Source organism: Phodopus roborovskii, unplaced genomic scaffold, assembly GCF_943737965.1.
Source record: "Phodopus roborovskii unplaced genomic scaffold, PHOROB, whole genome shotgun sequence".
Taxonomy (NCBI): Eukaryota; Metazoa; Chordata; class Mammalia; order Rodentia; family Cricetidae; genus Phodopus; species Phodopus roborovskii.
This window is the reverse complement of record NW_026126211.1, coordinates 1-121,702: the sequence shown is the minus strand read 5'-3', so window position 1 is coordinate 121,702 and position 121,702 is coordinate 1. Positions and strand designations below refer to the sequence as shown.

Sequence of the window (121,702 nt, the reverse complement as noted above, 5' to 3'; positions counted from 1 at the left end):
TGCCCTAACAGCAGAAGACAAGATTATCCTAATTTTGTCGGCCCTAGCTGTAGTATTAAATTTTACCAGCAGGTGGAGACACAGACCTTCCATCTCTAGGGAAAAGCCCATTTAGCAGCATATCCATGCTAAGCGACTTTGCGTGTGGTGTGTGAGCTGCAGACACCAGATAGACGTGAATTGTTGCTTTGTTGTAGTTTTCATTCTTGAGGGTATTCTTAACTTTAAAAAAGGGTTGGAATTGTGTGTTTTGTATTTGTATAAAATAGGTATATGTTGAAAAGTATACTCCTTCCTAAAAAGTGACAAAAGGCAACTAACTCTTAATTCAGTCTCATTACTTGGTGCAAAAATTAATTAATAGCCAAGTTCAGCACTTGCACTCTGATTTCTTGAGTTCTCCTGAGTTTACTGGAGACTAGTCCTCATCCTACCACACATACACTGTAATTCTTTTTGGTTTTTTACTGAAATAAGGAGTTATTATTTTGATTAAGGACCATCTTAAGCAGAATTCTGTACATAATTTCCATCCCCCCAAAAGACTTTACCTTGTGACTAATTTTATATTATATTGATTTCTAGTAATTCATTTCATTCGGGTATTTTTAACTATGCTAAATACTATATGATATTTCTATTTTAAAATATTAATTTTTATTTTTTATAATATATTGTTTATGTGCCTGTGTTTCTGTGGGTATAAGCATGTGAGTGTAGCTGCCTTTAGGGGTCAGAGGTGTCAGATCTCCTGGAGCTAGAGTTACAGGTACATACAAGACTCCTCAACTGGCTCCTGGGAGCTGAGCTCCAGTCCTTTGGAATAGCAGCCAGTGATCTTCATTGCTGAGCCATCTCTGTAGCCCTGGTACATTTTATTGTAAATATTTTTTAAAAAACCATAATGAAGTTACTCCAATTCCCCCCATCTCTTCTCTCTAATCACTCTCATGTAACACCCCCCCTCTTTCTCTCTTTTTCTTTTCATTCTCAGATACATACATACACACAGATTCACATACTTGCGCATGCATATATAGAAACATAAATACAGTCTTCTCAGTATGTATAATATTACTTATATTTATGTTTTTAGGCCTGACCAGTTGGTGCTCTTCCCTATGGAAGACTATTTCTTCCGCTTTCAATATTCCTTAGTTGCCTGTAGTTCTTTGTGTAGGGTTATTCTCCATGAAATCTCTCCCTTCCACATCATCATGTCTATTAATGGCATCCTCATTCAGGCATTATTTTGGCAGCCATATTGTTGAAGTATCATGGGTATGGCTTCCAAAGCACTTCTAGTAGACACTGGGTCACAATAGATTTTTCGTTCCTCTGTTAAAAATTTTTTTAGTGATGTTTCCTGAGTCTTAGGTTCAGGAATTGTATTGTAGATGCATCAACTAGGCTGGTTTCAATTTTAACATGAATTTCCTTTTGACGGATCTATAAAAGCATAAAAATGATCATTTACAGTCTTACCATTTGATGTTTAGCTGTATGTATACATTGTCTTTTTTATAATCAGGTTAAGCACACATATTCTCTTAATATGTATCATGTGTTTGTGGAGAAAACATTCAGCTCCTTTCCTCTAGCATTTTAAAGTGTACAGTGCAGAATCATTGTTATAGTCACAGTATAGTCACCTTATACTGTGAAATTGCATGGCAGAATTTCTTATTCCTGTCCAATTGTTACTTAGTATCAATTGATGAACTGCTTTTAAAGATTATTGATTATTAAACATCCAGAATATGTAGGGATCTTTTTTTTTTTGTGCTGTGGAAGCAATCATTTGCAGACTCTAGTAGTCTGTTCTGGCTACTTCATGGGATCTGAGAAGAATAATGCCAGAAAGGACTTGGAATACCCAAGACAGCTAAAGCTCCAGTTTGTCCTGTTTTCCTCCTCTTTCTATTGCATGTAATGTGGGCACATGGTGGCTTAAAGGAAGGGTCTACACATTGTGGGACAAATGTTGCTGCCTGCTGCTCTGTTTGTATTTTCTTGATAAACAGCCATGGAATTTGTGCTTCAGGAGCAGTGAAGAGTATTGCTAGGGAGGCCTCATAGTCTGTGCTGTCTAAAATGTCATATACTTAGCCCTTTATGGAGGAAGTTTCCAGGCCTCTGTTTTATGTAGGGAGTTGATGGTGAGGGTTTGTACTATGAAAGCAATGCAGAGTCAGTGAGTTGGACTTTTGTGGAGCGTGTTTATTGTATTCCCCTATCTCTAGAATGAAGTCTCATGTAGGTTAATTGAGGAAACATGAGGCTCTAGGGTCTTATAACCAAATAGAGACTTGACAGGATCTTCATGGGTTTTGTCTGGAACTTTGACTAGGAGTAGTGAAAAAAATGATGAAAAGAAAGAACAGGATACCTCTGCGTGGAAAATCTGGGGTCAGGTAGGCTATGCATACTCTGATAGAATTGAGCAAATTGCTGCAAGCAACTTAGAACCTCACTGTGTTTATTTATGTAGAGCATAGGGAAAAAGAATTTAGGTCATCTTGGTAGGAGGAATCTATAGGGGAACAGTCTCAGATTGTGAACATCTGGGAGGAGGAATTTGTTGCTAGTTTTGTACACATTGATCAATCACTAGCACTAAAACCCCCAAGGACAGTATTGCCATCTCTTTGAGTCTCACCTGGGGAAGGCTTTTCCATTTCCATGGGGCCGAGGCATGCCCATGTCAACAGTACGTATTCACCAAGGACTACATTCATGCATGGCTTCCTCTGCTCAAGTACAGAGACTGAAAACAAGCTAGGCATGGGTGCCATTTGCCTGCAAAATCCCAACTACCTGCAAGGATGAGGCAAAGGGATTTAAATATGGATCATCTGTGAAGCAGTCAGTTTGGAGTAGCTGGAAGGTGCCATTAGAAATTATGATACTTTTGGCCTTGTTTGCTATAGGGAAACTGGGTAACTAATAGAAGTGTTCCATGAGAATACAGCATGTGCAAATAGTAATGACTCGAACTTGGATAACTTGCTTTTGTGAACTGTTTCTTTTTAAACCTCCAGATCTTAAGTCCAAAGCTGTGTTCTTTGCCAAGAATTATATAAAAGATATCACTATGCACATGATCTGCAAGTGGAGAAACAATGTTTATTCCATTTTGTGATACCCTGGGGGTGGTCGTTTTTGTGTTTAGGGGCATAAGCCTTGCAGGAAGCTGTAGTCACCACCATCCATCCATTCATCCATTACTTATTCATTCGTTTATTAATTTTTGTGGCGAATTCTTGCATGCTAGATAGTTCTACCATTGTCTTATACCCTTAGACTCTGCTTATGCTTTTTGTTGTTGTTGTTGTTGTTGTTTTTTCTACCTAATGATATGTTCAGATGGTAACACTTGATTCTTGCCATTTATTCCTCTTCTGCCTTTGGTTGGAGTCTGTAGTAGAAAAAAAATGGAGAAGGTTAATGGTGGGATGAGGATGTTATACAAGGATTTTCAAAAACTGATTGTTCCCATCAACACATTGCTGTGTCACAGTGACAAACTTGTAATGTCAGTGGCTTCACTCTGGGTGCTTCAAGACAGCCTTGTTATCTTGCCACAGAACTTGGGAATGTGTATTTTTGAGAGACAAGTAAGGTTCTTGGACTTGAACATTTATCTTCTGTGTAACCCCTTAGTTAAAACAATAATAGACTGGTACATACAAAAATGGGTATGTAAGCTACAGTGAAACTAACTGTTCCATAATCTCGTACTCTTTAGACATTGATAATCCTTGATAAAACTTTACCATTTTCTGGGAGTAATCCATCATTAGCATCATTTGAAATGTTCATTTACTTTTACTTTGTTTCTAATTATGTGTGTGTAAGTGCGGGTTCTTTCTGGGTCCAGAAGACGGTGTTAGAATCCCTGCAGCTGGAGTTAGAAGTGTGTGTGAGTCCCCTGACATGAGTCCAGAAAACTGAACTCTCGAGTGTCTGTATTCCCAGGGTGTGTTTTTCACTGCCCATTTACTGTCAGCTTATCTTTTGAAGATGTCAGCTGGGCATAGCGGCACAGGCCTTTAATCCCAGCACTTGGGGGGCAGAAGCAGGTGAAGTTCTATGTGTCAGAGGCCAATCTGGTCTATGTAGAAAGTTCTAGAACAGCCAGGGCTACACAAAGAGACCTTGTCTCATGAACCAAAAGCCAGAAAAATTAGTGTGTGTGTGTGTGTGTAATTGTGCCTGTGAGTGCAAGTACCCTCCAAGGACACTGAGGTCAGATCCCCTGGAGCTGATTTGTTTGTGGTTATGAGCTGCCCAATTAGGGTGCCTGAATCTGAACCCAGGTACTCTGCGTGGGCAATAAGTTCTTAACCACTGAGCCATCTTTCCTGCCCTTTAGTATCTATTCTCAAAAGCTTTTGCATTTTGTAGTTTACAAAAGTGTTAATTTGTTATTGTTTCATTTTGCTTGCTTTTAAAGATTTTAATTATGTGCATATGTGTGTGTGGTTAATGTGTGGGTATGTGCACATGAATGCAGATGACCTGAGAGACTAGAGGTATTATGTCACACTGTCAGGCCGTTGTGAGCTGTCCAATGTGGGTACTGAGTAATGAACTTGGGTCCTTTAGAAGAAAAGAACAGTTAAGTGTTGTTAACTATCTTTGTCTTCTCCCCCTCCCCCTCCCAAATTTTTGAGGCAGAGTCTCACTATGCAGCCTTGGTTGTCCTGGAATTGGTTGTATGGAGCAGGCTAGCTGGTGTTTAACACAGAGATCCACCTGCCTCTGCTTCCTGATTGCTTGCATTTAAGGTGTATGCCAACCACACCCAGCTAGATTTGCTTACTTTTGAACCATAATAAGAAAGCTGCAGATAACGGTTTATATTACAAAAATAATAACAAAAGCCTATAAACAGCAAGTGTTGCTTAAATTTATGTGAGAAATGGAGAATTTTCTTGAACCACAGCTGCTGAGAAATGATGGGTGATTATTTTTTTTTTTTTTTTTTTTTTGCTTTTGAGTTTTGTTTTGGAACTCTGATGTATGTTTTTTAAAAAAAGAAAATAAAAAAAAACATGTTCTATTTGTGTAGACAAGAAAGTCAAATTTATCATGTTCCTTTTTGGGCAGGTATCTATTTGTGGAGTTTCTTCTTTCCCTCTTTCTTTTGAAAAACTGCTTCTTGACAGTGTTGGGAAAGAACAAATTGAAACCTTTCAATTTTTGTACCACATTCTCAGTAAGGAGGTCTGGCCCTCCCATATGTCCTCTTTAAACACACAGCAGGGTGTCAGTTTTAAGATGGCAGACAACCATTCAGCTGTACACCTTGATGGCATTTCTGTTCTATATAGATTCCCTAGTGGTGATGTGTTCTAAAAACAACTGCACAGTGTTTTCTATTTATGAATTGTAAATTACATGTGTGGTGTTTGTATGCTCTCATGGTGAACTTGATGTTGGAACCAAATTATATGCTGGTGAAGGGCACTTTGGCTAAATCCCACTGCAGGTCCCTAGATGATGGGGTTATTAAACAGGCTGGTACGAAACAGGATGACGTTGTGCTAAGTGAATGTGCTAAGTTAAAACCACTAAGGCCATCTTTTGGAATAGCTCTAACCCCTTTCCATGGCTGGCTTGCTGGGATGCTTGCTTTAAAAAGGCTGCTCTCAGAAATTCTGGCATCATAGGCTACTTTTGTGAAGTTTTCATCTCACATTGTTCTTTGCTCTTTGGAATCTAATAAATGGTATCAGTATGTTATTCCTTAAAAATTAGTCACAGAGGGCTAATGTGGCTCAGTGGATAATAGCCTTACGACCTGAGTTTGATTACCAGAATCCATGTAAAAAGGTGGAGAGAACTGATCCCACAAAGTATCTTCAGACTGTCATTCACGTAGTAGCACATGCATACATCATGCTTACACAGAATAATACACTTTAAAATCATTAAATTTTGAGAAAAGGATGAGGTATGAATACAGTTCTGTGTCAGAACTTTTAAAGAAGGGGTGTAGTTTAAATCGTGGAAAGCAAGAATATTTTGATTATTTCAGTTTCAACACAGTTGTGACTGTTACTGACAAAAATTTTACTTTGAGTGGGTAATGTGGATGAATATGCTAAACTGCATGGTGTGGATACAATGAACTATGTCACTAATGAGAAATTGGCCTCATTGCTTTCTATTGCTTCATACTCTGATAATTTGAAATAACTCTGTAAATGAAGTAGAAAGAGAATGAACTAATGAATACATAAATAGAATTCAGTGCAATTTTGTGGAAGTATAGAGGCCTTATCTCATTTTTAAAGATGAACTTTTATCTCAAGCTCCAGTTCTCCCTTTATTAGAGATCTTCAAATGAGTATGACTTAGAAATCCCATTGTTTGCTTTTCTCTCTGATTTAGGGGAATTGTGTCAATTTGACCGAAGCCCTGTCGCTCTATGAAGAACAGCTGGGGCGCCTGTATTGTCCTGTGGAATTCTCAAAAGAGATTGTCTGTGTCCCTTCATACTTGGAATTGTATCCTTTGATCATGACATTATGTGCTGCCTTTTCAGAACATCTAAGTATACCACATGCTGCCATTATTAATCACAACAACAAACAGAATTCGCTCTGTAGTATATAAACCCTGAGTTTCAAACTTAACTGGGACTTTTCCTGGGACCCTTAATCATTAAGTCCCACTGATCTACAACAATGATTGCCAAAGATGGGCCCTAACCAGGGAAGTCACCTGGGAACTACTTAGATATACAAATTCGTCCATAATGCCCCAATCAGAACGTAGAGGTGGGGCCTAATGGCTTGTTTCCTCAGTCCTCCAGGGGACTTTGAGAAGTGGGTTGAGTTCCCAGAAATCCACATAAAAGCTTAATGGCCCACCTGTCATTTTAGCATATGAAAGGGAAAATGGTAGCTCCCCAGAGTAAGCCAGCTAGCAAGACTAGCCACATTTGTGATAAACTATAGTCTGTAATCATCTGCTTCCTCTGCTGCAAGCTGAGTCCAGATTTCTTCCATGCTATCAGGGAGACCTAGCAACACTGCTGGCCCTGGGGCAGGCTATTAGCTGGGGCATGTAGGCTGTTGAAGCGGGATGCCTAGTAAGAGACAAGAACTGCCTAAATCCTCTGCCCAAAGAGCAGGACTCTCTGCTTTCTGGGCAGCTGAGCCCTTCAGTGACTTGTGGAGATTTAATATCTCTTCCATCTCCACTGCTCCCTTTAAGAATGTTCTTTTCATGCTTAGAGCTTTGAGAAATAGGGATAAGTGGAGAAGACTTCTGGGTCCTAGATCTCTTTACCTTCTCTTCTACTCTTTCAGTTTTCCCTGCTTTTTTGCCCCTTTCCTTTACTCCTATCCATTTGTCCCTTATTCATTCTTCTCATACTGATTCGCTAAACATTTGGAGACCTCCCGAGCAGAGAGAGCATAAGCAACAGTGTTAGCTGACAGAACTGAGTGTACTTCAGTTTTTATCCCAAGTGTCAGATGTCCCAGATTGTGGATATCCCATGCTACAGAGTGGCCTTGTTTGAAAGCCCTTTGTCCCCTCCGCACAGTGTTCAACTTACGCTCATAGATCTCTGTCCCATCTTCCAGTTTGTAAGTGGTACCTGCTCCTCCTTGAATGACTTTACTTATTCCTTGACTCCCTGTCCAGGTGGGTATTTTACACTGTTTGGAAGAAAGCTAAGCCTTAAAGATGAGAATCCCCTGAATGTTGTTTCCTGCAAGCCACCTTCCTGACTTCCATAAACCCTATATGCCATCAATTGAGTCAGGCAACTGGTCATGAATTCCTTCAAGTGTTTTTATTTTGTTTGTAATTGTTACTTTTAATTTAAAAAAGCCAATGGGAAAAATGTATATTTTGATGAGCTAGGGTGTTAATTTTTGAAAGTCAGCTGAAGGACAATTAGACAGCCCAGCAAAGACTGCGGAATGCACTGACCCCCTAGAATGTGATTTTAGTATCTTTGTTTTCTCTGTGTGGGGTTTGGGTTTTTAGTCTTGGTTTCAGTAGACTTTAATTTGGACATGTGGAGGAATGAACATCATTGTTTTGGAGAGAAGTTCCTGATAGTGTTTCTCCTCCCCACCCCCAAATTGATAAATTGATTTAGATATTAAAATTTGGTGCTTTTAAAAAAGACTTAAGTGATTAGCAGTGCTTCAATTAAAATTACAAAGAGACCTTTCATGTGTTTTGTCACTTTATTTCAGCCCATTTTCCTTTCTTACCCTGATGGTATGTTCTGGACTGAACTAATGTCTTTGTAAAACCCCTTGGGGCCTTTGTGAATTGTAGTAGTGTCTTCATTACATTATCACAGTGGTGAATGATCCATGGCCTTTTTGGCCACCTCTGCACTATAAAGTAGTTCTGAGAACAGCAGAAGGTTTTTGCTTGACTGAAAAATTGAGAGTCAAAAGATTATTCCTATTACCAGTCTTGCTGATGAATTACATGTAAATATAAAAAAAGGCTTTGAGTTAGCTTCTATGAGACTTTGAGAAGACTGCAGGATGTGCAGATGCATAATAAAGTTCATGTACTCCTGTGATAAAACAAACAACTTAGGAACTCTTAAGAAAGTGCATATGGTCAGATGGTGGTGGTGCACATCTTTAATCCTGGCACTGGGCAGGCAGAGGCTCTCTGTGAGTTTGAGGTCAGCCTGTTCTACAGAGTGGGTTCCAGTGCAGCCAAAGCTACATAAAGAAAGCCTGTATCAAAAAAAAAAAAATAAAAAAAATAAAAAATAAAAAAAAAAAAAATAAAAAATAAAGTGCATATGAACATCAACTTGGTATTGTATTATGGGTAATGATCTTTTCAATTTGAGTTGTCTTCTGTATTGTTTGTATAAAAGATTTATACTATATCAGTGGAATTGCTCATTTATGGTATCTTTTTTTACAGTAAGCAAGGCATTGAAAATGTAATATTTAGTGAGATGGAGTCAGGGTCAACACTGAACATTCTTTCATTGTTCCTCCTAAGATAGGAACAAATGATAAAGGGTGTACAAAATGATCTTAAAAATGAGGGTAGGCTTTTGCCTGTTTGATTAGATTGACATGGAAGAAGAAATAATACGTAACATAAAAAAAGGAGTTCAGACTCATGTTAAAATTAGTAGTTCAACAGTATTTTTTTGGTACATGGATAGGTTAAAAATAGACTAGTAGACACTTCTCCATCCAGATCCTTCTGTAATTCTTGAAAGGCTTTGTATATTGTCATTGTGGAGGATAGAAAATGGATGTACTGATGCAACTTAAACTATTAGTTGGGGCCAATTGCTCCCCCTGCTATTTTTTACATTTGAGACAAAGTAGCTCAGTCTAACCTGGAGCTTGTTATGTTGGAGACCAGGCTTGCCTGGAACCTTCCTGAGACCTGAGCTTGCACCACAACCAGTTCAATTTTTGCTTCATTTTAGCAAAGAAAACAAGTATGTCAGCTCTTGGGATATATTATTAATGGGAGGCATGACCTGGTTGGTTGGTTCCTGAAGAGTAACTTGAGGCCACAACCACAGATCTACTCATATTTCTGGTGACTCAGTTCCTGCTAAGCCAAATGGTAGAAATGAAGAGGGTAAGGTTATGCAAGGCTACTTGGAAGATACATTTGGGAGGAAATAAAGGAAGCGGTGTTGAGTTTATCATAAGTGAAAAAAAATTCAGACTAGTTTCTTTGTATTTGCTGAAGGAGGATTTCATATTTTAATATGGAAACATGCAAACTGATCCACCCCTCCACCCCCCCCCCCCACTAGCTAAAATCCACCCTTCCTTTGGCTGCCCTTTGAAGAAATGCTAATGATCCAGCATGCTATTTTTCTTAGTGAGTAGTGTTGTGCAGTGTGAAAGTTTACTTTAACAGTGGAATATATTATGGTGTCCTAGCTTTTTACTGAAAGACAAAACAAATACACATAGTGTTTAAATTCTATTCAACACAGCAGATACTAAGAATTGATTTATTGAGATATGAAGTGCTGCTTTCCCTTGGAAATGTGATTGAATGTTTATAAAACTGATCCAACTGGGCCAAGGGAAAGCTGGGTTGGTGGTGTTTTTACTGTGCTAGAGCACTGCTGATATTAAAAAAAAAAAAAAAAAAAAAAAAAGAGCTGTCCTTCATGTGTAATTTGAATAGTGTCATGTCCTTGCTTTCTCTAACTATTGCTGCTGCAGGAGTGTATTTTTTGTCTGTCAATAAATCGATCAGTTTTTATCCTGTACTCCTGAGAGAGGGAAGAGAAAGATGTATGCTATGATCTGTGTTGCCGACTCTCTGAAGCTCTTAAGAGGAGCTGCTCACATAGTATGGTTATTTCCTAACCATTTTATTCCGACTGAAATGTTTCTCTCTGGCAAGACTTGCTCAGACAAGGCAACAGTAGTTGCTGATTTTCATTGTGACAATAGCTACTTAGTATCCCTCTTGGGACAATATCTTTTGGTGCAACAGAAGCCTGTTGGTTGGCAGTGTCTGATACTCATTATTATGTAGGAGTTGCTATGTGACCTTGAAGAAACACCTGGTCTTTGATCACCCTGTTGTCTAGTGTCTTTTCTTAAAGCCTTACTTTTTTATGTGTATGTGTGAGTGCCTGTGTACATGAATGTACACAAGGTATGTACCTAAGCCAGAAGAGAGAGGTAGATCTTCTGGAACTGAAGTTACAGGTAGCTGTGTACAGGTAGAGAACCAAATCCAGGTTCTCTACAAGAGCATCAAGTGCCCTTAACTGACAGCCATTACTCTAGCTCCTGTCCAGTGTCTTTGTACCAAATAATAACTAATATTAATATGCTTTTAAATAAGCCATACACATTTCTGTTATCTTGCTGAGTATCAAAAACGGTAGTGAATAAGATGTTGATATCACTGAATGGGTCAGCCAGCAGTCCAAGGTTAAAATGTGCCTGAAGATTCCATAGCCAGGCAATTTTTTTTTTTTTTGAAATCAGAACTTAAGTATCCCAGGTTGTCCTTAAATTCACTATGTACCCCATGAATGACCTTGAACTTCAGATTCTTTGGTCTCTACCTCCTGAGGCTAGGATTATGGACATGCACCTCTAGACTTGGTTTTAGGTGTGCTATTTAAATTTAGGTTTCACTTTGTGGAAGATTTTCCCCAGGATATCTGCCCACCACCCTACAAATCCAGTACTGGTAGTGAATGTATGTATGTGTGTGTATGTATGTATGTATCCATCCTTTCTTTAGTTTGAATCATAATGGTTTCTAAGTTTGTGCAGGCTAAATGTTGAACTCTGTAGCCCAGGGAGGCCCTGAACTTGTGATCCTCCTGCTCTAATTTCCTGAGTTCCTGTCTCAATACTGACTTCCCCAAGGATTCCTTTTCTTTTTTAATGCTTACTGGTTTAAATTTTAATGTGTATGGGCATATTTGTCTGCTTATATGTCTATACCACTTGTGTGCCTGATGTCCTTGGAGGTTAGAAAGACAGTGTTGGAGCCTCTGGAACTAGAGTTAATTAATAGATGGTTGTGAGCTACTGTGGGTATGGAATTGAGTTCTAGTCCTTGGGAAGAGCACCCAGACTCTTAATCACTGAGCCATCTCTCCAACCCCCCCCCCAAGGATTTCTTAACATTCTTTGTACCTTGGATTCCTTTGAATCTCAGTGAAAACTGAAACTCTTTTAGAAACATTTTAAAAATAAATTTCAATAGGTAAGATTAACTGAAAATCGATTATATTTTCAAAAATCTAATTTAATTGTGTTGCTTTATTGCTTCATAGCTGGATAGAGTGGTGCATTGGGTAATATATTTTGATGTAATAAGGGTAAACATAAAATCTGTACTGTGATGTAATAAGGTGTTGATTTCTCTTGTTGAAAAAGTCTTAGAAATTGCCAGTAATAACATGATTTTTCACCTACATTCATGCTTAAGGGAAATGCTGTATTTCACTGAGAAACCAGGGAAGAGGGAGATACAGGTGTTTTCCCATGAAGGTTTGTGACTAAACAGAATTCATTTCAGAACCAGGGTAAAGACCATTGTCCTTCATGCTTCCTTCATCTTTCTCCCTGAACTGCAAATCAGCTCTGGCAGGCCAGTTTTCCTCAGCCAAAACCATTTAAAATCTCAATTACCTGATGTAGTCATTCCACTGATTTCTGCTCTACTCATTTCAAAAATGAGAAATAGGACACCAGCAAGAAATAGCTCAGTGCTTTTGGAAAGCTTTTTGAATACTCTAGGTTGTGATTTCCCTGGGAAATGAGATGATTAATGTGACTGGGCAGGTATACTTATTCGTGTATCTGGAGGTCGCAGGGATGTTTAGGCTGGCTCACTAATGCAGGCAGTTTTCCTGCGAAATGACCCAACTATGTGATCATTTCAGTGAGCAATTCTTTCATGATGAAGCACTGGGGAATAGGCTCCCACTGCAATTTGGCTCTAGAAATGCAAGAGATTAAGTGAATTGAGAGCTGTCCTGGGTAAGGAGGCAGGCCAATCCAGCCTGTTGATTGAAGGTCTCCAATCTCTAAGAAAGAGCATAGGAAACTTGCTCTACCCCTTTCCCCAGAGATGGAAAGCCCCACATAGTAAAGACTTGACTTTGATCCTAGAGTTAATTTTATTAGAGATTATTTTCTTTGTTCTATATTACTTTTAATGGTTATGATGGTAGCTTAGGTTCACACTGATTCTGACTACATGTATAGCCTTAGGATATTTCATGTCCTCTGTTTTAAAAATATGTGTAGGCAGGTAGGTATGTATCTGCATGGATGTGCATATGAGTGCATGTACCCATGGAGGCCATAGACATTAGATACCCTGGGACTTGAGTTATAGGCAATTATGAGCTCATTGATGTGGGTGCTGGGAACCAAGCTTTTAAATGCTGAGGTATTCCTGTAGCAGCTATTTTCTTCCTTCCTCCTTCCCTCCCCCTCTCCATTTCTTCCAAAAAGATTTACTTAAGTGTGGGTGGGTGGGTGGGTGTGAGTGTGTATGCCTGTAGAGTCCAGCAGAGGGCATCAGCCAGACCCTCTGGAATTGGAGTTTTAGGCAGTTATAAGCTACCTAACCTGTTAAAGACTAATCACTTTCAACTACTGATTCATTTCTCCAGCTCTGTTATCCTCTTATTTTCTACATATCACCTCATTCTATGTGTGTCTGAGTTTAATTAGCTACTCTAACTCTCCCATCTGTATCTTCCCAGTGTTAAGGGAAACTATCAATATATCCCATGCATTGCCTGGTCCCATCACATTCAGTATTTATTTCAAGTTGTCTCCAAAACCATGTTATATAATCTACATATATCTCACCTGTTGTCTGTAGCTACTGGAGTGTTTCATGTTTACAGAGATAGTGCTTGGTGGAAAGGAATAGACACCATGATCTGGATTCTGATTTGCCACTCATCACTGGGCATTTTCCTCAGAAGTGTGATAGAAGCAGATGAAGAAAGTTCAGTGCACATAATAAATAGTTTTAACTTCAGCGTTTACTCTAAAGGGGAAGTTCTTTAGAATAGTTTTTCTCACCCTAAGCAGGCCATGGAAGAAGGAGGCTGGCTTGGTGAACTGACTCAAGTTTAGACTTGTTCATGAAAACAAGCAATCTATGGTTTGAAGTGGGTAGTGTCTCCTTCTCTGAGCAAGGGTGCAGTCCCAGTGTAGTGAAAGGAAACTTCAAAGCCCAATCCTCTCTTGCTGGTTTCCTTATTTCATTCATGGAACTAAGGGTGCTAGAAAGAAAATTGGGAAGGTGTGAAAAAATAGACTAGAAAACTGGAATGGTATGTTGGATCTGCAGGTGGGCATGTCTGTAACCAATTTTTTTTTTTGCTCATCTGTGGCCTCATTCTCATGTATCTCCATTCTGCACCAACACTGGCTGGATTTTTTGAACCTGGAGTCCCCTTGTTCCCTGACCAGCATGTGGAGGACTGATGTGGCTCAGGTTTCAATGCCTGCCAAGCCATAGTATGGGGTCATATAGCTCATCCTGGTTTGTTGTCTGTAGTTTAAAACTGGCTCTGGACTCCTGATTATTGGTCTTGTAGGGGACCATCGTTCAGTTTCTAGCAACCACAATCACCTTTAACTTTACCTCCAAGGGATCTGATGTCCTCATCTGGCATCCACAGGAACCTCATACATGCATACCCAAACACATATACACATAAAATTTTTAAAATCTTGAAATCTTGAGTGTGTATGGACAACTGAAGGACATAAATACACAGATAATGCTGAATGTGTATTAAGTGGGTAAAGTCTGAAGGAAAAATGTAAACTTTGATAATCAGTGACTACTAAGGCAGGATCTCTAATTCATTAGTGTTAAAATTGATAGGATCTTATTTATGGAGCTCTAGAATGTCAATTTCCTGTTGTTACTTTAACAAATTACTATAAATGTAGTTTCTTAACAGTTTTGAGATTCAAAGATCTTAACTGAGTTTTTTTATAGCTAAAAATCTCAAGTTATTGGCAAAGCTGGGTCCTACTGGAAGTTACATTTGCTATCTCTTCAGTTCTTTGAGGGGATGCTATGCGTTTTTTGGGTCTTAGTTTCTCTTTCCAGTTTCAAAGCCTTCAGTGTAGCAATTGTCTTGTTGCTCCTTCCTTGTGTAAATCCAGAAGTTCACAATGCTAGGCTAGCCAGCCTAGCCTAATATTGGCCACTGTAAATCTTCTTTTCTTTTGGGTTTTTGAGACAGGGTCTCTCTGTAGCTTTGGAGGCTGTCCTTGAAGTAGCTCTTGTGAATCAGGCTGGTCTCAAACTCACAGACATCTGCCTGCTTCTCGAGTGCTAGGATTAAAGGTATATGCTACTATTGCCCAGCTAGGCAGTAGTTTCAATGTAGTTGTTTGTGTTTATTGCTGAGTTTATAAAAGTACTTAATGCTGCTTCTGAACTTTGAAATTGTTTTCCACATAAGTTATTAAATAAAGCCAGGAGGGCTGGAGATGGTGTCTTAGGGTTTCGATTGCTGTGATGAAGAGGCACCATGAGCATGGTAACTCAAAGAAAACATTTAATTGGGGGTAGTTACAGTTTCAGAGGTTCAGGTACTGCTGGAGTAGCTGAACATCCTATATCTTGTAGGCAACAGGAAGTTGACTGAGACAATGGGTGGTATCTTGAGCATAGGAACCTCAAAGCTTGCCCCCACGGTGACACACTTCCTCCAACAAGGCCATAACCACTGCAAAAAAGCTACACTGCTATATAGTGACACTCCCTATGAGATTATGGGGGCCAATTAATTACATGCAGATTACCACAGACAGGCTCTGTGGTGAAGAACTTGTATGGCTTTTGCAGAAGATCTGAGTTGTATTTCCAGCACCTATGTCAGGTTACTCATAACCATATGTAAGACTAGCTCTATGGGATCCAGCGGGCCGTGTGTGTGTGTGTGTGTGTGTGTGTGTGTGTGTGTGTGTGTGTGTGTGTGTGTGAGACTGAAAATCCTGTTCTGTGTTCAGACAATTTCAAAGTAAAAATACATCTTAAAAAAATTTACCAGAGAGGCATACTAGCAAGATGAGGGGATCCAAAACTACAAGCCTTACAGTAATAACAAGAATAATTCTGTGGCTCTCAAAAAAAGGAGCTTTAGATTGTAGCCTACAAGGTAGAACTATGGCATGTTGTTGGGGCCACAGAGGTGTGAGTGGCTAAATTAGATCTTTGAGATTTCTTGTCTACTCACACAGAGAAGCAGCTGTAGCTACAAGTATCCCACTGGAGATCACAATGGCTGGAAGAGTAGGCCTGTGCTTGTGCCTGTGAAGTCTGTGGGAGAGATAGATCAGGGAAACCAAGAGACTGAGAGACCCTGCCTCAATAAATAGTTTAGAGTGATCAAAGGGGATTCTAGACAGGCACACATGTCATCTCTCTCTCTCTCTCTCCCACCCCCCTCTCCTGTGAGATATCAGCTCAAGACATTGGTGAGTCCTGCTGAAAAAGAAATTGTCCTTTTGTGTAGAAATAGAAAGAGAAAAGCTGGGGTAGCGCCTCTGACTTGAAAGTCCATGAGCATCACTTGGTAGTCTTAATAGAAGCATCTGATTAGGTAAGAACTTAACCTAAGCCCAATAGCCTATTATCCCTCACCATCTAATTGGCAGATGCTTATGAGGTCAGTCTGAACTACACTTTGACTACTGAATAATGGAAAATCTGACAGATCATATTGTAGAAAAAAGTTGAAAGTGCTGGCCTGAACTGCTGAATGTAAATGTTTTTAGTATCAATGGTGCATTATTACAAGCAGCTTTGAAAAGTAATAGGTGTTGCTATAGTGATTTCTAAACAGGATAAGGGATTGTATTCTTTTTTTTAAAAATTTTTTAAAAATTTATTTTATATAACAAAGTCCAATGAAATGAAAACAAATATTTATACACAATATTTGGGAATTTGGGTGTTGTTCTTTCCAAACTACTTCCTGCTGGTAAGGGGCGCTGTCATGGGGGATTTGAAGAAGATTCAGAAATCCTGGCTGTAGTCTGTAAGGCTGCTTTGTCCAGCTGTTTTGAATGTAGGCTCACCTGGTACTCTGTTTCAGGAGGTCTGGCGTGATCAAACCACATTAGTCTGGAAGAAATCCACATATTTTCATTTTCTGTGGAAACAAAAATAGAAATCCTTTTCCCCAGTAACTTGTCCTTGAACTTAAACTTTGGAGTCAAAGCATTTTTTTAAATTTAATTTATTATTTTACATGTGGATCCCAGTTCCCTCTCCCTCCATCCCTCCTCCCCTCCCTTCCTCCTTCCCTCCCTTTTACCCTCTCTACCCTCTCACATGCACTCTAACCACCCTCCCCTCCCATCCCCCCACCCCAATTCCATATGTAGGGGAATACCATCCAGTTGGGGTCATGTAGATCTGACAGGTCCTGTGAAGTAGGGACTAGGGCTTCTCTCCTGTCTCTAGATTAAGGCAGTTATGCCTCCATGGGGGATGTGTTCGTATTCTTGACCCAACTAAACATGCAGTTTACTGAAGCCTGGGTACTGCTTTGATTTTATGGCTTTAGTGAGTATGCTTATTTTTATAAAGAGTAAAAACTGGACCAAATTTCAATTTGTGCTTAGGTCTTTTGCAGGTTGATTGAAAATACAAATAGTAATAAAGGAAAAGGTTGGAGGTCACAAAATTCCATTCTGACACACTAGAACTGCTCTCCTTGGCACTTATTAAAGCATGTTTTGCTGCAGTAGCTGGGTAGGGGGTCAGAAGACACAAGTGTTGAGTATAGTCAGGGGAACATGAAGAGGAAAGAGCATGGAGGTAGCCTCTTCAGCAGCAAAGAAAAGTAAGTGTGAACCACCAGCTCACAGTAACAGGGCATTCAGAGACTGCTGGAAATAGAAACATGAAGGGAAGTGGAGGCGTAATATGGTGAAAGCTGAAAAAGAAAGCACATACCATGCAGTTCAAGGGATGTGCAAGAGCAAAGACATGTGCATGATAAAATGTTCAGTGTTGGGGCTGGGGGGATGGCTCAGCAGGTGAAGCTGCTTTCTGTCAAGCCTGATCTTAATTTGAAGCCCAGGACTCACATGGTGGAAGGAGAGAGCTGACCCCCACAATGTGTCCTCTGACCTCCACTTGTGTGTTGTGATATGTTTTCCCTACTGTCACACGTACACACCTGCATACATGCATATTAAATGAAAATGTCATAGATTTTGAAGTGCTTAATATTTAGAAGTTATAGCAAACCTAACATGTTTATTAGCTCACCCTGTAACTATATAGAAAGATGAGTTCTTCTATTTCCTACTGCCAAAAAGCGATCGAGCCCTTCCAGTGTTATTTTCACTCCCACTCTCTGAAAGTTCAGGGATAGTGTTCTGGGTTAAATTGTGTTCTTTACAGATGTTGAAGTCTGTACACAGTGCCTACAAATACAACATTATTTAGAACTGGTGTCATTGTAGATGATAAGATGGAGATATTTGGGTGGATGTTTTACTGATATGCCTGAGCATGGTGAGGGTAAAAGGAGAATGCTGTTTTGCAAGGTGAGAAATGCCTGGAGAAACACATCAAACTGATTTTTCCTCACAGTTTCTAGAAGAAGCAAGCATTGCCATCACTTTGAGTTTAGACTTCTAAACTCCCAAACTATGAGAAAATAATATTTCTGTTGCTGAAGTGACCCAGTTTATTGTCTATTCTTAGGCCATCTCTAAGAAATCAATAGTAATGCCCTTTAAAATTCTTGCTGTGGTTTTGATGTGTGTCCTATGGTTTTATGTGTTAGAGGTGTGGTCTTAAGGGTGGCACTGCTGGGAAGTGCTGTGAACCTATGAGGTAGGACCTACTGGGAGGTCCTTGTGTGATGGGGCAGTGCCCTTAAAAGGGGTTGTGGGATCATACTAATTATCCTGCTTTCTGCTTTTTGGCTCAGGATATCAGTGATTTGCCTTGTTTCATGCTCCTACTGTGATGGGTCATTCTCTCTAGAAACTCCCAAATTTGCTACCTGAACATGTAGTAGAACCTTCAGACTTAGGTGCCCAAATAAACCTTTCTTGGAAGTTAATGGTCTTGGGTATTTTTTTATAATAATATGAAGGTAAATGATACATAGCTGATAGAAGAAGTTTTATTTATCAAGGGTTTGGTATTTCATAACAAACAAATGTTAAATTTCAGCTGCTTATAGCAACAAGTATGGATTTCCCTCTCAACGAGCTTTGGCATAGTTAGGATGATCCTGGCTGAGTTCTGCTCTAAGCTGTGTATTCGAGGTAGGTCTGTTCCATGTGAAAGTGGCTACCCGAGACATCTTCTGACAGGCAGATGTGCAAGAAGAGGGCAAGCACATGATGGAAACCACGTTCCATCCTTGATTTGTGCCATGTGTACTAATGTCTCAGTGGCCTATTGTCTGGAGAAACCCAAGGTCAGGAGACAGAATCTCTGCCAATCATGAAGTCAGAGCAAGGAGATGCACATGGTGGGGGAGGGGAGTTGGGCAACTGAATTAAACTCAACCACATTTTACATGAGAATTTTATTTAAAATCCAAGGAATACTTCATGTCCTCAATTCAAAATTTATGATGTTGAAGAATACAAAGAAAAATTAACTTGCAGGGATACTAGTTACCTAGTTTGACTCTGACAAATGGAGTATTTTGTATTCCTTCATCTGTTTGAGGGCACCTTGGCTAGTTTCACAGCCTGAGTGTTGTGAATATTGCCTCAGTAAACATGAACATGAAGGTGCTTGTGTTATGTTGACTTAGAATCCTTTGGGGATATTTTCAGAAGTGTTATAACTGGATTTATATACATTATTTAAATATTTTTTTGAGGAACTTTCATACCAATTTTTATATTGGCTTCTTCAGGATACATTCATATTCCTTAAGAGAGGGTAATGGGGGTAAACATGAAATTACATTACATGAATAAAAATGTCACAATGAACCCCAAACAAAAACCAAAACCCAAAAGCACTTTATGCCATGCAACCCCTACTCCTTCAGAGACCATCTCTGGGATTTAGGGTGTCAAAGTAGTTTTCAGCAGAGCTTCTTGACTCAGACAATGAATCCTGGCTCTGCTGAATCTGGACATTAGTCCTCTGTGTGTGCATCCACAGGGGAGGAAAGACAGCAGCACTGCTGTCAGGAGTTTTTCAGTCCAGTGAGATAATCCATGCTTCATTTGCTGCTTGACACGGAGTAAGTGCTCAGAGATTATCTTCTGTTGTCGTTAGTATCAGATTTTAAAATTTGGTGGGGCTGGAGAGATGGCTGAGAGGTTAAGAGCATTGGCTGCTCTTCCAGAGGTCCTGAGTTCCATTTCCAGCAACCACATGGTGGCTCACGGCCATCTGTAATGAGGTTCTGTGCTTTCTAATGGCGTGCAGGCATACATGCAGGCAGGACACTGTATACATGATAAATAAATAAATCTTTAAAAACATTGCTTACACAGAATCAGAACTTGTACTAGGGCACAGCTATGCTGACTGCCAACTCTACATTGTCATTTACCAGAGACTGAGCAGTAGAGTCTGAAGAATACTATTCACAGTGTCCTAAGATGCCACAGTCACTGCTACTTTCGTTCCCCCAAATGCTCTGTCTTTTCACTTAAGTTTCTCCCATCCCCAAATTAATATTAAAAAATAATTAAATGAGAACAGTAAAGATGCTAGATACTCTAGACTGCTCTGGGAGGGTTCCTTTAAGAGTTTGTCAGTCTTCCATTTGTATGTTAAAATTGGTTAAGGTTAATTATTTCTTTAAAAACCAGTGTGAGCTCTCACATAGTCAAGACCATGGTTGAGCTTCACAAGCTCAGGAAATGAAAAACTTAATGATCAAAGAGATAATATGAAACATAAACCATTGAAAAGGTGACAGGTCTGTACTTTTGCCTATGGAAGACACAGTAACATACAAAGGGCTTATCAGGCAGTTGAAGCTAACAGTAAGAATGATGAACAATTTAAATTTTGTTGGTTACTGGCAACGAGAAGGAAAAGAACAACCAAATGGATGGATCACTTCCTCTTTGCCGAAACAAGTATTTAATCAAGCCTAGATGCAAAGGCTTTTGCACTTACATTATTAATGCAAACATCATGGGAGAATCAGTTTGTCACAATAATGTTACTGTTAAAGCAGCACCAGAGAAGTGCTATACAGAACTATCCTCTGAGGCAAGCAATTGCCATCTTTGCACACTGTGCCTACTTGAAAAAGATCATTCCAGTTGGTTTGTTGACTGTTACACTCTGTCATAGAGAAGAAGGGAGGATGCTCTCTTGAGGATCCAGTGGCTCCCTACCCCTTGCTGTATGCAATGCAGTACTGCCCTAACTACACATGGTGTCAGAGAGGGGCTGAGTATATAGGCTGGGGAATATTAGGGGAGGAAGCCTCAACTATGTGGTTCTGGGCAAGCCATCATCCCTGCTGGGTAGAGAATTCCCATTGTGGCCTTTTGCGTGGGGGAGCACCAATGTGATATAAGGAAGCCCATAACCCATACATAGACACACATGCACACCACACATATAAAAAAAAAATCAAAACAAATCCTTAAAGAAAATCCTACCCGTTATCTTATAAGAAGGGCCAATAAACATAAAAAAAAAATCACAACAGTTGACAAAATCTGCAGAGGTGATCTACAATAATGTCCTTTTACCTCCCTCTTTCCTCCCTGGCCTAGAACTATAGATCCCTCTGCCTCAGCTAAATCACAGGTCATCAATCATGCCTTGGGTTTATTTGCCATTGTTAAGTTTTTATTTAAATCTTTGGGATTATGTTTAGTGTGTTTGATTATGTATGAGTGTGTATGGATGTCCATTTATGTGTGTGTGCAGAGTCACATTCTTACTGAAGCTGGAACTCACTGATTAGGTTTGACTGACTGGGTAGTAAGTCCCAGGGACCCTCCTTTCTTTATCTCCCCAGTAGTGGGATTCTAGGTAAGTTCTTCCATGACAGCTTTTTATGTGGGTTCGAGGGATCCAAACTTAGGTCTTCACAATTGCTCAGTATAAAGGGCCTCAGAGTTGGCAAAGAATGCATCCAGACACCAAAATTCTCAGCAAGGAGGAGATTTAATTACTCCAGAGGGACAAACTGGGAGGGGAACTGCCTCTGGATCAGCAGGTGTCTCTGCAGGAGCGTTTTTTTTTTTCCCTTAGGAGAAAAGTGGGTAAGTCTGTGCTAGGGTGAGTTGGTTAAGTCTGATTGGTCATGTTAGTCAGTGTAGTCAGATAATGAGTTTTGATTGCTGGATGTTGGGATTTTAGTTAAGCATAAGGGAGAGGCCAGATAAGGGAATGGACCTTGGTGGCTAGTTTTAAGAATGTAATCTAATGGTTTAGCCAGGGAGATGAAAGGGGATAGGCAGGTCTGCTGGCACCATGTTTGCGATGCCTGGGCCTGTTAGAGAGCCTTTCACTGTGTAAGAAGTTTGCTGATTGAGCCATCTGCCCAGACCCAAAGATTCCTTTTTTGTTTACAGTTTGGCATGCCTCCTTTCAGTCTGTAGTTGTCTTTTCAAAATTTTTAATTTTGATGTAGTCAAACTTGTCACTCTGTTTCTTATGGTTTGTGTCTATTGTGTCTTTTTTTAGAAACCATTCCCTAGATTGATTTTGCCATATGTATTTTTTCCAGTGTCTTAGGCTTTTGCATTTTATAGTAGGAGGTTTCACTTATCCACTTATTCTCTCTCTTTTTATGTTATAAGTTGTGAGCAAAGATACTGTTGCTTTGATGTGTAAAAACATTCTTTTTCAGATGGGAGGGAGAGGGAACAGGGGTTGATATGTAAAATAATATTGTGTTTAATCTAAATTAAAAAAAAATTCTTTTTCTATCGTGCATACCACCCATCCCAAAACATTTGATTAAATGATTTATTCCACAATGGAGATGCATTTGTTTTCATTTCTGGCTGGGGATATAGGCGCATGCTTTCCCAACCTGCCCAGCCCTGCAAACAAAAGAAAATAACCCTCCAAAACTACTCTGTAGGGAGTTTGGTTTTTCCGACCGCCGCCTGGTCTTGTCCCGTCGCCGCGCCAGCCCCAATTAGCACACAGAGACTCTGTATTAGATATAATTCTGTTGGCCTGATACTAGTTTCTTATCGGCTAGCTCTGTCTTAAGTATTAACCCATTTCTGCTGATCTATGTATTTCCCTTACCGGGGAGCTGCCGGCAATCTGCTTTTTCTCAACTCTCCATCTTGGCTCCCCCTTCCTACTTCCTCTTTCCTCCTCATCTCCTAGTCCCGCCTATCTTGCTTTCCTATTGGCCAACAGTGCTTTATTCATTAAACCAGTATGAGAAACATATTTACAGAATGACATCTCCCATCACTACTCCTTTCTTATGGACATGTGTTTGGGTCCAGAAGTTGCTTTGGACTTTGAGAAAGTGACAGTTGATGAGTCTGCATTAAAAATACTTTTTTTATTGTTGTTTGTTTTTCAAGGCAGAGTTTCCCTATATTGCTTTGGAACATGTCCTGTAGACGAGGCTGGTCTCGAACTCACAGAGATCCCCCTGCCTCTGCCTCTCAAGTGCTGGGATTTAAGAATACTTTTAAAAGATGTAGAAGTGGGGTTTCTATATTACCAAAATGGTTTTGGTTTTTTTTTTTTTTTAGTATTTTTTGAGACAGGTTTTCACTGTGTAGTGTAGCCCTGGCTTTCCTGGAACTCACTCCGTAGATCAGGCTGTCCTCAAACAGAGATCTGCCTGCCTCTGGTTCCCAAGTGATGGAATTAAAGATGCAGGCCACCAATGCCCAGCTAATATTTTACCTTAAAATGTCTTCAAAAAGAAAAAAGATGGTGACCATGGCATAGCTGGAATATTTCCCTCCCTCCCTCCCTCCATCCCTCCCTCCCTCCATCCCTCCCTTCCTTTCTTCGTCCCTCCCTTCCAGCCCCTCTCTTCTTTCCTCCTTCCCTCTTTACATTTCTCCTTTGAGACAAGATGCCATGTAGTAGTAGACTGGCTTTGTAGTTATTATGTACCCAAGACTGTCCTTGAATTCCTGATCCTTTTCTATCTTGTGAGTGCTGGGATTACAAGTGGGTGCCACTGTCCCACTTGGAAACATTTCTCAAACTGAGCTACAATCATTAATTTAAATATTGTCAGTACTATGTTATATGGACTCAGGCTAAATGGCCACATTGAATTAGAGAAGATACTGTGAATAACACATTCTATCAAATGTTACAGATATATCTGAGGTTGTTATATTTGTGGACTGAGTACTTCATCATATGAAACGCCCCTCAAAAGTGTACCCTAGAAAAAGTTAAATATAGGTAAATGTGTGCTGTGGTTTGGATGGTATTTTCCCCCCCAAGGGCTTGTGCTGGGAAGTATAGAGTTGGGGGATCCTTTAAGAGGTTGGCTTCCTGGGATGCTATTAGGTGATTAATTGTGTTGCCATTAGAAGACTAATGTGTTTGTCTTTTGGAATGAATTGGTTCTTGAGAGAATGAGTTGTTATAAAAGAGTGAGCCTTCCTGCCTTGCTTTCCTGTCTTGCCACCTTTCCTCTCCTGTTGCATACACTTCTGTCATGGTGTCATTTGCCATTTGTTGTCACATAGCATGAAGGCACTTAACAATGCTGAGCAAAAGTCAGCACCATGTTCTTGAACCTGTTTTCTTGGTAAAGTGTCAAGTCTAAAGCTAGTTTGTCATAGCAGTTAAAAACAGATTAATACAGTATGTTAATCCATGTCCCATAAGCCAATTTAAAGAGGTTATGCTTCAGACATATGTTATACACATAGCTGGAAGGTAGCTTTGTACAAGATTTTTAGCCCATTTACATTTGACTGTGCCCTGTCAACGCTGGAATTTCCCCTCTGGCTTTATGTTGCTCAAACTTTTAAGTTTTGTAGCATTCTGGATTTCAGACTTATGGATTTACAATGTTTAATTTATATTATGTAGTTTTCAGAGACAATGAGGGGTTTATTCATTTATTCAATAACATTCTGGATCTTTCTGTATGTCTACTAAGGGAACCAAGAAGACTGAAAGCCTTCAACTACATCCCATTATTTGCCCATCTACCAGGGAGAGTGTTTTCACTGAGATGAAAAGAAGGGCTGTTGTTTCGTGGTTCTGCAAGGTGTACACATGAACATCTAAAACAGTATGAGTATAGAAGAAAAAAAATGCTCAAAGTGGGACAGAGGCTATAGAGAACAGTAAATATTTTACGTGTTCAACTGGAAATGCTGATGGTTAGGTGGAAGATATGGTCAAAGTACATAGCTGTATATTTTCCAGGTTTCTATTTTTTCTTTTTCTATCATTTCAGATAGAAATGTCTAAGGGAAACAGCAGGGAAGGGCTGCCCGGAACATAGCAATTTGGCTTACCAAGATCATTATATTTAGTACTTTAATGTCTAGTTTTTGAGGTGGGGGTGAGGGGTATTGTATTTAAGAAAAAGTAAACAGTTGTTCTTAATTATAGTATACCATGAGACTTGGTGTGTTGGCATCAAACAAAAATACTACAGCTTCCTCACCATTATAGGAACGTCAGTGATTAGTTATAATTGATCATCTGAGTGGTTATGATTGGGAGTTATTGCCGTTAAATAATGCTAAGCTTTGGAGACTTAACAGTAAACTTCAAATAAAATTCGTGGCTTTGAATTTGAGCAAACAGCTTATTGTGTAATGTAGTATTTATCACCTCCTTAGGAAGACAAATGATTTTTTCTGTTTGCATAATGTATTACATTTTTGAAATTCATACATCACCTGGTGTACTTTATATAATAGTAACATAATAAAGTATTCCTAGGATTTGACATGTTGAAAAACATTGTCTGCTTAAGGAAATGAGCTTGCATAAATTTCTTGAAGAATCCATAACCAAAGTCCTTTTCTTTCTCCTTCAGCCGTCAGGGCCCTTAATAGTTCATTTCTGGCACCTGGTATCTTTATTTCTCTGCTTGAAAATAATCTTCCAGTTTTAATCTGCTTTGCCATGTTGGATGGGAGCTATAGTCTAGCTTTGAGCCCTAGGCTTGGAGTCCTTGCCTCTGGGTCCCATGCTGGCTGTTCTTGAGCTATGTTCTTTACCATGGAGCAAAAGGCCTTCATTTCTAATGGGAAACACATTCGTCCCCATCTAAAACACAAGACAGCATTTACAAGTGTATGTACAGTACTCAAAATGTCATATCAACCAACCTGTACTTTTAGTGGCCAAAAAGTTCTCTTTCCCAGTTTATCATTCCAGTGCCCAGTGTCTAGGCTGCTGGGTAAGTATGGATAGATCAAGGGTAAGATGATGGCCAATGCCATCTCACCAGTACATTTCTGCTTGGATGTCCATGGAATCTGAGAATTCTGAATTGGAGTTTGGCAGGTGGGCATGAAATATATGTGTAATGGAAGAGGATGGAATATTTTTAGTTCATAGCCGGCAACATGATTTACAGACTTAAATGATGTGGGACTTTGACTACTCTTTGGTTTTTGTTTGTTTTATATCAGACCTAGAATATAGGGGTTGGATTAAGGAGCTATATATGGTGGCCCTTTTTTTCAAAAAAATATTAACAGTATTGTATTTGATTTCCTATATTGGCAAAATATATGGCTTTATTTAGCTATATTTAGAAGAATAATGGCAACTATTACATGGTGTTAAGCCAGCTCTTTTAGATTTGAATACTTAATTATGTATTATGAAATGGAAAATTAATTAAAATTTAGAAATATTAGTTTCCTTTACCTGGTTTAGATAATGTCTTACTTTTCAAATATCTATCCTTTCTTTCTTTCTTTCTTTTTTTTTACTGAGTGTTTTATTAGAAGAAACTTGTAGAGAAGAGGGGTATGTCTTGATTTAAAGAAAACCAGACTTGGTACATCAGAGAGCATTTGTTATTACACACGAAGGTAAGTTATTATGGTAACACATGAAACATATGAATAACAACAATCAGTGACTACTACCTTGAAAGAAAAATTTTCTTTCTTGTCTTTGAGTATAGCAGCTGCTCTAGGTTAAAAAATGTCTGTTATCATTTCTTTCTTTTTCAAAGTTTGTTATCATTTCTTTCTTTTTGTTAAAAAATTCACATTGTGAACTTTGCCTTTTCAGGCTGACTTCTCTAATTTCCTTGGGATTTCAAGTATATTCATGCTACAAAGTTACATACTTTTCCTATCAGATCTCAGGACTGTCAAGATGCCCAAATGATTGTCCCAAGTCTCAAGTGGCTTATAAAGCAGGAAGCAGACAGGTGTGTGTTCACATCTAGTTGTCCTGATTACCAGATGGGAGGGGATGGTGACCAGTGCCTGTAATGAAGAGCCAGAGAAGGGGTAAGAGTTGAGGTGATATTAAGAAATAATTGTGACCAGATGTAGTGCTGCATATATAATCACAACACTCAGGTTACAGAGATAAGAGAGTCCCAGCAAATCTGAGGCAACCTTGGTCAATGAGACCAATGTGAGCTATGGAATGAGGTTCATTCTAAAAAAACAAACAAACAGGCAGACAAACAAAATAGAAACCAACCAAATATTCTGCACCAAATTTGTGGTCACAAAACATCCCTTTCCCTCCATTCCTCTCCGTTTCATCTTTTCCTCTCCATTCCTTCTTCCTTTTCTCATTCCCTTATCAAGGTCTGCATGAATATTTATTAGGTTTTTTAAAAAAAGTTTTGTTTATTTTTCTGTTGTTTGTACAACACATAAATGCATATCTCTGTATGTGTTGGTTCAAAGACAATTTTCTGTAGTTGGTTTGTTCCTTCTACCCTGTGGGTCCAAGGGATTGAACTCAGGTCATTAGGCTTGGTTACTTTACCTTCTGCCTTGCTATTCCTGTACTGAATACTTCTCAAATGCATAGATAGTTCTGAATAAAAATAAATAACAACGGAAAACATTTACAAGTGTATCTGTGGGTGATAAGATATAAAACATTAAGCACAGCAATTATAATATCAATCACTTTCTCAACCACTATGTTTAGTCCTTTATCTTAAAATAACCCTACAGAGTAGAAACTATTACTGTCTACCTTTGTCAGATTGGGACTGTGAGTGACTGAGTGATTTCACTAAGGTCACACAGCAGTAACAGTGTTAAAAACCAACCAGTTTACACTCAGATAACATGTCCTTCACTTTATCATCATTGTGCTGTTCTGTTGGGCAGCATAGCAACATACGTCACCATGAATGGAACAGGAAGGAATTTCAAGAAAAGAAAAGGGGATGATAGTCATTGGTGTTTGGTCTGAATAAAGAAATCACTTTAGGTATTTCAAACAGTATGGAAATGTGGGGAACTGGTTATGGCATCTAATGGGATAGCCAATGAGAGGATGCTGTTACCTAGAATGTAAAGGCTGTTGCCCCTGTTAAGGCTGAGGTAGCAAGATGAGGGAGAGAATGTGACCAAAACTCTACAGCATTTATCTCTAATGCCACTGCTGCAGAGTTTGGTTCCAGATACCACTGTCTCATTGTGGCCAATAAAGTCATACACCTTGGATGTGTCACAGTTGCTGTTGCTGCTAGTGTAGGTATTCCTAGATACTTTCTAGATCCCTGGATAGAACCAGGAACAGGAAACAAAAGTGAAACCTGGCTTCTATATCCTTCCTGGTTTCTAGTCTCCAGTCAAAGACTCCTATTGATAGATTTTACTAGAAATTTAGCTGGCAGAGTATCTGGGAATTGTAGTTTTTATAGGCTTTGATCTGTAAACCATCCACTCAGTATATTTAGAGTGGCTCACAGTTTCAGGACTTTTAGTCCATGATCACTTGGCTCTGTGACTTTAAGCCTTTGGTGAGGTAGTAGTGGATGATGAAACTACCTCATGGCTCGGATGCCAAAAAGAGGGTGAGAAAATGGTTGGACTCCTCTTCAAGAGACACCTAAATCCATTCCAAGGGTTGGGGGAAAAATCTCACTAAGCTGTAACTCTTAAAGATTCTGCATCCTACCCTAAGTGTCATGGACTGGGAACCAAGTCTTTAACACATAGTACTTTGGTGGACACTTAACCAAAATAGCACTCTGGCCATTAAACCTTTTGAGTGTCAACAATGGTTTTTCAACACCAGATTTGTGTTTAGTTTTCTTGGTTCTTCAGCTCATTTTACTGCTCTGTAAAGAGATTAAAGGTTGTTGTAAGCCAGCTCTTCCCAAAATGTGGTCTCCGGACCAGCAGCAACATTATCATCTGGAAAGTGGTTAAAAATGCAAATTTCAGCCCATCCCCTGCTTAATCAGAAACCTCAAGTTTAGAGCCCATTGGTGTGTGTTTTAACCAGTCCTCTCCAACTTGCCATCCATTCCTCAGAACTTATTGCTATCATGAACATCTAACTAGGTGCTCCTTGAACAATTAGCTCTTACTAGTCAAAGGCAAGTGAGGGCCCAGAGTAGACTGCCTCAGTCTGAGGATGCAGCATGTAAGTGCAGATTAAATGAAAATTTACTATTTTTTTTGTTTTTGGTTTTTTTTTTTTTTTTTGTTTGTTTGTTTTTTTGAGACAAGATTTCTCTGTGTAACTTTGGAGCCTGGCCTGGAATTCACTCTGTAGACCATGCTGGATTCAAACACACAAAGATTCACCTGCTTCTGCTGGGATTAAAGGTGTGCACCACTACCACCCATCAAAAAGTTACTACATTAAAAAAAAATCTATGCAGTGGGTTGTATTTCATGATACTTGACATCTTGGGATGGTCCAGAGCCCTAGAAGAGCTATCTCTTCCACAGTAAGCTAATCTGCAGAGACGATAAAAGACCTGTCTGTGTCTTTGATACACAAACCAATGAGTCCTAAACTTATATCCCCATCTTCTCCTTTTATGAAGATACCACAGTTGGGTACACTGCTTTGCTGTCCCCAGTCACCCAAGGGCTGGATCTCAGTGCACTATAGACTCTTCCTATTGACTGAAGCCTCCTGAAATTATTCAAACCACCCACTCTGAAGCCTGTTCAGCTGCAAACCTTACCTCCCTGATGCTCATGGATTCTCCTCCCCTCTTCAGTGTATCTACTAGCTATCTCTGTAGCATGATGTGCACCCCTCCCCCTACATGGAAACTAATAAATGTCTTTCAAACATTGTCTCTGTGTTTGTCTAAGCATACTCTATTAGGAGAATCCTCAAGTACATATTAAACAGAGTTGAGTCTCCATTAGGCTCTGTCATTTACTTATCAAATGAACTTACTTTTCCTCAGCCAACTTTAGTACCTAGAGAATACAGCAGAACAGAAAATATAATATACATAAAGTGAATGGAAAATGAAAGACATAGTTTCTGGTCAGTGTGGTAAGAAAACCAAGGAATCAAGTGGAACACATATGATATGAATGAGAAAGGGGTAACACTGGGGATGGGAAGATTTAAGTAGGATCAGTGTTAGGGAGATGGGGGAGAAGAGGGAGTAGGAGGGACCACATCAACCAAAATGAAATATGTAGGAAGATTCATAAGGATTCCTGGTACTTTACAAGCTGGTTAAAATGTAAAAAGAAAAATCAAGGAATAACATTCCCCCCTTGGCTCAAACATGACCAAGTACATCACATGGATAAATAGTTGTTCAGATTTATCTATCCATTCCTAATGTTCAGTTATCAACAGGGACACAGCAGGAGCCATTTTCTGTATTACTCTTTGTTCTCCAACTGAAAACTTTCCCCCCTGTGCATTAAATGATGGCTGCTGTCCCTGGGAAGGGACTAAAGTATGATAATTAGTCTTGTAAACAAGAGAATTAAAGGGAGCATAGTTTATCCCTTCCCCTCAGCTTGAGTGTCATTTTGACACACTGTGCCTACCTTTGCTAACTGCCTGATAAGAGAGAGTAGGAATTTGGAATTTGAAACCATGTTGGCCTTCCAAAGAAATGTGTTCTTGTGACCTTCAGCAAATTACTTAATAGTTCCAAACTTCAATTTCTTTATCTGTAAGAAGGAGATAAGAATATCTACCTAGGAAATATGTTCCAAGAGAGCAAAATAAAGTAATGTATCTCATTAGTGGGAGGCCTGGAATTTGAACGTGGCTAGTCTGAAGCTCCTGGCCAGCAAACAACCAGGTCTCACCATATAGCCCCTCGATGTCACTTTAACTAGTTACCTCTCCTGTCCAGCATCTTTCTTCCTCCACTATACTCTCCTCTTCCTAGTGGATGGATGAAAATATTGTTCAAGATATGAATAATTTCCTCTTTCTTCCTGAAATTAGTGGTCCGCATGAGATTTTATAGCTTGAAACCAAAGACCCCTGAGCATACAAACAAACCATCATCAGATTGATAGATGCACTCCTGTTTAGCACAAAGAGGCATTAGCCAGCAGCCGAGTCAGTTTGGTCACTGGGTTCAGCTCTTTGGATTCAGTCATCTTAGGAGAAATGTTTGTTGTTTGTTTATTTATTGCAATCTCATATAATCCAGTCTGGCCTCAAACTCATTATATAGCCAAGAATGACCTTGAACCCCTGATTTTCTTGCTTTGACTTCCTGAGTACTGGGATTACAGGCTGCTGCCATCAATTTGGCTAAGACAGTGTGCACCCCTCAGGGCAAGGGGGAAATGTTCAAGTACCCACTTCAGGAGAACCTTGGCTCATCTAGTAGCCTTCCTTAATGCCAGTGGATCTGAACCTGTGGGTCACAGCCCTTTTTTCCAACCTCTGTCTTCAAAAATGCTTACAATTCATAACAGTAGCAAATAGTTATGAAATGAAAATAATGTCATGGTTGGAAGTCAGCACAACATGAGGAACTGTATTAAAGGGGTGCAACATTAGGAAGATTGAGAACCACTGCTCTGTGCTGTTAAGCTCTATGCTCTTGTAGGCCCTGCTTTTGAGAAATCTCACCCAGATTTCTGCTCCTTCGGATACTGTTATTCTCACCAGGCCCGTGTGCTCTAGGGAGGGTTTTTGTGGTGAAGTTGCCAAAGGTTTCAAGTCTTTCCATGCCTGAGTCCACTTGACCCATTCTTGAATTTCTAGTTTGACTTCTTGGTTTTCTTTCAGGAGTCTTTACACATGGCCAGGCACCTGAGAAAGTCTCAGGAAATCTACCTTTGAGACACTAATTGATTGCATTTAAAGCCCAACCTGGTTTGAAATGTTTTCATATGAAACAATTAAGTGGGTGTATATCACACTATCAACAAATTTACCCAGCAGAGTGACTTGATTCATTTTCCCAGCTCTGGAGGAGTACCTTTTTCAGACAGTTCCTTTCCCTGGAGATAATGAGTTTTAATTACCAAACACACAGGATAATATTCTATAGTTTCAGCTAAAGACCCATTTAAAATTTCTTTGACATAGCAGTTTCTGTTCCAATAGCATAGATTGGAACAATTTCCAGATGCAGGTCAGGGTGTGTCTTGTATGCCATTTGAAGTGGTAACAAATTTGTCTGCAATGGGTCAGAGAGTAAACCATTCTAAGCTTCACAACACCCCCCCCCAAATGGCTGTCACAGACTATAGAATTTTGACAGTGTATCATGAATGCAGTCATAAATAAATTTTCCAGCAAAACTTTATCTACAAAAAATGGGATAGCTGGGCAGTGATGGCTCACATCTCAAATCCCAGCACTTGGGAGGCAGAGGCAGGTAGATAGATCTCATCTACAGAGCTAGGTTGAAGACAGCCAGAGCTGTTACACAGAGAAGCCCTGTCTCAAAGAACCAAAAGCAAACAAAGAAACAAAAATCAACAACAATAAAAAATGGGATAGACCACATTAGGCTCATATGTATTTTCTTTTACAGCCCTCTTGTTTGGCTTTTGTGACTATTATTCATTTGTGCCTTGAACTTACTTATTTTTGCCTAGGATGTGTGTGTGTGTGTGTGTGTGTGTGTGTGTGTGTGTGTTTTGTCCTAATTTGTTTTTAAGTGCCTTTTATTTTCAGAGCAAGATAGTCACTATTTCCCCAAAGGCTGAATATTTAATGACACATGATGAAGAATACACCTTATAAGGAATGATTCCTCAACACCCTATCTTTCATCAGTCCCACTCACTCTCAAATGTTACTTCAACTTCTTTGGTGAGTAAAAGGAACCTTCATCACATTACATTATATTCAGCAAGCTATTTTTAACATCTTGAGAGTTGTGATTTTACTTCCATAGACTTATTTTCATGAGTTAATGCATTCTTTTCTACACATGTCTGAGTTTGGAATGGAAAACATCACATTTTCTGTTACTATCTCTGAAAGTGTGTTTAGTATTTTTAATTTACTTTTTTTTTTTTACTCAGATGTTGAGTGTTCAAGGATGAAGTCCAGTCTGCAAATGATATATGGGTGTAACTTCTCAGGAACTCCCAACTTTTTCTCACCTCTGGGGATTCACCAGTCTAAGGTAGGTGAGGACTACTACAACTGGCAATTCACAGTCAACATTCCAAATCAGTCAGGACCCTTAAGGTTCAAGGAGATTGTGGGGAGAAAGAAAGAGGTAGGTAGATCTCTCTTGTCATCCTTGGGTGGCTGTTCTCTGTGCACAGGGAGCATTGTCAGTCGCTGATACATAGTGTCTCACAGTGATCCCATGGCTCCACCTTTCCATGTATAGTCCTGTGCTACCTGAGGTTGAGTTTTGATCTTGGAGTTACAAATCCATTTGCTGTCACATGAATTTGTTTGCTGTGGGATTAAAACAAGGGCTCTGCTCACCTGAAGTACCATTATCAATGGAGCATTTAGAAGCCTTGCCCCCTTATGAGTAAGTGATGAGACTGGTTCCTGAAGCTCTGTTTTTGGTATTTTTTTATTTATTGAGAAATAATTTACAACATAGACAGATGAACACCAGCAGGTTTCTGGTCTCAAAGATGCCTTCTGATACTCTTCTGTCCCTATGCTGCAAGCCACAGAGCTCCCCAGGGCCCCTTCTTCAGACCTAGTTCCCCCCAATGGGTGTGGTCAGTGCCACAGGTGTGAACAAAGTGATTATCTCACTACAATTTCCCTTTTAGTCTGAAGAAAAGATTTAGGCTTGATACAAAAGTATATACAAAACAGTGAATAAAAATTGTGCTTTAACAGCCTTACAGACTACAGCCAGGATTTCTGCAACTTCTTAGAATTCCCCATGACAGTGCCCCTTACCAGCAGGAAGTAGTTTGGAAAGAACGACGCCCAAATTCCCAAATATTGTCTATAAATGTTTGTTTTCAGTTAAATGGACTTGGTTATATAAATAAATAAATAAATGTGCTTTAAGAAAAGGAAAATTGAGAACATACAAACTTAAGACATACATATCCAGTCCTAGGGTGAAGGCATGATGGAGTTTACAATAGAGTTGTCCTAAGCTAGAACACTTAAGTCTAGTACCTAATATATCTAACTAGGAAGAGAGAATAATAGTTGTGATAGTTTAATCTTCAACCTCATCAAAGACCTGAGAAGGAAGATAACAATACTAGGGTAGGCAGGAAGTATGGATGGGCAACTTCCAAATGGTGCATCACCAAAGGTCTCATGGCAATGTTGGTACAGCCAGTTTTGGCTAAGGCCTAAAGAACCTGACAGACCACACACACACACACACACACACACACACACACACACACACACACACACACACACACAAAGCAGGGAGGTAGAAAGGCTATCTTACCCTGACTTGGCAAGTTTAAGCAGTCTTCTATGTTTGTTTCCTGCAAGCACATAGAACCGCATGGCCAAGTCAGTGGTCGAGGTGGGGGCAGTTCTTTGCCCAAGAGGCCATTAGCAGAAGTGAAGATGGACTCCAGAAGGAGCGACAACAATTACATTTTTTTAGTGAAATTTGAAACAAGGTTGTTTTACACATCAATCCCGCACCCTCCCTTTCTCCCCTGTTCCCCCGACCAAGCCCCATCCCATCCCCTTTCTGCTTCCTAGGCAGGGTGAGGCCTTCCATGGGGAGTCTTCAAAGTCTGTCACATCATTTGGAGCAGGGCCCAGGCTCTCCCCCATGTGTCTAGACTAGAGAGAGTAATCATCTATGTGGAATGGGCTCCCGAAGTCCATTCATATACTAGGGATAAATACTGATCTACTACCAGAGGTCCCATAGACTGCCCAGTCCTCCCAATTAACACCACATCCAGGGAATCTGGGTCAGTCCTATGCTGGTTTTCTCACCTATCAGACTGAAGTCCATGAGGTCCCCTTGTTCAGGTCAGCAGTTTCTATGGGTTTCTCCAGCCTGGTCTTGACACCTTTGCTCATCACTTCTTCCTCTCTGCAACTGGATTCCAGGAATTTGGCTCAGTGTTTAGCTGTGGGCATCTGCTTTTAGCTACTGGATGAAGGCTCTAGGATGGCATATAAGGTAGTCTTCAATCTCTATATCAGGGAAGGACATTTAAGGTAACCTCTTCACTATTGTTTAGATTGTTAGTTTGGTTCATTCTTGTAGATCTCTGGATATTTCCCTAGTGTCAGATTTCTCTTAAAATCTAAAATGGCTCCTTCTACTATGGTATCTCTTTTCTTGGTCTCCTCTATTCTTTCCCTGACAAAGTCTTCCTGCTCAGTCATGCCCACCTTTCTCCTCCTCTTCCTCCTAACTCCCTCTTTCTTCTCCCATGCTCCCAATTTGCTTAGGAGATTTTGTCCCTATCCCCTTCTTTTTAACTAGGAATAATGAGTCATTATCCTTGCTTTTCTTTTCTCTTTCACCATGTTAGGCCAGGAACTGTTTTTGCTAGGGCTATAACACTGAAAATCCCAGACACCGTCCTTTATCTCATGAAACTCATACTCCTAAGATTTATTATGGATCCAAGAACATTCTTGGGGGAAATACATTAGCAATGAGATACTGTCAACAGCCATTGAGTACAGAATGACTCCAACATGCAATGATGTTGTTAGTTAGCCTGCTCCAATCCTGCCTGAGTTTGGGGTGCTATGAAACAAGCAGAAAGTAAGGTTAAAGTGTGTTATGGAGCTGGGTGGTAGTAGCACATGCCTTTGACCTCAGCATTTGGGAAGCAGAGGCAGACACCTAGATCTGAGTTCAAGGCCAGCCTGGTCTGCAAAGTGAGTTCCAGGATATCCAGGGCTGTTACACAGAGAAATTCTGCCTGGAAAAGCCCAAAAAGAAATATATGCTATGGAATTCATTTTTAAAATTGGGAGGATCCCAGGCTGTGGAATTAAGGCCAGACTAAACCTAGCCAGAGAGGAACATGAGCATATAGTCAAGTTGTGTGTCCTTAATTAGTATCTGCTGAATTCTGGTGTCACTGTCAAAGCTACATGCACAAATTGTGTTTTCCTGGTTTACATATATTCCTGAATCATCCTTCTACACTTCCACCATCTTATTTCCTCTGGCTGGACAGGAAAAGGTGGTGGTAATTCATTGTGCCGAGAATTAGTGATATCTCTATCATTAATTAATAAAACCCAAACCATTTCAATAGTATTGAAATATCAGTTACCTTTCCCCCTGAAGAAAGTAGCTTTTCATAGTTCAAATTTGAACATGATCAAAGACTGTGATTAATCAGTCTTTCTAGTGGAACCAAATAAGTTCGAATTCATTCTGGGAAGCTGCTAAGTAAACACTTAGGAAAACAATAAAACATACTGAACAGTGTTGCCTGGGAGGTGCTAGAGAAAAAAAAATACATGGGTGCCGTCAAAACACACAGGAAAAAAAAATCTTTTACTATATCTTTTGTGGTTGCTAATAAGCTTAATTCATATACTTAACTGTCTTTTGAACAATTCTTAGCACCACAAAGAATACTCTTCCTCTTCCTAAAAAAAGGAGAAATAAATAAAAAGCTCTAGTCCAAACCAAGAGCCTCTGTAGGTTGTCTTAATTGCTATGTTGCATTGCAGTGGACTGACTGATTTTTGGCACAAGCTATCATACACAAAGTTCCTAAAATAAAATGCTCCAGGATATCCTAGGAACTCTTAGAAGGCTTTAAAAGGGGACTTGCACACTGAAAGAGTAACTTTTGAGGACGACAGTTCAGACAAGGAGAATGACTATCATAGCAGAATTACGTGACTAATTGAGACTTTGCAGTGGATGCAGACTGTTCTCGCCACCTAACTTATCATAGTTAGGGGGAGCTTGAGAATCCAGTTTTGATAAAGACAATTGTTTTTTCCCCTCCCAAAGTGACTATACATTTAAATAGCTAAAACATCTGTGCAGCAACCTAGTAAAACATATATACTCGGACTGTGTGAGCAAAAAGCCTGCCAAACAGTCGCTTGAGAGGGACTTTGCTGAGAGAGAGCACCAAGATAAAGCAACTGCTGTTTGTTTTGTCTAGTCAAAGGAGAGCCAAGGCAACCAATTTTTTGAGTTTCTTTTATTTCATTTGTGAAAGATTATTGTGAGAAAGGGTGTTGAGGGGAAGTTTCCCGACAGGAATTTTTAAAGCCGTCTATTAGCAGACTAGCAGGAGAGTCTTGGATGTCAACGCCTGACAAACTCTTGAGACCAGCTACCAAACCACGAAAAGTGACTTTCTTTCTGAGTCTTCTCTTCAGCCCTTCTGATGGAAGCAGAAACAGGGAGCACCATGGAGCCTGGCAAGGGGACCAACCGAGGTATTCGAATTGCACTGGCCCTGTTCATTGGTGGCACTCTGGTGCTGGGCACACTGCTCTTTCTAGGTAAGTGGAACTCCAGAGGCCAGAAGAACTGGACATCTATGGAAAAAACTTTTTTTTTTATTCTAGAAACCCTTGTCATAATGCAGGCTGTTTGCTTATGTTTAAAAAAAAAATAAGAATGCACACTTCGTTTCGGTGAGCTATGTCTATGAATAAGGAGGCTTTTCTTCAGTGCCAAATATATAGTCCAGGAGGCAAAGTGGTTCGGAATGACTGGTGGATTCGATTGCACTGAATCAAAAAAAAAATCATGTGTTACATTTCACAAAATGAGTGTTTATGAATTCATAGTTAGATATTTGCATTTGTTTTGTGAGGGAACAACCAAACTGGAACTCCTTTTTGATCGACTTTTGTTCAAGTTTGCTTGAGCAAGTTACAAAGTTCAATTCACAAAAGATAAGTCAGTCCTTAAATAGAATTCTTCAAGTCTTTTTAAATCCAGTGATTTTGATAGATGCAAAATGGTTAACTCCACCTTTCTAATAGATTTACAAATGAATGTGGAGGAAAGCAGAGGTTTTCCTCTTAGGATTTTAAAGGCACTGTGATTTAATTACTTTAATAACTTCTGAGAGAATGAAGTATTCAGAGAGAATGTGTAGAAAAAAGCATATTCCTGGGGGTGGGGGATGAAATCTCTGAAAAAGGGTCAAGGGATGCTCAAAAGTTTAGGCTTTCCAAACCCCTGGCTATTTTCCTCTGTAAAGTTTTTCTTATAAAACTCATAGTATTTCATTGGCTTGAAGGTCACCTAGAAACAAGCCCTATACTTAGGAGATTCTAGGTGTACTTTGAAATGCAGCAGGCCTTGAAACATTCCTTGGCATATACAGGATGCGGGAGGCTATGTTTATTTTGGCAAGAGAAACCCAGTAATTAACGTTTAAAAGAGTTAGGCTTGTGTGGTTGAGAACCCTGCTAAAATGAGCAAACCATCTTTCCGTGTTATCTATGGAAATTAGATCAGTATATTGCTTTCTGGTGAAGCTAAACCTCCTATTCTTGTGACTGAATTTGTGGTTCTTAAAAACTGTTGTGAGGTTTCTCCAAAGTAGGCTTTAGATTATCCACTTCCTGAAATTTAAAACTGGAGGAGAAATTGTATGGGTAGGCCAAGGAACTACACATGATGTGGGAAGTGATTAAGGGGCTAGGTTTACACATACTGCCAGACTTACAAATCCAAGTGGTCATCATGCAAGTCAAAATATGTGCTCATTTCCATGATATTGCAACTTTCTTCAATTCTACCTCTGTGATCATTACACTTGGAGACCATAGCATTCTAGAAGGTGGTTATGGCAAATCGTTGTTTCTTTTGAGAAAATGTTTTCTTACACAAACACTAAAGATTTTAGTTATAGTCAACTTCACTAAATCAAGCATTATTTTATGGAGGAGGTTCGGTTAGGAAAGATAACTTCCCAGTATGTTACTAACCTGTCTCTCACCTTGACTCTTCTGGAGAAGATCTAGTGATGATTGACAATAAACAGGACCAGCTAAGGGTGTAGCCTCATTCTACTTTTGCTATTCAGTGTGGTCTTGTAACTGGAAGCATCAGGATCACTTGAGAGCTTGAGCTCTACCCCCAGATCTACTGATTCACAGTCTGCGTTTTCACAAGACACCAGAAGATTGGTTTTCACAAGCACATTTGGGGAACATTGTTTCAGAGTGCATCTACCTGAGGGTCCACACTCAGTAATATCTATCTGTCTTTCTGTCTGTCTGTCCGTGTCCGTCCATCCATCCGTCCGTCTGTCAGTCCATCCATCCATCTATCCATCCACTTATTTGTGAACAGGTTCTCACCATGTATCCCTGTCTGTCCTGGAACTTACTATATAGATATGGCTGAGAATATGACAACTTACTGTCATATTCCTGCCTCTGCTTCCCAACCAAATGCTGGTATTCTAGGCCTTACCACCATGGAATATATATATATATATATATATATATATATATATATATATGTTGCACCTTCTTGGTGACTTTATTTATTTATTTTTCTTATTTTACATATCCCAGTTCTTCCTCCTTCTCTCCTACCCTCCCATGACCCTGACCACCCAAATCTTTATATTTTTGTCAACTAATTCAGCACAATGCTTCTTGCCCTGTGCACAACTTTCTTCACTGTCTGCCCCACCAAGGCTCCCCTACTCTTCATCTTACTTGCTAAATGCCTGAAAAGCAATGGTCTTCATGACAACATTCTAGTTAGGACCTTCCCTTGAAGGTATTTCCTTGTTGACATTGCAGTATGTGCGCTGCCTGTTCAAAATAATTTTGCAATGTCTGGTATCCTGCCTTACATCCCCTTTGGCTTTGTCATCTACAGAAAGAATCATTGCCAGTGGGTTGAGGTAGTTTCAGAGAACCAGACCTGCAAACAATTTATTTAAAGTGTTCTTTTCTTCTTCCCTTTGCTTTCCTTCCTGAAATCTGTTTCTCAGATGCAGTGGTCTGCAAGCTTTTCCTGTCAAGACCAGATGATAGTAAATATTTTTGGCTCCACTGTCATACACTTCCTTGTTGCAGGACTCTGTTTCATTGTGTCACTAATGCATCCACAGGCAAAATGTGCACAAACAGGAGCCTGAGAGATATGCTTTCTAGATGCTGAAGCTTGAATCTCATATACTTTTCATATACCATAAAATATGGTCAATGATTGCATTTCTTCCCAAATGTCAATAATCCAAAGGCCCTTCACAGAAATAGGAGCAGGAAGTGGCCTTGATTTGGTTTGAAGGTTCTAGTTGGTACTTGGGTGATGATGACCTCAGCTGTGTGGTCTTTCTCATGCTCTCTGTTTTGTTTTTCTGTGTTGGGGGTGGAAATCAGGACATTGCACATGTGCTGTAAGTACTCTCTCAGTGAGCCATGTTACCAGTTTCACTCTCATACTCTTAATCTGTGGATGTCTCCAGTGGCTCTTGGGAGGCCACTTGAAGTGGTTTAAAGCTTCTAATCAGTAAAAAAGTAATGCTTGATTGTTTTATGGTAAAATATTTTCCATTTCATTCATTTCTGTTTCTTCATTTTCTGTATTTGTGTTTGATGATCCTTGTCTGTTTTGAGGACTTTAACAATGATGGATATAGTATTCTCTTTTGAGGGATAGGGTCTTTGTGTCCCAACTAATTATATTCAAAACTGCTCATGCACACACACACACACACACACACACACACACACACACACACACACACACACTGTCAGGTAAAAAGAACGGAAATTAGTTTGAATTTCTTACATGTCTGTGTCAAGGATTTTTTTGGGGGGAGGGGTTGTCGAGACAAGGTTTCTCTGTGGCTTTGGAACTTTCCCTGGAACTAGCTCTTGCAGACCAGGCTGGTCTCGAACTCACAGAGATCCGCCTGCTTCTGCTTCTTGAGTGCTGGGATTCAGGGCCTGTGCCACCACCACCTGTCTCAATGATTATTTTTTTAATGAAAGAAATAAGGCTAGTTTTGGAGGACTTTGAGATAGCTTCTCATGTAGCCCAGATTGGCTTGGAAGTTGCAGTGTGACAAAGATTGTCCTTGAATCCCCAATTTTCCCATCTCAAAAGATTTTAAAAATAAAGCTAATATCACTAAGGTATTATTTAGAGTAATAAAGTTGTTATGTATAGTAAACTTTATATTACCTTTATAAAAATACCACCTGCTCATTAAAGAACATTTGGTAAATACATAAAAACTGTAGAAAAGAAAGAACTCCCCATGGTTTACCATCAAGATACATTGGAATGTCCCATACTGATCTTTATGGTGTCTATATATTTTTACCTACTTTTTTCTTGCAAAAAATCAAAACATTCTTTTTAGGTTATAAAACTTCTTTTGAAAATAGGCCTGAGTGATTCTGTAGGCAGTTTCTTGAATCTATAATGTAACACAGATAAAAAGGCTGTTTGGAGGATGGGAGCAGAGAAAAGAACAAAGACAAAACAAGCTCCTCTTAGGATGTGGGTTCATAAATAAGCAGACATGCCACTCTGGCAGGTGATCTGCAGCTCTGCATCTTGAGCCGAAACATAAACACTCAGGCTTCTTGATTGCACTTCTCAGCCCCCACGTTCTATTTCTTCATGGCCATATCTTCAAAGATTCTTTGTTTCTGCTCACAGAGCACTGCAATAATGAATGCCTCTCAACTTCTTCAGATATGGAGGAAAAACAGTTATTTCAAAAAGGCTTTAGATTTTAGACTCACATTTGCTAATGTTCAGATTCTACCTGGAGCTAAAAAACCATGCATTCTTTTGCAAAAGCACACATGTCCAACTTGTGCCTGTATCCTGTATGCAGCCAAAGACATGTATGTGGCCCAAAACAAATCCCTAACTTACTTTTAAATACTATGGGATTAAAAACATGCTGTTATTTAGTGAATTTATTGCATGATTCCCAAGCATGAACTTTGTAGAAGACATTGTTGTGTCAAAAGCCTGGAAATTCCTGATAGGTTGTTGCCAGTTGGGAAAACTAAACATGTGTTCAAACCATTTCAGTTGTACAGGAATGTGGTGTGTGTGTGTGTGTGTGTGTGTGTGTGTGTGTGTGTGTGTGTGTCTGTGTGTCTGTGTCTGTGTGTGTGTATCCATAATACAGCCTGTTTAGTTTGGGAGAGGCTCTGAGTTCAATCTCTGCCAACCAAATCAAAAGCACATTCAATGACTGTGCCTCACAACCAGATTTTCTGAACCAGGAGAATTGGAGCGAGAATGGACACTCTAGCAAGCTTCCAGGTGCTGCTGTGGCCCTGGTGACCAGACTCTTCAACACAGCTCCAGTTTTACCTGCTCAACCCACTGCTCCCTCATATTATAGGAATTAATTATAGAACAACCATGAGTCCTAACCAGGCTGTTTCCATATTCATCAAAGTGTTCCTTGGAGTTGAGCCAATGAGAGTTTTGATTACCATGTCAATACTGAGAAGCATGAACTAATAGCAAATGTCTTGCATCATCTGTGCCCAAATGTGTTTTACACCATGGTGGTCTGCTTCAAGTCAGTCATTTATTTTGGTCTGTTTTTTCAGTGAGTCAAGGTCTCCTCAGCTTCCAAGCTAAACAGGAGTACTGCATGAAGCCAGAGTGCATAGAAGCCGGTAAGTCTGTTTTCTACCCTGTGTCAAGTTATAATTTTCATACCTTGGGGAGTGGAAGAGAAAACAGGTAGTATTTTTAGTATTCTGTTTGCTTGAGGTTGACCAAATACAAAATGCAATTTTGAAGACATTTCAAGTTTACTTTCAAGGTTTGGTGGGAAGTAGTGGAGCTTAGGTTTTCTGTTTTCTTTGCAAAAACCAAGCTGTGAGATATTTCAAACTTCATGACAAGGAACTCAGGAAAGGGCATGAAAAGCAGAGTATCCTCTCTTAAATCACACAGAGACTATAGGCCTCCTGTGGCTCAGCTCCACAGGTTCCTCTTTATCTTAAGCAGACTTTGTGCATCTTCTGGGTCAGTGGGTGTGGCTTGTTGTATTCTAAGCAGGGACACTGGCTGTGGAAATCTATGCTTCTTCTGGAATCCCCTTGGGTTCATCTGTTCTGAGGTACATGCTGAACTTGTTAGGAGGTGACAAGACCATGCAACAGTGAGGACACCAAGGCAAAGATTCATTCTTAAAGTTGCTTTGGTTGTGACACAGCTCGTAAATCCTGCTTGCATCCCCATAATTCAGTTAGGGCCTAAATTTGAAAGAGCCAAATCCCTGTCTCCACGCCCACCCCAATTCTTCAAGGGGATAGGGCCCTTAGGACACTTTCCAAAGAGGAAGTCATAGGGCAATTAAACACGTGGGCTTTTCTCTTGACTGGTGGAGAAGAGATTAATGAATGAATTCATCAAGTAGTTATTATTCATGCCAGGGACTGAGTTAGCTTTTAGTTTATATGTGTTTAGGCTTATTATATACCAAAGAATAGGTAGAGGGAGAAAAAAAAATTAAAACACACACACACACACACACACACACACACACACACACACACACACACACACACAGAGGCCTGGGGATATATCTCAATTGGTAGAGTAGTTGCCTTTCATTCATGAAGCTCTGAGTTCAGTCCTCAGCACGCATAAATTGGGCATGGTGATACATGGCTTTTATCCCAGTATTCTGGGGATAGAGACAGGAGGATCAAGAATTCAAGGGCATCCATGTCTACTTAATAAATTTGAGGCCAGCCTAGGTTACATGAGAACCTATCTCAAAGCAACAATAAAACAAACCAAAACCGAAATCATTTTCCATAAGAAGGCACACAGTGCACAAAAATATGATGAGAAAATTAAAATATCAAAACAGACTCATGTGCTAATAAATGATAGGATCACCAGATTGAAGGTTCTGGGTATAGGATCTTTAAAAGGATCTTGAATAATAAGAAGGGAAATGGGGTGTAAAGAGTGAATCCAGGGCTTTCCTGTGAGTAAAAGGTTCCATAGCGGAATGAGCTCGAACAATGTTAGAGTCTTCTGGATAAGGGTCACAGTGCAGGTGACGTAGGTGACATGCATTTGGGTTTTTCTTTAGTGTGCACAAGAGTTTCTTGAAAGTTTTGTGAGAAAGCACATGAACACTTAATTCATCTGTGGTTGTACATGCCCATAGTCATAGTACTTAGGAGATAAAACCAGCCAGGTCTACCTTATGAGTTCAAGGCCAGCATGAAGATGCATGGAAAGACCTTGTCTTAAAGTAACAACAACGGCCTTTTAGTAGAGAACTTCATTTTGGGGATAAATGCAGGGGACAAAATCAGAAAGGAGGATACTACCTGCAGGACATGTGAGAGAGGATGTTGCTTTGAGTTTGAGATGGAGATTACAGAAGATCTAGGAGCTGAGAGGCTTTCTAAATGCACTGTGGTAGTGATGGGGTTGAGATGTATTGTGGAAAAAGGCCAGGGATTTAGAGTGATACTTAGATGTTATGTGACATTAATTGAGATGGGAAAGACTGAAATGAAAGAATTTATAACTTGCTGGTTGTGAGGGTGCACACCTTTAATCTCAAGACTCAGGAAGTAGAGACCAGTGGTTCCCTGTGAGTTCAAGGCCAAACTGGTCTATATAGCTAAGGAGAGCCAGCACTATGGAATGAGACTCTCTCTCTCTCTCCCATCATACATAGACTCACACAAAGGTCAACCTCTGTCTTGTGCTATCAGTCTGTGCTTCTCAGTATTGACATGGTACTAAAAAAACCATGTTGGCAAGAAACCATTTTGATGAATATATAAATAGCCTTGCATGGATTCACAGTTGTTCTGAGATAAATTCCTCTCTTATGGGGGAGGAATGATTTGAGTGAGTAATGCTAGAGCTGTGTTCTTCATGAGAATATGGTCTCAAGGGCCACAGCAGCACTCTGGGATTGTTATATTAAGTCCATTATTTTTGCTCCATTCTAGAGTGATGAATATTTTTTTAACCAAGCAGTGTGCTAAAAGATTCACACTTGCCATTTTTAAAAATTTTGTAAGAACTCTATGAAGTTAATGCCCCTAGATGAGAGAATGTAGGTTTCTTAAGGCAACCTTTTTCAGGGTCACATCATCAGTTAGGGGCAGAGGTAGGCTTCAAGTCCATATCTGGCTCCCCTCCTTCCTTCTCTTTGTGCCAAGCTAAGTCACTCTGTGCAAGGACTCTCTTTATTTTTTGAAGACACTAGATTCATTTGAGGGTCTGGTGACTTGACAGCCCTTTCAGCTTCTTAGCATTTTCCCTGGAAATGTGATTTTTTTTCCCTTTTGGAATGTTGTGTATTTCCTGTGCCCTTTCCTGTTCCTAACTTGAGCAGTTGGCCTGGAGTATTAGCAAGTAAAGAGAGCATTTCATGGTGTAAGGTGAGGAATCAGGTGCTACAATCAAATGGCAGGTTTTACATTTCATGTTACTTGGTACTTTAGCTGTGGTAGAGTTCTTGCAGATGTGAGAAATTAAAATATTTGAGTCATAAATGTTCAATTTTAGTTTAGACAACTTTAGGGATGGAAGGTCACTTACTTCATCAATTGTGTTTATTACAAATCATAATAGTGCCAGAGTAAAATGGACAGAGTGATGTTTTGTGATGTCACCTTCTGCCACCTAGTGTGTTTTGCCTTGCAGCTCTGTTTTTAATTTTCACATTAGTAAATAGCTTCCTGGTGTTAGAAAAATACTGATTGTTTTGTTTCTTTAGTGGAAGCACTAAGACTTGGACCCTCTTTAAAGCAGTATGAGACTCAGAATGCTCAGGGATTTGTGGAATAGCTAGCTGTTCATTACACATGGCATGAGAAGTGAAGCCAAGCCTGGCTTTATGCAAGAGCTTGTGTTCAGGTGGGAAAAGGGCACATGGTCACAGGTGCTAGGGGTAAAAGGCCTGGGAATAGAAATGTCTGACCCACTTCTGTCCCTTTATTGAGCAAGTGGCAGTCATTTCTGAGATGCCTCCTCTCTACAACTTTGCACTTTATTCTTGTCTCCATGATCTCTTGTACTAACTCCTCTTTGGCAATGAAAATCATAGAAAAGCTATGTAGAAGCAATGAATGGGGTTGCTAATGCTAATGTGTAGACTTGGGTTTGAAACATACAAAATTTAAATACTTAAAGGCCATATGATCTGGGTTAAATATATGATCATCTTGAACTGCAGTCTAATTACCTGTGAAATAAGACTAGATTTTTTTAAACTTTCATATGAGTTGTGAAAAGTCAAAGAAAATAAAAACTGTAATAGTACCCCTGCATCAAAACCCTCAATCCCTGAAAGCAGTGTAAACCTTGAAACACAGAACCTGATCTCAGTTCCTTTGTAAAAACTGGTTCTATGAGCAAAAATAAATCATGTGACGCCATTCTAAACTTTATTCCACTCATCAGAGCATGCATTTATTTCCCTGTAGGAATATTAATGTGCTTGCTTCAGTGGTTCCAATTCAGTCATTGCTGAACTGTTAGATCACCTGTGGTTATATGTGTTATATTTCTTTTTGGAAAGTTTTAAAATCTGCCAGCTCCGGAAATCTAGCATCAATTTTAGATGACTTTTTACTAATGATAATTTTTTTAATTTAAATTTGAAAACAGCTTGTTTTTCATGTCAGAGTTCCCTCACCCTCACCTTCTCCCCTCCCAACCCATATCCCATTCCCTTTCTGCTCCCCAGGGAGGGTGAGGCCTTCCATGTGGAGTCTTCAAAGTCTGTCACATCATTTAGAGCAGGGCCCAGGTCCTCCTCCATATGTGTATGCTGAGAGAGTATCCATCTATGTAGAATGGGTTCCCAAAGTCCATTCCTATACTAGGGATAAATACTGATCCATTACTAGAGGCCCCATAGACTGCCCAGTCCTGCTAACAGACATCCACGTTCAGGGTGTCTGTGTCAGTTCTATGCTGGTTTCCCAGCTATCAGACTGGGGTCCATGTGGTCCCCCTTGTTCAGGTCAGCTGTTTATGTGGGTGTCTCCAGCCTGGTCTTGACTCCTTTGCTCATCACTTCTTCCTCTCTGCAACTAGATTCCAGGAGTTTGGCTCAGTATTTAGCTGTGGGTGTCTGCTTCTGCTTCCATCAGCTACTGGATGAAGGCTCTAGGATGGCATATAAGGTAGTCATCAATCTCATTATCAGGGAAGGGAGCGTAAGGTAGCCTCTCCAGAATTGCTTAGATTGTCATTTGGGGGTCATCCTTGTAGATCTCTGGATATTTCCCTGGAACTAGATATCTCTTTAAACCTATAATTATTGCGGTTAAATAAGGATCAGGATAAACAAATAGGCCGAATAAATGTTTATTCAGGGAGAAATAACTTACAACCTAGACAGATGAACACCAGGAAATTTCACCTGATGCTCTCCTGTCCTGCCAGCAAGAGAGCTCCTCCCCCCCTTCCTCCGACCTCCTTCCACAGGTCGCATCTGCCCATGGCTCCACCCCCAATGGGCATGGTCAGTGCCACAGAATGACTATCTCACTACATATAATGGCTCCAAGAGCATGGGAGATATTTCCATTTTTGGGTATCTTCTTTAATACTTTCTTTAAAGACTCAAAGTTCTTATTTATATAGGTTTTTCACTTGTTTGGTTAGTGCTACCCCAAGATATTTATGTTGTTTGTGGCTATTATATAGGGTGGTGTTTCTCTGATTTCTTTCTTAGCCCCTTTATCATATATATATATATCATATATATATATATATATATATATATATATATATATATATATGGTAAGGCTATTGATTTTTTGAGTTAATCTTGTATCCTGCCACATTGCTGAAGGTGTTTATCAGCTGTAGGAGTTCCCTGGAGAGTTTTTTGGGTCACTTATGAAATCTATCATGTCATTGGCAAATAGTGAAAGTTTGACTTCTTCCATTATAATTTGTATCCCCTTGATCTCCTTTTGTTGTCTTATTGCTCTAGCTAGAACTTAAAGTACAATATTGAAGAGGTTTGGAGAGAGTGGGCAACCTTGTCTTGTTCCTAATTTTAGAGGAATAACATTGAGTTTCTCTCCATTTAGTTTGATGTTTGCTGTTGGTTTGCTGTATATTGCTTTTATTATATTTTTGTATGTTCCTGTTATCCCTGATTTCTACAAGACCTTAATCATGAAGGGGTGTTAGATTTTGTCAAAGACGTTTTCAGCATCTAGTGAGATGATCATGTGTTTTTCTTTCTCAGTTTGTTTATATGGTGGATTACATTGATGGATTGTCTTATGTTGAACCATTCCTGCTTCCCAAGGATGAAGCCTACTTGGTCATGGTAGATGATTTCTCTGATGTGTTCTTTGATTTGATTTGTCAATATTTTTTATTAAGTGTTTTTGCATCATTGTTCATGAGGGGTAATTGGTCTGTAGTTGTGTCTTTGTGTGGCTTGGGTACCTAGGTAATTGTAGCCTTGTAAAAAGAGTTTGGCAATGACCCTTCTGTTTCTATTGTATGGAACAATTTGAGGTGTATTGCTATTAGCTGTTCTTTGAATTTCTGGTAGAATTCTGCACTGAAAGAATTTCATTAGAGTTTATAGATCTACTTAAATTGCTTATCTGTTCTTGGTTTAACTTTGGTAAGTGATACCTATCCAGACAATTGTTCATTTCCATTAAATTTTTGAATTTTGTGGAGTACAGAGACCTAAAGAGTCTCTGGAGTCTCTGGATTTGCTCAGTGTCCATTGTTATGTCCCCCTTTTCATTTCTGATTTTGTTAATTTGCATGTTCTCTGTCTTTTGGTTAGTTTGGTTAGTTTTGTTTATATTATTGATTTTCTTGAAGAACCAACTTTTTGTTGCATTGATTCTTTGTATTGTTTTCCTAGTTTCTATTTTATTGATTTCATCCCTCAATTTGATCATTTCCTGTTGTCTACTCCTCTGGGGTGAGTTGTTTCTTTTTGTTCTAGAGCTTTCAGTTGTGCTTTTTAATCTCTAGTGTGACTATTCTCCAGTTTCTTCATGTGGCCACTTAGTGCTATGAACTTTCCTCTTAGCACTGCTTTCAAAGTGTCCCATAAGTTTTGGTATGTTGTGTCTTCCTTCTCATTGAATTCCAGGAAATTTTTAAATTTATTTTGTTTTATTTCTTCTTTGACCCAGGAATGGTACAATTGTGCATTATTCAATTTCCATGGGTTTGTAGGATTTCTGTAATTTGTGTTGCTGAATTCCAACATTAAAACCTGGTGTGATGATCTGATAAGATACAGGGGTTTATTACAATATTTTGTACCTATTCAGGTTTGCTATGTTCTTGAGTATGTGACCGATTTTAGGAAAGGTTCCATGTGGCACCGAGAAGAAGGTATATTCTTTTGTGTTTGGAAGGAATGTTCTATAAATGTCCGTTAAACCCAATTGGGTCATAACTTCTGTTAGTTCCTGTGTTTCGTTGTTAAGTTTCTGTCTGGTGGTCCTGTCTAGTGTTGAGAGTGGAATATTGAAATCCCCCACTGTAAGTGTGTGAGATTTTATGTGTGATTAGTGTGTTAGTAATGTTTCTTTTATGAATGTTTCTTTGTATTTGGGGCATAGATGTCCAGATTTGAGACTTCATCTTGATGGGTTTCTCCTGTGATGAAATTACCTTCTTCATATCTTTTGATTGATTTTAGTTTAAAGTCTAATTTGTTAAATATTAGGATTGCTACACTTGCTTGTTTCTTAGGTCCATTTGATCATCAAATCTTTTCCCAACCCTTAAGTCTGAGGTAATATCATATCTGTCTCTGAAAAAGCCGAGGGAGGAACTGAAGCAGAGACCACAGAGGAATGCTGTTTCTTGGCTTATTCCTCAGGCTCTTGTTCCACCACCTTCCTTAAACCTGCCCAGGGTAGCACTGCAAACATTGGGCTGGACCCTCCCACATCAATCAGTAATCAAGAAAATGCTACCATAGACAAATAAACTCTTTCTTCCAAAAGTTGCTTTTGTTATGGTGTTTTACCACAGCAATAGAAACTTAACTTAAGACAATTATTTAGGTATTGCTTATTGTTGCTGTTGTTCCAGCCTGAGCAGCCTCACTGTAAAGTTTCTGAAAAGGATTTATTGCTTGAAAACGGCTTAGCCTATAGTTCTGGGCACAGAGGTAATGTTTAATGTGAACAATTTGATTATTTCATAGAAATATTATTATGTAAGCCTTTGTAAAACTCTTTCTTTGAGCCCCAATTGGAACTAACACCTCTGAGGGTACATGTGGAGGAATGCTTCCACCTGTACCATGCAGACTAGTGGGAGCCCTTCCAACAATTCCCATGGGCAACACTTTAGAACGTGGTAGCTTGTGCTTTCCCAGCTTTCTTTCATAGTCATTTTTTTATTATTAAAGCAAGATTCTTAGTTTTCTCTATGGAGGTAATAGGACAATAGAGTTTTGGCATCTTGACAACTATGGTCCCTTGCAATTTGAAATCACAGTTCTCCACAGAAAGGACAGCCCTGTTCCTAGCTGAATAGTGAATGATGAATTGCAAGGCAGAGGGAAGAGTTTTCTCACTCCACAGGCTCCGTTCCAAATTCAGTATGAGTGATGTATTCTTTCACTTTTCTATCAGGGCCGAGGTCAGAGCTGAGTTTGCAGTTTTCTTGAGTACCTGAAAGAAAACTGAAGGAGATGGAGAAGAGGCACTTAGGAGTTGGGGGCAGGGGGAGCTGGGGAAGGAAGCCAGAAAGAAGTGAGCTTATGTGAGACAAAGTGCGTGTGAGAGCTCCCCATGTGACTGTAAATACTGTGTGGGACTAAGACTTGTGTGATCCATGTTCCTGAGGTGTTACATAGCAGATTCCATCTATGCCTGCACAGACTGACTGTAAATATAAGCCAGACAAGATTTTTGTGTGCCCTAGCACTTTTGAATATTAGAGTAATGACAAAATAGTAGCAGTAAGCAAAAGTATAGTCAGAGACAATGGCATTAGTTTTGAAAAAAGATAAAAAAGTTAAACCAACTTGAAATTTATCATACTTTTGAATTAATTCTCTTCCCACTTGTTTATATTGAAGATAGTGGTTGAAAATGGTGAGGATTAGAAGTCCCATAGAAATTATGCCCTGGCCATGGTGACTCATGGCTGTAATCCAAAAAAAATTTGGGTATTTGTCTATTCATTTCAATGACTCCAAACAGTGGTTTGCCTTTCCCATAAGAATGGTAGGTAGAGAAACATCTAACCTTATTTTTTTTTTTAACTCAGAGGAACTGCCCACATAACCAAAACATCTTTAAATGTATGTAGATTGTACTGGGGTGGGCCATTCATTCTTATTTAGCTAAAAACTCATTGAGTTTTCATTACTTTGAGGAGAAATGTATTCTGGCATTAATTAAGGTATGAAAATTGCTCAGAGTGTCACCCTTCCAATGTCATTAAAATATTGGCAGTCTTTTAAAAAATTAGTTGGTGCACATCTTTGCAGCCAGAAATTGTGTTGCAGCTGGAAGACAGTTAGAGGTGAGTATTAGGAATATTGGAACCCTCTCTTTGTTTCATTTTGTAATAATTTTTAAAGCCCATAGATGTAGCCAAGTGTAGTGCCTCTTAGCTGTATTCCCAGGACTTGGGCGGCTGAGGCAGGAGAATGGCTATGAGATTGAGGCCAACCTCTTACTTTCCAGGAAGACATCTTCAAAGAATGGCCCCAAAGCTCCATTTGAAGGGATCCAGCAGAGAGGGTTCAAGATTTATTAGATACTTAGCTTGGAAAATCACAAGAAGCCATTCCTATCACTTCTGTTGATCAAAGAAAATGACAGAGAGAGCCCAGTGAATCTACTTGAAACTGGGCAGATGGATTTTATTGTTCCAGAGGAAGAGTAACCAACTTACTTTGCAGGGGAATATATAGAATGGGAGAAAGAACAACAGTTATTCCATACCCCCAAAGATATTGTGGACAATCTGACAAAACTAGGACCAGTAATTTCACCCACCTTTCTCCTGTACATGTTGAAGATAGTCATTTTATATGGTAAAGTTCATCCAGAAAGATATTTGTGGAGAAATATTGAAGCCAGGGTTTGGGAACTGGTTGATGTGAGACTTTGGTTTGATCTGGAAAAGAACAGTAGACAATGTAGAGTGCTTATCGTTAATCCTATGATTTTCTTTTGAAATAGCTGCTGCCATCATGAGCAAAGTAAATCTTTCTGTGGATCCTTGTGAAAATTTCTTTCGATTTGCCTGTGATGGCTGGATAAGCAATAACCCAATTCCTGAAGATATGCCAAGCTATGGGGTTTATCCTTGGCTGAGACACAATGTTGACCTCAAGTTGAAGGGTAAGTTTCTTTTTTTATTTATTTATTTTTTCTAATTTTACATATCAATCCCAGTTCCTCTTCCCTCCCTCCCTTCCATGCCCCCTGACCACCCTCCCATTCCATTTCCCCCACACTACACCTGTAGGGTGATGCCTTCTAGGAGGGATCAACAAAATCTGTCAAGTCATTTGGATTAGGGACTAGGCCTTCCCTTCTGCCTCTAGGTTAAGGGAGTACCCCTCCGTGGGGAATGTGCTCCCAAAGTCATTTTGTGCACCAGGGATACGTCCTGGTTCCTCTGTCAGAGGTCTCTTAGACTTCCCAGACCTTCTAACTGAGACCCACATTCAGGGGGTCTGAGTAGGTTCAATGCTGGATTCCCAGGTATCAGTCTGGAGGCTCATTGACTCCTCCTTGTTCAGTGCAGCTGTCTCTGTGGGTTTTTGTAGCCTGGCCTTGTCTTCCCTCTCTGCATCTGGATTCTAGTTCAGCTCTGTGTTTAGCTGTGGGTGCCTGCTTCTGTTTCCATCAGTAATTAGATGAGGGCTCTATGATGGTAGATACGTTAGTCATCAATCTCATTATCAGGTAAGGGCATTTATGGTAGCCTTTCCACTCTTGCTCAAATTGTTAGTTGGGGTCAGTCTTATAGGTCTCTAGACATTTATCTAGATTCAGTTTTCTCTTCAAACCTATACTGGCTCCCACTTTTATGGTCTCTCTCTCTCTCTCTCTCTCTCTCTCTCTCTCTCTCTCTCTCTCTCATCTATTCCTCCCCTGACTCAATCTTCCTTGTCCCACGTGCTTTCCTCTCCTCCCCTTCTCTTTCTCCTAGCTCGCTCTCCACTCACTGCACCCCCCCACTCTCAATATGCTCAGGAGAAGAATCATATTTTTTTTCTTTCCCATCTTTATTTTCCAAGATTTTAAGTACATGGATAATAAACATGTACAAATTTATATATTTTAATATAATGTGAAACCATTGGCAAAATAATTAGAAACCTATTTTAATTTTAAGGAAAATATATTTTCTCTAATATACATAAATCACATAAGCTTATTTTTAAAATTGGGATGCTTAAATTTAGTCTTGATAGATTATGAATAAGAGTTTTGTAGAATGTCAGGGGTTTCTTCTAACCTAACAGATGAGATTCCTGTGCTGTGGAGCCATAAATAGCACCTCAAGCACTGAATTGATAGACTAATAGATATTTCTCTGTAAGAGTTTTGTAAAAATACTTTTTTTTTTATTTTATGTATATGAGTGTTTTGCCTCCATGCATTTATGTGCATCACATGCTTTCCTGGTGTCTGCAGAAATCAGAAAAGGTATTTGATTTCCTAGGACTCCCATTAAGGATGTGTGTGAGCCACTATGTGTGTGCTGCAAATTGAACCCTGGACCTATGTAAGAGTAATGAGTGCTGTTAATCACTACTCATCTCTTCAGCTCCTCCCTCCTTCATTTTTACCCTCTCTGCCCCAGTTCCCCCTTCCTCCCTCCCTCCCTCCTTCATTTTTACCCTCTCTGCCCTCTCACATGTACCCTGACCACCCTCCCCTCCCATCCCCCCACCCCAATTCCACATGTAGGGCAATGCCATCCTGGTGGGATCATGTAGATCTGACAGTTCATTTGAAGTAGAGATTAGGACTTCTCTCCTGTCTCTAGTTTAAGGCAGTATCCCTCCATGGGGGATGTGTTCGCAAGGTTCTTTTGTGCACCAGGAATACATCCTCCACTGTCTGAGGTCCCTTAGACTGCTCAGTCCTTCTGGCTGAGACCCATGTTCAGGGGGGCCTGAGTCAGTCCCATGCTGGTTTCCCAGCTATCAGTCTGGGGGGGGGTAGATGCTCTTTTTATGTTAGTGATGTTTTAATATAAAATTTGTAAGCAGAATTGGTATGATTTGTTTGAGGAGGACACTGTCTACGACAGTGGTTCTCAACCCTTCTAATGCTGTGACACTTTGATACAGTTTCTCATGTTGTTGTGATCCCCAACCTTAAAGTTATTTTCATTGCTATTTCATAACTGTAATTTTACTACTGTTATGAACTTTAACATAAATAATTTTGGAGCAAGAGTTTTGCTCAAGGGATCTCTAACTAAAAGATGAGAAATGGTCTGTGAACTGCTACAGAATTCATAGAATTGAGAGCAAATTGTTGAGCAAAACATAGTTACTCTGTTCATTTCTCTTAAAAATGAAAATTTTAATTTTTTTCCTCATGTGTATATGTGGTGTGGTGGTGTGTGTGCTTGTGTTTTCATGTTTATCGGAACAAGTGTGTGTGTGTGTGTGATGTATAGTCTCAGCAAACTGTGACTGATGAGTCCCATCCAGCCCACTTTCCTGTTGTGAACATGGTTTTACTGGGGCACAGCCATCTTTACTGAGGTACACATAGTCAATGGCTGCCTTTGTGCAGCAGTGGTAAATTTGAGAAGTTGCAGGAGAAGGTATACGGCCAGCACAGCCCAAGGTATTTACTCTCAGATATTTATGGATGAAGACTGACAACTCTTTGGTTCAACACCTTATTTTTTATAATTAATTTATTTTTATTTTATGTGCATCGGTGTTTTGCCTGCATGTATGTCTGTCTATGTGAGGGTGGTGGATCTTGGAGTTACAGACAGTTGCGAGCTGCCATGTGGTTGCTGGGAATTGAACCTGGGTGCTATGGAAGAGCAGTCAGTGCTCTTAACTGCTGAGCCATCTCTCCAGCCCAAAGACTGATAACTCTTGATAATAAAAGCAAGCTTTATTATATTTATGCTACATTTCATTAGATTTGTCAGTAGATTTTTGGTAGCTTCTCTGAGACTTTTAGATATTTAATCATAAAGTTAAGAAAGAGTTATACATTTTCTTCCTTCTCTCCCTGCTTGTCTTTTGCTTAGAATCCTCAGAATGGTGTTGACTAAAATCAGCAATAAAGGGTATAAATTTTTTATTCCTACCTTGAGAAGTAGTGGATCTACTTTGTGTCACCTGACATGTGTGTATAGTCTTTTTCTGATAGTTATGATAGTATTTCTTACTGTTTCCTAGTGTACAAAAGGGCTTGTTCCAGGAAAAAGACTTTTTGCTATTTAACAGGACTGTCTTTAACCTTCTTTAGATTTCCTCATGCTGAACTAAACTCATAATTTTGAAATAAATCTTATTTGTGAATGGCTAAAATTCACTCAGTGCTTTGTTTCATGTATTTGTGTCTTGTGCTTATGATTCATGTTTCTATGGCTTTTTGTGGGAAAGTTTTATCTAATTCCGTTACAACGGTTGTATTCACTTTGTAAAACAAGTAACAGGATTCTTGTATATTTCTAAGTTCTGGAAAAGACAATTCAGAATCTTCCTGTGACAAGCACTGTAATTGGCAAATGTATAAAGTGCTCATGGGACTTGTGTTGTTCATTGTAAGTCATTCAGAGTTTGAGGTTTTTAAGCCTGGAGGGCAGGATTTGCATCCTGGTTTCCTTTCTCTTTTTTGTTATTATTTTTTTCATTTATTTTACATGCCAATCACAGTTTCTCCTCCATCCTCTCTTCCTGTCCCTTCCCCCTACTTCCCCTTTATTCTCCCCAATCCACTCCTCCTCCTTTTAGAAAAGGGCAGGCCTCCCTTGGGCTTGAACAAAAGCCTGGCACATCAAGTTCAGGTGGGGCCAACCTGTTCCCCCCCACCCCCATGGGGCCCCACTGTATCAAGGCTGGGCAAGGTAATCCAGCATGGGGAACAGGCTCCCAAAAGCCAACTCATGCACCAGGGACAGGTCCTGATCCCATTGTTAGAAGCCCCACAAACAAACCAAGCTACACAACTGTCACACACATATAGAGGGCCTAGGTTGGTTTCATGCAGGCTCCCTAGCTATCTGTCTAGAGTTCATGAGTTTTCATTAGCTCAGGTCAGCTGTCTCTGTGGGTCCCCCCCATCCCCTGTCATGATCTTGACCCTTTTACTGGTAAAGTCAGTCCTTCTTCCCTCTCTTCAACTGGACTCCTAGAGCTCTGCCCAGTGCTTGGCTGTAGACCTGCATCTGCTTCTATCAGTTACTGGATGGAGGTTCTCTGATCACAGTTAGGGCAGTCACCAATTTGATTACAGGAGAAGGCCAGTTCAGGCATCCTCTCTACTATTGCTAGGAGCCTAAGCTGGGGTTATTCTTGTGGATTCCTGGGAGTTTTCCTGGCATCAGGTTTCTCCCTAACCCCTAAATGGTCCCTTCTATCAAGATATCTCTTTCATTGCTCTCATTTGCCCTCTGTATCACCTTGGGACAATTACTAATCTATTTTTAGCCCGGTTTTATCATCTTTAAAATGGCATAAAACCATCAGCATAGTGGATTTAGTCAGTATTGAAGATGATAGGTAGAAATTATCCACGTCATCTACTGGTACATGGCAAGCCCTCAACAAATATTTGTGTTTTGCATTTCTGATTTATTTCAAAGGTAGCCTTAGGTTCATGAAATAATATCTATCACAAGTTTTAACTTTTGTGCTGCCCTTATCCTTTATAAATATCATGTGCCTTTGAAAATGTTCAATACTGTCAAGGTCTTTTTCCTCATCTTTGATAAAATGAATGTCCAAAAATAAAGCCCAATATCACCAGCCAAAAGAATACCATTTTCTTATGGCTGATAGAGAATACAAAGATTTGGCTGTCCAATTTGTGAAATAAAATGGATCTGACAGACCAAGCTGATGAAAAATTGCCCTCTATTGAAGGCAGCAACCTGGCTTTGTGAATTTTTCCCTTAAATGAAATATATGACTCAGATTTCTACTTAGAAAATAAGTTTATTTCTTGCTGTCTCCAAGAAGCAAGATTGTTTTGTGGTGGGGAAAAGACTGAATGTGTGATGTGGTTACCCAAAATTCCCTGACTATAATCCTTCCCTCTGTTTCTTCATGACCATAAAAATGGAATGACATGCATCTTGTATTGTGCTAACAAGAACTTCTCAAACATGAAATGAGTGAGCTAGATCACTTATGTCAGGCAGAAGACAGATGACTCAAGGCTGGCCCAGATCATCTTTATTATGGTTTAGCTATCTTGGCCAATACTCTGTGAGGAAGCACATTATAGTATTTTCGAACACAACTGTAGCAGAGCAGCAAAATGAAATTGAGACTACATGTGCATGTTCAGATACTGATGATTACGAGAATGTAGTGTAGGTCAGTTATTCATTTGTAAGTACTCATGGCCTTTATGACTTTGCATTTTCTATGAATGATCCAAGCCAAATAATCTTTCATAGGTAATAGAAACTGGAGAGCTTCAGTTAGGCCTTATCACAAGAAGGTTCAGATTGTTGGTGTTAAACTGTATCATTTTCCTCAGACCCTGTGCACAGAATAATGATATATCATCTTGAGCCTTGACTTCATTGGTTTTGTTGAGAGAAATGACATTAAACTGGTGAAAGTGGGAATGGGATGAGAAAGTTATTAGGAATCAGCCATCTATTGTGTGGGCTTTTTCTCTCCTTCCTTCCTTCCTCCCTACCTCCTTTCCTCCCCCCTCCTTTATTTATTTTTTTTTGAGACAATATCTTACTCTGGAGCCTAGGTTGGATTCAACCACACTGCATAGTCCAGGGTAGACGTGGCAGTTTTCCTAATGAAAACTCATGCCTAATGATTTTGAATGAGTGTCCTGTACAAATTGGGTATACAATATTCCAATTGCTTTAGACCTTGTTGGCTTTTTTACATGTAGCCACATAGGAAACCACAAACTGCCAGGTTATTTATGTCACTGTCTTATATGTACAAAGGGTAGGGCATTGAGTATCTTGAAATGTGAAATGAATTAATTTTTGCTTGAAAAGTTATTTTTGTCTTTTAATGTTTCTTCTTTATGCATCATTTGCAATTTTGGTGTACAGCTTTTGGGGAAATAGTTTTCTAGAGTTGCACCAAGCGGTAGTGATGCACACCTTTAGTCCCAGATCTTGGGAGGCAGAGGCAGGTGGATGTCTGTGAGTTCAAAACAAGCCTGGTCTACAAAGTGGGTTCCAGGACAGCCATAGCAGTTACACAGAGAGACCCTGTCTCTAGAAACTAAAAATAGAGTTTCATAAGATACAAAAATTAATTTATTTCTGATGATTGCAGAAAATGTGAATGCTTCGCTAGGTTAAATCCTTTCTCTGAGCAGGAAAATGACCTAAGGAGGCCATTAGAATGGCTATTGGGTATAAAAGCTGGTGTTCTATTAATTGTGGCAGTCTGCCCCTGTGGTTTTCTCCTTATGTATCTCTTTCTACCTCTAATGTATACCTTTGTCTTACTCTGTGCCATGGAGCAGGCTGGCCCCTTAGCCTTAAAAAATGGCAAACAGCTAAGTGTGCTAAAAAGCATTTTATTCTTGAGAACAGCAGGTAGGGGAACCATTTCTTTACTTATTCTTGCTTCAGTTTTGGGTGTGATCTACTCCCCTGTAGCTTCAACATTGCTTTTCTATCATTAGTAGTTCATATAAATACATTGCATATTATCAATACGAAGCAGTCCATTCAGTGCATTTATGCTGATATTTAATCTTGGGAAAATATATGGCCTTCGATTAGATTGCATTGTGTAGCACTTAGGTTGTGGTAATATACATATATTCATAAATGCCTGTGATAGAATGAAAGGTTTGCTTATGGAGAGAATGCCCGAATATGTCTAGAAATCTCTCAATCAGGCATTCTAGCATGACTGTCTTAGAAGATTTTCCCCAATCATTTTTTTTTCTAGATATTGTAACTGGCCAATTTGGTGATGTTACTTTAGTTTGTTCTTTCTGTTAGAATAATCTAGTTGTTACTACTGGATGTTTTCGATGTGCCTGCTTTGATGCTATTTTACTATCTACTTAGTACTTTTAAATATCTTCTACTTGGTATTCATCCTTTCATACTTTTTACTTTATACTTAATAAGCTCAAACATTCAGAATTGGAAGTATGGCTATTGTGGATATCTCTTGGTGTGGAAGAATTGCACTGACTAAATTATGTACCTTAAGACTACTTAACGTTCACTTTTTTCCTGACATGAATTGCTTCCAGTTACAAATAACATTAAGTTCAACTCCAACTGGCTTAAGAAGAAAATATGCTGGCCCAGGTAGCCAAAAAGTGCAGTGACTTTTAGACTCCAGGTAAGAGTCCATTTAGCAGTTGAATCATGACATTAAGTGAACATTCCTTTTTCTCTATATTTTGAATATTTTGTTGTGTGAAGAGTAGACTTTCCATGAGGATAACTTTGAGGGACACATTAATCTCTGTACTTCTTTATCTTCTATGCTAACACAACTCTAGTGGATATTGTACATAGGAAATTATAAAGTAATGAAAACACAATCACAAAAATAAACAAAAAATTCTGGTTGCTATTAAACCAATCTTATAGTCCAACAGACTTAGAAAAAAGCATGACATAGCATATAACAAAATTGAGAGGTTCAGTAAGCATTTGTTGAAAGGAGAGAATTGTTCCTTTTGTGTGCAGCTGGATGCAGTGGTGGTCATGGATGTCTGAGGAAGAACAAGTGGAGTTTTTCTTTTATTTCTTCGCTTTCTGTTCCCCAGGCCTTGCACATAGGCCCAGAAGAGTTCTGAGAGGCAACTGGAATTTGCTCATGATAGGAGAAGATGAGAAATTGTCTATCACTCTTCATTTAATTTCTTGGTCTTAGGCAGGCATGGCAGGGAGGGACATGGGTTGTTAGACAGACCTGGGTCCTCCCAAGATTCCTTTGTAATATAATCCTATGCAAGCTACTGATGAGTAAAATAAGAACTGGCAGTGTGAGATTCAATGTCTGGGCTCTGAAAAGTACTGAGACTACCACTTACATAGCACATGACCTTCAGGAAAGCTGCTTCTCCCTGAACCATAATTACATATCTGATGATCCTGTTAGTGTTACTGAATTCAATAAGATACATGAAAATACTTTTGCAGAGGATTAAGTAAATGGAATCTGTGATTATTGTTAGTTCTATAAGAATTAAAAGAACATTTTAAAGGCTGTTAGCACATAATAAATAAAATGGCTTTCATGATTACAAAATTTTAATATTATTGAAATGGAATACTATAGTCTGCTATTTCTTTAAAGTTTTAACATGAGGAAACTGATCCTGAGAGTATACATGACAGATCTGAATATGTCTTAATCTGCTTTGTAATGTTGTAAGAGTGCACCACACTTAGGGTGATGTATAAACAGTGGGAGCTTATTTAGCTTCTGTTTCTCCAGGCTGTTGGAGCCACTATTGGCCTCTGCTGATGGTCTTCATACTGTGTCATAACATGAGGAGTGGACAAGCAAGCACATAAAGCAAAGAGTAAAGTGGGTGACACTCCTATGCTGGCCAACCTGGTCCCCAAATGACACCATTAATTGATTTATGACAGTATAGCCCTTATGAACTAGTCACCTTTTTAAAAGGTCTCATGTTGTGATGGGCATGCAGGTTATTGGTTGAGTATTTGCCTTATGTGGTCTAGATCCTGTCTGAATGGTGTTTAATTTTTTCCTCATCAATTTTCTCTTCTCTCTATTTCTCTCTTCATCCCTAGGGGATCGTTAATTCAGTTCAACCGGTCTCCAAGAGGCCCACTGACATAATTCAAGGGTTTGAATGAGAAAAAGTAAATATCTATTTAAATTCATCACTGCTAGCACACAGCAGTGTTTATGACTTTCATTTGTGGTTATTTTCCTAAGTTATTCTAGATGTTGCATGTAGCCAGATGAAGCTGTCTGGTTGCATATTATGATTCATGTTGTAAATCCAAAAGAGTTTTCTTAAAAGTGTTTCAGAATACCTTGTTTCTTCTGTGAACCTATGTTTACAAAGGTCTTTCAACAGGCCACTGTCTAGACTCTCTTGATAATGAGCACATTGTAGGCAGTTAATGTGTGTTTCTGAGGTTGTTTGATGAGACTGGACATTTGTGTTCAGAGGTTTGTGGCAATAGCAACTCTTGAAATGATGAAAGAATTTCCCAGGCCATGGGAGAAGTATATTTTCAGTTAAACTTATCAACTGCTACACGTGTTGCATCCAGGAATTAAAGGTAAACTCCTAACTCTAGATGATATAGTTTCTGTCATGATGTAGTTCATACTACTTATGAATTGTACTAATGACAGAGGAAGCAATACACTAAGTAGGTTGTACATTTGTAAGTATAACAGTACATGATGCAAGGGAGAACTAGCTTGTCCATTTTGAAGATGGAGACCATTGGCTGAGTTTGGTGTCATGGGTGAGAGGATTAAACATCTGGAGGTGCTTGGATCCAGATTCTAAAGACAAGACCTATGAAGGATAAGTAGGGAAGAAATGACAGGTGTGAAATGGGTAAATGAAGCTGTTGGAATATTTTTCTTTTTCCTTCCTTCCATCTTCCCTCCCTCTGTGCCTCCCTCCCTCCTTCCTTCCTCCTTCCTCTTATTTCTCCCTTCCTTTTTTCCACTCTCCCTTCTTTCCTTCTTTCTCTTTTAGATTTTTGACTTGAAACAGAGTGTAACAATAGTCTCAGATGGCAAAACAAGAGTGGGAAGTCAGACATGAGCATTTTGGTTGCATACGTATTTTAACACATTATAAAAGGTTTCCTGTGAACTTGAATATTGGAGGAGGAAGGAAACATTTTACTCTGGGAGATTATTGACTAAATTTAGGTTCTTCCAACTAAATACATGTCCTTTGGCATGGCTGATAACACAGGATATGTGTGTCCTTGGAAAGAAAGCTGTGCACAGCCACAATGCCACCTCTTCACCTGCCCACACACAGGTCCTGTTTTCCATGGTCGTGTATACTACTGAATTGTTCTTTACAGTTACACCGAAGTGTTTGCATAGCTTTGAAAAACCATATACTAAAACAGGAGGACTATTTGGCAGGTGTAGAAAACCCCTGGCTGGCTTTTATGGTAATAGCTGGAAGGCATACTCACATGACCTTGAGTGGTCATAATTCTAGATAGTCCTCCAAGTAGCCACACATTTCTGCTGTTGGTTGCCAGGAATTGGAGTCATAATGGAGTGAAAATGTGGGATTGTTGGTGAGAATTTCTAAAGGTAACTGGACTTAACAGCAGATGTAGAGAACTGATTCCCTTTGCTGTAGATTAGAAGGGAATCCATTATTTCTACAATCTTCCCTTGGTCAAGGACAAGAGGGAGGTATGAGAAATAGTAAAATGGTCGTTGTATGCTCAACAATGCATGGTGGAACAAGTTACACATTTCCTACTTGTATTTCTGGGCTCTCTGAATAGATGAAGTTTGAGAAATTTTAATCTGTGACTGAAGGTCACAATATGACAATCAGTACATTGCACATGAAAGGCTTACCAGGGCCAAGATTCATAGACATGGTACCATTTAATAATACTCTTATTTCCATTTGTTAAACCATCTAACCTCTGTTAGAGATGGTTATGTGAGTTTTGTGATCTGGGAACCATCCAAAGTGACTAGTCTATTGGAATGCTTTGCTAGTTGTTATTGAATAATGCTAAGAAATATTCCTGCTCATTTACTAATTTCTCTCAACTTATATTTCCCTACATTTTGCCCAAGACTCTGAAATAATTTAAGAAGAGAAAAGGCATTACCTATCCCACCCCCACTCTAAGCTACACTATGCATTGTTCACACACCAGTGGAAGTATATTAAGATGTGAAAGTCTCCTCTGCTAATTGAGGTCAAAGGTGTTGCTTTCATTATGGAACCTCTGAGCTGTGGAGAAGAAGTTGGAGGGTGAGATGGAGGCGTTGAAAGCTGTAAGACAAACCATTGCCAGAATGAAACATATCTCATGGGGACTGCGTGGGAGGTTCTGGGTGAGGAAAAGAGGAAATTGTGGGGTCTGAAGGCAGCTCAGCTCACTGTGTCTCAGAATGTTCATAAAGCTGCTCTTGCCAGCAGCCTCACACTTGGATCCTCACTTGGCCAATTTTGTCTTTCTGTCCCACAGACCTGGATGTGAAACCTGATATTCAGGAATTAAAGCCTGTCATCTCATGAGGATGAGGAGGGTCAATTGTCCTTAAAATGCCTTTTGCGTCATATGGAACTCTTTTTTATTTTTTTACATTGGTGTATTTATTTAAATCCAAGCACAGCTTTTGTATTCTTGATGTATTTGTTATCTCCCAGAATTAAAATATTGGTTCTTCTGAAGTGGTAACATTTTAGCTATGTGCAATATTGTAAGTTCTATTTATTTGACTTAAAATTGTGCCACTGAATGCACAAACACTATGGTCTTCCATAGTCACCACAAAATTAATACCATATTTCATTGAATCAAAAGTATTGGCAACTGTAACATGCATCATTATTTATCCCGTGCCAAGGTAAAAGACTATAATTCACTGTGTTCTTGCCCCTTGGGATTTATATTTTGTGTTCATGGCCATTCTTTTAGACTTACCTAGATGTTATTTTTTATTGCAAATTCGTCTTTTATGTCCATTAAAAAGGGAACTTCAAATTACAAAACAAAACAATAAACCTAAAGAGAGAAAGAAAGAAACCGACAAAACAAAACAAAACAAAAACCACATCGATTCGGGCATTACTAAAACTTGTTTACACTGTGTTTTAGATTTTGAATCATCATCTTTGCTTTGCTACAAAATGCCATCTTGCTTATGAAGAGCACCAGTGAGTCAACATTTCTTTAAAAGTCATCCACAGTCAATTATCTCATGAATTTTCCACTGACATGGCATTCTAGTATATGCAGTAAGCTTTCATTTCATTGTCAAGTTGTCCTGAAATCTTCCTAAGGACCCACTAAGTGACAGCTTCCCATCCCTGCTCCCAACTCATTTCAAGTAATGACTTGAAGAGTAACTGTGATCATGTTCATGTCTGGTTAGGCAATGGTAGCTATGTGGTCATCTGGTAGCTCTTTTGAAAACTAAATCCAGTTTCAGAGATAATACCATGGGAAAAAAGGTGTTCATTTTGGAATTGATGAAATAGGATATATAAGTTACATACATTTTATTTTTGTAGTAGTGGGGATTGAACTCAGAGATTTAGGCATACTAGGCAAGCACTGTCCCACTAAGTAGCCATCAAGTTTCAGACTCAGCTTTTTCCCTCCTTTTTGTTTTGAGGTACAGTTTCACTAACATGCGTAGCTGAACTTGAACTGAATCTGTAGTCCAGTCAGTCCTTGAACTCCCAATTAATTGGCACATTACCTGATTCAGCTGATCTGAGAAGGAACCTGAAAGTGTACTGTGCTGGCAAGTCTCAGATGCTGCCCACTCCGCTAGTGTGGGTAGCGGTGGATTGAGTAGTTCACTTGGCTTCAGAACATCATAGGAAACAGCCTTTCATAGAAAAATTCAGTACCTTTCCAAGGTGCGTGGGTGTTTGATTTTTTTTTTTTTAACCTTCATATCATTTAAATGAAAACCTGCGTGTTGCAAATATCATTGTACTGTACAAATACAAAGATTTTTTTAGAGTACAAAAAAAAAAAAAAAAAAAAAAGAAAAGATTTTTTTCTCTTGTGGTACAAGGAGAGAAATTTACTTCCCTTAATTTCTTTCTGAAAGATTTTTCTTTCATTTCACTTTCTTTTGCTTTCCTTCTCAAAAAACATGGGAAACTTGAGCTTATTAGGAAATCCACATGCAACTGGAGATTTACAATCTACCCATTACCTACATTAGTTTATTGTGATTAATAGCATCTATGTGGATGCTTACTAAATTAGTAACGATGAACTGTTTATTTTGTCATGTCAATAGGACGTTGTAAAAAGACACTTCCCATAAGAGGAAAATTAATTATATGTTAGTTGGAGAATAGCTTGTCACAAATAAGTTTGAGAAGCCCCATTGGTGTTGATGTCTACAAAGTGGGAGGTATTCAAAAGATCCATAGATTTCTTTAAAAAAATAAAATAAAATGAGATGGCATGGGCTGGAGACATGAGTCCACAGTTAAGAGTACATATTACTCTTGCAGAGGGCCTGTGTTCAGTTCCCAACATCCACATCAGGCAGCTCACAACCTTCTGTTACTCCACTTTCAGGGGATCTGATTTTCTCTGGCTGCCTGCAGGCATATGGTACATATAAACTCACATAGCTTCACACACATACAAGAAATAAAAAAATAAATATATCTTCAAGAATAAAAAAAAAGTAAAAAGGGGGTTATGGTATAGAAGAAAAAAAAAAAAAAAAAAGACAGGATTCAGAGAATGAAGCCACAGGTCAGAGCCAGAGGAACAGAACTACATAGATCATGATAGAGGCCAAAGCCTTAAAAGTCTGCAAAGATCAGAATTCAGTAGAAAATCCTACTTAGACATGAGTGCAAAAAAAAAAAAAAAAGAATAAATGTGAGATTTTTGTTTAATGAATAGTTATGATAAGTATAGGAACAGACATTTGTGGCAGAGAAACTTAGTTGCAGTTTTGTCTGGGTTACTAACTGCAGAGATTTCCTATAGGGGCTGTTTAGATTAAGTTCCAAATTGAACTGCTTCTACTACCTGCTGGTCCATTCTTAATTCATAATTCATTTCCCTAAGGCCTTAGCATTTTTATGCTGTTTATTCCTTTAGAGAATCATTTTGTCATCAGTCTTTAGTCTAATTCTGGGATGTCGGCAGCCATCATCGCTTATTTTTGTCTTTGCCCTACATCCGATGAAGTGAAGGTCAGGGAAATTATGTGACTTGCCCAAACCAATCCAGCCATATAATTTGTCCCCCACAGATTATGGGTTTACCATTTCAAATGTCTCCGATTTTAACCCAGGCAGAAAGAGCTGCAGGAGTGGAGGCTCTGTCCAGCTGGTGCCTTTGAGGAAATGCAAGAAGCTCAGTGTGCTTAGAACTCTGGCTTGGAAAGGAAGGGGGCTGACATACAAAACAGGAGAGGAGGCCAGAAGCCAGAGAATGCTGGCCTTGTTAGCTGTGTAAAGATCTTAGACTTTATCCTAAGGCAATGTGAAGCCATTTGTAAATGTCATGTCGAGGGTCCTGATGAGTGATATGTTCAGCCAAAGCATACTGGCTGCCTGTGGAGAGTAGCTTGGAGGCAGAGGCTATTATATTGGACACCGGTTCATCAGACCCCAACATGCCCATCCAAATGAAGGCAGATTTAGTTGCAGGACTCCGAAGCATATTGATTATATTTTCCTCATTTTTCCTTAAGTCATTAGGGTCATTATCTCTGGTTTCTGTGACTGTAGGATGTTCTCAAGTATCCTCAGTCAGGGGCATCATCTGGCAGGGAAGCCATCATAGCGTCTGCTGGGCACAGTAGTTAGTATACATCCTTTCAGTCGTTTTACCTTTTGGAGTTTTTGGTAATGGCAGCGGACCTATTGCTTCTACTTTTTACAGAGAGGAGTCTGGACAGAGAAACAAAGGGAGTATAACCTCTAATCCTCCACTGGACCACACATTATAGTTTGAAAAGCCAGGAATAGAACACATCCACCTCTTACCTCCTTATGTTAGGTGGAAGTCAAAGCAGGGGTTAGATGGGATGTGGTTTTTTAAACCTATGTTTATAGTGTTTGGATGCTGTTTTCATAGATGAGAGAGGAATCACAAAGTCTGGAGCTCAGACTTTCAGGATTTGGGGGATACCATGTTTATCCCCCTCTTTTTTCCCATGTAGGGTGTTATATTGAAATCTCCCTGTATAGAATAGATCATTCCCACCCAAATCAGTAAATCAATCCTCACCTCAAACCCCTAATGCACTTTACTTTTTAAGAAATGATGTTTCTAAATTGGGGACTGCCAAATCTGAGGAACTAAAATAAAAATGCAAAGAGACACTTCCTAAGATGAAACAAACAGTTTAGTGCTATTCTCAGAGGCTACCGGCACTGAATTAAAGTGGAGTTGTAGGGCTTGGGGTGTAGCTCAGTTGGTAGAATATTTGCCTAATATGCACAAAGGCTGAGTTTGATCCTCAGCACTGTTTAAAATCTGGCATGATAGTACATGTACATACTCCTATGTAACTGGGAGGTGCAGACAGGAAGCAGAAGGATCAGAAGTTCAAGGTCCTCCTTGGTTACATAGGGAATTTCAAATTAGAGGTCCTGCCTCAAAAATAAATAATACCCCTTGACATACACGAAGACAACAAAAGCAGAAGAAAAAAGGGAGTATCTCAGTTGGTAAAATTCTTCTCTTGAATTCTATCCCCAGAACCCATCTAAAAAATCTAGCCGCTGTCGAGTAATACTTGCAATCCTAGCACTGGGAAGGCAGACAAGCAGATTCCTGGGGCTTGATTACTTAGTCACTCTAATTGAATTGATAAATTCTAGGCCTGTGAGAGACCCTGGCTCAAAAAAGGGATGGGCGATCATGGGACAACACTTGTCATGCAGATGTAAGGACCTGAGTTCAGAATCCCAGAGCCCATGTATGGTGGTTTGAATGAGAATGGCCCTCATGGGATCACATATTTGAAAACTTGGTCCTCAGCTGGTAGAAGTGTTGGGAAGGATTCAGAAATTTCAGAAGTGTGGGTTTTTTTTTTTTTTTTTTTTGAAGAGGTGTGTCACCGGGCTTGGGTTTTGAAGCTTCAGAAGCCCACACCATTCCCAGTCAGCTCTCTCCCTCATGGATGTGTCTTAAGATCTAAACTCTCAGCTGCTGGTGTAGCACCATGCCTGCATGCTGCCAACTTCCCTGGTATGATAATCATGAACTCACCTCCTGAAACTATCATTCCTAATAAATTACTCTACAGTTGATTTTGTCATGGTGCTTTGTAATGGCAATAGAAAGTAACCAAGATGCCATGGAATTGATGGGCAGATGCAGTAGTGCATGTCTGTGATCTCATTGTACCTTATGGCAAGAATCTTTAGAAGTCCATGGGCCAGGTAGACTGGGATAAACATTGGAGAATAACAAAGTAAGAGGCAAAGTTCCTCATTCAAGGTTTTCCTCTCACCTCCACATATGCATCATTGCATTCTAATGCATAGATACATTCACACACATAAATGCATACACACAGAAATGATGGATGTTGTCAAAGGAGTGATGTTCGAGGTTATCCTCTGACCTCCACTTGCATATACACAATACATCCATTTGTACACACATGAGCATGTACACACACACACACACACACACACACACACAGCAAACAAAACCAATAAAGATATGGAGTTGTAGACTGAACAAAGGAAAGCTAAAACTGCTTTACTTGATCCTGAGTAGGATAGGATTCTAGATATCAGGAATTACTGCCTGTAAGTTCTGTTGGTTTTAAGTAGTAGATTTTAAAAATGTATTCTCTGGACCTGTAATATCAGTGTTACCTTGGAGTTCATTAGAAATATAAAATCAGCCAGGTGGTGATGCCACAAGATTTTATACCTCATACTTGGGAGGCAGAGGCAGGTCGATCTCTGAGTTTGAGGGCAGCCTCGTCTTCAGAGTGATTTCCAAAACATCCATGACTACTCAGAGAAGCCCTGTCTTGAAAAACCAAAAATAAACAAGCAAACAAACAAAAAAACAAATAAACAAACAAAAACAAAAAACAAGTATAAGTGTAAAATCATAATCTTGGACTTACTAAATCAGATACTCTGAAAGGACCGGGCTATCTGTGCTTCAGTTCCTCTTAATGGTGATGCCCACTGAAGTTTCGATACCAATGGCTTGTATTAGAGCCTGATGTGAAGGGAAGCCTTGAGTGTGTGGTGACTTGGTTCTTCTCCAAGATTTCCAACTCCCTCATCTCTCACTAGGTGCCCCAGGAGCCTATATTCTTGGCCACAAAATAGAATTACAGAGCAAAGGAGAGGCTGAGAACAAAGTCATCTCCATTGTAAAAGCAAGACTGTATATAACCAGTTATGATTGAAGGATCATTTGGGAAATTCGGGCACTGGTGATTTTGGTCTAGGACTGGAAGGTCTAGTTATCTTACAAGGAAAGAAACTTAAGAAATTTTGCTGAGTATATGATGATCAGTTGAACAAAGTTCCAGAATTAGGTCCAGGTTCAAATTCTAATTTTTAGTAGCTAAATCTTGGATAAATTCTTAGAGTTTTTATTTTTATCTTTTCAACCTGCAGAGTAGGATTAATGGTCAAGAACAATATACTGGACACAGCACAAATGCTTACTAATCAACAGTACCATTATTGGGTCCTTGGCTATCTCAGGGTATGTAACCATGCATGGCCTTAGCCTAAGAAGGCTGAAATAGGAGATGGGGGGGGGAGAGAAAATATAACTAGAATTTTTATTGTAGGTGAAACTGAAGGTGGATTTTAATGGCTTCAATTTCAGACCAGGCTTTGCATTGAATTATTAAAATCGGGAAGTTATTTTCCTGAGTTTAAATATCACATTGGCAGATCCATTGTAATACTGTGCTATCAAAGAGCAATGCTAAAATTTAAATTATTTTAACTGTAACCTTGATAAGTGTAATCCTTATAAATTAATTCACTTATAAGTGAACATAATAAAATAATTACTTTCCATCAGAGTTATGTAGTGTCTGGCAGTTTTATAAAAATTTATTTTCTTCTGGACAAAGAGGTCCTTTGTGTTAAAAAGGAGTATTTCATGTTATTTGGTAACCTGTGATTTAGATTAATGAGTTACAAGTTTTTAATCCTCCTAAAATCATCCTTGCCCCTTTCACTTAAGCTGAAGCTAACCAACAATTATTACTTTTAAGATGGTCATGAAAAGTGAACAGAGAAGATCTTTCTGACAGTTACTTTCCTTATATGTAGGTAGGAGTTTTCTAGGGGAATGAGAAATATCAGTTCTTACTGTCTTTTCATTATGTTAAGCAGACTCAGTTAATCCTATGCTGAACTAGCTGCTTTAAATATGGGTGTCATGCCATTTGTGTAAAAATATGAGGCCTATTGGATCCATGGACCATGACTTGATTAACTTGAGTTTTATTTTATTTACTTATTTTTTTGATGGTCAAAAAAGTCAGTGGACTCTTTATTGCTTCTGGAATGTAGGGCTCAGGAGCTCTTGGTGGGATGGGTTTGTTTCCTCTTCACCACCACGGGCTTCTGGCTTTGCAGGATGGTTGTCATGTGCGGTACTTGTTCTTTCGGATCATGTGTCTGATGCTGCTGAGAGTGGCCCGAGCAGTCTTGTTGATGGTGGTCCTTACGTAAAATGTAGCTGGTTTTTGCTGACTGGACCTGTGTTTCCTGACCACCACGACCCCTTTGCTGTTGGCCTCAGGCTCCACTCCCACAGTCTTGCCCTGAATCAGTCCATTGTAGCGGAAGGAGTTGCGGCCCTTTAGATTATTGGGTTCTATGCTGAAGGTCTGCTTCTTCCTCTTGATCAGGAAACTGGAGCAGTTCCGAAAGACCATCCGAACGACCACAGACATGGCAGTGGCTTCTCTCCCTATGGCGGCTGGAGACAGAAAACGAGTTTTATTATTATTATTATTATTATTTTAAGGGAATACTATCAGACTTTGGGAGTTGATTCAGAGTCTTCATGTTTAACTGTGAAAAGCTTTAATACCCATGCTGTTGTGAATTAGAAAAATGAAAAAATAAATCAGAGCTGGTCATTCGCAGGAGGATCTCTGTGAGTTCAAGGACAGCCTGGTCTACAGAGCTAGTTCCAGGATAGGCTCCGAAGCAATACAGAGAAACCCTATCTCAAAAAACCAAAATAAACAAATTGACAGACAAATAAATAAAATAAATTGGTTTAGTAAATGAGCCAATGAGTCTAGAAAGCAGGCTTGGTTTGAAGTCTGCAGCCTAGAAAATCAACAAGGACTAAAACTAGTAAATTTAGAGGCAACATTCAGTCAAAGGATCATCTAAATGTGGCTTTTAAGCATCACCCAAAGAGAAATCAGGCCATGGTACTATACATACATACATACATACATACATACATACATACATACATATATATATACATATATATATATAGTCTAGAGAATATTATGTTCATTATGTATGTGTGGAAACTTCCAGTACAGATAGATTTTGGTGTTCCAAAGTTTTGAATTTTCCTGTTTTCTTTTTCCTCACTAGAATTAAGAAGGTATTCCCTTTGATTTCCAAAGGAAAAGTGTTGGCATAGTCTAAATGAAATTTCATAATTTACCCTAGTGAAGTTGATATGAAAGTTTTCAAGAGCAAATTAAGCAAATAGCTTCAACATTGACTTGTCTCTTAACCCAAAGATTCCTTTCTGGGTAAATACATGGAGCACAGGGAAATCTCAGACATCTCATAGGAGCAAAATAAAAAACAGAAATGAGTTACCCTGTGAAGTTCTTCATGGTGTCAGATCAGTACCAGAGTTTTTGGTACATTGTTACTCATGCACCTGAACCTTTGCGTGCACACATGGAAATTTTAAGACTATTCATTAGGCAGTTCCTAAATGTAACTAACTTGAAGTGACTCACCTTAACTGTCTGTAGCTCTTGTGAACTTCTGATTCACCAGTGTATTGTGATGTCTTCAGGAATCTCATCATCTTTTGAAATGTTCTTCTTAGTTCTACAATGCTCAACAAATTCTGTTTGAGTAGGAGGAGTAAATCAAGGAAACAGTGTTGGTGTTCTCTGGACTGCCAAGTTAAAAAGAGCAAAGTGAAGCATTTTTCCCCCAGTACTGTAAAGCACAGCACTGAAAATTGGTGATTAATCTAAAACAATTGGTAAAATCAAGCTATTATCCATGGAAACAGATGAGTGAAGTCTTGGATGATCGACTGGAATATGAACAAATTATGGTGCTGCTGTGGCCAGGATATTTCTGAGATGGATTAGTTCATCGATATTGCTTGAATTTGACTTTATCATGGAATATCTTGTTTTCTCCATCTATGGTTATTGAAAGTTTTGCTGGGTATAGTAGTATGGACTGGCATCTGTGGTCTCTTAGAGTCCGTAAGATATCTGCCCAGGCTCTTCTGCCTATTAGTTTCCATTGAAAAGTTGGGTATAATTCTGACAGGTCTGCCTTTATATGTCATTTGACCATTTTCATAGATTTGGTCTTAGTGTTCCAGATATTCTGGATGTTTGATGACTAGTTTTTAAAATTTGATTTTAGATTTAACATTTTCTTTGACTGAGCTATTGATTTCTCCTGCTTTGTCTCCAATGAATGAGCTTCTCTCTTCTATGTGTTGTAGTCTGGTAGTGAGGAATACCTCTGAGGTCTTTGACTTCTTAAATTTTCATTTCTGGTTTTATTTCAGTTTATGCTTTTCTTAGTGATCCTGTTTCTATCATTCCTTCCTTCCTTCCTTCCTTCCTTCCTTCCTTCCTTCCTTCCTTTTTTTTACACCGGGTTTCTTTGTGTAGCCCTGGCTGTCCTGGAACTATCTATCTCTGTAGACCAGGCTGGCCTTGAACTCATAGATCTGACTGCCTCTACCTCCCAAGTGCTGGGGTTCTTTGTTGAATTCTACTTGCCGGTCTTGAATTGTTTTTATTATTTCATTCAACTCTTTATGTTTTCACACACTTCATTAAGGGATTCATTCATATCCTCCTTAAGGCCCTTAAACATATTCATAATCAGCATTTTAAAATTTCTGTCTTGTACTTGAGCTATATTGCACTTCTCATAGAATTTCAGTTCATCACAAGATACCAGTAAGAAAATAAGAACTACAGAATGTGAGATATTTGTAGTCTTCAAAACGGAGTTGTGGAAACTATATGAGGATCTTCTATAAATCAAATGAAAAGGTTAAGTTATGCAAGTATGTGAAACAGATTTGAGTAAACATTCAACTTGGAGGTAAGGCTCAGTAGTAGAGTATTTGCTCAATATAAACAGATCTTCTGTTCAGTGAAAGACCACAAAACCAAACAAAAATATAAAACCAAAAAGTATAATACTGGTTGAGGGTAGTGGTAAGAAGGGAAGGACTATAGGGCTTCTGGGATTTTGGTAACATTTTTGCTTACTTCTCTGTGTTTCATTTGTGGAATTATTTCAAATTATGATCTGGACATTTTTATGTTGAATACATATTGCAATTTGATTGGAAATATTTCTATTTAGGAAAAAAATGCCTTGATGTCCAGGGTGAAGACCATAAGCAGAGCAGTTTTGCGATTACTACTGACCACAAGATAGTTTTTATCATCTAGCATTTCCTATGTTATGGAAGCAGAGGAAGTGTATAGGACTGAACTCTGCAAAGTGGCCAGAGTGGGTTGTTGGGCAAGAATCCAATGTGTATTTTGATAGCATCCACACCTGAAACAGGAGGAGGAAAGTAGAAACAGTTATTGAGGAAACATTAGGAAGATTGATAATGTTCCAATTTTGTATATGATTAACTTGGTCTGTCATCCAGAATAAGCAACCATTTTTTGTTGTTGTTTTGTTTTACATTTTTTTGAGAGATAGGCTCTCGCATGTCTGAGATTGTTATGTACCTGTGGATGGCCTTGATGTTTCCATCTTCCTATTCCCACCTCCTGAGTGCTGGAATAAGAGGCACGGGTTAGCATGCCCAATTTATTCAGTGCCAGTATCAAACCTAGGACTTCTTCCATGCTAGTGTCCTACCAACTGAGCCACATCCATAGCCCGGCCACCACTGACTTTATCATGTGCTAAGGTTCTGAGCTAGAAATTCTCAGTGCATTAAAGTTTGAAAATCATCACCAAACCCTGGGGCATGTAGTATCACCAAAATTTGCAGATGAAAAAGCCAAAACTTTGAGAGATAAAATAACTTGTCTCCATTTTAGCTAGGAGCTGTCAGTAAATTGAAACTGGAACTCATCTCTGCGTGATTTGGAAACCAACAATCTTGATTTTTTTTCTTTCTTTCATTTTTCTTTTCATTGGAGAATCTTGTTCTTCAGTCCAAACTGACTTGAAACTTATACGACTCCTCCTGCCGTAGCCTTGCTATGGCTGGGGTAACAAGTATGAGCTACCACTCCTGGCTATCGTAGCTTTTTAAAACCAGTTTTATTTGAGCTTAGTGAGGAGAAAACTACTTACGATGGACCATGTGCAGTCTTTTTGTTTTGTTTTATTCTGTTTTTTTTTTTTCTTTTCAAGACAGGGTTTTTCTGTGTAGCTGTGTCTGTCCTGGAATTCACTTTGTAGACCAGGCTGGCCTTGAACTCACAGAGATCTGTCTGCTTCCTGAGTGCTTGGATTAAAGGCTTTCACTGGCATATAGTAAATCGGGTAGCTTACTATATGCAGTTTTAAGACACTTTGAGGAGAACAATTTCTCCAGCCAGTTTTGAAGTTTGAGGTAGCCTGTTATAAGATTTTTTTTTTTTTTTTTTTTTTTTTTTTTTGGAAATAGCATTATTTTTTTTCCTTTCTATAAGGATTGAAACCCCTCCACTAAACAACACTGGCTATGCTGGGAAAGGCCTGCATTGGTGACCTATGAGACCTTTCCACGTTTTGGAGACATTTTAATACCTTGAATAATTGCCTGTGATAGGCAGGCAGGTACTATTTTATGCTTATTAATGACTCTCCAGGCTTGATATTATTTCTCTCCTCACTAATTCACATGCAGAGGTAAAGAAAATGGTACTGGGGACTGATTGCCACAACACTATCTGCATAGCAATGCTTTTCTGCTTGCTTTGTTACAGGGAGAAAGGGGAGAGGAGAAGGGAAAGGATGTGACAGCTAAATCTGTTTGAAAAGCCAAGTTCTGGTACAGAAAGCAGAACTTTGTCCAGTGTAAGTTATTGATATTTGTGCTTGGTTAGGATTTTAGGGTTGACTTGTTCTACACATGTGTGTCCTCTTCTTACTGTGATATACAGTCTGCATTGGAAACACACACAGGTAAATATTAAAGACCAGCGCTTCCATTTGCTCCCGTGACTTGTTTCTTGATCCTTCAGGCACTCGTGTCTGCAGCCTGTAAATTGTTTGAAACACTAGAACATCCTCAAGAACAGGTGGTGGTTTGAAAGAAAGTGCCCCCAAAGAGAGTGGCGCTATTAAGAAGTGTGGTCTTGTCAGAAGAAATGTGTCACTGTGGGAGCAAGACTTCAAAATTTCCTATGTTCAGGATATGGCCCAGCTCAGTGTTTAGTGTACTTCCTGTGCTTACAAGATGTAGCACTCTTGTTCCTCCAGCACTAAGTCGGTCTGCATGCCACCATACTCCCCATCATGGTGATAATGGACTGAATCTCTGAAACTATAAGAGAGTTACCCCAATTAAATATTTTCTTTATAAGAGTTGCCATGGTCATGGTGTCTCTTCACAGCAGTGAAAATCTTAAGCAAGACAGAACCCTAAATGAAATTTGGATTATTTTCTTCTGAATGTGTCTTTCCAGTAGTCTTATGACTGTAACCTATATAAGCAATGTGACAGAAAGATATATGAGATGGATTGAATGGAATATGTATGGATGTGGTTTGAGAAACAAACAAACAAACAAACAAACAAAAACAAACCTCCTTTATTTCTGGAGCAAGTTATCCAACTTTTCTTGCTGTGTTGATATACAAGATGCCCCAAAGAAATATTTGACTATGTTCACTTTCAACCAGAATTGAGTTTGCTAGAATCTATCTAGTGTCATGGACTTGCTTTATGTACAGGTGCTCATGAAAACAAAAGCCAAGCGGGCCTGGAGAGATTGCTCAGCTGTGAAGAATGCTTGGTGCTCTTGCAGAGGACCCAAGTTTAGTTCCCAGCACTCACACTGAGCTGCTCACAACTGCCTGTAACTTTAGCTCCAGGGGATCTGACGCCTTCTTCTGGCCTTTGTTGGCACTTGCAAACAAGTACACACACACACACACACACACACACACACACACACAGGGAAAAAAATCTCATAAGAACAAAATCCTGGGCGTGATCTTTGAATTGCAGTGTTTGAAATGTGGAACTTGTAGTTTAGAAGTCAGTTCTTCTGGGAAGTGTGTGTGTGTGTTTGTGTGTGTCTGTGTTTATTAAATTGAGTAGCATTGTACAGTGTGCCTTGAAGCTCTTCAGAGAGCTATAGGAACTTCTTTTCCACTGATTTTGGAGACTATAAAGTGTGTTTCCTGTCAGCAGCAGTTTTACATAGTGGAAACAGGCAGTGCCAAAGGGACTACAGTCACCATAGGGATTCATCAACTTGCCTTCACGATTGCACTCTCAAGCCAATTCAAAGTTGTCTTTCCCTTAGAAGAAGTTTGTTTCCACTGAGTCCGGGCTTTCTTCTTCCCTTATTTGAAAGACAACAACAATTTTTTTTTTGCATTCAAATAATCCTATAATGATTTTATAAATAGAAAATAATAATAATTTTTCAAAGAGGTATGGCAAACAGTTTTTTACATGGCCCGACTTACATGTCCAGGACTTTACATGTATGAATGGGCACATTTTCAGGCAATATAGGAAAACTTTCCAACCCTGATTCTTGATTTCCTGTTGCAACATTTTTTTTCATGTACGTGTTACATTTCTGCAACACTGAATAAAACTTGTAATAGGAAATGTTTTTCCGGGTGACCTCCCTGAGAGACTGAGTTATGAAAGAAATCCTAAGAAACTTGACCCAGATGAGATTACTTCCATTGAGAATATTGCGAAGGACAGAGACAACAGACTGAATTATTTCTGGTTCTTTAATAAATGGCAGAGGAAATTAATCTCCAGCAAGTCCAGTCTCATATGGAAGGTGAACTTTGCTTTTCTTTTGAGTTAGAAGACCCTTGTATAAAATAGTTTGTTTTTTGTTTCGTTTGGTTCTGTTTTTGGATCTTAAGGAGCTGGGAATCTCTCCTACTGTCTGCATGCCTTGTATTTTCCAGAGTTGTCTGTCTTTGTATCTAATTTTCTGGAGCCTGACCTTCAATTTGACATCATATATGGACAGATACTAATGAATATTATTTTCATCTTCCTAGCACTTCTGGAGAAATCAGTCAGTCGAAGGCGGGACATTGAAGCTGTTCAGAAAGCCAAAATCCTTTATTCATCCTGTATGAATGAGAGTGAGTAATAAAGAAAATAAATATTTATGGTCCTTATACTTCAGAATTCTATTAATGTTTAAAGGTATTGTTAAGGAAAAGAGAACTAAAATTCTATTAATGCTTAAAGGTGTTGTTTAGGCAAATAAAGAATTCTCAAAGACTGGATTTTGATACGTTTCCTTAGTCAATCTGTGGTTGTTGTAGTGGAAAAACAATCTTTTAAAGACATTTTAATTTTATTATTTATGTTTATAATTATTGGGGGTGTATGTGCACATGAGTGCATGAGTACAGGTGATCAGGTGAGGTTGTAAGATCCCCTGGAGCTGGAGAGTCATGCTGTTGTGTACTGCCCAATGTGAGTGTTGAGAACTGAACTCAAGTCCGATGCAAAAACAGTGTGTGTTCTTAACAACTGAGGTATCTCCCCAGCTCCAAGAAAATAATCTTATTTCTGCGACTGGATTGTTTGGGTATCAGTTCCTTTGTAAGAAATTTGGATGTGGCACCTGGGAAAACCCCATTTTGTTTGGTACAAAAATCAGACTTCATATCTAGTTCAGTCTGGCTCAAGAAAAATCTTGAGAGGGCATATACTCAGGAGAGTTATGTTCTCTAGAAACCGCTGGAACCTAGTGACACTTAGATTTCAGGCATACCAGGCTCCTAACTAGTATTCTTGTTGGGAGACAAAGGCCTCAAGGTGATCTTTCAAGGCCATTCCAGAATTGAAGCAAGTGCTTCCAGAAAGTGTGTTAGTTGATTTAGGATTTGGAGATGCCGTTTAACACATATTCACCAGGTCATCCTGATCTTAACTGAACCATATTGTTAATTAGGGTTATTTCTTGATGTCAATAATAAGTACCACTGGCTTAAATGGATACATTGGCTGGGGTCTGTGCAGTAAGTCTGTCTTCATTATAGAGAGCATCCAGCAGGTTCACTGAAGTGCATGATAGGTAGTTCTGCTCATATAGTTATTCTCAATCCACTCTACTCCTCTCACCCTCTCCTTAACAGCTGAGGTTTCAAGTGGCGGGCTTTATGGGAATTTTCCCTTGAGAAGGTACATTTGCATTCTAGCTTGGTGACCCAGTTTGCAATTCATTTTCAGTGTTTTGAGTCAAGGTCTTGTGGAGCCCAGGTTGGCTTTGAGAAGTCACTGTGCAGTTGAGGCTGAGAATTTCTGTATCTTCCTCCCAAGTTCAGGACTTAGAGGCATGGACCATCACACTTGACTGCTAGATTACAATTCTAATCTGCCCTTTGTATTCACTCCCTTTCAGAAGCAATTGAAAAAGCAGATGCCAAGCCACTTCTCCACATCTTGCGGCATTCACCTTTTCGCTGGCCTGTGCTTGAAGCTAATATTGGTCCTGAAGGGGTTTGGTCGGAGAGAAAATTCAGTCTACTGCAAACGCTTGCAACATTCCGTGGTCAATACAGCAATTCTGTGTTCATCCGTTTGTATGTGTCCCCTGATGACAAGTCATCCAACGAACATATTTTGAAGGTACAGTCAGGCTGTTCATTCATTCTGAGATTAGCTCTTTAGGGTGTCTTTTCCTTTTCTTTTTATATATAGGGTCTCAGGTACCCTGGAATGGTCTCAGACTTGCTGTGTACCTCAGGATGACTTTGAACTCCTGTGCCCTGTCTCCATCTCCTAAGTGCTGAAATTACAGGTGTGGATCACCATACCATGTTTATGCATTGTTGGAGACTACACTTCATGAATGCTAGGAAATCACTCTGCAAAATGTGCTACAATCCCCAGTTTGGGTGCTTTCCTAAAGAAAGGGATTCATGCTGACTTAATGAAATGATAAGGTAAATAAAAATTCAGCTGAGATTTAGGATCTAGAATTATGCTCTGCTCCAAGATTTTTAGAATGTAGACCATTAGCAGAAATTTCAGCCTTTCAGGAACCCTGTGAGTGGGTTTCAAGTGATCCATGCTCTCACTCTCAGATGGCTTCTCTACGCATGGGAATTCCAGCTGGGAGAGGTCTCTGCATCTTCTGTGATGATGGAAGACTTTCTGAACTCTGCTCTTTCCCTCACCTCCTCATTCCTCTGACAGAAGGGACAACACATGCCAGATTCCTTGTTCCCCTTTTTTTGGAACAACTTGAGTGCACGCCTACATCCCCATTGTCAAGTTCAATCTGAATCTGTCCTCCTCCCTTTCAAAAGCTAAAGCAGAACATATTCTAAGCACATTTTCTTCTTTGAGAATGAGCATAAAGTCAGGGAGCAGTTGGATGTGCCTTGAGGTGGATTGCATTGGTGAAATTATGAGGTTGTCAGAAAGTTTCAGACCACAAAAGATTCATCAATGAAAGAGGGTTGTGGGAATTCAAATAACATTTCCCAAGTCATTTTATGCATTCACCCTGCTGTGTTTTTCTTCTTCCATACAAGAATAATAATGATGCTATTGAACATTGATTTCTACACTAATCTGCCCTTCATCACAGCAGAATATATTAATGATCTGTCAATATAAAAACTGCAGGACTATAAAACCATTTAGTGTATTTCTTTATCCAACATAAGCCACTTCTCCAAAAATCAAAACAATGGAGCTTCTCTTTTGAGTTAAGTAAGAGGTGGGACAATGTGTTTTCTATAAAGGGACAGATGGTGTATATTTGAGGTTTTGCCAGCCACCTGCTCTCTATTTCAGCTATTGAGCTTTGCCATTGTACCTGGGAAAGCAGCTTTAGATGAAGAATGGGGATAACTATGTGACGAGGTAGCCTGACCTCTAACAGTAGACAGTGATAGGTGTCAAGAAAAACCTTTGGTTGTTGAAAGAATTCTTACTCAGAAGGAAATTTTTAGTTCCAGGGACAGCTGTGTGTCTGTGTTGTCTGATGAAGTAGCAATATTAGGTATTGAGCTATCTTGTGATACTATTATGTGATACACAATGATGGTTGCAGTCCAATCAGCCCCTGTTCTATGTGGATAGAGTACTCAATTTTTTAAAGCCAGATTTTAAGGCTGTTAGTCTCAATTACAGAACTATTATGATATTCTTCCAATTACTTTAGATGGTATTTTAAAGTAAGAAAGAGACTGCCATTCAAAAGTAATTTACACCCTTCATGAAGTGGGAGATGGTTTTGATTCACACAATGGTGCATCATTGCAAATGGTAATGATTTTATTTTTCACCCATTTCTGGACCTAGACAAATAGTTGACCTATTTCTTTCATATTTTGTCATGAAGAAAACTACCAACTAAAATGAAATTAACAATAAACACCTATGCATTTATGAGCCCAACTTTGTGCCATTTTTACCTAATTTAAACCTCTCCTTTTTGGAGGCTGGAACATTTTATAGCATATCTAAAATGTATCTTTTCACTGTGAATACTTCATTGTCTGAGATACTGTGAAGGACTCTTACCACAACCAAAATGTAATCATAATTCCATACTCAATATCTAATGGAAATTAGTTTTCAATTTTCCTGATTATATCAAACAATTTTTTGTAATGGTGAGGAAAAATTCCAGGGCCTCATGAATGCTAAGCAAGTGTTCTTCTGTCAAGCTACACCTTCAGCCCCTCAAATATGTCCTTAATAAACCCCAACAAGAAAGAGCTGCATTTTGATTGAGGCTAAAATTGAGAAACAATCACATGGGCATTTTCTAAGTCAGATTTAGTCTACAATAGTCACCATCTTCTTTTTGTTTTTCTTTAAACCAAATTTATTTGCCAAAGAGACTGGATTGTTTCTCCTATATTTTCTCCACAATATGGATTTGATTGATTTCAGGTTAAATGAACAGCCAGTGAGACAAAGTTCTCACTTATAGGAGAACCACAGCTTGAAAATTCAGGAGAGGAACTTGAGAGATGCTCAGTAGTTAAGAGAACCTGATCCTTTTGCAGAAGATTTGAGTTTGTTTCTCAACACCAATGTCAGGTGGCTCATAACTGCATGTAACTCCAGATTTAGATGCTTTCTCTGGTTTCTGTGGGCATTTGTACCCCCAGGTGCCTACCTACACACATATACACTTATATAAATATAGTTTAAAAGTATTTATTTTTGCTATTTAATTATGTGTGTATGAGAAAGAGAAAAATGATGATGATTATGATGAGTGCAGATACTCTTGGAGGTCAGAAGCCTCAAATTCCTTGGAACTGGAGTTGTAGGTGGTTTTGAGCCATCCAACATGGATCATGGGAACTGAATTCAGGTCTTTTGCAAGAGCAAACACTATGTGCTCTTAAAACATGGGGATACCTCTCCATCCCATATACATCTAATTAAAAATAAAAATAAGTCAGGTGAAATAAAAGGTTAGATTACTATTACTTAAATCTTCAAAGAGCCAATGGATTTAGGAAACTGTCATGAATAGCTACAAAATGGTCAGGTGATTATTTGGGAAATTCATGGAATGATGTCTCTAGAACTCAACTATCAATGGTAGTATTGTTGAAAATGGAAACAAAAACACAGATTATTGTATGCTTCTGATACTAGTCAGGAGAAATGTGCCATCACCAGAGACATTGGGCAAAAACCACAAATCCAAAAATAAACCACTTAAAACTAGTTCAGTGTCTACCTTTAATGCCTATTTATAGAAAAATAAGGGAAACATAGGACCATGGTAACAGCTTGCCTTCCACATGTAATATTCAATTACAAAGGTCCTAGAAACATTGTCAATTATAGAATATTTGCCAATTGTAAGAAAGATGGCACTTATATACTTATTATTGCTTTCTTTTGCCAAGATGGAAGCTTTTCCAAACTGAAGTGTTAAAGTACTGCTTGGCATTTGTGTGCAGCTCACATTGGCTTTAGTTCTATCCCTATTTGTATGCAATTACATGAGTGAATGTTCACAAATATGAATTAACCTCCTCTCCTGAACAACACAGAGCTACAGTTTTTATAGTAATGAAACAGTTTTAAGCATGTCAAGAGATAGCAGGAACAATTTTGTTCTGAGATCTGTATGAAACCCAATGACCCTGACAAGAAAATTTGTGTATTGATGGCTGCCAGAGTTCTAGAACTTGTATGACTGCATTGGCTGTTTTGTTAGTTTTAAATTTCTAGGGGCCCATGAAATAGTTCAGCAGGAAAAAGTACTTTCTGACAGGACTGGCAATGTGATAGAGTCTATCCCTGGAACCCACTTGCTGGAAGGAGAGGAGTTTTCCCTGCAAGTTGTTCTCTTACCTCCACATATGTACCATGTGTGCATGTGTATACATACACACAAATAAATTAAATGTAAAATTTAATTGTTAAATACAAAATGTAAGTGAATATCACTTGTAGTCCTGAATCCATTTCTGATTTTGTGGGACACAAACAGTTGTATGGTGACAAGGGTTGGCTCTGGTGTTGAGGACACTGAAGTTCTCGGTTTAGCTTTGAGAGTTACTCATTATCTTATGTATGTTCTTTCATCTCTCTTGAAGCTCATTTTATCTGTGGGTAAGAAAGATTAAATTATCATTTACTTGTTGTTGTTATTTGGTTTAGATCACTTGAATTTTATGAGTTTCTGTGGTAGATACTGGTCCACAGTGACATATGACAGGAGGCTCTCTTCTCTTGAGACATGGCCCATCAATGCGCCAGGAACATTTAACAGTGCTTCTGATCAATTTGAGTACTTTGCATGCATGTATAGCCTGTTACTTGGTTGTGAAAGAAACAGCCATTTTCCTTAGTCAGCCTAATCTCTCACCTTGAGCATATATACACTTTACTGTTAGCAGAGTATATGGTGCCTCTGAGTGTACCAAAATGTACTCCTTTCAATGGGCAGATATGTCCCATCCTCAAGGTATGCAGGTTGGCCCGCCCACACTTTGGTCTTTGAAAAAGCTCCCCTGTGTCAAGATGGTAGAAATTTGCTATGGATTTCAATGGGAGGTAAAATTATAAGGAGTATCAATCACCTTGTTGTCTGTGCTTATGCTCATCTTAAGTTTGGTGATAGGAAGAGTAAGAATTTAAGGGACAATGAAAACTTGTATGTGTGATCTTGAAAGACTGTTTGATGGGTCATGGTTATTCTAGTATAAGACAACCTAATGTCATTGCTATTCATGACCTGCATTTTTCTGGATCTCAGCAAAATTCTTGATGTCAATCAGAGAAATTCTCTTAGAAATGAAGTTTCTCTAATATTTTGTTTTCCCCCTCTATCATAATTTTCAGATGTTTCTTTTATATTATTATTTTCTCCCCTAAAACACTGTTACAATTGACATGCCAATTACAATTGGACAAAAACAACATCTTCAATTTAATGTATTTGGTTTTCTAAAATCATACCTTTTTTTAAAAAAAAGTGTGCCTGAACCATCCTGTTACTAATTCTGTAGCCAAGACTGGTCTGAACTACCTCTCAAGTGCTGGGATGAAAATTTTCTTTTCTGTTGAAATCGAAACATTCATATCATAAATGCAAGGACTTTAAAAAACTAGAACAATAACGTGTAGGTTTCTTGAGAAAGACTTTTTCTCAGGAGTTTGTGTGTTTCTAATAAGATATAGTTTACTGACCTTATTCAATCCATTGGTGTATTTAAAATGTTCTCTAGAAACCATAACCATCAGAAAGTTTATAAAAGGTTTGGTAACCTCACTTGAATTTTCCAAACTTTCACCCTCCATGGGTTTAGCTTTATTTCATGAGAGGAACCTTTGACTTTCTTGATGTTTCCTTTCCTCTGTGACTGGAGCTCACAAGAGTTGCTGAGTGATCCAAATTCAATTGAAAGCCAAAGAGTCTTAATCAAAATATTTTGTTTTGTTATTCTGGCTTACTTCATTTTGGAAGAAACAATGGCAGATTGAGAATTACAGGATGAAGAAGCCAGAATAGCTTGTGACTTGTTTTAAGCCAATTAGCAATACACACAGGCTACAAGGATGTTTTGAATGCATTTTCAAAAAAAAAAAAAAAAACAATATAAAACCTACTATTTCCTTAGTGTTTATAACAGCACCACTCTAACTTTGACTTTTGTAGGTTTTGCTTCATTTGAAGGGATTTTCATGGAAAATTGTAATTTTATATAGATTTTATGTATGAAAAGGGTTTAATACTTAAGATTAAAGTTGATTAAAGTTGTCTATTATTTGTGTGTCTATCACTTATTCTTAATTTTGCAGAGAAGGTTCTGAAAGTCACAAAGATTTCTCCAAAATGTCAGTTGGTTCTTTTTGAGTAAAAAGATACATTATTTTTGAAGTGGGGATGTAGAGAGATTAATGCATCAGCCTAACCAGATGGGCATTTGCAAAGCACAACAGTGATATGGGTAGTGGATCTTGGAACAGAAGATGATTTTACTATGAGCTCTGTTCAGCCATGTGAGCTTTGGAAAATCATAACTTCTCTGGCTTTTGTCAGATAATTTCTAATGTAGATTCCAACTCAAGTAGTCTTGTATTTTTAAGTGTTGTTGAGACCTCAAAGATAGAGAGCACCAATCAGAAAAGCAGGGGGCAGGTCTCTGATATGTTAGGTTTCTGAAAGTGCCTATTTGCATGCACTTCTGTATGAAGTGAAATCATGTTTGTGATGATGACACAAGCTCAAACTATAGCTGGACTGACAGTGAGTCTGTGACTCTTATTAATATGATACACAACAGTTTCAAATGTCAATACCATGCTTACTTTTGTTTTGCTTGTTTTTTGTTTTAACAGCTGGACCAAGCAACACTCTCCTTGGCTGTGAGGGAAGATTTCCTTGATAACAGCACTGAAGCCAAATCTGTAAGTTATACTCATGTTCAACTACATGTCTTCTCTGGCTGCTGTTTGGTTTATCGGTTGCTATAAAATGTCTGCTTTTTTTTCCCCCTGGAAGTAATCATCATAACTTCACTGAGCACATTCCCAGTGTAGGAAGCAAAGATCTTTTATTTAGGTTGGTGGTTCTCAACCTGTGGGTCATGATTCCATTGTGGATTATATATCAAATATCCTTCACATCATATATTTACATTATGATTCATAAAAGTAGCCAAATTACAGTTATGAAATAGCAATGGAATAATGTAATGGTTGGGGGGCCACTATAATATGAGAAACTGTATTAAAGGGTCACCACATTAGGATGGTTGAGAACCAACACAATTCTACTTCCTGTCTTGTAGAAGTAGGAACATCAGGTTTGTGAAAGTTCCCTTTTCAGTGCCCTCATTACCTAGATGAGGAGATGGTACATTCAAATGAAATAACCAAGACATGCATTTGCAGTCAGTCATTAGAAGAGCTAATCATTTACTATCATTTTCCAAACTGAAGGATACTCAAAATTGTATTGGCTTTAAAAAATCACCCTAGAAACTTCTTATATGGATTAAGCCATGGTGATTATGGTTTAGTAGACAAGACAGGATTTGGGATTCTATTTCTAGCATTCTCTGGGTTATTGATGGGCAATGAAAAACAGAAAGAATCAATCAGAATTCTAGACTTAGTTTGGAAACAGGGTAGTTTCCTAGACATTGGACAGGGCTAGTTCATTTTGACAATTTGTATTCAATTGGGAAATTTTGTTATCCCTTCTAACAATCCTAACACCCAGGTCTCTTGGGTCTGTGCTGATAGCCTCTATATGTGGAAGGTTCTGCAGACTAGCCAAGATCATAGGCATCTTTCAGGCGGAGTATACTCATCAAAGGGGGTGTCCAAATTTTCCTTCTTGAGTCAACATTTGGCAAGTTTTGTTCCCACACCATCACTCCCAGTATATCTTGCTCTCAAGAAACAGTTTAAATTTTGGGCTGGAGAGATAGCTCAGCTGTTAAAGGCTACATTCACAACAAAACATGTGAGTATATCTTGCTTTCAAGATAAAGTCTAATTCCTTTTAATAAACTCAAGGTCTCTTCATTGCCCACTTTCAACCTGTCTCTCCCACCTTACTTGTTTATATTCTTTCTTCTAGAGAAGGACATATCTTTCACTGTTCCCAAACCCTACATCTCTCAAATGGTATGCTTCCAAATTTTCTGGGCTGGAATCTTTCAGTTCTTCAGCTTTCATGCATACAGTGGCTTTATTAAGAAACATCTTTGCTTGTCTAATGTTACAGCCATTTCATATTTATCTTCATCACTAGAGCACACACTGAGTAACGGTCTCAAGCATTATTTAGTTTTTCATTTGTATGCCTTCCCCCATCATGTACAACCTGTCGATCAAGCCACCTCATACCTGTACTGAGCTAGTTGAACACTTTTTAGTAGACTTGGGAAGGGCAAACCATTCTTTCCAATTAAGACTATCAGCCAGGCTTGCTGACTGAATTTCATTTATTAAAAGGCTGGCCATCTACCAAGAAACATATAGGTCTTAAGGTGAGTCACACAGTAAGAATAGCTTTCAGGGTCATAGTATACCTTAGAGGTAAAATTCTGTATTTGGTAGTTGCTATGTTTATCATCATCATTTCGCCCTCCCTACAACCCTGAGCCAAGGAGGACAACTCCATGGAAACTGAAACTGAAAAGACGCAGGACTCCAATCACTATAATCATCTTTTATTTCTTAGTGTGAAGCTGGGTAAATGGAGCTGGATGGGAATAAATCACACTTCGCATTAGTGCTCATGGATCAGGTCCTCAGCTTTTAGACACAGTTCTTTTCCATTACTTTATTAAAGCATCACTTGCCTGGGAGGGAGACCTTTACCTTTCTATTCTGGACTCATTTTGTGATGTTTCTTTTATCCATAATATCACCAGTTACCAGAAAACTAGTTTGCTTGATGTTTGATGCCTGGGCAACTGTGTCTGTCACAAAAATAGTACCTGTGCACTCATCACTCTTATTTTTCCTCTGAAAGTGGCAGGTAGGTGGCTGACATTGCATAATGCTGGTAGAGTACAGAATGAAAACGAAGGAAGCTTATTTCCACCTACTGTTTCTGCTCTTCCGTATCTCTAAAACATATGTCCTAGCAAGCTGTTGTCATGGCCACTTGCTTCTTTATCTCTTACAGTATCGGGATGCCCTTTATAAGTTCATGGTGGACACTGCTGTGCTTTTAGGAGCTAATAGCTCTCGAGCTGAACATGATATGAAGTCAGTGCTTAGATTGGAAATTAAGATAGCTGAGGTAAGTCTTAGTTATAATTTTTTTGCCATACCCTTTTCTTTTCCTTATTTTGTAAATAATACATGCTGAATGGAAATATAAATTTCAACCAAATGGTAACAACCATCTGTGTCATTGCCCTCTGGGTCCAAGATAGTAACTGCATCTTCTTTGGGAAGTAAAAAGAACCATGACAGGAATTAAGAGCTCCTCCTTCCTTATACTTCTATGATTTAAGCCTAGTCAGTATTTATGTGCTACACCACTGTGATTAAATAATGCCAGCAAGGAAACCAGTTTTCTAAGAGAAAGTCTTATGTGGCTCAAAGAGAAGACAGATGATTAATAAAAACTGATTTCATTGAAAGTTAGGTTTCCTTTCTTCCTCCCTCCCTCCTTACCTCCCTCCCTCCTTGACTCCCTCCCTCCCTTCTTGCCTCCATCCCTTCCTCCCTCCCTCCCTCCCTCCCTCCCTCCCTCCCTCTCTCCCTCCTTCCCTCCTTCTTTTCTTTCTGGTGCTGGGAGTTGAATGTAGAGCCTCACACATGCCAAGTATGTCACCACTACTAGGCTATACCCTCAGTCCTGGAAGGTAATTTTTAACCCAGTTTGCTTTTCTAAAATATATATTATTCCTACTCCATGTTACTGATAAATTTAATTTCAGAGAAGTTTATCAATATTGAATATGAAGTTTGATGCAGAAATTGTATAGGACATACTTTAAAGCAACCTTGTTGGTGCTATTTTGTGTCTACCATTCTTTACTTTTACATCCCTTTCTCTCTTTTTTTTTCTCAAGACAAGATCTTACTGTGTAACTCTAGCTATCCTGGAACTCCCTAGGTAGATACGGATAGTTTGGAAAGCAGGTATCTACCTGCCTCTGCCTCTTGGAGTGCTGGGATTAAAGGTGTGTGCAACCACACTCAGTAGTACCTGGCCTTGCCTCCCCCCAATACTGCTTTAATGATTTCACTGTGTCATATACTATATTCTGAATAAATCACCTTAAATTCTTTCTGGCTCATGTTAGAGACAGAAATAGGGCGGGGAAACATTTTGTTGGAGAATGGTAAATCCTAAATGGCTTATAGAATGAATGTTTTCTAGAAGAACCTATGTATAAAATCCCTAAATGTTCTCATGTTCAGAGAAGAAATATGGTGACATTTACTTGTAGGAGTCCTTAGTGATCTTTTATTATGGAAGTTGCTAAAATCTCTGAGGTCCAAGTGTTTATTGGTTTTGTATTTTGTAAACTGGTGGCAGTATGATGAGTTATGGAGTTGGGATGGATGGTAGGGTTGAGGACTTCGGTCTCCCCTTACAATGATGATGTTCACATATATCTTTCTCCAAATTCCTACTCACAACAGAAAGGTTCTTTCTTGGGGGCTAGGTTGATGACTCTGTAGGTAAAGCACTTCCTGTATTAGCATGAGGATCAGAATTTGAGTTCCCACAATCCATGTCTATAATTTTAGTGATTTTACTTGGAGATGGGCGGTCAAAACAAGAGAATTCTGGGAAGCTCATGAAATGGTGTACCCAGTGCAGTAGCAGACAAAAAAGAGACTCTGCCTCAAACAAAGTAGGTGAGGACCAATGCCCAAAGTTATTCTCTGACTTACAAACATGCACCGTGGGATATGTGCCCTACTAGTTCATTCTTGAAAACTTTTTTTTTGTCAAGCCTCTGTTTACTCTAGGGCATATAATACTGTCTTTAAAATTTTCTCCCAGTTTCACTGTTATTAATGTGTATTATTTTTTTAAAGTTCTACTTACAATTTCAATAGAAATTTGTTCCCAGCCTTGAGGCAAGTGGAGAAATCTTGGGTAAAAACACACCATATTATTTTTGATAAGCCTGACATGGTGGAACTTAATTGCTTCCATTAGCTTTTTGGTCATTTTGGTAGGAAGCCAACTTTCAAAACCCTATCCTGCTATTCAAACCACAGGTAGTGATGCCAATGGGCTGGTTCAGCTCAATGGACCAGCAGATACTGACCAGTGCTGGGCTCAGCTGTGCCATGGGCTTTTGGTCCAAATAGTTGCTCTTCCTTGAATTTGAGAACAAAAATATAAGATGTCTAAACATGGAAGATGCCACACATTTCTCCATTACTGCAACCCTAAAAGATCATCCAACTCATTTATGCACTACTCAAAAATACTGTAAAATGTACTCTTAATGAACCCAACTTCACTTTAAAAAGTTTATTATTGCTTGTCCCATGAATGTTGTGAAGCTTCTTGCAGATGTGCCCGTAAGCCACGTCTACAGGCTGTCTGGATTTCCTTCCAAAACAAATAGGAGGCCCAGAGTACTAATTTGAACTAAAGGTGTGATAAATAGCATGGAAGGCCATGCCTTGAGCCAGGGAATTAGACCAAAAAGAAATCTAAAAACAGCTGGGCAGAGGCAAGACAGAATTGCTGAGAGGGTAAATGAAGTGACAAATCCATTGTGTGGAGGGGAACAGCTGCTAGAGAGCTGAAAACAGCTTTGAGGCCAAAGGGTTTTAGCTGGATCTTGGGCTCTGAGTTGAGAAAGAAGGAGGGTGTGAAAGACATGTAGAAATCCTCTGAGGCAATGCTTTAGGATTCATAAACAGCAAGGAAACTGAAAGGGGAATGTCACTTCTCCAATGGAGAGTGGGGAGGGAGACAATAAGATTCTAAAGGACTTAGAAGAGAGGGACAATTGTCATTTAGCTCTTGTGATTTTGCCTTGAAATAGCTGTGGTGCACTGAGTTTTGCCTAGTAGGAATGTTCCTCTCATTCCCTTAGTCTTCAGGTCATATCCAAAATTATCGAGATGCATAGTCCTAGGGAAGTTTCTGAGACTGAGAAAGAAAAAAAGCCTCATCAAATCTGAATAAGTAAAGCCTGATACAAAACATGCTTCCACCCTATCTCTGTCTGAGAGACTGAACAAGGAGAGAGAGAGAGGAGTTGTCCAGGTGATTAGAATGAAATAGAGTTAAATTGCAAAGGCTTGTTAGAGAAACACAACTCAGTCAAACTCTTCAGTAAGTATGCTCCATGGAGATAGTGATAACCGCCATGAGGTGTGAGGTTAAGAGTTATAGGTGAGGTGGGAGATGGCTAGATGGGTGCAAGGGACTAAAAAGAAGGCCCTAAAGCAAAATGATAATGTGGGTAAGGGAGCTATGGTTGGTCAATAGTTAAGAGACTCATAAGGAAGAGTTTTTGTTGCATTTCTTAGATTTAAATATGGTAGAGGCTAGAAGCTTCGGAAATGTCTGCAGTGGAAAATCTGAAAGTCAAAAAAAAAAAAAAAATCACAGGTACCAGTGATATGCACATAGCATCCGCTTTGTCATTGACTATCATCCCCTAGAGGTGAATGAACTGAGGTCATTGTCAGGATACCATAGGTAAACATGGAATGTTGACCTTAATTGTGCAACTTCAGCTTGGTTCTTAAAACTGAGTCAGCAATAGACTTGGACCACTCACATGGTAGAGGAGAAGGGCATTCTGGAATCTTCTTTTGTACTGGGGAAAATATTTCCCACTGAAGAGGGTATCTAATTTCTTTTTATTTTCTTTATCCTGTCTAAAATGCTGATTAAAAAAAAAAATTTCTCCCTACAGCTGGGCATCACAACAGAGTCTTGAAAATAATATGCAGATGTTTTGGCACATGTGAAAAACTGTCATGCAATTATAAATTATTCATTTGAAAAAAATAACACAAATGTCTTTTTGACAGATAATGATTCCACATGAAAACCGGACCAGTGAGGCTATGTATAATAAAATGAACATCTCAGAACTCAGTGCTATGATTCCCCAGGTTGGTGAAAAATCTCTGAAAGAAAATTTTCTGTTACCTGATATTTTACAAGGGGTTGTATTTCATCTGTGTATAAAAGTTAGCCGTGCAACTCTTAAAACTTACTATTCATCATTTGATTATCTTTCTTTTCAACTATCACATAAAATATCCTTGTATGTGCAGTGTGATTTCTTCTGACATAGAGAATACTAAGAGATTCTGATAATGGCTTAAAATGGTAAGGCCATTCTTGCAACACAGCCATTGGCACTAGTTGATGTTGGTTCAGCTGTTTTACATTGTATAGACTTTATTTCAACATTTTACCCTCCTTGGTTTTTTTTTTTTTTACTTCATTTTGATAAAATGATCATAAAGTGACCACTTTAGCTCTTCCACATTAGGGCAAGATGAAGGAGAAGGACCGACCCATGGTCCCTTCTGACTTGTTTATTTTACCAGGGTAAATAGAAAATCCCCTTTTCAGAATATTCCTAGATGGCTTTTAATTCTGACTATAATTTGGTCATGTGACCATCCCTGTTGTGGGGCAAGAAGTCAGGATGTGGGTGATAGACAAGTAAGTAACTGGTTTTCAGGTTCATTAGTATTAGAGGCAGACAAAGGGAAAAGAGTTGGCAAATGGCCTTTGGTGAAGCCACACAAAGCACCAAGCAGTGTTTGTTTTAACAGGCACACGATAATGCTGTATAGAGTGGGTTATCCTGTTGTGACTTTTTCTCCCTCCTGGAATAAGAGAGGTTGCACAGAGAAGACCAATATTGTTCTAAGGCATCTGTATCTGTTTTTATGGGAAGAAGAAGGGGGACATGAGATTTAGAGGGAGAGTATTGAGGGAGGGAGTGTAGAGGATTAGAAGAGTGAACTAAACTGACAGAAGAGATGGGCTTGGCGTGAGGTAGGGCTGAGGGAGTAAGACAGAGAGAAGATGGTGGGTGAATAGGACTGGAACAGCTGAGGGAATGCATCATATATTACATGAGAATGTCTACTGTCCCATAAATTTGCGGTACAGAACACAGGCTCCATTTGTGATGAAAACCATAGGTCTGAATGGCAATGATCTGGCTTCGGCTTGTGGATAAGGAAATGATAAGCAGTTTCATTTTTAATGATTTGGATGTTATGGATTATGCTCAGCCTACTCTTATTGAATGACTTTCTTCTTACCTGCTGCCTTAATAAAGATTTCATTTGTTTTCTATCCTCAGTTTGACTGGCTGGGCTATATCAAGAAGGTCATTGATACCAGACTCTACCCTCACTTGAAAGACATCGGCCCCTCGGAGAATGTGGTGGTCCGCGTCCCACAATACTTTAAAGATTTATTTAGGATATTAGGCTCAGAGAGGAAGAAGTAAGAACTTTCATGTGCATTTTTACTGTGGCTTTTGTTTTCTCTATAAATTAAACAGGCCTTCATTTTTTGCCTTCATTTTTCATGTGCTTTGAAAATTGGATTTAAAAAAAGTTACAGCAAAACAGTCACAGGGAAAATTACAGTGCCCTTTATGATAAATTGGCCCACATCATTGTCTGTGGTAATTCACTTGCTGAGATGACAACAAATACACAATGGTTTTTGCCCCTTATTTGCCCCAATTTCTTATTTCTCCATACTGTTTTCTCTGAGAACCTAAATTGTTTATTAGTTTTGGGAAATAGTTAGTAATGATGTTCCTGAGATTTCTAGATAAACACTCCTCCCTCCAGTCCATTCTTGGTCTTTTGCTGCATTTTTTTTCTTTCTGTTTTTTAGTCAGCAAGTAATTTTCTGGCAACAGACCAAATTACTTGTGTTGAAAAGACAAGACTACTTTGAGAAAATTGTGGAAAAATTGGGATGGATGAAACAACTTTACAAATGATCACATTTCTCATTTTAAATAATGTTTAGGGGTTAGTGAAAAATGTTCTAAAAATGCTCAAGTTTTATGTTCATTAAGCCATTTAGGTTTGATACAGAAAATGAAAGGTGAACAAATTTAGAAAAACAATTCAGTAAAACTAATTGCTTTGCTGTGGTAAAAACACAAATATTTTATTATTCAGATACCATTTTGCCAAACATAAGTTTCTTTTTAAAAGTGCTACAGAAGTCCTACGAATAAAATTTAGCATCTAATGTCCACATGTACCCCATAGAAACATCTAGATTTCCAAAAATAAGCCGCAGCTGTTTAAGATATCTTCCATTTTCATTGATAACATACAGAAAAAAAAAAAACCAAAAAGAAGTAACAATAAATTCACTACTTAGGGAGAAATAGTGATCCTTTAGAAATTTGCTATGTGAAAATTGAATCTGACAGTGTGTAAGTGTATGTAATGGTAAGCTTTTTATTCCAATGTGCTTACTATCTAGGACAAGTTACACGTGCCACATCTCCTTAGGCCCTCGTTGAAAACACATATTCCAAACACCATATCCTCCACAGAGTCTGGTGTAGTAGGTCTGCAGGGCATCAGGAATCTATGTTTTATTTTGTAAATGAATGATTTAATTTTGCCTTATGAGTGTTTTATCTACATGTATATGTAAGTGTGTACAATGAAGGTGCCTGGTACCTGTGAAGGTAAGAGGAGGGCATTGCATCTCCATGGAACTGAATTCATAGACAGTTGTGAGCTGACACATGTGTTCTGGGAACCAAACTTGGGCCCTCTGAAAGAGCAACTAGTGTTCTTAATAACTGAGCCATCTCTCTAGCCCAGGAATCTTAATTTTAAAAAGGCATCTGAGGATAGTTTTATGATTCTCTTTTTTGAGGATAGGGAAGATGGGATCACTGTATTTTAAAACTGGTTTGTAAACATTTTGTAGTTCTAAAATAGAGGCTAAGCATTCCTTATTCAATGACATGGCCCAAAAGTCGTCATATACTTAATGATCTATATTGGGAATGGGATCCAAGCCTAATACAAAATTCATTGTATTGCATGTATAAAATATATATGTAGACTTATACTTTTTTAAAGAATAGAAATTTCAACATTCTTTATTCATTATTAAAATCAGTACAGTTTACATTTCAAATAGTCTTGTGTTGAAAGAAACACATATTAAATGCCAAATAAAATATATTCTGACCCTGAACACACACAGAGCAGACATAGGTTTTGAGCGAAGACTTCCAGCTCAGAAAGGTAGAATGTTCTAACATGCATGGGCTTGTTATGCATGCTTGTCTCAAACAGAAGAATTTATATACTTAAGCACAGTCTAACACTTGGCATATTAAGAGTTGAAATTATATAATATTTGTAGCATGTACAAATTTTGACTGAGACTTTTTGAAGAAATTAGGTGTGGACTTTTCTATGTATGGTGTAAAATTACTGCTTAAAAAGTTGTAGATTTTGGAGCATTTTGGGTTTCAGGTTGCTTGACTGGGGTTGTTAAACCTGTACTAAAATATGAAATCCAAGTACTCTTCTTTCTCCATATGTCATCCTGTTGCTGAGCACAATTTAGATGCACATGGTGGTTCCTTCCAAAAGGAAGTATTTGCCACACTGTGTATTCATTGTTCAGGAGCTGGGGAGTCAGTTTCTTCTGGTGACTCCGAACTTCATTCTAAAATAGTAGAGACTTTTGGAAATTGTATTGATTTGGTTTTTTCCAAAGCTTAATTTGTAACCAGGGCCATAAAACTCTGGTAGTGATAGTTTATAACTGTGGGACTTTTGTAGTAACTGGCAGTAGGAAAAACTGGAGGGGGATTTTCATGTAGTTCATGCTAAATTGATAACTTACCCAATTGTGAACACAATGAACAACTGTAGAAGAACGTTTAGATAGAAGGCTCCTGCAGACATTATGCTCACATAAAATTTCACTTAAGGATCAACATAAAACCAAGATGTTTTAAAGGTTTCCCAACAACCAAGTCATCAAAAATGGGAGTTCTATATACACTTATGAGATTTTAAAGATATTCTATGTGTCTTGAAAAGATTGACAGCACTTTGCATCTCATAGTAAGGTTTCCCATTGATGACCAATCTTTAAAATTTTTTTGTGTCTGACTTCTTTCTTGCTTCTATACCTATTTTATCTGTCTGTCTTCCTTCTCACTCCTTTCTTTTTCCCTCCATTCCCCTTCTTATCCTTTGTTCCCTAGGACCTTGCATGGTGCTGAGCAAAAAAAAATGTACTACTAGATTATATTCCCTGTTGATCAATCATATTTGTCTCTCACATGTGTAATCTGAAAAGTCTTGTTGAGGAAAGGTCTTCTTGGGTCTCCATATTATCTTATGTTCCAGTTTCTGTAAAAAGTGTCTATAAACTCTCATTGCCCTTTGTTCCTGTCAAATATGATAGGATCATTCTGTCTTGTAGCTTGACCTTCCTTTAGGATTGTGGTACTCTCTCCATTCATCTGGTGTCTAAAGAGAGAGAGTAGGTGAAAGATTGTATAGGTGTTTGTAGAATGGCCTGCAAGTGGGATAAGTCAATTCTACCAACATTTCATAAGACATGTCTTATGACATATCTAACTATAGGAGAGCCGGGAAAATGGAGTCTGCCCGTATGTCTGGAGGAGAAGGGTTGTTTTCTCTATACATACTTTTATCAAAGAGTTTATACCATTTTTTTAAATGACTATTTTTTAACAGTTCCCCACGTCTTGCCACAACATAGTGAACACTGGAAGGCAGGCATTTTGTGAAATGGCTTTTGTAGTTTTGAAGTGTAGCACAGTGCCTCTCACATAGTAGGCATTTCTTTAAAGTTTCTAGACATTAACTAAATATTTTACCACCACCACCACCCTGTGTGACCTGTGGTCAGAATCCCAAAGGATAAGAAATAGTTCTTCAGGTAGGGAAGAGAGGAAAGGGCCCATGTTGAACATCTGGCATGGTGGAACTAATGTGAATACAGATATTGCCTTCAAAGTTAGAAGCTAGAAGCTGACAGGCTATTTAGGGCTCAGGATGGATAGAGAAGGCTTTAGCTTATTGCTTCCAACGTCTTCCCATCTGCCCTTCTATTTGGTGTTTCTGTACTGCTCTATTCCGAGAATTTGCTGTTGGAAACTATACACAGGTCATTTTGACATTGACTAACATCAATATTAATAATGATCTTTCATCTCAGAAAAGTTCTCTAAGTGGCCCCTGTTTTACATAGGATGTGATTTGTGCAGTGAGTCATAATTAAAAAGCAGAGATGATATTCTGTATTGGTTCATATTTGTTTTCATATTCCATCTCTTTGTTCCATACTTGTCCCTGTATGCAAAATAGGTTTTTTCAAAACTTCTTGCATGGTTGTAGAGATATTTGTTGAACGTTCCACATCCAAAATGCTTGGTAACAGATGTGTATTAGACCTTAGAATTTTTATGAATTTGCAGTATTTGCATATACATGATAAGATGGGATCTCAGTGTAGACACAAAATTCGGCATTTGTGTTTATGTACACCTAGACTTAGACTGAAGGTCATTTCATAAGGTAGATTTGGTGTTCCTGCATTTTGTGTCTTTGTGACTTGTAGTTTTGTGTTAAAATGCAAAAACTCAGATTTGGGGGCACTTTGAATTTTTGTATTTGTAGTTTAGAGATGTCCAACCTGTAGTAGTATATTTCTGATTAGTTAGATATTGCTAGTGCTTGGAATTCTGTTATGTTTAATGTTCCAAAGATACTCTTGGTTGGCATTAACTGCCCATTTCTTGACTGCTGCTTTAACTCTTATATCAAGCTGATTGTTCACCTGGCAGGGGATACTCCTCCTAAATTATTGGGTATGATGACAGTAATACAGGAATTTTTCTTATGGTACTGCAGATTGAACCCAATGTCTTGCAAGTGCTAAGCAAGAATTTTAGCATTGAACCACATCTTCAACCACTGACTCTTGGTAGACAGTATATAAAAAATTCTGGAGCAATGAGACTCCCCCTGAGAAGTGATGATACAGGGACTACATTGGCTCTTGTTGTTAGAGGGAACAAATTGTTGGGGTGTAAAACTGGAAGCATAATCTAGAGGTTGCTATAGGAAAAAGATGTTGGAGAAAAAGTGAGTAGATAAGGAGGGGCTGTATCGTTCAAGTTACATCCATCTTTTCCATGTTTAGTGATTATGCACCTATAGTTTAAAATAAATTGTAATAGGAATTCTATAAACCATCAAAATTAACAAATGATGCATTTTTTTTTCTTAGAAGGCTTTTGGCAAAGAGCACTGTAGACTTCCCCCTCTTTCTGTTTGCTGTATCTTTCCTACTGATTCCCTGATTTGAGGCTGCTCCAGAATTGCTCAGATTTAGGTAATTTGATCTGAAGAACAAGAGACTATTAATGAGAGGAGTGGTGGGGGGGTAGAGAAGAAAAAGACAAAAAAGGGGGGGGAAGAGGAGAAAGAATGTTCTCTGTGATTTCTTATGACATCAATCTTTAAATGTTCTGTCTTCTTGATATCATCTAAATCCAATGAAATTTCAAAGGTCCCATAATCAGATGCCAATGCATTGGTGTAACAATTTTAACATGTAAACCTAGAGGGCTACATATAGTGTTATTTCAAACAAAGAAAATATATACAGAAGTGGTTACAGAGATGATGAGGAAAAAAATGAAAGGCCAGATAAGATACAAAATGTCAATCCAAGTTCTTATTAACATGAAGAAGCTACCATTGTCCCCAGGACTATGAGACAATGAGAGGAGAAGTGTTACCTTATACTAGATCTGAGGTTTTATAAATTGGAGCATTGTGAGATTGCCCTACAGTGGATGATACCATGGACAGAGATCAGTGACAGTTGGAGCCAAAGAGAAGATAAGGCTACAAGATATTATCTGAATGAGAGTGAGAGGATGGGATGTTGGCAGAGATGAGAGAGAGAGAGAGAGAGAGAGAGAGAGAGAGAGAGAGAGAGAGAGAGAGAGAGAGAGAGAGAGAGGGAGAGAGAGAGGAGAAGAGGAGAGAAGAGGAGGAGGAGAAGCACAAATGAGAACACAAAAATGGTGTTAACGGAGAGAATCCCTTTTCTCCTTGGGAATTTTGTCAGCTAATTCACCAGGGATAGATCCTGGTCACTCTGTCAGGGGTCCAACAAACAAACCAGGCTATACAACTGTTGCCCACCTGCAGAATGCCTAGTTTGGCTCAGTCTAGAGTACATAAGCTCCCATGAGTTCGGGTCATTTGTCTCTGTGGATTTCCCCATCATGACCTTGACCTCACCTTGGTCATGTAATCCCTCTTCCCTCTCTTTGACTGGACTCCCATACCTCTGCCTGGTGCTTGCCTGTGGATGTCTGCAATTTTCTCCATCAGTTATTGAATGAAGGTTCTATGATGACAGTTAGGGTAGTCACCAATTTGATTACAGGGGAGGTTAAGTTCAAGCATGCTCTCCACTATTGCTAGCAGTCTTAGCTGGGGTCATCCTTGTGGATTCTAGAGAATTTCCCTATCATCAGGTTTCTCCCATAATGTTTCCCTTTATGAAGATATATCTTTTTCTGCTTTCCCACTCCTCCCTCAACAACTCAACCATCCTTTTCCTTCATGTTGTCATCCCCTATCCCCTTTCCTCTTGTGTCTCCCACTCCCAGGTTACCCAGGAGATTGCATCTATTTCCCCTTCCAAGGATGATTCCTGTGTCTTTCTTTGGGTCTCCTTGTTACTTAGCTGTTACGAGCAGTTTTCCCACCAGCCTGGTCCCACAGCCCGTCAGCCCCAAATAACATACAGAGATATATTAGATATAAAGCTGTTGGCCTGTTGCTAGTGTTTTTTATTGGCTAGCTCTGTCTTAAATATTAACCCATTTCTATTAATCTAAGTGTTTCCAAGTGGTCTTATCTTACCGGAAAGAGGGTCCAGACCTCTGTTCTCTCAAGTCTCTACATTGTGAATCTCCTCCTACCTCTCCCTGAATCCTCCTTGTCTCCTAGTCCTGCCTATCTTGCTTTCCTATTGACCAACAGGACTTTATTCATTAACCAATAAGAGAAACATATTTACAGAATGACATCTCCCATCACTTAGTGTTTCTAGACTGGCTATCCTTTATTTTATATCTAATATCCACTTAAGAGTGAGTACATGCCCGATTTGTCTTTCTGGGTCTGGATTACCTCACCCAGGACATTTTGTTTTCTAGTTCCATTTGCCTGCAAATTTCATGATGTCATTTTTTTTTCAGCTAAGTAATACTTTATTGTGTAAGTGTACTACATTTTTTAATCCATTCTTTAGTTGAGGGACATCTAGGTTGTTTCCAGGTTCTGGTTATTACAAATAGTGCTGCATGAACATTGTTGAGCAGGTTGACATTAAAATTTAAGAGTTGACAAAGGGTTCAGGAAGTCCTAGTTGAGCTATGTATGCACAATGTTTGGAAGATGGGATTTTCTTACACTATTAGTTCTCAACCATGATATATATCAGAACTGGCTGGGTAGGACGTGTTAACATAAACATTTCTGGGGCCCTATCACTACAGTTTATTAATACAGTGGTAGAGCTAGGATAGGTATCAGGGATTTTATACCTAGTTTTCTAGTGATGTGTAACCTGTTGGTCCAAGGACTACTTTGAGAACTGATGCCTTAGGTATTTGTCTGGATTTTAGAAGACCTCATTGTCTCATTTTAAAATAGTTGCTATGAGGAGAGAGGAATAAATGCAAATTCAAATGGAGAGATTGAGCTCTTCTTTGAAAGGCTCATGACTTTTGACCCTTGCTTTCTCTATCTATAAATGGTGATAATAATAGCCACCCCACAGCACTGTTCCAACTATCACAGAAGGTATTTTATCTCTTAAATGTAATATAAATGTAAGATTCTAATACTTGAGAACATGGGGGAGTGTACCAAAAACTTCTTAAATAGCAAATCTTCTCAGTTAGAGGCTTTGGGGAAGAATTTCATATTACTGTCCTACTGGTGGATTTTTTTTGCTGGGATGATTTTTCCCTTTATTTATTACCATTTGGGGAAATTACTGTATTGTGAAAAATGCATTTGGATCAAAAGAAGGATATTATGGGTTATTTTCCATGACTGTTGCTGAGACTGAGTTTTCTTTTCCTTTCTTTCTTTTTTTGATGTGTCTGATCATTAGGTGGTAATGATTCAGTCATTATGGTCATTTCTGTTCCAGGCATGGTGATATTATCACTCATAAACTATACCCCATAGTATTTTGTCAGCAGTTTTTTTTTTTAACACAATGAAACAACTCATCAGTGCTGTTGTCTCTCTGGGTAGCTTCCCAGCTAACATTCCATCTTCTACCTCTCAGAGATCTTGTTATGCTATTGTCTTAGTAAAGTCTTGGCCAGAAAAGCCTCACTGTTCTTTTTTGATCTCCATAGATTTTTTGTAAATGTTTTCAGATGTCTGTTACTGGTCAGGAAACTGCCATTGAATTAGTGTCTTTCACATATCACTCTGTGGTGTCTGGGAAAGCATACAGGCTTTAGACATATCTGGCTCTGGGCTAGCCTCCATGACTTATTACAGTGGTCTATACATAGGCCTTGGTGGGGGGCAGGACTTAAAGATAATATTTGTGATAGGTCTTACTGTAGAACTGATCATTGAATTGACCTGGGGCACCTTTGCATATGCACTTAACAAAAACTCTCCAGCTGAATCTACTTTTTTGAAACCCGCTGACTGTGTGATGAAGAGTTCACTAAATGATTCTACACTTCAATTATCTATGTATTCAGTTAAAAGCTTAATTATTTCAGAGTCAATATTTTTCTCACCTCTCCGTCTCTCCAGTACCCAGAACTATGAATACATACTTGGGTGTTCAGGATGTGTTGAGTCCATGAAAGAAGGGTCTCTTAAATATTATACTATGTCTGACCAATTAAGAGAATATATACTAACAAGCTGAACTATTTTCTTCTACTCTATATCAGTTCCTTTTCACACTGGTAGGATAAAACACTCCATAAAAGCATGAAAGAAGGGTTCCTTCCTTCCTCCCTTCCTCCCTTCTCTTTCTTTCACTTTTTTCTTTTATGAGACAGGTGTTCTCTGTAGCTTTGGAGCCTGTTCTGGAACTCACTCTATAGACCAGGCTGACCTTAAACTCACAGAGATCCACCTGCCTCTGCTTCCCAAGTGCTGGAATTAAAGGCACGTGCCACCAACACCCAGCTAAGAAAGGATTATTTCATCCCACAGTTTACATGGATAGTCTATCATAGTGGAGAAGTCAGGGTGGCTAGTGCTCGAGGCACCTGGTCACATTGCATTTACAGCCAGGAAGCAGAGAGAAATAAATGCTTGTGCTCAGTTAGCTTTCTTCTTTTTATTTGAGTTGGCACTTCTGCCCATAGAATGGTGCCACCCACATTCAGAGTGGGTCTTCCCACCTCAGTTAACTCAACCTAGATAATCTGTCATAGGTTTGCCCAGAGGTTTGTTTCTCAAGTGAGTCTAGATCCTGTCAGGTTGGCAATATTAACCATCACACTGACTGTGGGTGCTCAGTCAACAGTAAATGCTCAGTGAGAATTCTTGTCTTGTTGCGTAGGGTATGTAGGGAAAAAGGGAATGTCCAAGATAGTGTGTTTCTTTTAGTGACCAAAACACTAAAAGGCTGAGGGCAAGACTTTGTCTTAAAATTCTTTTTTGTCTTAACTTTTTCTTTATTCTTCTCTTATATTATACATCCTGACTGCAGCTTCCCTTCCCTCCCCTTCTCCCAGCACTTTCCCACCACCCTTCTCCCCCAGATCCACTGCTCCTCCATTTCCCTTCAGAAAAAAAGTAGACTCCCAGTGATATCAACTGAACATGGCATAACAAGATGCAATGGACTAGGTATAAACCCTCATATCATGGCTAGGAATGACTATCCAGTAGGACGAAAGGGATCTCATGAGCAGACAAAAGTGTGAGAAACAACCCCTCTCCAACTATTAGGAATATAATAAAAATTCCAAGCTAAAAAAACCACAGCATGCAGCACAGACTCATGAAGGCTCTGTAATTGCTGTCTCAGTCTCAGTGAGCATCTATGAGAGCTGCTTAGTTGATACCATGGGCAGTGTTCCCTGGGTGTCCTCAACCCCTCTGGCTCCTACACTTCTTCCTCTTCTGCAGGGCTCCAATACCTCCACCTAATGTTTAGCTGTGGGTCTCTGCATCTGCTTCCATCAGTTGCTGGAGGAAGCCTCTTTGATGACAATTGGGCTAGGTACTGTCTTTTTTTTTTTTTTTTTTTTTTTTTTTTTTTTTGTCAGTCATGTTTGGTTCTACCCTAGGTCTCTGTGCCATCCAGCCTCTGGTTTCTGGCACTCTTGAAGGCAGGATAGGTTGTGGGTCAAAGGTTTTTTAAAGGCTGGGTTGAAGTCCCAGTCTCACCACTGGAATCCTAGCATGGTTACAGAATATGGCTCCATATCCTCCATTACTAGGAAACCTTTCTAGGGTCAGGCTCATAGTTTCCAGGAGGTTTCCACTGGACTAGATTTCTACATGGCCTCCTACATGCCATCCATTCTAGTCATCTCTATCCATACTCTCTCCATCTAATCCTTCTTCCCTCACTTAATCCCTCCTTTAGATAAACAGGAATTAAGGAAATCTATACTAGTATGTCATTTTAGTTAGCCAGAAGGGGAAACCAGTGGTGACCGGGCCAGATCTGACAAGGGTATGCCAAAACTTTCTGAAATAGTCAAGAAGACTATATGAAACACATATTTACATACTTTGTCACACTAACATTATTTTATGCAGATAATATATATTAAAGTATGAATGCCATGATGTTTGAAAAATTAATCCATGTCCATAAACATTTTATCTTTAAAATTTTCTATTTCTATTTATTAAAAATAATTCTTTGAGGGGTTGGAGAGATGACTCAGTGGTTAAGAGCACTTGCTGCTCTTGCAGAGGATCAGGGTTCAGTTATCAGCCCTCATATGGTGACTCACAACCATCGGTAACTCTTCAGTTCCTGGGAATCATAACCCACTCTGGCTTCTGTGGGCACTGCACATATGTGGTGCACACATGCACACAAAACACTTATGCACATAAAATAAAAATACTCAAATCTTCAAGTATGAGGGCATATACTTGTAATCCCAGCACATTTATGAGATATAGGCATAAGGAGGTCAGCCTGGGCTATATAGTGAAAACCTATCTCAAAAATGTTCTTGATAGAGTAATCTGTATGTCTATATAAATTAAAACAAACATCTCTATACTTGTATATATTCAAGAACTATTTTGCTCCCTGGAGAACATGTGTATTGTGGCAGTATTATGCAAATGAACTTGTGAATTGTTCTTGTTGGGTGGGTTAGTATCATCATGTCTTGCTGCTGTTCACATTTCTGCATGACCTAGGAGTCAACTTAGGAATGTGTGTCATTAGTCACCATGGTAATGGCACAGCTAAGAAGGGATGGGTCATTAAGTATCCATCATCATGGGTGAGGTATAAATGAACTCAGACCACAGACCTTTCTGAGGTTAGGGATTCTTTTCCTTATAGAAAACAGTAGCACTTAAAATAGAACAGAGTTTTGACATGTGTATCAGGGCATTATAGAACCCATGAGATTCTTCATATGTTTAGAGGTCAACAGAGACTTAGAAATTCACTCTGTTAATTATTTTGTTATTTTAACCTTACAATCACCTTGTGAAGCAGAGGACATCTCATTGTTTCACAAGGAAAGATAATGAGGAAGGCTTAGGTGACTTGCTTGGGCTCACACATTTAGAGCTTATAGAAACAAAGTAAATTTTTAGATGATTGTTATTAATGAATACTTTGATTTTAGTTTCTGAAAAGCCAACAATACACAGGTATTGGATTAGGTCATTAGTAATTTGAATTACTAATTTGAATTTGAATTAGTAATTTGACACAGGAGACTGGAGGAAGGACTATGCTTTGGGGCCAGAATCTTCAAATCAGTTTTGGTGGTGCTCATTGACCTTATATTATCCTTGCCAACTGTTCTCAGAAGGTATTTTTCAGGGAACAAGATATGACCTAAACTGTAACAAATGTTTATTTCTCTCCTTTAACAGAACTATTGCCAACTATTTGGTGTGGAGAATGGTTTATTCCAGAATTCCTAACCTCAGCAGGCGCTTTCAATATAGATGGCTGGAATTTTCAAGGGTAAGTTAACAAATATCAAAATGTTCATACATGCTGGAATAGTCCAAATACTAACCATTCCAGTAAAACAATAATCTTTAGGAATGGAATGCAGGGAGCTTACAGCCTAAACTCTCCTTTAAACATTTTTGCATTAGTTCATCTCATTCAGGTGTACCTGTGTCCAATATAAAGCACCCCAAGCTCTACATTGTGGCTGTATAATAATATTTAGAGTAATACTTTGGGCAATTCAATCTTGTTCAAACATCCCTCATTTTTACTTTTTTTTTATTGGTTTAGCTGAAATTATGGTTTTGAAGTTTCTTATCGCTATGTCATTTTCAAAGCAGTTCAAATTTCAATTAATTCCTTTGCCCTTTCACTGGCAAACACTGTGGTTAATTGTATATTTGTGGGATTCAGTATGATGTTTTGATCTACAAGTGCATTATAGAAAAATTCTGTCAAAATAATGACATTGTTTTAGCAATGTATTATCACTTCTGTGTTGAGAACATCAAAGGTCTATTTTATCAAAATTGAAATATGAAATTATCATTAACTGATTACACAGTATGACAAATGTTGTTTAATCTCACATATATGTGGAATATGAAATAGTTGATAAAAAATAGTGAATAGGACTGTGGTTAGTAGAAGTTGGAGGAGGGAGGCTGGGAAAGAGGAGATGTTCATCAAAGGATCCACAAATTCACTTATACTGGATGGATACAATGTGATGATCTCTCACTGTAACTATGGTTTTCAGGGTTTCTCCGTGTTCTAATTATATATAGAATGTTCCAGCTTCATTTTTCATTTGGTGTTAGAATTGTGTCTTTAACTTTATTTAGATATTCTATCTTAAATCTATTCTAATTCTGCTAGACCCACTTCAGTTTCTTTCCATGATATACTCAAGTGCCTGAATTCGTTTTCTTTCCCCCACTTACCTAGTCCTAGAGGCTTTGTTTCTCACCCACCTCTGTTGCCTACCAACTTATACAGACAGATGTTACTTTCATCTACATTTCTGAGGCTTTTGTCTAATTCTGCCACGGCTTAGAGGACTTAAGGTTTTTATGGCTTTAAAAAGTATTTTTATTTTTCTATCAATTTAAATCAAAGTGAATGTCAAATGTTATAAACTCATATTTCATTTAACATTCATTTAAATTCTTAGAGAAACTAGCAAATACACAAATTTATAGTGGCCCATTATACTTGGACAGTGATGTAGTTGCCGAATGGGCAACTTTTGACCCTTTATAGTCACTAGAATATAAAAAGTTACTTTATAGGAGTTAGGTAAGCATGAAGTAATTACTTATATTTAGGCCACATCAAATAGTTAAGATAGAAAACAAGTAGGTATTTTTGTCATGTGTGTATTTTTAACTCCTATGGATCACATAAAAGATGGTACCCAGCTGCTCTCCACCCCCACTGTGAAGAGAATGAGAGAGCGAGGTGTAAGAAGTGGTGTGTGAAAATTTCAGGTTAGGTATAAGGGGATGTTTCTTGAACATGAAGTGCTAAATATAATACTGAATTGCCAAAGGAGGTTGTAGGATTGCTTTCCCTGGAGGTTTTAAAAATAGCTTCATCTCTTACCTCTGAGGAGGGTCCTGTTCCCAGAAAGAAAAAAAGGAGAGATGAATTTAAGTTTTAATCCCCTTTGCCCCACTCTAACAACCTGTCTCTAAAACTGTGTATGGGTATTCTAGGCCACTGTTATCAAGGCCTCCCTCCCTCACTGTCTGCCTGCACACTCCAGCCTCCAGAGAAAACTTACGTGGCATTTATTTCTGTGCTTTCATCCCCAAGAGTAAACCTTGGCACTTTCAAATCCTGCTTTGGAAGTCCCTTACTTGTTTATGAATGTTTTCTTATAATAGTCTAACAGAGCAGATGGGAAAAGCATTTACATCTGTATTTTACTCTGCTATGACACTGTGTAAATGGGCTTCCCAGGTTGTTCATGGTGAGATATGGTCTGCTGGTCTGCTAACAAGAACTTTGATTACCTGAAATTCTAAAACTTCCCTGGTAGAACTGCAGTTCTCAGTAGACACTAAGTATTGTCTGGATCCTAAACCACATCCCCTTGTGTCTCAACTTGCTGCAGAAAAGCTATGCCATCTTCTATATGTTTTGCTTAATGGAGAAAATTAGAATAAAGGTGAAATGAATTGTTTTTCCACTGTCAAAACATTTTCATCTAGTTGTAGCTAGAAACTAGGGCCAAACAGTTTTATTTTCTCCATCCGATTCACCTTAGCCTTTCCTATCTGGCATGCATATGCGATGCGGGGATTATTTTTTGTAGACTGCTTTCTTCAGATGAGTTGACTCCCCCCACCAAGCAATAAATATTATTCAAACAAAGCTCAAATTGGATTCTTGATTATCTTCCACAGGTAATCCAGGGGACCACAACTCTTCTGCCTCAGTGGGACAAATGTGTTAACTTTATTGAAAGCGCCCTCCCTTACGTTGTGGGGAAAATGTTCGTGAATGTTCATTTCCAGGAAGATAAGAAGGAGATGGTAAGTGGAGCTTCCTGGATGCTAAAGACAAACAAACAGAATAGTGGTCATCTAGGCACATCTGGCAGATGTGATGATTCATAGTCTGAATGTGGAGATTCACAGATATTCTATTCAGCTTCTTTGCATTTTTCAGGGAAACAGGAATAACGGTCATCAAATGTGAGGTGGCGAGTAGATATTGAAGGTTTGAAGAGTGAGAATGTATGCAATAGGTGTCCAAAGGAGTCGGCCAGTATAACTAAGGACATTTAGTATGGGTGCTTAAAAACATGTAAAATCTAAGTCTAGGTGAGGTTCAAGGTCATGAATTTAAAGATATTTGTCACCATGGTTATATGTTTTTCTCCATCTGTTTAAGCTGCTTTGAGGGACAGGATATATATTTTTCTTTCAGCTTTACTGAGGATCATTTGACAGGTAAAATTTATATATACCAAAGGTATATAATATAATGATTTGGTACACACTGTAAAGTGATTACCACAGTGAAATCAGTACATCCATCACCACATGGATAGTTTTATGTTTGTCTTTGGGATGGTATTGTGTGACACTCTTTTGGGGAGCCATGAACAAGTATCTACTCACTCCAGATAGGGAAATGACAACAGACCAAATGTATGACACCCCAAAGTACAGCTTACTGAACCAATGGAGTTTCCCTGGGGTTATTATAGGTGTATGAGTGAGGGGTTACTGACAGGAAAAGGAATGACTAAAAGCTCACTTCATCATGGGTAGCTTCTCACAAAGACTAGAATAGTGGAGCTCACTGCATGAGATGCATGCAGCTCAACAGTTGAAAGTATCTTTGAGGCAGTCCCCTCGTCTGTGCCTCTTCCACCCAGCTTGCCTATTCCCTGTACTTCAGGCAGCTTGCCTGGCCTCTGTCTCTTCAGCAATCCTTACTGATTCTGTAAGCTAAGGGAGAGAGGGGCCCAGTGTATATTGTTAGTATCAGGAACTTCACCAGGTTTCTGAGTTGTTTACTTTTTGAGTCCTAAGGAGCCTCCCTTTAAAATTTCCAGGCTTAATAAGTCCCCACCCCTTTAATTAATTAATTATTTTTTAAAGTTATACATGTCCATTCCAGTTCCCTCTCCCTCTCCACATCCCTTCCTCCCTTCTTCCTTTCATTCCTCCCTGCCTTCACTCTGACCCTCTCTCCCCCCTCACATGCACCCTGACCACCATCCCCTCCCACCACTCCCAACTCCACATGCCGGGTCCTGTGGTAAACTAATTCCCATCTTCCTGAGGAACCTCCATGCTGATCTCCAAAATGGCTGTATGAATTTGCACTCCCACCAGCAGTGGAGGAGTGTTCACCTTTCTCCACATCCTCTCCAGCATACATTGTCATTGTTCTTTCTTTCTTTCTTTCTTTCTTTCTTTCTTTCTTTCTTTCTTTCTTTCTTTCTTTGTCATTGTTGTTTCTAATTTGAGACATTCTGGCAAGAGTAAGATGGTATCTCAAAGTTGTTTTGCATTTCCCTGAAAGCTAAAGATGTTGAGCACACCATTAGAAATCATATGACTATTTTAATTTGTCAACTGTCAGGCAAAACGGTATGTGACTCTCTTCCATGCACCTACATCATGTTTCTTCACATAATAATGTTGGTTAGGGCGAAGGTATACATTTTCATAAATTTGATTGAACTTTCAGTTTCAGTATTTTAAAATATTGTCTATAAAAGTTTCTTTAGCATGATTTTTACTATAGATAAATGAAGAAGTGTGTGTAGTATTGTTGAAATTGGGAAAGCTGTGTCACATTTCTTTTTGTTTCTTTTACATGTCAATCCCAGTTCACTCTCCCTCCCTCCCTCTTATCCTCTCTTCCCCCTCACATGCAGTCTGACCAACCTCCCCTCCCATCCCCCCACCCCCATTCCACATGTAGGGCCACCTGCCATCTGGTGGGGGGTCATGTAAATCTGTCAAGTAATTTCTTAAGTATCTTTCAGCCTTTTTGATTTCCTCTATTGAGATTTCTCTCCAGTTCTGTACCCCATGTTTTAATAGGGTTATTTGGTGTTTTGTTGACTAGGTTCTTGAGTTCTTTGAGCCCCTTGTCAGATGTAGGATTGGTGAAAATCTTTTCCCAGTCTGTGGGCTGTCATTTGATCTTGTCTACTCTGTCCTTTGCCTTACAGAAGCTTCTAAGTTTGAGGAGGTGCTATTTATTAATTGTTGATCCCAGGGTCTGCGCTACTGGAGTTATGTTCACGAAGCAGTCTCTTGTAAGGAGTATGGCTTTTCTGTCATACTCCTTACAGTCTCCTATACCAATTTGTTCAAGGGTACCTCCTACTTTCTCTTCTAAGAGGTTCAGTGTGGCTGGATTGATGTTGAGGTCTTTGATCCATTTGGACTTGAGTTTAGTGCATGGCGTTAGACATGGGTCTATCTGCAGTCTTCTACACACTGCCATACAATAGTGCCAGCACCATTTGTTGAAGATGCTTAACTCCCCTCTCCCATTGTATACTTTTAGCTGTTTTGTCAAAAATCAGGTGTTCGTAAGTGTTTTTGATTCAATTCCATTGGTCTACCTGTCTATTTTTGTGCCAGGCTGTTTTCAGAACTACAGGTCAGTAGTAGAGCTCAAAGTCAGGGATGGTCATGCCTCCTGAAGTTCTTTTATTGTACAGGGTTGTTTTGGCTATCCTAGGTCTTTTGCTTTTCCACATAAAGTTTATTATTATCATTTCAAGGTCAGTGAATAATTGTGCTGGGATTTTAATGGGGATTGCATTGAATCTGTAGATTGCTTTTGGCAATATTGCCATTTTTACTATGTTAATCCTACCTATCCAAGAACATGGGAGATCTTTCCATTTTCTGGTATTTTCTTTAATTTCTTTCTTTACAGTCAGAAAGTTCTTACTATATAGGTCTTTCACTTGTTTGGTAAGCGTTACCCCAAGATAGTTTATGTTGTTTGTGGCTATTGAAAAGGGTGATGTTTCTCTGATTTCTTTCTCTGTCTCTTTGTTGTCTGAAAAAAGTAGGGCTACTGATTTTTTTGAGTTTATCTTGTATCCTGCTAGTTTGCTGAAGGTGTTTATCACCTGTAGAAGGTCCCTGGTAGAGTTTATTGGGTCGCTTATGTAAACTATCATATCATCTGCAAATAGAGACTGTTTGAATTCTTCCTTTTCATTTTGGATCCCCTTGATCTCCTTTTGTTGTCTTATTGCTTTAGGTAGAACTTCAAGTGCTATATTGAAGAGATATGGAAAGAGAGGGCAGCCTTGTCTTGTTATTGATTTTAGAAGAATCACTTCTCTCCATTCAGTTTGATGTTAGCTGTGGGCTTCCTGTATATTGCTCTTATTATGTTTAAATATGTTCCTGTTTTCCCTGATTTCTCCAAGACCTTTATCATGAAATGGTGTTGAATTTTGTTGAAGTCATTTTCAGTATCTAGGGAGGTAATCATATGGTTTTTCTTTTTCAGTTTGTTTATATGGTGGATCACGTTGATAGATTTTCTTATGTTAATCCATCCCCGCAACCCAGGGATGAAGCCTACTTGGTCATGGTGGATGATTTTTCTGATGTATTCTTAGATTCATTTTGCCAGTATTTTATTGAGTATTTTTTCATTGATGTTCATCAGGGATGTTGGTCTGTAGTTTTCTTTCTTAGTTGTGTCTTTGTGAGGCTTGGGTACCAAGGTGATTGTGGCCTTGTAAAAAGAGTTTGGTAATGAACTTTCTTTTTCTATTGAGTGGAACAATTTGAGGATTATTGGTATTAGCTCTTCCTTGAATTTCTGGTAGAATTCTGCACTGAAGCCATCTGGCTCTGGGCTTTTTTTGTTTGATGACTGCTATTTCGTTGGGGGTTATAGGTCTATTTAAGTTGTTTGTCTGTTCTTGATTAATTTTGGTAAGTGATAGTTATCCAGAAATTTTTCCATTTCCTTTGAATTTTCAACTTTTGTGTAGTACAGGTTTTCAAAGTATGACCTGAAAATTTTCTGGAATTCCTCTGTGTTTGTTGTTATGTCCCCCTTTTCGTTTCTGATTTTGTTAATTTGCATGTTCTGTCTCTGCTTTTTCATGAATTTGGATAATGGTTTGTCTATCTTGTTGATTTTCTCGAAAAACCGACCCTTTGTTTCATTGATTTTTTTGTATTGTTTTGCTGGTTTCTATTTTATTGATTTCAGCCATCAAATTGATTATTTCCTGGCTTTTACTCCTCCAGGGTGGGTTTGCTTGTTTTTGTTCTAAGGCTTTCAGTCCTGCTATTAATTCTTTAATGTGACTATCCTCTGATTTCTTCATATGGGCATTTAGTGTAATGAATGAACTTCCCTTGTAACACTGCTTTTATGGTTTCCCATAAGTTTTGGTATGTCGTGTCCTCATTCTTGTTGGATTTTAGGAAGTCCTTAATTTCTTTCTTTATTTCTTTTTTGACCCAGGTATGGTGCAATTGTGCATTGTTCAGTTTCTATGAGTTTTTAGCGTTTTTGTGATTTGTGTTGTTGTTGAATTCCAAATTTAAATCATGGTGATCTGATAAGATACAGGGGACTATTCCAATTCTTTTGTAGCTGTTGTGGTTTGTTATGCCACTTAGTATGTGGTCGATTTTAGAGTAGTTTGCATGTGGAGTAGAGAAGAAGGTATATTCTTTTTTGTTTGGATGGAATGTTCTATAGATGTCTGTTAAACCTAATTGAGACATAACTTTTGTTAGTTTGTTAATAAACTTTTGTTTATTTGTTAAGTTTCTGACTGGTGGTCCTGTCTAGTGGTTAGAGTGGTGTATTGAAGGCTCCCACTAACTTGTTAGATATTAGGATAGCCACACCTGCTTGCTTTTTAGGCCCATTTGATTGGAAGATCTTTTCCCAGCCCTTTACCCTGAGGTAATGTCTATCTTTGAATCTTAGATGTATTTCTTGTATGCAGAAGAAGGATGGATTCTGTCTTCATATCCATTCTGTTAGCCTGTGTCTTTTTATAGGCGAGTTAAGACCATTAATGTTGATGGAGAGTAAGGACCATTGATTGTCAATGCATGCTCGTTTTAGATTTGTTATTGGCAGTTGTATTGTGGGTATATTTGCCCTGCTTTTCCCTTTGTTTCTGGTGAAGTGGGACTATCTGTTGCCTATGTCTTTGTGAGCGTAGTTACCTTCCTTGGGTTGCAGTTTTCCTTCCAATACTTTCTGTAGGACTGGATTTGTCGATACGTATTGTGAAAATCTCCCCAGCCTCTTTTTAAAAAAGAACTCATTTCTTAATGAACTTTGAAGGAAATTGGTACACAACATACAGACCCTTAAATATGTATTCTCAACAAATTTGAAGCATGCAACACATTGTTATTAACTAAAGTCATCATACTGTGCATAAGATCATTGTTACTTAGACATTCTTATATGAAATTTTGGACCATTGACCAATATCAGCCAACTTTGCTCCCCAATCCTCCATGCTCTGCCACTGACAACTATTGTTATCTTCTCTTTGTCTAGGAGCTCCATTATTTTTAAGTTCACATGTAAATATTTTCTGTCCTTTGGCTTATTTCATTTAGCACAATGTCCTCCATGTTTATCTATGTTATTGGAAAAAGATAGGATTTCCTTGTTTCATGGTTAAGTAATACACAGACACACATCCACACATCAATTTTCTACCTATTTGCTCACTGATGATGAGCTAAGTTGATTTATGTCTTGGTTATTAGGAAAAAATGCTGCTATGAACACAGAATTGGACTGCCTCTTAAATTAAAGACACTGCTTTTTTTTTTCTTTTTGTTTTTTTCCTTTTTTTTTTAGAAATGTAGCCAGTAGTAGAATGTCTGGATTGTTATAGTAGTGTTACTTTGAATTTTCTGAAGATTTTTTATACTATTTACCTTTTCTTTCTTTCTTTCTTTTTTTTTCTTTCTTTTTTTTTTTTTTTTTTTTTTTGATATAATGCTGTTGGCCAGGTACTAGTTTCTTATCGGCTAGCTCTTTCTTAAGTATTAACCCATTTCTGTTAATCTACATATTTCCACATCCTTTCATCTTACTGGGGAATGGGGCCTGCATCTGGTCTCCCCAGTCTCTCCATGCTGACTCCTCCTTACTACTTCCTCTTTCCTCCTTGTCCCCTAGTCCCTCCCATCTTCCTTTCCTATTGGCCAACAGTGCTTTATTCATTAACCAGTATGAGAAACATATATACTTGATGGCAGTGCCAATTATTATCTAAAGCAGCAGTGTGTAAACTTTCTTTCTTCCTTCTTTTCTTTCTTTTTAATGCATTTACCTCTTTTGACTATCAGTAGTTCTCTTAGCAGGCATGAACTGCAATTCTGCTATAGTTTTGACATTGATTTCCCTGATTAGTGACATGTACTACATTTTCATATATCTTGGGTATTTTGATATCATTGGAAAATGTCTATCCAGCTCTTTTATTCATTTTTAGTTAGGTCATTAGTATTGCTTCTTTTGCTATTAAGAGTGTATTTTTGAGTTTCAAATTAGAATTTAGCCACTTATTTGTGGGTTTTCTTTGTAGAACTTATATTTTAACCATGGAAGTAAATATAATATTCATATATGATTCACAGATAAAGGTACTATATTATCAATCAGATATAAAAATGAGCATATTGTATAGAAGTAGTATAGAATCATTGAGTTTAATGGTAAAGACTAGAGTATTAAACAATGGTGGTTTAAATGGTTGATGTTATATAGTGATAATACCAAAAGGTAGGTGTTATGTATCCTATACAATAGTTTGCTTTTAGTTACCACCAATCTAAATATATTCTCCTTTGTTAATTTGTTTTTGCTGAATTTTGGAAATTTATGTCAAGTTTGAGAACCTATTTTTTTAAACAATCAGGCCTCTTTCAAATAGTTCCATTAAGAATAAATGCTGTGGTTTGAAATGCTCAGTATCCTTAAATATTTTCATTTGCTCTTTTGCCACAGTAAATAAATGGGAAACATATCAAATAATCACAGTGATAACACTAAAATACCAAGAGGATGGAAATACAGCAAATAAGTGAACAAATCTATACAGTGGAAGAGGTTTGACAGATATATTTTAACTAATATGAAAAGTAGTAAATTTATTTTTCTCAATTTTGTTGCACATGTTCTCTTTTCATGTCTAAGGGTATGACATTTTAAAATAAGTTGATTTTGGCACTTTCTGCATTTAATTTGATATATACAAGTGTAATATGTTAATCATGCAGATATTCCTCTCTTTTGCATAAAATTACTTGCCTCCCTTATGCCCAAACTATTTGCCTCAGGGGATACTTAAATTGGAAATTCAATCTGGCTTTTTATAGCCTTGTTTCAGGGATCTGATCCAAGAACCACCTGGAAACACTGATGGAGTTGTTTAAAATCTGTATTATTATTAGCCTCAGTCCAAAAAAACAAAGGGAGAGAGAGAGAGAGAGAGAGAGAGAGAGAGAGAGAGAGAGAGAGAGAGAGAGAGAAAAGAAAAGGAAGAAGAAAGAAAGAAAATGAAAAGAGCCATATTGGAGCTGAAAAACTGCCATTGTTTATTTACCAAGAAGAGTTTGTCTAAGGCAAATGAATACCAGAAGGTTAAAAACTTTAGCTACTTCTTAAACCTCAGCATGTGAACAAATCATATGGCCTTCTTAGAATGTGAAATTCCATTTCTAGATGGCAAACTCACTACATTTTAAGAGAGGTTCAGTCTAGGGCCCCAATTTCTAGCAAGTTCTCAGTTCATGCTGCTGTTGTTCCAGGTATCACACTTTGAGTGGCAAGTCCCTAGACTCACTCACTAGAAAACAACTATCATTCAAAACAGAAGCCTTAGCAACTCACCAGAGCAGGTCAGGCCAGGCCATGTGACTTGGCTAAAGTTATTTACTCATATGGTAACAGTGTAAGCAATGCTTCAGTTTTCAGTCCCTGAAAACCTCAATGATTGAGATTGGGTCAAATCCTGTATAATGGCTTCTGGACTTGTGTCCTGCCCCACTCCTATTTAACTTAATTTCCCCTTAAAAAATTTTTTTTTTTTTTTTTTGCATATAGAGTATTTTTTATTTAATTTTATATAACAAAGTCCAATTAAATGAAAACAAACATTTATACACAATATTTGGGAATTTGGGCGTCGTTCTTTCCAAACTACTTCCTGCTGGTAAGGGGCGCTGTCTTGGGGGATTCGAAGAAGATTCAGATATCCTAGCTGTAGTCTGTAGGGCTGTTTTGTCCAGCTGTTTGGAATGTAGGATCAGCTTGTACTCTGTTTCAGGCGGTCTGGTGTGATCAAACCACATTAGTCTGGAAGGAATCCACATCTTTTCATTTTCTGTGGAAACAAAAATAGAAATACTTTTCCCCAGTAACTTGTTCTTCAACTTAAATTTTGGAGTCAAAGCGTTTTTTTTTTTTTTTTTTTTTTTTTATTATTATTATTTTACATGTCGATCCCAGTTCCCTCTCCCTCCCTCCCTCCCCCCTCCAGCCCTCCCTCCCTCCTTCCCTCCCTTTTGCCCTCTCTACCCTCTCCCATGCACTCTAAACACCCTCCCCTCCCAACCCCCCACCACAATACAATATGTAGGGGAATGCCATCCAGTTGGGGTCATGTAGATCTGACAGGTCCTGTGAAGTAGGGACTAGGGCTTCTCTCCTATCTCTAGAATAAGGCAGTTATCCCTCCATGGGGGATATGTTTGCAAAGTCCTTTTGTGCACCAGGGATACATCCTGGCTCCACTGTCTGAGGTCTCTTAGACTGCTCAGACCTTCTGGCTGAGACCCATATTCAGGGGAGTCCGAGTCAGACCTCTGTTGGCTTCCCAGCTATCAGTCTAGTGGCCCTTAGCTCCTCCTTGTTCAGGTAAGCTGTCTCTATGTACTTCTACCGCATGGTCTTGTCCTCTCCATCTGCTTCTGGGTTCTAGTTTGACTCAGTGTTTATGTATGGGTGTTTGCTCCTGTTTTCAACAGGCATTAGTTGAGGACTCCATGGAGAAGTTAGTTGTTGATCTCACTCTCCGGGAAGGGCATTTATGATAGCCTTTCCACGGAAGCTGAGATTGTTATTTGGGAGCAGTCTTGTAGTTCCCTCGACCTTTCTTTGTGTTCAACTTTATCTTCAAACCAATATTGGCCCCTCTTTTATGTTCTCTCTCTCTGTCTCTGTCTCTCTCTCTCTTTCCTATTTTCCATTCCTAACCAGGCTCAATCCTCCTAGTCACACATGCCTTCCTCTCCTCCCTCTCATTTTCTCCTACTTCTCTCTCCATTAGCTGTCCTCCCCCACTATACCTGAGGTCTGGGGGACTTGTCCCTTCCCAGTTCTGTGAGGGACTTTATATGAATCTCTTAGAATACAACTTGTATCCTAGTTCCTCTGGTGATGTGAATTATAGGCTGGTGATCATTTGATCTAGGTCTAAAATCCATATATGAGTGAGTACATACTGTGTTCCTCTTTTTGTGACTGGGTTACCTCATTCAGGATGGTTTCTTCAAGTGCCATCCACTTGCCTGCGAATTTCAAGATACCATTATTTTTTTCTGCAGAGTAGTATTCCATTGTGTAGATGTGCCACATCTTCATTAACCATTCTTCAATTGAAGGGCATCTAGGTTGCTTCCAGGTTCTTGCTATTACAAATAGTGCTGCTATGAACATAGTTGAACAGATGTCTTTGTTGCATTGATGTGAATCCTTTGGGTATATGCCTAAGAGGGGGATTGCCGGGTCCTGTGGTAAACTAATTCCCATTTTCCTGAGGAACCGCCATACTGATCTCCAAAGTGGCTGTATGAGTTTGCACTCCCACCAGCAGTGGAGGAGTGTTCCACTTTCTCCACATCCTCTCCAACATAAGTCATCACTGGTGTTTCTAATTTTAGCCATTCTGGCAGGGGTAAGATGGTATCTCAAAGTTGTTTTGATTTGCATTTCCCTGATAGCTAAGGATGTGGAGCATTTTCTTAAGTGTCTTTCAGCCTTTTTTGATTTCCTCCATTGAGAATTCTTTCTTCAGTTCTGTACCCCATTTTTTAATAGGGTTATTTGGTGTTTTGTTGACTAGTTTCTTGAGTTCTTTGTATATTTTGGAGATCAGCCCTTTGTCGGATATAGGATTAGTGAAAATCTTTTCCCAGTCAGTGGGCTGCCGTTTGGTCTTGTCAACTGTGTCCTTTGCCTTACAGAAGCTTCTAAGTTTGAAGAGGTCCCATTTATTAATTGTTTCTTTCAGTGTCTGTGCCCCTGGAGTTATGTTCAAGAAGCGGTCTCCTATACCAATTTGTTCAAGGGTACCTCCTACTTTCTCTTCTAAGAGGTTCAATGTGGCTGGATTGATGTTGAGGTCTTTGATCCATTTGGACTTGAGTTTTGTGCATGGCGACAGACATGGGTCTATCTGCAGTCTTCTACACACCCTCATCCAATTGTGCCAGCACCATTTGTTGAAGATGCTGTCTTTGCCCCATTGTATCATTTTAGCTGTTTTGTCGAAAAATCAGGTGTTCATAGGTGCATGGATTAATATCAGGATTTTCAATTCGATTCCATTGGTCTACCTGTCTATTTTTATGCCAATACCAGGCTGTTTTCAGAACTATAGCTCTGTAGTAGAGCTTAAAGTCAGGAATGGTGATGCCTCCTGATGTTCTTTTATTGTATAGGGTTGTTTTGGCTATCCTGGGTCTTTTGTTTTTCCATATAAAGTTAATTATTATCCTTTCAAGGTCGGTGAAGAATTGTGGTAGGATTTTAATGGGGATTGCATTGAATCTGTAGATTGCTTTTGGTAAGATTGCCATTTTTACTATGTTTATCCTACCTATCCAAGAGCATGGGAGGTCTTTCCATTTTCTGGTATCTTCTTTAATTTCTTTCTTTAGAGTCACAAAGTTCTTATTATATAGATCTTTTACTTGTTTGGTAAGCGTTACACCAAGATACTTTATGTTGCTTGTGGCTATTGTAAAGGGTGATGTTTCTCTGATTTCTTTCTCTGCCTCTTTGTCGTCTGAAAAAAATAGGGCTACTGATTTTTTTGAGTTTATCTTGTATCCTGCTAGTTTGCTGAAGGTGTTTATCAGCTGTAGGAGTTCCCTGGTAGAGTTTATTGGGTCGCTTATGTAAACTATCATATCATCTGCAAATAGAGACAGTTTGACTTCTTCCTTTCCAATTTGGATGCCCTTGATCTCCTTTTGTTGTCTTATAGCATTAGCTAGAACTTCTAGTACGATATTGAAGAGATATGGAGAGAGAGGACAGCCTTGTCTTGTTCCTGATTTTAGAGGAATTGGCTTAAGTTTCTCTCCATTCAGTTTGATGTTGGCAGTTGGTTTGCTGTATATTGCTCTTATTATGTTTAGGTATGTTCCTGTTATCCCTGACCTCTCTAATACCTTTATCATGAAAGGGTGTTGAATTTTATCGAAGGCTTTTTCTGCATCTAGGGAGATAATCATATGGTTTTTCTTTTTCAGTTTGTTTATATGGTGGATCACGTTGATAGATTTTCGTATGTTAAACCATCCCTGCAATCCAGGTATGAAGCCTACTTGATCATGGTGGATGATTTCTCTGATGTATTTTTGAATTCGGTTTGCCATTATTTTATTGAGTATTTTTGCATCGATGTTCATCAGGGATATTGGTCTGTAGTTTTCTTTCTTAGTTGTGTCTTTGTGAGGTTTGGGTACCAAAGTTATTGTGGCCTCATAAAAAGAGATTGGCAATAAACCTTCTGTTTCTATCTTGTGGAACAGTTTGAGGAGTAGTGGTATTAGTTCTTCCTTGAATGTCTGGTAGAATTCTGCACTGAATCCATCTGGCCCTGGACTTTTTTTCCTTGGAAGGCTTTCGATGACTGCTTCTATTTCATTTCGGGTTATAGGTCTATTTAAGTTGTTTGTCTGTTCTTGATTTAATTTTGGTAAGTGATAGTTATCCAGAAACTTGTCCATTTCCTTTGAATTTTCAATTTTTGTGGAATACAGATTTTCGAAGTATGACCTGAAAATTGTCTGGATTTCCTCTGTGTCTGTTGTTATGTTCCCCATTTCATTTCTGATTTTGTTAATTTGCATGTTCTGTCTCTGCTTTTTCGTTAATTTGGATAAAGGTTTATCAATCTTGTTGATTTTCTCAAAAAACCAACTCTTTGTTGCATTGATTTTTTGTATTGTTTTCCTGGTTTCTATTTTGTTGATTTCAGCCCTCAAGTTGATTATTTCCTGGCGTCTGCTCCTGCGGGTGAATTCGCTTCTCTCTGTTCTAAGGTTTTCAGTTGCGCTGTTAATTCATTTATGTGACTATCCTCTGTTTTCTTCATATGGGCACTTAGTGCAATGAACTTCCCTCGTAGCACTGCTTTCAAGGTGTCCCATAAGTTCGGGTATGTTGTATCCTCATTCTCGTTGAATATTAGAAAGTCTTTAATTTCTTTCTTTATTTCTTCTTTGACCCAGGAGTGGGTGCAATTGCACATTGTTCAGTTTCCATGAGTTTGCAGGTTTTCTGCTATTTGTATTGTTGTTGAATTCCAATTTTAAAGCATGGTGGTCCGATAAGATACAGGGGACTATTTCTATTCTCTTGTATCTGTTGAGGTTTGTTATGTCTCCTAGTATGTGGTCGATTTTAGAGAAGGTTCCATGTGGAGCAGAGAAGAAGGTATATTCTTTTGTCTTTGGATGGAATGTTCTATAGATGTCTGTTAGCCCCAGTTGAGACATAACTTCTGTTAATTCTTTTTGTTTCTTTGTTGAGTTTCTGATTTGTGGTCCTGTCTAGTGTTGAGAGTGGTGTATTGAAGTCTCCCACTATAAGTGTGTGAGGTTTTATATGAGCTTTGAGTTTTAGTAGTGTTTCTTTTACGAATGTGGGTGGCTTTGTATTAGGGGCATAGATGTTCAGAATTGAGACTTTGTGTTGATGGATTTCTCCTGAGATGAATATGAAATGACCATCTTCATCTCTTTTGACTAGTTTTGGTTTGAAGTCTAGCTTGTTAGATATTAGGATAGCTACGCCTGCTTGCTTCTTATTTCCATTTGATTGGAAAATCTTTTCCCCAACCCTTTACCCTGAGGTAATGTCTATCTTTGGAGCTAAGATGTGTTTCTTGTATGCAGCAGAAGGATGGATTCTGTCTTCGTATCCATTCTGTTAATCTGTGTCTTTTTATAGGTGAGTTAAGACCATTAATGTTGAGGGTGAGTAAGGACCATTGATTGTTGATGGTTGTTTGATTTAGGTTTGTTGTTGGCAGTGGTATTGTGAATATATTTGTTCTGCTTCACCCTAGGTTTCTGGTGTAGTTGGATTATCTGTTGCCTACATTTTTGTGGGCGTAGTTACCTTCCTTGGGTTGGAATTTTCCTTCCAATACTTTCTGTAGGGCTGGATTTGTAGATACATATTGGGAAAATCTGGTTTTGTCATTGAATATCTTGTTCTCTCCATCTATATTGACTGAGAGTTTTGCTGGATATAGTAGCCTAGGCTGGCATCCGTGTTCTCTTAATACTTTTAGAACATCTATCCAGGACCTTCTGGCCTTGAGGGTTTCCATGGAGAAGTCAGGTGTAATTTTGATAGGTCTGCCTTTATATGTTACCTGTCCTTTTTCCTTCGCTGCTCTTAATATTTTTTCTTTATTCTGTATGCTAGGTGTTTTGATTATTATATGTCGAGGGTTTTTTTTTGCTTTGGTCCAGCCTATTTGGGGTTCGGTATGCTTCTTGTACTTTCATGGGCATGTCCTTCTTCAGATTTGGAAAGTTTTCCTCGATGATTTTGTTGAATATGTTTTCAGCACCTTTGAGCTGGGCTTCCTCACCTTCCTCTATGCCTATTATTCTTAGGTTTGGCCTTTTCATGGTGTCCCACATTTCCTGGATATTGTGTGTTAAGGATTTGTTGGATTTATGGTTTTCTTTGGTCGATGAATCTATTTCTTCTAGTTTATCTTCTGCGCCTGAGATTCTCTCTTCCATCTCTTGAATTCTATTGGTTATGCTTGTGTCCGTGGTTTCCGATTTTTTGCCCAGCTTTTCAATTTCCAGCTTTCCTTCCATTTGTGTTGCCTTTATTTTCTCAATTTCGGTTTTCAAATCTTGAACCGTTTCCTTCACCTGGTTAATTGTTTTTTCTTGGCTTTCTGTACTTTCCTTAAGGAATTTGTTCATTTCTTCCACTTTTTTGTTTGTTTTTTCCTCTATTTCTTTAAGGGATTTTCTCATATCTTCTTTGAGGGCCTCTATCATTTTTATGATGGTGATTTTTAAGTCATACCCTTCTGCTTCCTCTGCTTTGTTGTTGTGTTCCATTCTAGTTGGTGTAGATTCCCTAGATTCTGGTGGTGTCATGTTTGTCTTTCTGTTGTTAGGTGTTCTCTTGTATTGCCTTCTTCCCATAGTTTCTTCCTGTAGGTGTTGGTGGTGTCTCTTCCCTCTCTCTATGGTCCTTCCCAGATGGGCTTATGTGGATCAAAGATTCAATGACTGTATCTCTGTGTGGTCCAAGCTCTCTAGGAGGCTTCTCTCTGGCCAATAGCCGGGAGAAGAGGACGAGGGCTGGACTGGAACTTGAGAAGGTTTTGCAGGGTAGTGGGATCTCACTGGAAACTGGCGCTCTCCAGCTGAGACCTCGTTCTTTGGCAGGGCCCGGATTTGGGGGTCAAGGATCTTGCCTGCAGGAACTCCAAGTGGACCCGCAGAGATAGGCGGATCTCGGGGAGGGGCCTGGGACTCCAGCAGAGGACTGGGAGGCGGGGTCAGGGACCAAGCCGGTGGAAATTACAGGTGGTCCCACGTGGATAGTCAGGTCTCCTTTGTTCGGAGTTGCTCCGAGAGGTCTCCGAAGTAGGGTGGACTGTTGGCTCCACCCTCTGTCCCAGTGCTCAACCAGAGCAGCAGGACCGTAGGTGGGGTAGGGCACAGGGGGGGGGGGGAGGC

At 38.9% G+C, this 121,702-nt stretch overlaps 1 protein-coding gene, 1 long non-coding RNA gene and 1 pseudogene across 2 annotated transcripts; 2 read left to right on the top strand and 1 right to left on the bottom strand.

The window, feature by feature from the left end:
* Positions 1-6,125: 6,125 nt before the first annotated feature.
* Positions 6,126-8,195, top strand: LOC127218611 (uncharacterized). Its single transcript, XR_007834211.1, has 2 exons — positions 6,126-6,515; positions 7,663-8,195. It is a non-coding gene; the product is annotated as an uncharacterized LOC127218611 (long non-coding RNA).
* A 28,066-nt stretch (positions 8,196-36,261) lies between these two features.
* Positions 36,262-106,726, top strand: Phex (phosphate regulating endopeptidase X-linked; the record flags this gene model as incomplete). The annotated part of the gene is made up of 11 exons (XM_051179616.1): positions 36,262-37,254; positions 42,319-42,387; positions 51,913-52,074; positions 77,023-77,109; positions 78,381-78,607; positions 84,812-84,880; positions 87,117-87,233; positions 90,962-91,045; positions 92,260-92,405; positions 104,102-104,195; positions 106,598-106,726. Coding segments are annotated over exons 1-11 (1,302 nt in total), but the record flags the coding sequence as incomplete, so codon positions are not given.
* Positions 70,129-70,511, bottom strand: LOC127218610 (60S ribosomal protein L28-like; annotated as a pseudogene).
* Positions 106,727-121,702: the final 14,976 nt, after the last annotated feature.